This window comes from Silene latifolia, chromosome 6, assembly GCF_048544455.1.
Source record: "Silene latifolia isolate original U9 population chromosome 6, ASM4854445v1, whole genome shotgun sequence".
Taxonomy (NCBI): Eukaryota; Viridiplantae; Streptophyta; class Magnoliopsida; order Caryophyllales; family Caryophyllaceae; genus Silene; species Silene latifolia.
In genome coordinates, this window is record NC_133531.1 from 11,692,189 (window position 1) to 11,834,731 (window position 142,543).

Here is a 142,543-nt window from a genome sequence, read left to right on the forward strand (position 1 = left end):
CTTTTTTCATTAGAATACCTTAGGTAATAAAGAATAAAATTAGATATCCAAGTGTCCAACATTTTGTTTCTTTGTCGGATAAAAATAGAACCAAGGTTCTCCGAACGCACCAAAACAACACTAAAAACAGTTTATCAAGTACTAGAATGCCAAAAGCCGTCAATGTTGAGCTAGGTAGCACCAAAACGGACACGGACACGGACACGTGACACGGCATCCCATGAAATTTAGGACACGGGACACGTTATTTAAATTTAATAAAATATATATTTTGTAGTTATATATGTGTAATTTTATTTTTGAAAAAGTATTTGATATTAAATTTAAATAAATGAAGGTAAAATTTGACGTTAAATATAACTTATTCTCATTTCTAAGACCAAAAACCAACTTATAATCAATCTATTTCGACATATCATTACTTGTCTAAAGAACATCATTTGCCCACCAAATTCAACCATATAACAATTCACGCCATTTACCTTAAATTCAACTTTCCGTTTGAAGGTGTGTCCAAATACCATGGACACGGCTCAAAATACCATGGACACGCGTCGGACACGTGCCAAAATAAAAGATGAAAGTTAGACACGGCTTTACAGGTGTCCGACACGTTTTGACGTGTGTCCGACGAGTGTCGTGTCCGACACGGGAACACCGATTAAGAGGAGTGTCCGTGCAACCTAGATGTTGAGTGAACTGAATAACTACTATGACAAAGCCAAGCGCCCTCGAAATCCAGAGATAATCTAAACACCGTAAAAAGAAAAGCACAGAACAAAAGCAGAAAGGGACTAACAGTAATTAACACAACAAGACAACATTCAGTAAAAGGACAAAGACAATGAAGACCGTAGCAAAATAAGAGTAGTTTTCAAAGTTAATATTCCACTGTTTGAATGCAATTTTACGTTTCCGATAATTTGTGTTGACTTTGCTTATAGGCTTTGAGAATAAGTTGTTTAAAGTGTTCTAATGAAACACAAGGCAATACAATTTCCCATTTAATTTATATGCAATACCAGTTTTCGAAATCAGATAATGGACATTCGTTGTTCTTTAAAATGAGGGATTCATGGGTTTTGGTGCTATAATATATTTTACCCTCATGAATTATGACAGGACCCTCTTTATTGCCTTGCTTAGGTACCCTACCAACATATCTCCAAGATAATAAGCAAGAAGACAAACAAGCCAAATAACGCATTCATGAACGATACCGCAAAAATAAAAGAACAAAAACAATCAAGCCCGTGATTCTCACGGGTCACAAAACTAGTTCTTAATTTTAAACATTTTGAAACACTTCTCAAAGAGCATTTATATCATTTGACGGGTTTTTTCCGTGTATTTTGACATAAATATGTGACTATTTTGCAGTAAATACTAAATAGTGACCTTTTGGAAAAAAAAAACAGTTCATTTTTAGTGAAAAAATGGTCACTATATACCATAAAGTGGTCACCTTTTTCTCATCGCACAGACAACAGTCTTACAACAGAATTTGCGCTCCTCATAATATTTCTGAGATATATGATTTGTTATTATCTTTTATAGAAATATAAGATGTACATTTTGTTTTTTTCTCCGAGTATTTTTTGTAAAACTGAAAAAACATTACATTTTTTTGGTGATTGATATAATTTTATATTTTAATATTATTAGTCGTGTATATTTTTATTGAAGTAGTCACTAAATTACTTCTAGGAATGTTGTTAATTAAATAATTTTGCTTTGTTAATATTTTTATCTTAGATGTATTTGATTATTGTTTTTGTGAAGACGTGTTTAAATTTTGTGTTTGTTAATGTCTCCCTTTATATTGTATGGAATGTATGTCTTTTAAAGAAACAATAAGTCTTGCTTGTGACGGGTTATCCGTCACAAGTAAGAGACGGGGCGAATAGTAGTGTTTTAGTGGAAACGGGTTGAGAGTTAATGTTTGATGGATGTACAGTTGTGCATGGGAAATGACAAAAAATATTTAAGAAAAAATATTAAATAATACCCCTTTCCCAAGACAAGCAACCGTCCACCAATTTTGAAAACACACCCTAATCATCATTATTTACACATTTACCGTCATATTCATTCATCTTCCCCTCTCCTTTTCTTCTCTCTTAACCTTCTCTCTTCCTATTCTCATAACATAAACGCCTAAAATACCCACAAATCAACCAAAGTTCCCAACAAAGTTCCCAACATAGTCATCATAATGAAGGAAGCGATGATCTCTTGTTCATATATTTGTTTCGGTTTGTTTGTTTATGTTTTTTCGTTTTTTTGTTTAATGATTGACACATGCAAGTGATCCATGGTTGTTTCGGTTTATTTTTTTGGTTTGTTTTGTTTTTTCATTGATTTACATCAATTTTTTACATTCATGTCAGGCGGTTTTGGTGATTTTCATTGATTTTGGCTCAGAATATTTTCAGTTGGAATGGTCACAAACTGAGTTAAAATGTTTACAGTTTTTTACTATTCATAACTTAATATGTTGTGGTTTTTGTTCAAAATATAGATTTCAATGTTTCATAGTTGTAATGGTCACAAACTGACTTAAAATGGTAACTGTTTTTGTATATTTCTGTAGGTAGGTAACATTGTTCATTAAAATAGGTACTTGTAATGTATTTGGACATGTGTTATTTGCAAGGGACGATGTCATAGAGTATGATCCATTTAAGACGAAATGTAACCACTTTTAGACAAAAAATTATTAGAGGAATTTTTTAAGCTATAACAGTGTGTCGTTAAAATGGTCACATTTGTCGTTGAAATGATGACATTTGGTCCGTCTTAAGCTTAAAATGAAAATGGCCCGTCTTAAATGAGAATTTGTGTTGCACATTTATTTGTATATTTTACTTTTTGATTTTTGTTTATGGGCTCATGCAAGTGATTTGTTCTTTTTGATGTTATTTGTTTGTGGTTTAATAATCGACACATGTTAATTTTCTCAGTTTAATTGTTAATTGTGTATTTTTTTATTTTTATTTTTGTTTGATTTTGATTTTTGTTTATGGGCATATGCAAAGTGATTTGTTCTTTTTCTCGTTGTTAGATCTTGTGAATTGGTGACAACTGAGCCGATTGAGCAGTCAAAGCCTCAAGGAAAGAAAAAAGTGGTGGTTGCGAGGGTGGGTGGCTCGTGAAATGGTCATTGTTTGGCCATGTTTGTGGGTGATCCGTGAAAGGGTCACTTTTTGGGCATAAACTTTTGCACAATTGTTCCTATAATTTATCAATATGTAACCTGCTATTGAAGGTTACATTTCCATCAAGAATATAAACTAACTGGGAATATATCTTGGTTATTGAGGACTATTAGAATGATTACATATTAAAACACAAGTGTTCATAAAATTAACACTTATGTTATCATCTTGTGTATGGTAACATATTTTTTAATAATAACAATGTATTTGTGTACATGTTAAAAACATATTGAGCATGCATGCCAATTCCTTACATTTTGATATTCAAGAATATGAACACAATTGTTTATAATTTAACAATTATGTTACCAACTTGTATATGGTAACATAATTTTCAATAATGACAATAGTTAAAGTTTATAGCCATAAGAAGTACATCTCGTAAATAAGTTCTCACTTTTCTGCTTTCATTCCCAATAGTTATTTCGAATAATCTGCCACAAGTTGACTGGGTGACATTAATACAGAAAATATAGACATTCATTAGATATACACTGCCATGAGAGATATACCAGTAATGTCAAATGCTCCCATATTTACCCAGTATAATGTATTTAGACATGTGTTATTTGCAAGGGACGATGTCATAGAAGATAACCATTTAAGACGAAATGTAACCATTTTTAGACAACAAATTATTAGAGCAATTTTTTAAGCTATAACAGTTTGTCGTTAAAATGGTCACATTTGTCGTTAAAACGACGACATTTGGTCCGTCTTAAGCTTAAAATGAAAATGGCCCGTCTTAAATGAGAATTTGTGTTGCACATTTATCTGTATATTTTACTTTCACACCATTTGTGATTACATACTTCGACCCATTTGTTAACATGATGATATTAGGTGTAGCAAAAAGTTCACATTTTTATTAATAATGTTACCAAATTGTAAATGCTAACATATTATTCAAGAATGACAACATTTTCATTGTTCACATATTCAATTCATTTATTATGTTAGCAAACCATATGTTCATGATATAAAAAAAACATGTTTATCTTAATAAATCATATGTTACCAAACAAATGACTGTAACATTCTGAATATAGATGTGAACATAAATCGAAAACAGTTGTGAATGTTATTACACACTAGTATAAACTGTAAACATAATTCACATAATTGTAAACATAACATGTTCACCTAACTAAATGCATTATACTAACTTAAATTGTTCCACAAGCTCTACTTACACCTTACATATCCCACAAAGGTGGTTACATAATATTGAACGTCGCAAAATGTTTAAATCGAAATATGGTTCTACATACGGTGATGCTATTAATTAGCTTTCAAAATCCAACTATGATATTTTTGAATCCTACATGGAACAAGTTTTCCTAATACTAAAGACTACGGCCGGGGTGTTATTTATACATCTTCCATATGAGTTTTCACTTCTTCGTAGTCGATCCAACAATAGACCCTGAGTAGTTTGTACCTGTGGAGGTTAACATGACGACAAAACAATAAAAAAAGTAGACATTCAAAAAACAGTTACCAACATATTAAGTATAATTAAATTCAAAATAGGAATATATAAATAAAAATAGTAAGAAACACAATAAAAAATCACATGAGATGAACTAGCCAACAACTGCAATGAAGGCATGTTGACAGGGCAACAAAAAGTTTAAAACTACGTACATATTGATTCATCATAAAACACTGACTAAACAATACATGTCACGGTTGTCAAAGTAACAAAAGAATGAATATACACACATTATCATGATACAGTATATGGTTACATATTAATCGGTTACAATAAACATCTTCTAAACTTCCAATATGTCACTATTTTTGCTTTACATACAACCATTTCATTTAAGCATAACAATGTAATATGTCTCTACTTCATTTTAAGATAGTAAATTAATATGTAGTCACTTCAATCTAATATGTTTACATCTGAGTACTACATTTTACCACATCAATACATTTTTGGTAAAAAAGAACATATCTAATATCATTCAATTTAATTATTTTAGCATGCATTAAAATATGTGAATGCATCAGTGTATCATGTTACCACATAAATACAATATTATAGAAATCAACATTTTTCATATTTTTTTATATTTAAACTATTTCAATTCACTATGTTATAATTTTAGCATATGATGTCGCCATTGTAGAGGTATATATTATCATTTTTCAATCACTAATCATCAACATAAAATAATGTAATAAATATGTTACCATTCAATCAAAACAGTGTTACCATTCACAAAACAAATAAGAATTCAAATTTAATGGAACGAAGACAACCACCAAAGCAAAAATTTTCATACCTTCAACAAAAGTTTTTCAAATTTTTTGTTGTTTTTATGTAATACTTTTATGTATGGATCTGAATAATAATGAATAAATCTCTATCAAATTTGATGGACCAAATAAATTAAGTTTTTTTTTTATTGATTTTTCCATACCTTCAACAAATGTAAAATAAATTATTATTCTTCTTTTGTATTGATTTTTCATACCTTCAATAAATGTCATATTTTGATGTACAAATTATAATAATAATGTTAACAATAAAAAATAAGAATACCTTTTGGGTGGGAGTAAAGTATCCATCGTCTTCTTTGTTATCGGAATGTCGATTTTTGACTGAAAAATAGATGAAGATGATAATTAGTTGAAGATGAAAGGGAAATTATTTGTGTTTTTGGTAGAAAAAAAAAGTTAAAAAGAGAAATTAGGGAGAAAGATGAACTTTGATGGAGGAAAATTAACTGATGAAAAAATCTTTTGAAATCATGGAGATAAATTGATAAAAGTGAAAAATTGATAAAATAATGAATGAGTGGGTGTAAATCAAGGAAAGTAGCCGCCTAACATCTACCAACATACCCCACTTGCCAATTTAATATTATAACAAGTACATGCTATTCGGTACCCGTTTCATACAATATGGTATGTATTTGACCCGTCTCTTATTTGTGACGGATATCTCCGTCGCAAATAAGAATTTGTGTTAAAGAAATAATTGAGGATTTGATTATTTACTTTCCGGCCCCCCATAAAAAATTTCTTCAAGATCCGCCACTGGAAAGACCTACTTGTTGTTGAAATATCTTATCTTTATAAATATAAGATCATTTAGAGCAATTCCGTGCATCCACGTCAGCAAATTAATTTTTTTTTATGTGTGGCCCACAACAAAGAATATATATTTAATATTTTAAAAACCTTTATGGCCCTGTTTGGTAAACAGTAGAAGCAGATTCATGATAGCGGATAACGTTATCAGAATACGGTTGTCAGATTTCAATAGCAGGTTTGACTATTAAACAAATCAGTAGAATTAAAAAAAAGTGTTTGGTAAATAGCAGATTTTAAAATAATTAGAATGATCTCATGAATAAAGTGAATATGCGAATCCAATATGCTGCTATTAGCAGCATATTCAAAAATTGTATATTCTGACCAATATGCTATCAGAATATGCTGTTAATTACCAAACACATGAAAATAATAGATTGTTTGGTCAAACAACTAATTAGGCCGAAATCTACTAATTTCGTTCAATATGCTGTTTACCAAACCGGGCCTATGTTTTACAAATTTTAAAAATCAAGGAAATAAATGAGAAAATATATATCAATAATATTTGTAATTGATAATTTTTTTAGAATTATTTCAACCATTTTTGTATAATTTTTAAAAACTAATAAAAAAAATTTCGTACTTAATTCATATACACACCGTAGACACCTCGTTTCTGCACCTCCCGCCAACTACCGAGTGATGATTCGACATCATGTTTAATTACGCGGAATGATTTATGACATTTCGTAAGTTTGTCGACACGTGATAGCTCAAAACAATCGAGTCAACCTCATGGTCGTCATCTACGCGCCGATACAGTCGTTTTGACAGTAATTAGAGTTCATTTGGAGTCCGGGTCAAAAATCGCTTCCATTTTCAAAACCGTCTTAAACCCGAGTCGGAATTTTCTGGAGTAATATTCCTAAATTCTATCTTTTATCACAAAAATAACTACTTTGCGGAATAAGGAAGGCTACACCTTCCCTAATTCCTAATATTAACGGCGGAAATCTCTCTTGCTGAGGAGGAAACTGCCTAAGAGAGAACGCAGCAGCCAACAGGTATTGGCGGTGTACTGCGCCTCTTGGAAGGTATCGCAGTTCCTGCTGCGCCCTCTTCCTGAGCTGCCTTTTCTCCAGTTTGGTTGAATTTTCACCCGGTGGTGCCTTTTCATTTTCCTTCATTCTTTGGTTAAATTTTGTTAGTTTTGGATTTGCTTGTCGATTAAATCGGTAGCGTTTGTCAATTGAAGTGTTTGGGGGTAATACATTAAAGTCATTAAATTAGTACTAATTCGGCAACGACGATAATTAGTTCATTCATTGTTCTTGACGATAAATTCGTTTTCGAGAAATTCAAAAGTTGGAGCATATATTGAGGGAGGAAATGGAGGATTGTGTGAGGGGCAAATTAGTAAGTTCATTGTTTATTGTCGACGTTATTTAGTAATTTGTCGACGCTTAGGTCGGTTAGGTTTCGGTTCTGTTTGGGCCATAATTATCATTCATAGTCAAAGTTCTACTTGATCCGGCTCAAACTAAGGCCAGTGCAACGCGATATCCACTTATATCCGGCCCACTACCACTAGACGTGACAAATGGGTTTGCTAGTTCGGGTCAACCCAATTCGTGCAGGGTCAATTTCAGGTTTGCTGGCTTAGGTTCGATTATTTCGGGTTCGGGTGTTTTTTCCACCAAAAGCCAGCCCAAAACCATCAGCATTCTTGGAGTTAATAATTCATATTTCCCTCCAAAATTTCCTACCAATGTTCATCCACTTCCAACCTTGCTATAAAAGCCATTAATGGCGGAATATCCATGAAAATTCCAGCAATGAGAAATGCAGTTCGTCAAGCTGCAAACTTCACTCACAACAATCTCTCCCCAGTTTCAGATTTCCGGGCACTTGCCACCCACTACGCTACCCAACTAAAACTATTGAAACCCGCGAACCCGGCGTCTTTATCCCGGGTTCAGATCATCCATGGACAAATTATAACTAAGGGGTTTACACCACGTGGATATATTCTCGTAGGCCTAATCAATGTGTATGCAAAACAACGGAAAATTGCTTATGCACGGAAACTGTTTGATGAAACGCCTCAACCAGATATTGTTGTGTACACTACAATGGTATCAGCGTATGGTAATTTGGGGAACTTGAAGGAGTCAAGACGAATTTTTGATGAAATTCCGACTGATATACGCGATACGGTGTGTTATAATGCAATGATTACGGGATATACTCATAACGGTGATGGGAAAGCTGCAATTCAGTTGTTTTGGCAGTTGTTGCGCGATGGTTTTCGCCCTGATCATTTTACTTACAGTAATGTTCTTAGTGCTTTGAGTTTGATAGCGGATGATGCAAGGCAGTGTTATCAATTGCATTGTGCTATGGTGAAGTCGGGTATGGGGCGTTCTACGTCTGTTTTGAATTCGCTTATATCGCTTTATGTGAAATGTGCTTGTTCGCTATCTGTTAGGTCTTCTTCGCTTTTGAGGGAAGCTCGTATGCTTTTTGATGAGATGGAGACGAAGGACGAGCTGACATTGACTACAATGATTACAGGGTATGCAAGGAATGATGACGTTGTTTCAGCTCGTGAAGTATTCGATTCCTCTACTGAGAAGCCAGTGGCAGTGTGGAATGCAGTGATTTCGAGTTATGTTCACCATGGTTTGTATTTTGAAGCATTTGATCTGTTTAGGAGAATGAGTGATGAAGGCGCACTTCATGATGAATATACATATACAAATGTTCTGGGTGCTTGTGCTACTGCTGGATTTTATGGACCCGGAAGGGAGATACATGCTAGGATTTTCCGAAAGGAATTAAAAGGCCGAGTTAGACTTTCACCTTCTATATCTAATGCGCTCGTCTCATTGTACTGCAAAAGTGGTAAAATTCGTGAAGCAAGGCATATATTTGAAGCGATGCCGGTTAAAGATGTAATTTCATGGAATTCAATTCTGTCAGGTTATGCAACTGATGGGCAGGTTTTAGAAGCGAAAAATTTCTTCAGCAGAATGCCAGAGAAGAATCACTTGAGCTGGACTGTGATGATAGCAGCTTATGCGCAGACTGGACACGGAGAAGAAGGCATTAGGTTACTAAATCAAATGAGACATGAAGGTTTTCAGCCTTGTGATTTTTCATATGCTGGGGCCGCAATTGCCTGCTCAAATCTTGGAGCACTCGACATGGGGAGGCAGCTCCATTCCCAGGTTATCCACTTAGGGTATGAGTCGAGTATTTCTATGGGAAATGCTCTGATTACTATGTATGGAAGATGTGGTAATGTTGAGGATGCTCACTTGATCTTTAGCACTATGCCTTCAGTCGATTCTATCTCATGGAATGCCATGATTGCCGCTTTTGGCCATCATGGGCATGGTGTTCAAGCATTGGAACTTTTTGAGCAGATGATTGGAGTGGGAATACTACCTGATCGGATTACATTTCTCACCATTCTCACTGCTTGTAGCCATTCTGGACTAGTGAATCAAGGTCAACGTTTTTTTGATTCCATGGTCAAATACCAAATAAATCCGGGGGAAGATCACTATGCAAGAATGATTGACTTGTTTTGCCGAGCAGGGAAATTCTCTGAAGCTGAAGAACTGATCGAGAGGTTACGGTTTGAGCCGAAGGCTCCTATCTGGGAGGCTATGCTTGCTGGGTGCCGTATCCATGGGAATTTGGATCTTGGGATTAAAGCTGCAGAAAAACTCTTGAATCTGAAGCCACAAAATGATGGCACTTACATATTGCTGTCAAATATGTATGCTGCTGCAGGGCAATGGAATAATGTAGCAAAGGTGAGATTGCTTATGAGAGATAGAGGGGTGAAGAAAGAGCCTGCTTGTAGTTGGATAGATGTTCAAAATATGGTTCATGTCTTTTTGGTGAACGACATTTCACACCCGGAGGTACAAGAAGTTTATGACTATCTTGAGCAATTGGGACCAAAATTGAGGGAACTGGGTTACATTCCTGACACCAAGTATGTGTTGCATGATATGGAGTCAGAACAGAAAGAGTACAGTTTGTCGACTCACAGTGAGAAGCTTGCAGTTGCCTACGGGCTGTTAAAGCTTCCTGCTGGAGCTACAATAAGGGTGTTCAAGAATCTTCGCATTTGTGGGGACTGTCATAACGCGATCAAGTACATTTCTAAACTGACTCAACGAGTGATTATTGTGAGAGACCTTAAGAGATTCCATCATTTTAAAAATGGTGAATGCTCATGTGGCGATTTCTGGTAACCATTTTTTAGCAAGTAAAATTCTGGCCGTGGTTTGTACTCCACTATTGGATCGGATAATCTGAATCTTTCTGTAAATCATGGAACTTTGAAGGAGCTAATGGGGCTGGAGTGAACTTCTCTTATTTATGGAGGGCAATTAAATTTAAATCCTTATATTTCTCCCGGAAGAGTTACCTACTTTAGATATCGGAGTACATTCATGTGCACCTAGAGGCTGGTCCTGCAAAGGGCAAAGGAAGGGTATCTGTTTTGGCATTCGCTCTAAGCATGTCCACTTTCAGAGGTCAGGACTTACACACGGGCAGTTAAAGTTAACTTTTGTCGGTCTCACAAATTGCGTTTCTGCTCATTCTATTTACCGACACACCAAAGGCATGAAGCAGGTTAGTATGTATCCCCTTTTACCCTACATAGTTTAGAAGAGCTCAAGATATTGACAAATTTCTGATACACATACTTAGTTAAGATTTACTAATAAAGGAAGTATTTTAATTTGTTTGAGATGAACTGGTGCTGTGATCATTCTAGTTCTATTCGACAGTCAGCATATTAGATGCTGCACTGCTTCGCTTAAAAATAAGGACAATTGGGGAACCTTTATTTAGGTGAAATGACCTTGAAAACACAATTAACCCTATCTTAATGTAGCTTTGTGATATCTGTCTGGAATACTGGAATCTTAATATACCTAAACTCTTTAACTTTGTTATGGAAAGTTCTCAATTTTCACCCTTTATTATGCAATAGTAGACGAGTGTTTAGTCGTCTGCATTGGTACTGTACTCATATGTGTATCATATATCACTGTATATATAATATGCATGACGTTGACAATTGACACTCTCTCTATCCCTGTCAATTGTTTACCTTTCTTCGTTTTGTTATACGGGCGATTAAAACAAAGGTACAAAAAATTATTGAGACCTTAGAAAAAGTAATTTGTACTCCATTAATTGTAGCTCTTAAATTGCAGTGAGTCGTTTTATTCTATTCATTTATACAATCATACTCTAAAGTATAAAGTACTTGTATAAAGCTAATGATTAATGAATTCTTTTTCATAATTGGAAATGACTTTATTAAAGCAAACATGAAATAAACGTTATAGCATAGAACATAAATTAATTATAAGACTAATATAAGATCGTTGACAAGATTGTTCGATTTCCCAGATTCTTAGCATCAACGATGAATGTATGGGAACGGTTAACCTTTGTGCTACAATAGGAACCACACAATATGTTACATTATCTTTAGCACATGCATTATATTCTTCACACAACAAAATATATTCTGGAACTTTTTCACATATATAAGTACTGTCTTTGACTCTTTGGTATCATATTCCTCTCATTATCATTACCCTTGGTTAACCTAAGTAAAGTTGATAGTCATGGGAAGCAAAGGCAACTGGGGAAGGGTCCGGAGCTCTCTACGATGGATGCCAAAATTTAAGAAGATTCCTCTGAGTGAAGAGCAACTGAGGCGGGTATTCATAGAGCATGATAAAAATGGTGACGGGCACCTTGATAGGGATGAGTTGAAGGAAGCATTCCGGACACTTGGAGCTCGTGTTCCGGCTTATAGGGCTGATCGGGCCCTCCATTATTCGGATATTGATATGGATGGTACCATTAATATTGAGGACGAGCTCGACCACCTTCTTTCTTATGCCCGCCATTATGGTTATGCCCTTGATTAAGTAGTGAATAATTAATGAGTTGTAAAAAATAGTGTCAAGTGTCTAGGGAGTCATAAAACTATAAAAGTTGTACTCTGGTTAGGTTGATCTTGTTTTGGTGAAAATAAGAGACTGATTTTCTGGGTTCGTGGTCTGACCTGTGTTCCTGAGTTGCTTACTTGTATTTCCTGCATTTACTAATTACTACTACCATTTAAATTGATTAAGCCGACTCCAAATCATGTTGGGAATCTTGAGATTAAAGAAGTTGTTGTTGTTGCGTAAGCCGGTGTTATAAGATCTGTTGACATTGGCTCTCTTTTTAATTGTTTTTCACTAATAACAATAGTAATATTACAGTGTATATTCTGCAATGGCAAGATTTACAAAGCTTTAAGATCTTTCATTTACTGTATTTAAGCTACAGAAGTTTAAGACAGAGTACAAAAACTAGTCATTTTCTAAATCTATTGACCCCATTTATTCCGTTTAAGGCCTGCATGGCCACTGTTGCGTACATTTGATCTCGTTATTCCGCTTACTTCGGTTGAAGTTCGAAGTAGGAATCATGTTACGTACAGAGATACTTGTGTTGTTGCAGGTAACCAATACACATAGGTTGTCTAGAATAATAGACATTTGATCTACATCTACTTACTCGTCGAATATTTTCTGAGGCTAAATAATACCAAAATGTATATTTGTGAATTATATACATTTTTACATTATGGATTACTGTATCATTATCATGGTAAGTATGGAAGTTAAAATTAGTGGGAGATATTGTTTGGGTGAAATGAAGTGAGAGAAAAATGACAGTTATTCACCTTCCACTCCCCTCCTTTACGCATTTTCTATTCTTTCATTTTCCATTCTTAGTTTTCAAAGACACAAAACACAAATGTTTTATGCAAATAATTAATTAACGTAATTATCATTTGATTAATTTTCTTTTGTGTAAGCATTTTTGTGTCTGGACAGGGATCAGAGACCAACCATTTTGCATGGTGGATTGGAACTGATATTCCAGGTAAATTTCCTTTTAATCAGTCTTTTGTTAGGCGGTTTTATACGAATAATGTGCGAAACGGATCTAGCTACCGAAAAATCATGATCCTTGTTGGTAAAAAAGGTGGTTATTAAACTATAACCCGTTTCACAATGTAATTTGTAAGACCACCTTACACAAGTAATTGTTTATTTCGTTTGACTCGTAGATTTATTTCAAAGCTGTAATAGAGTTGCATTAATATGTCCATTTTCTGATAAAATTTCCGAATATTCAAAACAAGTAATTCAATATTAATGATTGCTCAAGGTATTAATAACTGCAACTTGTTATTGTTTTCAAATACTACTAATTAATGAACTTCTCTTCCTATGTCTGCTTCTAAGATGGCATTGATAATGATCTTGTCTTGTAATACACCTGTATATACCCTACCTGCAAACAGCCTTGAATTGTATAGTATTTTCATTATTGTCTGAAAAGGTCAACAATGTTAATGTTTTTCTTTGCTATCAGTGTTGTGTCTAACGTAGCGGAAGATAAATGAATGCAAAAAAAATCACGTAGCGTGTTATTGTCTGGGGTAATGTTGTCGTCGTAGCATGTTATTGTTCTGGCACGCAAGATTATGCTCAACTTTCCTTGGTTTTGTGCATGAAATAAGTACTGGAAAAGGCCGTTCCAAAAGGGTTCTTATTTGTTCCTTGTTGTGCAAGGGTCTCAAAGGCTAAGGTCAACAGAAAGGAAGGAGAGGGTGAGGGCGAGGGCGAGGGCTAAAAGATGGTCTCAGTAAATGGGGATCAGCAGGTGATGCGAGGGAGTGCACAGGGATCGGATGCTCGTCACGAGAAAATATGCGTGTCGGTGAGATTAAGGCCTCTAAATGAAAAGGAAATTCAGAGCAATGACTTTGCTGATTGGGAGTGCATCAATAATACCACCATCTTATTCAAGAATGTCCTTGGGGAACGGTCCATGTATCCCAATGCTTATAACTTCGGTAAGAATTCACCTCAATCATTGAGTTTCTGTTCTGTTAATTATCATTGAAGAGGTGCTTGTTTTTTGGGTTGTAAATGGAGCCACAATGTTTGTTTCCGTCCTAACGGGATTCGAACCCAGGTCATGTGTACTACCTCTCATGACTTTACCAGGTAAAACAAACCTGAAAGGCACCTATGTAGTGTACTTCTTACCAAGTCATCGTAACAAAGGAGTAGTTATTAAGATTTATTGTTTTCTTATTGAATTTTGTGTAATTGGCGATAGACAGAGTATATGGGAATGATTGTTCAACAAAGACAGTCTATGAGGAGGCTGCTAAAGAAGTTGCTTTGTCAGTCCTTAATGGCATTAATTGTGAGTCATTTTCTCCTTTCTGATTTTCTTTGTTCTCAACTTCTTGGCGCTCTTTTTATCCGAGTGCATTGAAATATACGATTCTTTGTTAAAATAGCAAGCGTCTTTGCGTATGGACAAACAAGCAGTGGGAAGACATTCACAATGAGCGGGATAACACAGTATGCTGTAACAGACATATATGATTACATGGAAAAGGTACTGAACATAGTTCATCTTAAAATCGCTAAAATATGAATGATTTGCTAACATGGGAATGCATTTTCCGAGTATTTAACAGCATAAAGAGAGGGAATTCGTGGTGAAATTCTCAGCTATTGAAATCTACAATGAAAATGTCAGGGACCTCTTAAGTCCAGATCCTTCTCCTTTGAGGTGTTTGGATGACCCTGAGGTAAGTATTAACAGTCACCTGTGCAAGGTTGGGTCGATTTTTATAACACGAACCTTAGACACTTCATTTTTCACAAATTTAGTTGGTGCCCAACACATCCGTGTGTTTGACACTAGCAGTCGAGTCTGAGTAACATAGAAGAAAACTACTACTAATAAACTGGCCTATGTTGACAGAGAGGAACAGTTGTTGAGAGACTAATAGAGGAGATTCTGGAGGATAGGAGCCATCTTCTCGAGCTCATTGCTGTCTGCGAAGGTAATAACTATATTGCCGAACCACTATTTTAGCCTTTAGGAGTACAGTTAATATCTTAAATTGAAATGATTTTGACCATTTTTTTTTTTTTTTTTTTTTTTTTTTTTTTTTTTTTTTTTTTTAGCACAACGACAGACAGGAGAAACTTGTCTTAATGAAACAAGTTCTAGATCTCATCAAATCCTTAGGCTGGTATGCTGTTATTTTCTAACTGACCCTCTTTAGGTTTTTACATTTACTTGTGATATTTTGTTTATAAAGTCTCTGAAATCCTTCAGACTATTGAAAGCTCTGCTCGACAGTTTGGAGGTGGAAATTCGAGCATGCTTACAGCAAATGTGGTATGTCAATCTGTTTTCTTTGCTTGAAGAGACTTTAATCATCACATATGCGGAAAAAAAAAAAAACATAATCTTAACATTTAAACTGTATTTTCTGATAATAGAACTTCGTTGATCTAGCTGGAAGTGAGCGTACTTCTCAGACATTGGCAACTGGTACAAGACTGAAAGAAGGTTCTCACATAAATCGAAGTTTGCTAACCCTTGGAAAAGTTATACGCAGTCTGAGGTTTAATGCATTTCTTACCATAGGTTAGTATATTCAAGCAAGATATTTAGATGTGTTAGAGCTAATGCAATTACGTCGAAAATGCAGCAAAGGTCGAAATGGGCACGTTCCTTACCGAGACTCCAAGCTAACACGCATACTTCACAATTCATTGGGAGGCAATGCCAGGACTGCAATAATCTGCACAATGAGCCCGGCTCACAGTCATCTAGAACAAACTAGAAACACACTGTTATTTGCAAGCTGCGCCAAGGAGGTGAGCACCAACGCACGGGTGAATGTTGTGATGTCTGACAAGGCTTTGGTGAAGCAACTAAAAAAAGAGTTGGCCAAATTAGAAAGTGAACTAAAGACTATTTCATCAGTCTCCAAAATGAGTGATGTTACTTCAGCTCTGAAAGAAAAGGAACTTCAGATTCAAAAAGTGAGCAACTTCCTTTTACTTGGATTCATTTGTGTATCTTATTGAATAATTTGTCGAGTTTTTCCATTCGTCACTCACTAAATAGTGAATGAATCTATTTTGAATCTTTCTTTTGTGTCATAGAAAAAAGATCTGTTTCTAATTGCTCACTGTTCTTTTGCTTCGAAATATGATGGATATAGAGCAAAATGATTCACTAAAATGTTTGCACTTCTATATTACAAAGTAGAAATTGGTCAATGCAAATCTTGATGGAATTTTCAGTTTGGCTTTACGAGCCATGCGTAAACCACCCCTACACGGTTTCAAAACAGGGGCAAGGCTGCGTACATTTGACTCCCTCCCCCATTACTCTTCCATAGGCGGAACTCATCAGGAGCCTCACAAGAGTTGGAGTAATATTGTTGTTGACATAGGATGATATGATTTTTTTATTCTTTTTTTTTTTTTGATGACGAGGGGGTTGAATCCCCCCGAGGCCATGCATTCCCGCACCACCACATGGACCATGTAAGCCAACCCCTTCGGGGGCTGCAGTGGCCAAGGGATCATCGCCCCAGCTGGTAGTCGAACCCGGAACCTCTCAACTTCTGCATTTCTGCAAGCTTCAAGGTTTAACTCGGCTACCACTGGACTAACACCTCTTGGTTTTGATTTTTTTATTCAAGAACTAGTATTAAACGATTTAGTGAACTAAGTTGTTTACTTGTCCGCCATGGCTTAATTTTCCCAAAAAAAAAAAAAAAAAATATTCCAATTTTTCCTTCATACTCAGATGGAGAAAGAGATGAAAGAAATTAGTAGGGAACGTGATCTTGCACAATCAAGAGTAGAAGAACTGCTACAATCTACAGGAAGGCGGCAGTTTTCAGGGCAGCTGGATGATGCTTCTTCCAGCCATTATACTTCAGAATCAAGGGAGAGAATTTCATGGCCAGATGATTCATCTGCAACATCAGATGCATCAGATTACCAGAGGCTAGATGTGGATCTGACTTCATCTGAGTCCTTTCAGTATCTTGATGAACACACTGATTTAGAATCTACCGCTCAACAATCTGATCTTCTGGAGAACTATGAATCCTTACCTGAGCCTCTTGGTCATGAAACAGTGGATGTTGCTGCTTCTGATGATAAATCTTGTCCATGGGAGGAAGATTATTGCAAGGAGGTTCGTTGCATTGAAGTTGAAGAAGCAACTGTCAATAGGGAAACCCGATTATCAAACCCTTCGATGGTTTTTGCACCACAAGTTACAGAAAAAGAAATAGGAAAGGCGAAAGACGAGGAAAAGATGGATGTTTCTGAGAAAAAGCATATTGTACCAGCTGAAGAAATGAAAGGAAGTGAGACTCCTTACTCAGAGCACGAACCACTGTCGACTGATAAAGTTCGCGTTATGCCAGTACCAGCTGAAGAAAAGGAAGAGCACATCATATTACCCGAAGAAAATGAAAAAGACAAGGAAGAGGTAGATCAGGCTAACGCTGACTACGAAGCGCTGGTAAAAAGAATCAAGGAACTGCAAAAGACCATTGACTATCTAGTCAATAGAGACCCTGTTGAATTCCACTCTCCTTCTCCCATGGGATCTGATAAATGGAGTAGTAAAGGATTGAACTTGAGTAGGAGTAGAAGTTGCAAGGCAGCTTTAAGTACGATTCCTGCCGGTCCTACCTTTGAAAGGATGGGGAAACATCATAGGGATCAATCTTTTGGTGGATTTGACTTGGGGGCTATCTCAGAAAGACCAAAGGGCTTGCCTAGAGCATCCGATATGAAAGATGGGAACATTGGAAATCCATCTAGACTAGGGTTTCCAACTGTTACGGTTGCTGTAAGAAATGAAATGGAGCAGGATGCCGTGCATTCTGATCTAACTGACATGTCCAGCATTGCAGAAACAAATGAAGATGCTAAAGATGGATCTGATGATCAACTGGAATCAGAAAATGTTAGTATTCTGTATCATTTCGTTTTCGTTCTTAAGTATGGTAAATCTGTTACAATTTTCTGACTCTCTTAAAATAAAACAGTCCTGCGGTCCTGCCTTCCCATGATTAAGTCATTTAAACTATATTAATAATCTCGTCCTGTAAAAATCAGGTCTATTCTCTAATACTCCGTACCTGTTTGTGTAGAGTATATAAAAGATACTTACAAATTATTTATCCGAATACATGACACAAATTGTTTTCATTTTTAGTGAATGGTTTCATTCTGGATTATGTAGCTGTAAAGGCAAAATGCCCAGTAAACTTGTTGTGTTTTTTATTTTTGAAGTGCCAGTCCCTCGATGCAATTTTTGACACAATTTTCATCATGGGTCATCCAATACAGTTACCGCGTGTTAATACAGGATAAGGTTGTGTGCTTTTGACCCCCTTACCTTGCCATTGGTAGTTAACTTCCGGTGACTGATCTAGTTTGTGGGCTTTTATGCAGGATTGTATAATATATGAGGAGCCAGAATCAAAGTACAGTGAACGTAATGAACATGTGAGAGACGTACCTTCATATGGGATGAAGGAAAGAGATTGCATGTCAGATGGTACACCAAGCAGTTTGCAAACCCCAGTGAATTGGACAGAAGAATTTGAGACAACGCGCTTCCGAATTATCCAGCTTTGGCACGGTTGCCATATACCCTTAGTCCATAGAACCTATTTTTACTTGCTCTTCAAAGGTGACCCCTCTGACAAGCTTTACTTGGAGGTTGAGCTCCGACGATTGTCTTTCATCAAGAACAGATTCGATCAAAACCAGAAGATTGTCATAGATGGTCAGATTTTCACACCTTCCGCGAGGTATCATCGTTTATGTTCAATTTTGCATGCTTGCTCATCGACTATGACATCTGCTCCGTAAAACTGCTGTCAATGAACATTTTCTGGTGTCCTTCAGTCCTTGAAAATATTAATGTTGTATTCTATATTTCTATACTATACAAAAATCATATACTTTAATGTTCCTTTAAGCTTAAAAACTGGACAAAGTGAACGAAAGGAATCGGAGGCTTGATGCAGACAGATTCTGAACCTCGGTCATGACTCACGACTTTACCAGCTAAGCTAGTTGACATCTAGGAGTGTCCTTGTATATAGATCTGCCGGACAACCACAATGTGTGATTTTAACCTGCAAGAGAATAATGTGGTGATGTTTCATGAAACAGCATGAGGGCATTGAATCAAGAAAGAGAGATGTTGATGAAGCAAATTTACAAGAAGATCCCAGTTGAAGAAAGAGCCACCCTCTTCGCGAACTGGGGCATCTCGATGAACAGCAAACTGAGGAGACTACAATTAGCTCGACTCCTGTGGAGTGATAACAAGGACATGCAACATATCAGGGAGAGTGCTGACCTTGTTGCAAAGCTGGTTGGTTTCGTAGATGATGGTCAAGTGCCGAAGGAGATGTTTGTGGGTCCCAGCCTCACTCCTAGAACTATTTTAAATCGCAGATCGTATTCCTGGAAATAGGCCATCTGATTTTTTGTAGCCTAGAAAAAAAAATGATGATTTTAGTTAATTGTTGTTAACCCCATATATTTAATCATCGTTAATAATTAGATTTGTAAATCCGCTTTAACCACATGTTTTTTAACTAGATTTGTAAATCCGCTTTAACCACATGGTTTTGTTATGCAACGGAGGTAAAACACTTCCATCTTTCATTCTCAGTGATTAATACCGAAAAATTGCAAGAAATTTGCTTCTGTTAATTCAAATAAAGATCTGATTAACCTGCGAGATGCAGCCAGCTTCAATGCATCCGCTGTGATGAATAACAGGCCTATGTTACATCTCTCGATGACTAGTGAAGTTAATAAGCTATAACATTAACACAAGATAGAGCAACATTATCGTTATCTCAGAATAAATCCGATGAGCATCCAAGTTATAACGAGTGCCTGGATAGCCAATTAACAACCTCAGTAAACGTGTGCTCCAATTAACGAATAAATACTTGAAAAAACGATATTAATCACCAAAAGAATCTATTGTACTGTTACAGATGTTCAAAGTTTTCAAACTGAATCTCCATATCCAGGAGAGGAAAGATATAAATAATGATACAGCATAACTTTATTTTGAGGAGAAACTAACTAGTAATGCTACAGTCTGGTAAAATGTCCCAAAATTGGTCAATTACCATAAAGCAAAAGAATAACAATTCTTCAACGGAAGAGAAACCAATTCACATGCCAAGTAATCTTTATCTGCCCGGAAAAGAACAACGTGCATCTCGAATCCAGCTCTTGCTTAGTCAGCTCTTGACTGACCAGCACGGGAAGAGAGGATGATTCCAACAATGAGACCATACAAAGCCAGAGCTTCAGCAAAAATGAGAATCAAGATCATTCCTACAAAAAGCTTGGGCTGTTGTGCATTTGCTCTGAAGAAACCAGCATATATATATATTCATTAGAAACACAAGAATAACACGCAAAGGACTAAAGACTAAAAACTACTCCGTATTTGAGATAGATGTCAATACAGCAATTTCATCAGATTGCCTATGAATGAAGTAATGAGAGACGAAAACAGAACAATAGATGAAACGACTGCTCTTAATCTACAATAAGCCACAAAAAAATACTCATGTAAACAAGACTAACATCTTCAAGCATGTAAAAAGCAATCAACCTAGAATTTCTGCACTTTTTCATAAATGTTACTCTTCCTTTCATGAAATAAAAAAGGTTAGTTACCCTAACTTTGTACAGCTTGCAATTCCTACCAATGAATTCTTACTTCCTAAGAGTTTATCATCACGAACTAGTAAAAACAATCCTCATAATTCACTGTTAATCATTAGTGGAATAAATATGAGGTGGAACAACTCTGCAACCAATAGTTTAAGTGTTGAGCTCTGCAAAACATAACATGAGTCCCTTTCATCGCTAACAACAATCTGACAAAGACCATTTGTTGAGGGCCGAAGGCCACCCGAGATAATGAAAAGTTTCTGATAAAATCGGAAATCACAAACAATTTAAAGGGCAAACAAGAGTAGTGATGGTTGAGTATTGTTGTGAGCACATTTTCATATTCTAATTCCATTTCTGATTTGGAGTTCTGGACTACCCAGCACATTTTGTTTTACGTAGGTTTTCCTTGCATACGTCAATAAGCATTTAGCTAACAGTTAATGTACAGAATCTCTCTCCTACATGAGAATCCATCGCATTTTCACAGTTTACATTTTACAACGAAAAATAGATTGCTTAAAGTCATTCTTTTGAAACATCAGACGGCTTGAATGGGGGAAGTGGGAACAATATAATAAATTTGAAGAGTTGAAGCGAATGATTAGGACATTCTATGTTATGTGCTAGAAAGACGAATTCACATTTTGATACATCTAATATTGTAAATTGGTCTGATTCGGCTTTTATATGGTGTGTTCAGCCTTGGTTTTCAACTTTCAGCTTGTAGCAATTCAAAGCTAAAAGTTGTACAAAGTTTTGCGGTGTAACTCATGTATCTGGATCCAGAAAGGCAGAAATATAGCTCTATTATCTTTAAAAGACCACATCAACATAGTGTACTTCCAATAATTGAACAAAAGCCAAGTCAAAACTCAAAATGTAACCAGCCAGCCAGCTATTCCTTACACTTGTAGCACTTAACAAAGTTGACTTCACTACAAAAGACCAAATCTACAACACAAGACACACCGAAATTATCACTAGTTTAACCCAATCACAACAGCAAGAACATTTTCATGACGATATAACACTATACCAAAGTTCAATAAACCATAAACATCAAATTCCAAATGCGAATAGAACAAGCCACAGTCAACATCAACAACAAAGCCTTAGACGCAAACTAATTCTGGGTTGGATAACAATATAACATGAAGCATTAGCATAGAATATATACATAAATACCAAATACTCCCTCCGTCCTGGTCAATTGTTGTCCTTTGGTTTTGGCACAAAGACCAAGGAAAGAGAAAGGGGTCAATTACTAAATGACAAGTGGAACAAATTGAGTGTAAATGATCAAATTGCTTATCAAGTTCATTCTTAAAATAGAACGGACAACAATTGACTGAGACACCCAATATGAAAAAGGACAACAAATGACCGGGACAGAGGGAGTAATTAATAATTCCATGGAACAAATAAGCTCCCGATACAACAATCACATTAACTCGGATCACAAAGCTTGAAAACCGAGTACTAAAATCATGAGAAAGTCATTCACATCCATACAAAATAGGGAGAAACCAATAAGATCAACCAAACAGCCAAAAGTTCAGAAGACAGATAAAAAGATTACCTAACACCAGCATCTCCGACAACACCAATAGCCATACCAGCAGCCAAACCCGAAAGACCACAAGCAAGACCAGAAGAAAGATGAGCATAACCATCAAAGAGATAATACGACTTAGCCTTAGGGTTAATTCCGGTACTAATAATAACAGCAATAATCAAACCGTAAATACCCAACACTCCCGCCATAACCACTGGTACAATCGACTTCATCACCAGCTCCGGCCTCATCACTCCCATTGACGCCACCCCTACTCCACTCTTTGCTGTCCCGTACGCTGCTCCCATACCTATTCAATCAAAAGTTTCAATTTTTATTACTTTCGTTACTCAAGTGTACGATGACGTGGTACATTCTCTACCGAATAATATAATCAAAGGTAAATAAATGATTATGACGGAGAAAGAACACGAATTCTCAGGCATACACAAGTATATTGTAATAACCGATCTTGTAACGACTTTTTAAAAATCCATGGTTATGTACTATGTAGATGATATCGGCTTTAATTATATTAATGTAAAACCGTCTTACTAACAGACTAACTAACTGAATAAATTATACTCCGATCGCATAGTTGACCGCCACGTCAACACGTCCGCCACAAATCATTATATAAAACTAGGGATCTAAGATTTAGCTCCGCTAAGTTCAAATCCTAACTCCGTCGCTAAAAGTAGAGATCTAGTAAAGAGAGGAGGACTTACAGGAGAAGACGAGGGCAGCAGCGGCGCCGAGGAAACCGAAGAAAGGGGCGATTTCATCGCCGTTGAATAATGTCGACATGATTGAGATCTGGAAGAGGGGGAAGAGGGGTTTATTTGATGAACCGAAGTTGTTTGTGTGTGTTTTGGTTTGTTGCCGAAAAATCGATGATTTTTCGGGATATTTTATTTCTCTGGACGTGGAGAGTTGTTACTGTTGTGTGTTGTTTGAGAGGCTTTTATATACGGAATACTCCGAATAATAATTGAGTTTATAAAAGGAGGGCCGACATGGGCCTGGGTCTTTGATCAAGGGAAATTGTCGTTGTTATTGGATGAAGTTAGGAGGTCATGTTACTCATGTAGATCTCGTAAGTGGGTTATTTAGGTTGGATTTGGGCGAGGTTATTTTGAGTCGGGTTATTTTTGGGTTGAGTTATTTAGATCGGATCATTTTGGACGAGCTTGTTCTGGGTCATTTAGATCATTTCGGGTCATGATTTTGCCTCAATTAAGTCATTTTGAGTCAATCAGGTCATTTTGGGTCACTCAAGTCGTATCAGTTCGGGTTTATCGGGTCGGGTAAGTTTTGTCAGGTCTAGTTATGAGGCAGTTCGAGTTTTAGCATAGTTTATGTGAGTGAATGACATCGAGATTGTGTATTGTTCAATTGAAGGGGTGTTTGGTTCACCCAATATATGTATGAGGGAGGTATGAGGCTGGAATGAACCAAACTCATACCATGTGTTTGTTTGGCGAAAATGAAGGTTTCATACCCATACCTCAAACTCATGAGTTATGGGTTTCTCATACTCAGGGAGTGGGGTGGGTATGAGATTGATACCCATGATATCAAATTAAAAATAATTATGTAATATTGTAAAAAAATCTTTTTATATATTTATTTGATTAAATTTTATCTACATGATTTAATAGTATTAAAATTTATTATTAAAAATATTGTATTTTGAAGTTTTTTTTTTTTTTTGCTTTGATTGATTTCTAACCTCATACCATCCAAGTTGAAACAAACACAAGGTATGAGGTATCAAAATCCAACCCGATACCACTCAGGTATGATTCCTGATTCCACCCATACCCACGCACGAACCAAACGCCCCCTGACTAATACGGTGTTCGGTTTAGGTGTTTTATTGACAGGTAATCAAGTTTAGTCCATGATAGTCGTTGAAGATATCAGCTAGCCCTGTCTGACCTAACGATTGATCAACCCCAGCCCTAACTCGAGCTAGGCCAGAGTTTATCTTGACCCTGACTCGGTCAGGAGTCTTATCTGCCCCAACCTAATGAATTTTGCATATTTATTTAGTAATTTTTGTTAAATTTTTTGAAAAGGGGCAAATATATCTGACCATAACACGAGCCCATCCAACTAGTCTAAGGGCCAAGAAACTTAAGTAAGGGTAATTAGGCTTGAGACAGCCTTGTCATACCCTACGACTATGGAATCAAAACCCGTGATCATGTCCCCTGCGGATGAGTTCGACCCAGGCCTATCATATGCCCGTCCCCACACGACCCAGAGACCAATGTGCCCCGAGCCCGTCGAATTTTCCCGTTTATTTATTTATTTTACCTTATATAAGTTTTTTAGGAGTTAGTATACGAAAACCTTATCGCCCGCCCGCCCGCCCGCCTTCCTTAACTCGTCCATGGATCAGTCAAGATTAGGAATGAATCAACCCATCCTTTTGGCCCTTCCCGTTGGCCGAGTACACAAACGGGTGAGTCATGTTCGACCCGACCCTTGGCCATCTCTAAAGGTTAGATTTACTCGTAACTGAGAGTAATCACACCAAGTATCCCCCCTACATGAGTAGAACAATTCCTAATTCCCAATCCAGGACCATTTCTGACTCCCAACAGATCACAATTCACAACTTTTGTCGTCATCAATCACCTTAATTTAAACTCACGTGTGAGGCGTGCCGGTACACCCTTCTATTTTCTGCTCTTCTCCACCTTCATCTTATACTGTCGTCACTCTACCGCCACGCACCAGGTATTGAATACTTGCTCATTTCTACCAAGTACTTCTTACTTTTAAATTCGTTACTGGATGGTTCTACAATACTTTATTGTAAAACCGTCCTACACAAGACCAATTGTTTATAGTTCCGTATTTCATTCAATGTAGCTTCTATAGCGAAAAAGAAAATCTAAACTTTTTAGCGGCTATTTAGTTGCCTGTCGAAAAACATTAGAATTCTAATTCATGGTAAATTGGTGATTACTAAATTGTTATGTTGTTTGGCGGACCAAATTCACATGAATAACATGGAAGAAGCCACAAACAACTTCTGTCAATTCCTGTACAATGTAAAATAATGTGAAATCGGACTTTTGTGGTTTCAGTATTGGATTTTGGATTTGTAAGTTGATATACCAATGAATTTACTAGTTGATATGATATATCAATGAATTACGCCACTAATTGTCGATTGGTTTTGGGATGAAACCTCGTTGGACTTATGAAGTGAACTCTTTCTTCTCCTTGTGGGCGCGAACGCATGATTTAACATGAACCAAATGTCCGCTTAATTTATTTTTCAAGTTTTGTTTATCAGGGTACTTACAGTTGATTGTTGGCAACATAGGAGTTCAATTCATATAGTGTGGTTGAAGGAGTAACCGGGTTTGCTAGGAAAGGGAAACTTCCGGAGTGTGTTAGAGGAATAGTATTAGTAGGAGAAAAGAAGAATGAGCAAAAACAGACCTCCTCCTGATCCAATTGCCGTGTTAAGAGGCCACCGTGCATCCGTAACAGACGTTTGCTTCCATTGGTCCAAACCCTTGTTGTTCTCTGGGTATGGTTTTATCTTGATTATGATTATGCTAATGCTACTGCTGTGTTTGATACTTAAAAAAACATTTAGACACTTGTTTAGTTATGATGAACATGGTTAATTTGCAGTTCGGCTGATGGTGAATTAAGGGTTTGGGACACAATCCAACACCGAACACTCTCTTCTTCGTGGTATACATACAAAACATTTTATATCTTCATTTACATGGTACTTCCTTTGGTTTATTTAAACCACTCAGTCTTCTGAACTCACCTGTGAGTTGTTTGTTATAGGGTTCATGGTGCAGCTCATGGGATAATGTGTGTTGCTTCTGGTCCGTCTCTTGGCGATAACAAAATTATCAGGTTAGGTTTTGGAAATTGATTTTGTGGTATTAGTATTGGATTTTACCCCGCAATTTGCGGGAGCCATTGAGGCACTGGGGTCATGTTGTTGTTGTTGTAGTATTGGATTTTGGATCTGTAAGTTGATTGTTCGAACAACTTGTTTTAGCCAGGGTAGGGACGGCACCGTAAAGTTATGGGATCTCGAAAATGGAGGGTTGTGCAGGTACCTGAGTTTCCTATTGAATTGTAGACTTGGTTTAAGCTAAATGTTGAAAAGTAATGCTAAGTTGCCAACTGCCGTGTGTGCGGTTCAATGTTGCTTCTGGTTTAAATGGTAAAATTGTGTTCTTGTACTCTTAGGGTGTGTTTGGATAGCAAAAGTGGAGGGAAAGAGAGGGGAGGGAGAAGGAGGGAAGAGAAAGGGATGGAAGGGAAGGGGAGGGAGAATGGAGAAGGTCATTTTCCCTCCAAATCTTGCCTTTGTTGGAGAGGAAATAATTTGGCTTGGAGGGGGGAAGTGGAGGGATTCATTTTCCGTCCCCTCAAAATCCCTCCACCTCTATTTTGCTAACCAAACAAAGGATTTAGCATCCCTTCCTTTCCCTCCCTTCTTTTTCCCTCCAAATCCTCCTATCCAAACAGACCCTTAGAATAAGCTTGCGGGATTCTCATGAAGAATATGTTTTGGCAGGACACCCTTGGTCACAATTAGGACAAACACTTATCATTTTTGCAAGCTGTCATTGGTGAAAAACCCTGCTGAGCGGACGAAGGAAGCTGGAATGTCTATCCAAGAGAAGCATTCAGATCCTAAGCAGGATACTGGAGAAGACCGATTGCATGATTCTGGGGCAAGTGCATCAGAATATAAACCAGACCAGTCAAGTGGGCCTAAAGGTCTGTCTGTAGATATATGATGAAAAAGTAGTCTTTAATTTTACGGTTTTACCAATATTAAATTTCTTTGTGGAAAGGGCTATTAGGATATCTCGTCCCTTGTCAAAATTATCTCTGCATTATTGGACCCATGCCTAAGCAGTTTCGAATGATATTCATGTTAGTCGACCCCAAACCATTTTGGGACTTTGGCTTTGTTGCTGTTAAAAAAATATACGTGTCTCGCTGATGTAAGATAGAAATGACCTCAAACTTGGCATGCTTAAAACGTTAAAGGATTGTGTAGCCAATCAATTTAGTATCGTAACTGTCATGAGTCCTGCATTAAGGTTGGTGAAAATTTGAGGTAGTACACGAGTATATATGTCTTTAGTTTTGGTGTCAATGTGTCATAACTGTCTGCGTCGTGTTAAAATTATCTGTCTTCTTGGCTTGTTGCCAATCAATTTGGTATCGTAAGTTCGTAACTCATTGCCTCATTGGTGCTGTATATATTGACAAACTAGTGTATGAGATAAATCTAAATTTGCAACTGATGAATTTTTTGTGATTATATAGATAGCGCAGAGACCGAAAGCCAAAAATACATAGCCATTGCTGGAGAGCAATCTTCTCAGGTTGATAATTTGTTTTGGGTTTTAGTGAGCTTTTGTTTTTTGTGTTCAAGAATCACATGATTTACAGCATCGTGTCATATATGATAAGGTTGAAATTTGGGATCTACATACTGCAGAGAGGTGTGCGAGCTTTCCTCAATTTTCAGCTAATGCATTACCGAGTGATTCTACAAAAGGCAGAGGTACATAGATGGCGATTACATCATCTGAACTTTTCCATGTTAATGCTTAAGTGTGAAGTTTTCCTCCATGTTATGCGTTTGTGTTACTCAGAGAATCATATATACTCATATTTGCCCTTGCTGAAATTTGTTATCCATTTTGAGGGTGTTTGGTTGGAGATTGGGAGGGAGATGACGGGATGGGGGATGGAGAGATACAAATTCCCTTTTTCGGTTAGCAAATAGGGTAAAAGGGAAATGGCGAGATCCATTTTTCCTCCTCCCTAATCAATCAAAATCTCTCTAACATAAAAAAGATTTAGAGGGTGTGTTTGGATTGAGTGATTTGGAGGGAAAAGAAAGGGAGGGAGAGTAGGGGATTTAAAATCCCTTGTTTGGATAGCAAATAAGGGTGGAGGGAAATGAAGGGGGAAGTATTGGGAGGGATCCATTTTCCCTCCTCCAAGGCAAATCAAAATCTCTCCACAATAGGCAAGATTTGGAGTGATATTGTATCCAAACACCCACACCCCATTTCCCCTCCCCTTCCCTTCCCTCCCTTTCTCTTCCCTCCTTCCCCCTCCCCTCCCTTTCCCTCCACTTTTACTATCCAAACACACCCTTAAAGGGAAAGCTCCATTGCTCCATCTCCATTCAGTCCCCTTTCCTCCCTTTCCCTTCCTTCCATCTCCATCCCCCCTCCTTCCCTTCCCTCTGCATATGCTATCCAAACGCACCCTGAATTGTCTTAATTTTGTCATGGTGGAAAGACGAGTGTTCAAAAAAATGACGTCAATGTATAACTGAGTTTTTCCCAATAGGAATATGCATGGCTGTCCAAGCATTTACACCATCAGAGGGCCAAGGATCTTTGAACATTTTGTCTGGGTAAGCTCTTATATATGACATTTTATTTCCTTATAGTTTGTCTTCTATATTTCTCTCCTCACGTTAAAAGGTTTGTACTCTGAACTCATAGTTATGAGGATGGGAGCTTGCTATGGTGGGATATAAGGAATCTTGCAAAACCTTTGTCGTCTGTAAAGTTTCATTCAGAGCCAGGTTTGATGCTTTTTCAAACATGAGGACTTGGTTGTTTTATTCCAAATAAATACTATATGTTAACATTTCCACTTACTGCTTGCAGTTACTAGCGTGTCAATTGATAATTCGTGCTCTGGCGGAGTCTCTGGTGCTGCAGATGACAAAATAGTGCTGTTCAATATGGATTATGATCTGGTATATTTCATTTATTTTGTGATCGTAGTTCTTCTTTCATTTTTCACTGTGTGAAAAATTTTACTTAGTCATCCGGACCTCAATCTACTCTTTTGAAAATGAGTAAACATCAAGTGATACATATATGCTTGTGCATTTTGAAAAAAAAAAATTCGTCACCTTTGACATCCATGTACGGTGATGTACCATAGGCATTTCGTACTGACGACATCTTTTTGCTTCTCATCCTCATTTCAGCTCTTGCCAAATGGTTTATATACATCTGGGAAATATACAACTATTTATCATTTATTCAGGAAAACTGTGAAAATTCAGAGTTTTGAGTGTGTTGCTTTTAATTTGTTTTTCTGTTCGGGTTGCCCTGATATATTTGTTTAATTTCTTGCATATGTGGGTGGTTTGATTGGCTACTCTACTTAGGGCACTTTTGGGGTAAGGAAAGAAATAAACTTGGAGCGGCCGGGGATAGCGCACACTTCAATACGTCTAGATGGAAAGATCGCTGCTACTGCTGGATGGGACCGCAGGTTGGTACTCATTTCAATTGATTTTGTGGCCTTACTTTACTTAACTATTCCTAAAAGGCTTTGGATTTAGTCTTTCAGACGATAGTAGTTTCTTTCCACCCGGTACTGCTGTCATGCTTGCCTCAAATAAACATCTTTCGAACACCAAGAATGTCTGTGACACGTTATTGGCTAATAATGCAGAGTGCGGATATACAACTATCGGAATGGAAGTCCTCTCGCAATACTCAAGTATCATAGCGCAACGGTATGTCTTTGTTTGCAATTCTTTCCCCTATTCTAACCATTTCAAGGAATCATCACAAACACAGAATCAGTATACAGCATCTATGAACTTTGTTTGTTAACATTGGCTAGTGATAATGTTTGATTAATGTGCAGTGCAATGCCGTATCATTCTCCACCGATTGCAGGCTGATAGCATCGTCCTCAGAAGATACAACTGTAGCGTTATGGGAGCTTTATCCTCCTAAATGTAAGGCTTGAAGCTTGTCAAGTACCGTGTATAATCTTAGTCATCTGACCGGTCTTGAAATACGGTCCTCAGATGAGCTTGGTATTCGCCAGAAATCTGAAACTCTTACCCTGGCATTCCACGGACCGCTTCATGATACAGCGTTGATGCAAATCCCAACACAGAATAGTACTCCGTATAGTATGACATTTTGTAGTTTAATTAGAGCAAACGAGGGAGTGAGCTTGTACTACACCTTATAAAACTGGCCAATTTCTTGTAATTTGGTTTCATGCATGGATACGAATACTTACTGTTTACGATTACTGTGTTTATATCTGTTGGTTTTTGAGAAAAGCCACTTCTACATACTGAAAGTTTCGATTCAGCTAATACCTTAAGTAACAATTCTTGTGAAATTAATTGATTGTCCGTGATCAACTCTCAGATTACTATTCATATTAATCATACATTCATAGAATCATACCCAGGGATAAATTAGACAAATATATGAATGATGTATCTAAGCTCGAGCATAAATGGGCTAGGGAATATGCCCTAAAGCTTGTGCTCGACTCAGCTTGTTGAACCTAAAAAATTGAAGTTTGGCACGGTCAACATTGATCCATATAAATTTTACCATGATACGTTAGTGGTTGGACCATCCCCGTCCTGTATTAGACTGGAGTCCTTACGACACTACGATAATGTTGTTGTAATTAAATTCCTTACTCTGTCCAAATCATTGGTTTACTTTCATATTTTTCTGTGAGTAGTATTTGAATCAAAGATAAATAAATAATTAAGACGGATAGAGTACAGATTTTAAAGTTTAAACTCACTAAGCTTGAACTCAACTCGAAGTTGGCCTAATTGTCTCGACTCGTGTTAGTAAGTTTTAACCGAACCAATTCCGAGGACGCGTCCGCGTACTCAATTCACCCCGGCCCCTACTCCCCTAATTTATGCCAGACATTCTTTACTCACAAGTCACAAGAAAGGGGAAATATACTCTCAAACTCTAAATTGGATTTCTGGTACGGAATTTGTCTCTAAACCTAACGCCTTCTCAGTTCTCCCATTGCATTTTGCCGGTAACTATGGAGACTTCGCATCCCGGATTTCCTGTGCTTACTAAACAGCTCACCCTTGATATTCAGGTACCCCTATCTGATTTCTGTTACCAATTTTAATACTAGTTTTATTTAATAATTTAATTTGTAGCATCATGATAATACTGTTGCTGGAATTGTAAGGATGATTCACGTCGGCCGATCCCAAATCGTTTTTGAATTTGTTGTTGTTGACTTGTTACATCAGCTACTTCTTTCATCCCAGTCATTTATCTATTTAATCAAAGGTAAACAAATGATTATCATAAAACTAGCAGAGGCGAACCTAGAAATAAAATTTAGGGATATGGAATTTTCCTCATGTTGTTTTATACTTATGTTAAGGTCCATATTTAAGAATCTTGAGGTTGCAAAAGGGTTGATAATCTTAACCAATTTTTGAATTTTGGAGTAGCGAGTGCTACCCTTTGGTGCTTGTTAGGTTCCCCCCTTGGATAAAAGGGAATTAATCCCTCCATCCCAGTAATTTGTTTACCTTTGCTTTTAACACAAAGACGGAGGAAACTAGGAGAGAGGAGATGGTCATTTGTGGTTATTGTCATTGGATGAGAAGTGGACAAACAATGAATGTGGAAAATCAAATTACCTATTAGAAGCACTCCTACTATAGAAAAGTAAACAAATGAACCAAGATACCCAAAAATGGAATAGGTGAACAAATGACCGGGACAGATGGAGTATTTTATTTGTAGTGAATGTGGTTACTATAGTACTATACCTACACTGGGCGTGTTGGGCTGTGTTTGAACTTTGAAGGAGTTGCTCTCACCATTGTAATTGATTTACCTAGTTCACTTGAATTGGATAGCTCATGTAGTGCTGTAGGACTGTAGGAGTACATCTTCGAGGCCGAAAAATGGGATTATTTGGGAATCTAGGTTTTGATCAAGTAAAATGTGGTTTACAGATACCAACTTGTTTGCAAGGTTTTACTTGTAAGTGAATTATAGTAACAGGATAATACTTGTATGTGATAAGCTGAAATAAAGGAGCTCAAAGAGTATTTTATTTTTCGTACTGCTGAGTGGAGTAATATATTTTGTCGTGGACAACACTAAAATGTACAATAACATAGGCTCTAGGAGTTCTAAGTTACAGAGTATTTATTCTTGGAAGAATGTTAGCACCGTGAGCACATTGTGTTATTCAAGTGGACTTATTCTGAATGAAGTTGCGATTCTCTTCGAGGGCTAACAGAGATATCTATTCATTCTGGTTCATGTTTTTCTACAATTGTATGCTGTTCCTATAGGTTCCACGTTCTAAGAGGCTCATCGGCAGTTCTATAGTTTCCCCATAGTTCTAGCCCTTTGTACACACCTGATACCCCATTTTGATTTGCTGTTGGTGTTCAGAAAATGTTTTCCCCATTTTTCAAATCAACCTAAAACTCTATGAGCCTTGTCAATAATGATGGCTGTATAGGGGTATTATAACGTGGTTTGCTCTCCATCCCGATGTTAATGTGAACCTTAGTGGCCTTATAGCTGTCAATGCTTGGAATGTTAAAAACAATTTTTTCCAAGTTTTCTGGCTTTGAGTATGCTTGTATGATTGTACCCATATATCTTAAATTTGTTGGCTGCAATAGGGAATTGAGCCATGGTTTTATAATATATTCGCACTGTGATCTTGGTGTCCAGGGAAATGAAACCCAGTTGGTCATTTGTGGTTATGAAGATTATTTCCTCGTGAGTAACGATCTTCTTTTATTCTGTCTTTTCTCAATATTATTTGCTAATCACAGTACGAGAATGTGAACTCATATAAGAGTCATGGAAACAGGTGATTGCGACTCAAATAGGAAGTATGGGAACACTCTTGCAAGCTAGAAAGGAGGAAGGAGTGACTGTCCATCCAACATTCAGTGTGTCTGTGTTAATTGGCAAACGTGATGAGGTTAGATGGTATGCTGGCTTCATTTACACATGTTATTAAGCTTACTTGCACTGGTGAACTGAGATAGATTTCTGTTTTTTTTGCAGCCCATGTTAGTGGCGTGTGCTCGCAAGCTAATTCAAAACATAAGGTATTTTTCTTTTGCTGATTGAAGCTGGCACTTAGATAGTTAAATTATGTCCTTTGTGCCTAATAGGCGGAAGCTTGACTTTTTCACTATATGATGTGGGTTAGGAAAAAAGAGTAGCTTAAAATGTGACCTTATACTCGTAAGAATTGTGAGGCGTTATGCAGACCTTGGCGTCCTTACTCCTTACCTCACTGTCTGGAACTCAGAGAATATATTTGGAGCTTATATTAATCTGCAATTGAATATGCAAGGACATGTAAAGATTAAACAAGGTGGTAGAAAAGGGGGTTTGCTTTGTCTAGGATAAGAATCTACGTCTCTGGAAGTTAAGGACTTCTTTAGTTAGTTGTTTGTTCTTATTTATTCTCCTATGCTACACAACAACGTAATGACGTTTGCTCCTTTTGATTGCTTACTATCGTCTTCTATTCCAAGGGCAGGAAAGGAATGATTGTGTAGTTATGTGAACTGTGGAAGCTTTTAGCAAATAAATATGGGTATAGATGTAGATTACTAGGTGATTTGCTTTTAGTAGACTTACGTAATTACGTTTAATAATTCTAAAGGGTTATTTTTTTGTTTGTTTTTAATTTCGGTTATATAGTGAAGCTGGCTCCTCTAAGTCGCTGGTCCTTTCTCTTGGCCTAAAAAACCATTCTGCGGTATGACTCCTTGTGAACTACTGTACTTTAGATTATCAGTCTCAATGGAGTATTCTGAGGATTGTTATTGTAATCTGCAGGATTCAATCAAAGCTGTTGTGTCTGCGGTGATAGAAAACCGAATCTGGTAGTCTCTGTTATAGAGTAGAGCCTAAAGACTGACTAAAGACCCAGGCTGTGGCATATTGCAGTAAAACTTGGTTAGGTGCATTTTAAAGGAGCAAAGAAGACAACTGAAACTCCCTTCTTCTCTTCTGCTAGAACTTGTTCAAAGGAAATTTACGGGCCAACACCTTAAGATATGTTTAATGATCTCCAACAATTTTCTCATATTGAGCATATCTCATTGTAGATGTTCCTGTGATGGAATTTAGCAATCTTTGTAATTGTTGGAGTTAGACGTGAAGGGAATTTAGCGGTGATGGAATTTTACCGACTTCATTGAACAAAGGTGATTCTTGGAGTTAGACGTGAAGGGAAGTTTGTATTATGGGAGTTACTCGTACAATCATACTCCGTATGATAGACGAGCAACATCGAGTTTCTTGTCAGTAAACAGTCATACAACCAGTTGTATTGGTTGTATAGAAAAGAACCCGAGCTTTAGAATTATTTAGTTGAGCTTAGACCTATAGATTATGATCTTTGTTTAAAAAAATCCGAGCTCCATTATAAAAATATTGAACTTAAAAAATTATAATGAAACTCAAAAATAATATATAGGAGCTCAATTAACTTTTAATTTTTGACATCAAAAAATTAAAATAAAAATAAAAAAATATAAGAGCTAGAAAAAAATACACATAACCTCATCAAGATTGATTATGGTTGTACAATGCTCTTGTCCAACCGGTTGTATAATACTCCTTCTGTCCCAGTCATTTGTTATCTTTTTCCATTTTGGTCATTCATACTCAATTTGTTCCAATTGTCATTTGAAGAATTGGTCCCTCCTCTTTCCTCGATCTTTGTGCCAAAACTAAAGCCGATAACAAATGATCGGGATGGAGGGGGAGTAGTATTTGTGGTTTCTTGTCGGTTGTGACTTGCGAATGTCAGAGAATCGTTAAATTTGGTATGATGTTTACCAGGGCGCGCAAGAGTGTAGACTTAGAACGGAAAGAATCTGAGAGATTTAAAACTAAACTATAAACGGAGAAGAACACCTCCAAACTAATTGAAATTCCAGCAACCACGCCCATTCTTAGCTAAATTGAGAATTATCCAAATTTTCTCGTATTCATATAAAGTGAAACGCTCAAATTATTGAGAATTCTTCGAGTTTTTCATCTTGGGATAACACATACAATGATCAAATGTCAATATATTGTTAGCAAAACTTGAAACATTTCTTTCTTGATTAGTTGGGTTTTAATAGTAGGCTCGGAAATAATGCGACTCATGAGTTCTCTCTTATCGTATTCACCCATAGTTCGTTATGGCCTATGGGTATAGGTTGATAGATAGGTAGGTACAGGGTCGCGGTTGTTTGACGCTATGGTTCAGTTGCTCTTATTGTATTGCATACAAAAAGGATTATATATCGACATCGACTCTATATATTTGAGTTTTTGTGTAGCTTTTTTTGAAATTTTATAAAGTTTAAAAGTTACATGTTAGTTTTTTGACGTCAAAACTCAAATTTTTCTGAGCTTATATGTAATGTTTTTGAGTTATATTGTAATTTTTTTAGTTTTATGTTGAAAAGAATGAATCTCAAATTTCTTTTAATAAAACTCATAATTTTTAAAACAAAACTCAAAAACTTTATCTTAATGCTCAAAAACTATATCATCTGATGTATAACCCACTTATCGTATTGCAGAGTAAATTGACATCCATGAACGATTAATTTCGGATAGGGAACAAAGATAGAAAACTAAACGTACTTTTCAAAATTTTAAATTTTTATACAACACATATTAATTGAGATAAATTGGAATTAAAGTTGAATAATGGACAAGCTAATCAACAGATAAGAAGAGATGGATTATTATTATATTTTTGAGAAACTTGGTTGTTTTGCTGTAGGTGCAAATTATTGCATGATGGTCTCTATACTTATAAGGTGGACGGTGGTGTTAAAAGTATTTGTGACTGCATGGAGCTTCGAAAGCCTATACAAATTACACAAATTCTTGTTTAAAACGGATATTTCCGTATTAAGTATGAAACGAGTAAAATAGTTATATGAGACAAAAGGCAGAATATTTAACTGATAACAAAAGGCTTTTTCCATCTAATAATTGGAGTTAATGTTTCCGTTTTAAACTTATGACCGTTCTAAGAAAAAACACCCTAACAAAGTTAATGTTTTCATTTGAAACTTAAGACGAATTTAACAGTTCTAAAAAAGACCACCCTAACAAATTAAGCACTAAATAATAAAATGGTCGGACAAATCCCATCTTAAGTGGTGGCTGTGATATCGTAGGTGTACCATGCATATTATTAACTCCTAATGATAAGGAATGACAGATGAAATAACTATAAATTGAACAAGCTAAGAAAGCTAATAAGAATGATTATAATGTATATTCCTCCGTTTGGCCATTTAATTATAATTTGATTTTGGCAGACAAACTTCAAAGAAAGAGGAGGAGCCAATTATAATTGAGTATGGACGACTATGGAGGATCAAATTGATAGCATTCCCAAAAATAAAAAGTTGAACAATTGATTGGTATACACCTTAAATAAAATAGATAAACAAATAATCGGAGAGGAAATATATTCAAAAAATACAATTAAAGCCATGCAATGTCGAGAAAACTAACCACTACTGGCACTACAATAATGAAATTGCTAATTTCTTAATCATTCTTAATTTACTTGCATTTTAAATTAGCTTAGTCATGAACATTTATATATAGTTTACTACAAAATAAAAGTCAGATGTTTAGTTAAACTTAATATATTCTTATTTTTAATACTTGTACTATAGATTAGCAATATCTTAGTAACTGATTAGCATGTGGTTATAGATTAGTTAGTTGATTCTCAACAATGATTAACAACAATACAGCTTATGCTTCAAATTATGTGCAATTGTGCATGTACGCGACTCAGTTTCACGTATGTTAGTATGTACATGCATCAGTTGGAAAAAATGTAAATAGTGTTTGGTCAACCTAGGTAGAAGTCTGAAAATAAATGAGCTGATTCACCAGGTGGTAGCAACATATATACCGCTAACTAATCATCATTCTATAGTGTGAAACGGTCCTTTAATACTCATTTATTGATTGATGTAATAAATGAGTTTTTAACACTATCACACCGTAAAATAGTCTTATTTTATTTATGAATCATACTATAAGTTTATTATTCATACCTCATCATATAAAGCTGTTCCGGGTGTAATTCCGGAGCAGGATTTGTTACCACGTAAGCTTGTAGAATGATGACTTTGCTTGACTCTTCCTTTCGACCTCTCCTGAAACAATGAACAAACTGAGGGCTCGGCTTGGTACCGAGCGAACTCACTCCGACGCTCAAGTCAGTAAACTTAAAAGGGATTAAGTTGTGTGTTACTTGGCACAAAGTATATTGTAGAGAGATAAGGGAGTTTATACCAGATTAGTGTGTTTAATTGATTATTTTCGGATCCTTTTCTCAATGAGAGATGTGGAGTATTTATAGACTTTCACCTTTTGTCACGTAGTGGCTAAGTGGCCAAGTGGCAGAGCAGGTGGAAAGACTGTTCTACCCTCGGCCGAGGGACCCATGGCAGGCCGGCTGGCCTGGTTGACTCCATGCCGAAGGGACTTGGATGTGAGTACGCGGTAATGTCTCCCGACTGGCTAGTTGCCTAGCCGAGACCCAAGTGATAGGCCGACAGGCTGCGTCGGTTAGGCTGTCTAATACGTTGACTTGCTGTGGATATCTTTGACCTTGCTCAATATGTTGACTCGGTCAGCGTGTGCAGAATATGCCCCATCAATTTGCCCCCAGCGTAGTCTATGCCGTGGTATGGACCTTCGATGAGTGTTGAGCGTATTCTGCGGCTTGAGAAATTTCATCCCCTGCTTCTTCTTCCTCGGCTTGGTTCTGCTAAGGCTGTATCATATCCCCCCTCCACATGGATGTGTAATGGACATCAAATGTGGAAAAGAAAATGGCGCTGGCCGAGACCGAGGTTGAGAGTGCCGTGTGCTTTTGATTGCCCCCGGCCGGTGCTGCCAAGCTTGGTTGAACAGCGGGCCGTTTGGCGAGTAGATACCAAGGATCGTGTTTGAAGAAGATACGACGATTGATATTCTGTCAAGGAGCGTGTTGAAGAAGATTTGTAACTGTTTGTCGATTGACATTCCATGGCTGCATGCTTGACACGTGGCTCGGTGTTGATTGGTTGACGCTTCATGGGCTTTGCCCTGATTGGTCCGTTTCATAGAGCAGTTAGCCCCTGATTTTGGCCACCAAAAATTCACTTTCTCAAAAAAAATTTCTTCTCTCTAACTTTCTTCGACGAAAACTTCTCTCTAGTCTTCAAAGCGTTACTCGGCGTAACACTTTTCCAAGGTAAACAAACAAATTTTTCAACTTTTATTTGTTAAGTATTTGTTGTCATGTCTTCTGCTGATGATGGACCCAGTACTTCTGCGCCGGGGGGCGAGCCGTTGCATCCTGATGAGCAGGAGCCACTTGCCGTCACCCCGATAAAGTTCGGGGGTCCCAGGTCTCCTTCTCCCAAGGTTGACCCAAAATTTTTGGAGGGTTTCGAGGATGATGATGATGATGAGGATGGTGATGATGATGATGATGGTGAGGCAACCCCTTCTATCGTAAGGAGGCCGCCTATTTCGGGGCACGGTGATGCTCGATCGATCGGGCCCCGATCGTGCTCGGACGAACAAGTTCGCCGATTGTTACTGATTTCGAACTTTTTGAACACCATTACTCCTTCGGGGGAGTATAGAATTGTTATCCCTAAGGAGGGTCGGCCGTCATTGCCCTCCCACGGCCGTATCGGCGTATACATCGACACCGGAGTATGGGCTCCGGTTTCCTCTGAATGAATACGTTGCTGCTATTATTAAAGCGATGAATGTCGCCGTGGCCCAGCTGCATCCGTTGGCCATCAGGACGATTGTTGGTTTTGTATGGTTGTGTCTTTTCAAAGGGGAGGCCCCAACGGTGAACCTCTTCCGCCGGCTCCACCACCTTAAACAAACCACCCTAGGCGGCCAGGGGTGGTACAACATACAAACCGAGCCGGGCTTCGTCACCGTCTCCAAGCTGACGTCTTGCAAGGACTGGAGGGGGCGGTGGGTATACGTTGAGGTTCCGGAGGACTATCCGCTGCCCCGGTCCTTCCAGCACCGCGTCAATTTGCGGTGCGAGAGTAAAGGGGAGCATGATAGATACGTCTCCCGGAATAAGCTTAAGATGGACGCCAACAGGGTCCCTCTTAATGAGGACGAAAAACGGGCAATGAGGCTGAGAAGGATGGGACGCCGAAGGGATGGATGCCCCCGACGCAGATCGTTCTTCAGGATGAGCTGCTCTGCCACGTCGGCCTCACACCGGCCCTCGAACGGGGTGAGTGGGGTCGGTGTGAGGCCCATCTTTGCTTTTTATGTTTCTGTTTTTGAATTTGTTTTATTTCTTTTGCTTAACTTCCGCCGTTTCTTTTTGCGGACCGATTTGGCTCGGGGACTGTCTGTCTGCTCTCCGAGAGGTTGGGACTTGACGAGAACGGGAGAGTTGTTGACCCGCATCCTAAGGCCCAGACACGTGATCGCCGACCGGCTCCTAACGAACTCATGGACCAGCAGTTGAAGGCACTGGATGTGACGGCGGCTCAGGCGAAGGTTGCCAGTAACGTACCGCGCCGTAAACCAAAGATAATGTCTATGGCGGCGAGGGCGTCAACTCCGGTTCAGTCTTCAATCCCTGCGGTTCAAAAGCAGTAGGTGGTCATCGATGTTGAGGAGGAGGTCACTGTTGCGGAGGCTCCTCCTTCTTTGAATAAGAGAAAAGAGACCGAGTCTGCCGCCGCTGCTGTTACCGAGGCCGGTAAAGAAAAGGGGCCTCCAACCAAGGAGGCCAAGGCTGGTACGGATCTAACCCAGGGCTCGGATTTAGCGGGCTCTTTAGGCATTCCTGATGACAGGCTCTCTGATATGTCAATGAACGTTGACATGGATGCTTTGTCTGAATTTTTTGTAGATCAACCGCTGCCGGCTACCGGTCCCTCTGAACGGCAACTAGAGAAGCGGCCTGTGCAGACGGGTGATAAAAATGCCACCGTCGTCTCCTCCTCCCCGAAGCCTTCCGCCGCCGCATTAGGGCGGAGGGCATAAGGTTGTCCAAGATGTCGGCGAAGTGGTCGACGTGGCGGTGCTCATATTATGGAGCAAGAAAAGGTCATGGCCGAACGCCTCGTGCTTGAACGGCTTAGGCTCAAGCTTGTCGCTCTAAGAAGGAGGCCGAGAGGTCGGCGAAGGACTTCGAGGTCGCTAAGAAAGACCTCCTTGCCGAGCGAAAGCTTAGGGAGGAAGCCGACAAGGCGGTCCTAGCCGAGAGGGCCAAGGTTGAGGTGCGGAGGCCGACGCCGCTAAGTCGCGGGAGGAGCGGGACAAGCTTCAGTCGCTTACGACTTTCTTTGTTGGTAAGAGGGAAGAATGGAAGTCTCGCATTCGGCTCCAGCGAAGGCGCACAGAAATACAAGGGCTATCCTCGCCCGTAGGAGAAAGACATTGAGACGCTCCAAACCGACGTCATCCCTAACATGTGCGCCCAATACGGGACCAGGCCAAGAAGCTACCGGGGAAGTAATCGAGAGCTCTTTCCCGAAGGCTCCTTCCCGTGGCAAAAATTTGACCACCGCTTGATGATAAGGCGGCCGTCATGAGGAGGAGGAGGGGCGAAGAAGGCCGCCGAGGAGGTGCGATGAGAAGGCGGCCCATGCCGAAAAGGTGAAGGCGGCGGGGAGGAAGCCGAGAGGGCAAAGGCAAACTGAAAGCCGCCAAGTCGGCTCGGGTCGCCCATCGATGGTGATGTTTATCGCTGGCCGATGGCGAGCGTAAAAAGCTATAGGGGAGACGGGCGGTCGTCACCGGATTCACCCGGCCCTTCGACGATTTCAAATTCGGGGCCAACTATTGAGCCTTTCCTCCCTGCCATCTTTTTTGGCGCTTTCAACTCTCATGTCTGTAACCTTTTGCTGTACCTTTCCTTTTTTGTTGAACTTTGGTAGGTAGTGTTTAGGCTATCCTTATGGGGACGGCCGTCGACTTTGTATTACCTATGAACATTTTTAATAAGAATTTGCTTATTTTGCCTCGGCTTGGCCGAGGTCTTTATCTCATTTTCGTCTGAGTTGTCTTCTTGCGTTTTTAACATATTGAGTGCTTTTTGTTTTTACCTTCGGCCTGGCCGAGGCAGTTAGGATGCGCATCTCAATCGTACTTAAACGTCTTTAAACATGTTGGCATGTCGGTCGCTTCCTCCTTCACTCTCGGTCTGGCCGAGGCGTCAGATTTGCGCTTCCCAACCGCCGCTGTGAACATGTTAGCGTATCGGTCGTTGTGTCCCCGTCACTCTCGGTCTGGCCGAGGCAATCGGGGTTACGGCTCGACAGCGTTCGTATCTGTAGACGTGTTGATCGCTTCCTCTTTCACTCTCGGTCTGGCAGAGGCGTCCGATTTGCGTTTCTCAACCGTACTTATACGTTCCTAAGCATGTTGGTCGTTGTGGCGAGTATCAACTGCTGTTGGCAAGTCGCGTTTCCCTCGTCACTCCCGGCTTTGGCCGAGGCAACCGAGTTTACGTTTTGACTGCTTTCCGTATCTATAGACATATTGATCGCTTCCTCTGCCACTCCCGGATTGGCCGGGGCAGTCAGATTTGCGTCTCAACAGTGCTTATACGCTTTTGTACTTCGGTAGTGACTATGGAGGGGACAAGTATTTTGATGGGAAACTTGGATCACTTTTATAAGGTATAAACACACGTTGTGGTGCCCACAGCGGTCTTGGACACCTCCGCCGCTATATGAAATATTTCCTTAGGTTGTATGTGTTCCAGTGGCTCATTAGAGGCACTCCCTCCATGTCTGTCAGCCGGTATGTACCCGGCCTCATTTCTTCAACCACTTTGTAGGGTCCTTCCCAGTTGGCCGTCATTTTGCCATGGATGTTTCCTTTGTTGGTGGCGGCCGACTTTCCTAGGACTAGATCTCCTACTCTTAAGTCCCTTTTGTGGACCCTTCGGTTGTAGGCTCTTCTTATTCTGTTTTGGTAAACGGCTAAGTTGAGCCGTGCCGTGTCTCGACTTTCTTCGACCAGGTCTAGGGAGGCTTTCAGGCCTTCCTCATTTTCGACTGGGTTAAAGGTTTGCGTTCTGAATGTCGGCACCGCTGCTTCAATTGATAGGACGGCTTCAGACCCATAGACTAGGTGGAATGGATGCACCCGTTGCTTCTTTCTCCGTGGTTCTAAGGGACCACAGACGCCGGTAGTTCATCAGCCCACCTTCCCTTTAGATCTTCAACCTTCTTTTTCAGCCCCTTTAGGATTGTTTTATTAGCGCTTCCGCCCGCCCCGTTGCTCTGAGGGTGGCAGACGGAGGAGTATGCAAACTTGATACCGAGCTCTTCTAGCCAGTTCATCACCATGTCACTCCAAAACTCTCGGCCGTGGTCAAATACCATGACTTGGGGTAACCCAAAACGAGTTATGATGTTTTCCCAGATTACCTTTCTCACGGCCGCCGTGGTCTTGGCAGGTACCGCGACAGCTTCGACCCATTTGGTGAAGTAGTCAACGGCGACGATCAGGTACTTCCTTCCTCCGGAGGCCGTCGGAAATGGCCCTAATAAATCCATCCCCCACTGTGCAAATGGTAGGGGGCTAAGTACTGGTTGCAGGTCTCGGGAAGGTGCGTGTATCACCGGAGCAATCTTTAGGGCATGCTTTATTAAGATTTGTAAAATCAACACACATCCTCCACCCCCCTGATGACTTCTTCACCATTACAACATTTGCTAGCCACTCAGGGTAAGTACAAGGCATGATAAAGCCCGCCTCTAATAGTTTATCTACCTCGGCCTTGATGGCGTCATCCTTTTCGACCGAGGAGTTCCTCATCTTCTGCTTGACAGGGCGAGCGTTGGAGAGCACGTTCAGCTTGTGAACGATCACCTCTCGACTCACGCCTGGCATCTCGACGGCTGAGTACGCGAAGATGTCTTTGTTCCTCCTCAGCAGGTCTAGGAGATCGGCTCTGAATTTTGGCTCCAGGCCGACACCGACAGTTACGGTGCGTCCTAGGTCAATTTCCACTTGCTCGGTCTCGGCTCCCTCGACCATGCTGACGTTGTTGGTGCTCATCGGATCACCCTCCTGTCGTAAGGATGGGCTCTTCCCCTTCTCTGATTTCTTCGCCACTTTGAGGGATTGCATGTTACACCCTCTGGCAGATATTTGGACATTGACAGCTTCGTCTCTCTCGTCCTTTGAGACGAGCTTTTGTGCCTCCCCCCGGTCCGAGACATACATCAATGTCAGGGTCCGGATGGACATTACAGCATCGGCCTCGCTCAAAGTGACCCGGCCTATCAGAACATTGTAGGCGGACGAACCATCAATGACCACGAACTCAGATAAAACATTCTTGGCCGCATCCGTCTGGCCGAACATCACCGGCAACCTGATTGACCCTGTGGGTACAGGCCGGCCCCGAGAAGTCAGTATAGTGGGTTGGTGCAGGGGCTCAGGTCCTCAATCTTTAGACCGAGACTGAGGAAGCATTCTCTGAACATGATGTTCGTGTAGGCGCCTGTATCAATTAGACACCTCTTAACCAAGTGGTTGGATATGTCCAGGTGGACCACCAGCGGGTCGCTGTGCGGGGCTACGACTCCTTCGTAGTCTTTCTTTCCGGTGGTTATATCGGGGACGGTGGAAGCGGGGATCGCTGTGGTGGGCACAAAGTTGATGGCTTGATAAAGCTCATTTAGGTGCCGTTTGTGCCCATTAGCCGACCCTCCGTTCTCGTTTCCTCCGATAACCACCTGGATCACTCCCATCCTCTGGACGTCGGAGCTCGTTTCCGGGGCCCCAGCTACGTACTTGCTGAGGGCCCCCTTTCGGATTAGCTCCTCGATGGCGTTCTTCAGATGCCGACAGTCGTCGGTCTTATGGCCGGGCTGGCCGTGGTAATCGCAAAATTGGCTTGCGTCGCCCTCCGCCCTCGTCTTGGGGGGTCTTGCCCACTTCTGCCCTTCATTCTTGCTCAGGGCAAAGACCTCGGCCGGTGATTTGACCAGGGGGTGAGACCGTGGTACCGCTTCTGGGTGTATGGTCCCGAACTCCCCCCGGCGCCCGCCGAGCTCTGTTTCCTGTTAGATCTTTCAGGCCGTGACCGATTACTGTCACGGCGACCTTCATCAGCGTTCTCCCGGCGGCTCCTCCTTTCTGGGTGCTCAGCTTCACTGTGGCCTACCCAGGTCTTGTGGTAGTCCTCCACCTTTACGGCTCGGTCGGCCATCTTTCTGGCGGAGTCCAGGTTGAGGACCTCGCACTTGATCAGCTCATTTTTGAGCTCGCCTTTCGGGAGGCCTTTCATCAGTGCGAAGGCCGCCAGTTCGGTGTTCAGCTCACAGATCTGCTGAGCTTTCGCGTCGAACCTCTTCACATAGCTTCGTAGAGACTCGTCCTCCCCCTGTCGGATAGTGAGGAGATCCGATGTCTCCACGGCCCTTCTCTTGTTGCAGGCGTACTGGGCTATGAAGTTATCCCTTAGGTCGGCGTAGCAGTATACCGAACCATTAGGCAGCCCCTTGTACCAACTCTGGGCCATCCCATGCAGGGTTGTTGGGAAGACTCGGCACCATACCTCATCAGGCTGTTCCCATACCGACATGTAAGACTCGAAAGCATGGTCGGTTGGGTCGCTATCCCCTTTGTATGATAGGGACGGCAGCTTCAGTTTGGTCGGCACGGAGACTCCGAGGACATAGGCACTGAGGGGCTGTCTGACCATGAGTCGAACGACACGTGGCGATCGGCTCCTCGCACCCCTAGTCCGGCTTCTCTCCCCGTGGCGGGAAGGGCTTCTTGTTGCCCGACTTTGGATAGTCGGACTTCTATCTTCATTTCTTCGGGGCGGGCCTCGTTGTTGCCGCGGCGACATTGTTCTCCCGCGAGTGGGGGAAGGACTTTGGTCTGCCACTGGCAGCTCGGGCTCCGCCGGCGTCCTAGTATGCATGGCTCCTTGTATTGCCCCGGACAAGTTGTTCGGGGTCACTTTATGGGCCCTGGTCACCTGCGGGTGTGCTGCCGTCACCGTCGTTGCGGCGGGGGTGATCGGCGTATTACCCATCAGGTCCAGGAATAACTCGGTTTGATTTGGCTGCATCGACCACATGTCCCATGACAATGCGCGTGGCGTGCGCGGTGTTTGGTAGTATTGGCATCCCGTACGCCGGTTGGATCACTCGGCACGGTTGGGACCGCCGATCTCGTAATTAGGGACTGTATCATCTTGGTAGAATGCGGTTTCGTCACTCACAACTACTTCTTGTTGTTTTGACATCTTCTTAGCTTGCTGGGTGGGTTTTGTTTTGTGTTTTTTTTTTTGTAAGGGATTTGACTAGCTTTTAGTATCACGCCTCCCCACAGACGGCGCCAATTGTTCCGGGTGTAATTCCGGAGCAGGATTTGTTACCACGTAAGCTTGTAGAATGATGACTTTGCTTGACTCTTCCTTTCGGCCTCTCCTGAAACAATGAACAAACTGAGGGCTCGGCTTGGTACCGAGCGAACTCACTCCGACGCTCAAGTCAGTAAACTTAAAAGGGATTAAGTTGTGTGTTACTTGGCACAAAGTATATTGTAGAGAGATAAGGGAGTTTATACCAGATTAGTGTGTTTAATTGATTATTTTCGGATCCTTTTCTCAATGAGAGAAGTGGAGTATTTATAGACTTTCACCTTTTGTCACGTAGTGGCCAAGTGGCAGAGCGGTGGAAAGATCGTTTCTACCCTCGGCCGAGGGACCCATGGCAGGCCGGTGGCCTGGTTGACTCCATGCCGAGGGGACTTGGATGTGAGTACGCAGTAATGTCTCCTACTGGCTAGTTGCCTAGCCGAGACCCAAGTGATAGGCCGACAGGCTGCGTCGGTTAGGCTGTCTAATACGTTGACTTGCTGTGGATATCTTTGACCTTGCTCAATATGTTGACTCGGTCAGCGTGTGCAGAATATGCCCCATCAAAAGCATTTATGGGTACTAATGTGGTGAAGTCAGGATTTTAAGTCAGCGGAGATGAAAATTTTCAACATGCCGAAGTAGTAATAGTACTATAAGACAACCTCAAAAAAATTCAAAATTTGTTAACTAAATATTTCGAAATTTTCAGACTTTACCGATACGAGCGTCTTGCTAGCCTCCCCTTGCTCCACCACTGGTACGATACTAAAAATTAGAGAGAATATTTCATCAGAAAAATACAAGGAAAATATTCCATAGAATTAACCCAGACATCTGATTAAGCTAAAACCACCCATTATCGATTGATCTAACATCTAAGTGATCATGGGTTATAGAAACACGGACTTGTGGAGTGTTGTTGCCGTGCTTAATTAAGTTTTACGGAGTATAATTAAACCAACATTCTTTTAGAAGTTCTTCATGTCAATTAAATTTAAAAATTCATCCTTAACAATACAATGATAAGAACTCAATCATACAATCTTGAACCTCTTCCAACAACCTACATTCCCTTAATTTGTTTTTGTGACAGAATGTCAACTAACCTTTGCGTTGAATTTGCATATAAATTAATCATATATACACACTATATAAGCTCCACACACTAATCCTTTCCAAATCACCAAAAAAACTCATTCTTAACCCAAAAAAAGTTCGCATTTTTAAGATACGGTTTATTTTCTATCCAACCGTCAAAAAAAAAAACACTTAATATTAATCATGTTACACAATTTAATATTTTTCTTAATACTAGTCATTTTCCCTTACACTATATCCGCCCAAGGTGGCTCATGGAAACTCCTACTAAACAACGTAGGCATATCCGCCATGCACATGCAACTTCTCCACAACGACCGTGTCGTTTTCTTCGACCGGACCGATTTTGGTGCGTCCAACCTCTCCTTACCCAACGGCCAATGTCGAATTAACCCAAGAGACGAGTACCTTAAGGTCGATTGTACAGCTCACTCGGCTGAGTACGATATATCAACCAATTCTATACGTCCACTCAATATCCAAACCGATACGTGGTGCTCCTCTGGGACTGTGCTAGGCGATGGTCGCCTAGCACAAACCGGCGGGTACAATGACGGTGAACGAGACGTTAAGACGTTTCAGCCTGATTGTACTAATATTAGTAATTGTGATTGGGTGGAAAACCCTAATGCATTGTTTGAACATCGGTGGTACGCGACCAATCATGTTTTGCCAGATGGCAGTTCGATTATACTTGGTGGTCGACGAGGTTTTAGTTACGAGTTTTTTCCGAAAACATCGACTACTTCGACACTTACGCCTTTCCCGTTCTTGGCGGAAGTGAACGAACGTGGCGTCGAAAATAATTTATACGCTTTCGTATTCTTAAATGTCGATGGGAATTTATTTGTTTTTGCTAATAATAGGGCTATATTATTCGATTATAAAAGAAATGTCGTTGTTCGGAATTATACGACTGTCCCGGGTGGGGACCCACGGAATTACCCGAGTACTGGGTCCGCGGTTCTCCTACCGATAAAGAATTTAGAGTTAGGGGCTAAGGCTGAGGCTGAGGTGTTAATTTGTGGGGGTGCCCGTCACGGGGCTTATGTTAAGGCGGCCTCACAAAGTTGGTTTTTACCGGCTTTAAACTCGTGTGCCCGATTGAAAATTAACGACCCGAATGCGACATGGGTCATGGAGACTATGCCCATGCCTCGTATTATGAGTGATATGTTGGTCTTACCGAATGGAGACGTGTTGATAATTAATGGGGCTGGAGCTGGGACGGCTGGGTGGGAACTGGGCCGAGAACCAGTTCTCAGCCCAGTAACTTACCACCCGGACAACGTGTTGGGATCTAGGTTCGAGGTCATGAAAGCAACCACAATTCCGAGAATGTACCATTCTTGTGCGGTTTTATTAAGAGACGGGCGGGTTTTAGTCGGTGGGAGTAACCCTCATCATTTCTACAATTTCACTAACGTGTTATTTCCTACTGACCTTACCCTGGAAGCGTTCTCTCCCCCGTACTTGGATTCCAATCAGGCGAGTATCCGACCCAGTATCACCTCCCCGGGTTCAAGTACCATAATCAATTATGGTACAATTATCAAAATCGGTTTCTCGATTAGCGGGTTGGTGAACCCGAGTTCAATTAAGGTGACCATGGTTAGACCACCCTTCAATACACATTCCTTTTCTATGAGCCAGAGAAATCTTGTCCTAACCATTACAGCCATTGTAAATCCCTTGGGCTTAGGCCAATTCGAGATCCAAGTCCGAACCCCCGGGTCAAGTACCATGGCCCCGCCCGGATACTACATGCTCTTCGTGGTGCATCAGAATGTTCCTAGTAAAGGCATTTGGGTTAAATTGGCCTAGAGAGTTAACTACACCGTTTATTTCCTTCCAACGTATAAATTGTTATTGTTTTATTTTTTTTTAATAATGTTTGTTCAATTTCATTTAACATTGTTGAGTACAAAAACTTGTAAAAGAGGCATTTATGCTTAACTTTCTATAATATTATTGTCCTATTTGGCTACTACTTTGTGTCTTTGTTAATACGTTCTGCTAAATTCAACAACGGGCCTGGGCCGCACCCAAACGGAGGAGAAAGAATCCACAATTTAGGTCCAAGAGGGTTCCACTCTAAAACCAATTGACGATAGAGGGAGTAGTCCCTTGCCTTATAAAGTGGTAATTCTTCTTCTCTTTTATCAATGTGGGACAACCCTCACATGTGTAGCTTTGGGTTTCTTCACACGTTCTCGTGGATCTAGGGAATTAGCAGGGACGCTTGAACCCGATGAACAATGAAAAATGAAAATTTCATAGGTTTTAGTTAAATTTTTGGAATTTCTTTCGAGGTTATCTAATGACATTAGTTGTTCATCCGTGCTGAAATTTTTAACTCCTAAATACATACCTGGCCTCCGTCACCTTCACCAACCAATTGTTATTTGTTTCTTTCTTATTCTGAAATTGTTCCAAAGTGTACTCTCTGTCCCGGTTATTTGCTGTCCTTTTCCATTTTGGGGTGTCTCAGTTATTTGTTGTCCTTTCTATTTTAAGAATGAATTTGATGAGTAATTTGATCATTCACACTCAATTTATTCCACTTGTCATTTAGTAATTGGTCTAATCCCCTTTCCTTGGTCTTTGTGCCAAAACCAAAGGACAACAAATAACCGGGACGGAGGGAGTATTAACACTTTCTTTACTCGTAGAGATGGCCGTCAGGCCGGCACGATCGAACACGGTCCATGCCCCATTTTATTTTTATCTCTCCAAGTATACTTTACTTCTAATATTTCTCTCCTCCCACTGTTAATTTTTTTTCTACAGAATTTTTTCATTAAACAAACCACAAATTCTTAACAGAGACGTTTATACAAAATTTATACTCCGTAAATCAATTTTTCATCTACCCTAAATCATTGATGAGCAATTTAATTGGTGTTAATAAGTTTAAAAAAGATGTCCAAGCACGAGAAGGCTTAAATTCCATGTTTTGTATAAAAGAGTAGAATAAATTTAGAAATTTTATTGTATTTGATGAATTTTCAATTTAATTTTTTTATAATTACATTTTACTTTTTATGTTGTAAAGTGGTTATAACTTTCATTGAGTTGTTTAGTATGCTTATCTGGTGTTAAAAAAAAGAGTCAAACTTCATAGCTTACGGAAAAAAGAATATTTAGATGAGATAAAAAAAAAAAATTAAAGTAAATAAGAGAATCTTAATTAATTATGGATAATGTTAAACCTATCTATGCCTAATTAGGTACTTATTAATGTGTGCTCTTAGAGTACTTTATTAATTCAGGTTTCAGTACAATTTCGGAGCTTCATCGGGTATGGATCTGATTCGAGTTCGGTCATTTAGGCCGGGTTGTCACTTCTAATAATATGAGATTTGACCCATGTACATTATCCAAAGGCCTTATTTAGCTTTTCTTCAATAATTAAATGAAAAATATAAGATAGTGACTTAAGTTCATATAATGCACTTTTGCACGATAGTTATATTACTGAAGGGAAATGAGATAGTGTTATTATTCGATGGTGCCCAAAATTAGTACCATCGGGGATATTTTAGTAATAGTAGTCTATAATTTATTTTTCTACAATTTTCTCTTAAAAAACAAAGTAGTTAATTAATTAGGGGTAGAAGTGAAAATGTAACTCGTATCAATACAAAATTAACCTAAAATTCCTATGAAGCCGTAACAGACGCCGGCGAAAAACATACTGTACATGTTAATGCACAACTATGGCTGGCGCTGCAATGGTTGAGTTATGAAATTATAATGGTTTACTGTAATTTTGCACTTACAAATATTTTAGGAAGAAGGTAACGTTTTGCTCAATTTCTCAAAGTTGCAAACTGCAAATTAAAGTACCGTGCGCGCTCTTGATTTGCCTAATTAAAAAGTTGAGCATAATATGTTGGTTGTTGAATAATAATTTACAATTTGTCCTTCCCATTTTAGATTAAAAATTAAAGTGATTTTATAAGTCATTTTAACATACTCCGTATTATTTTATTTTCGGTGACGCCGCTATCCAAAACTTAAAATTAATGACGTACAAGTGTGTACAGCTGTACAAGCACAAAAATTTTAAACTTGAAGCTGTAGCATAGCATAATCTTTTTTCACAATATACTTGACTTTTTCCACGCCCTAGTTTTTTTATATATACCTAACCCCATCATTTTTCTCTTGTAGATTCTCACTTAAAACCCTTCCAAAACCTAAAACAAAAAAAAACACAAAAAAAAATTCACATTTCAAATTAAATATTATTCTAAAATGTCACATATTTTCTCCATATTTTTCTTCGTATTTTTACTCTCAATCCTACCTCATAATACATTATCTCAACGCGGTACATGGCAATTTCTACAACAAAACATAGGCATTTCCGCCATGCACATGCAACTTCTAAACAACGACCGTGTTATCATGTTTGATCGGGCTGATTTTGGCAGGTCTAATATTTCCCTACCATTTGGACAATGTCACGGGTCCGATTGTACGGCTCACTCAATCGAGTACAACGTTTTAACCAATACTATTCGTCCCTTGAACCTTGTTACTGATACGTGGTGTTCGTCAGGGACGACCCTCGCTGACGGTCTCCTCCTCCAAACCGGTGGATGGGGTAGTGGGGACCGCGCTTTTCGGACGATTGAACCGTGTCCGTATTGCGATTGGTCGGAATTTCCTAACGAATTGATCGAACGTAGGTGGTACGCTACTAATCATATTTTACCTAATGGTGGTGCAATTATTATTGGCGGTATTGATCAATTTAATTACGAGTTTTTTCCGAAGACGGAACTTTTTAAATTACCTTTTTTGTTACAAACAAAAGGTAAAAAAGATCAATTCGAGGAAAATAATTTGTACCCGTACGTTTTTTTAAACGTAGACGGTAATTTATTCGTCTTTGCTAATAACCGTGCCATATTACTTGATTATAACAAAAATAAAGTCGTCCGGACGTACCCGACTGTACCAGGTGGAGAACCGCGGAATTACCCTAGTACAGGGTCCGCGGTTCTCCTACCGTTGAGGAATTCGGGATCCGGGTTTGAACCGGAGGTGTTAGTTTGTGGAGGTACCCCACCCGGGTCATATGAGTTGGCACAAAAAAATATTAAATTTTTACAAGCACTCGACACGTGTGCAAGGATTAAAATTAATGACCCGAATCCGAAATGGGTCATGGAAAAGATGCCTATGGCACGTACCATGGGTGACATGGTCGTTCTACCTAATGGACACGTGGCTATAATTAACGGAGCTGGATACGGGTCTGCTGGATGGGAATGTGGTCGTAATCCGATATTAAACCCGGTTATTTATAATCCGGATAGTCTGTTAGGGTCAAGGTTCGAAGTCATGACCCCTACTACGATCCCAAGAATGTACCACTCGACTGCGGTTTTATTACGAGACGGACGAATATTAGTAGGTGGAAGTAACCCACATCAATATTACGACTTCAAAACCGAGTATTTTCCTACCGAACTTAGTTTGGAGGCGTTTTCGCCACCGTACTTGGATTCGGCCAAGTCGGGGCTACGACCGATTATTATTGTTCCGGTTCCGAATACAAGGATCACGTACGGTGCAAATATTTATGTTCAATTTTTGGTCTATGGGATAATTAACCCGTCTACGATTAAAATTACTATTATTAGGCCGGCTTTTAATACACATTCATTTTCTATGAGCCAAAGGATGGTCGAGCTAACCAACACAAAACCGGTTACGCGCTTAGGCCGGGTTTGGTTTCAAGTCGATGTATTGGCACCCGAATCCTCAAATATCGCACCACCCGGGTATTATATGTTGTTTGTTGTGCATCAAGATGTACCAAGTCAAGGAGTTTGGGTTCAAATATTGTGATTTTATTTTGTGTACAAGAAATGTTAATTTAATTAGTGGTCTACAATTTTACTAAAAATAGAAACTTTTATATGTTTTGAGTGAATTTTATTTTCATACGGATTGAATGAGTCAATTTAGGTCCAAAAATGTAGGGGTCGGTTACGTGTTATGCGATCGAATTGGGAAAATGGTTATACACTTCTATCCTTTTTTTTTTGTTTATATTTTAAAATCTTTTTAACTAATCTTTCTCCACCCAAATCAAGAATATAGGATATTTCAAAAAAAAAAAAATCAAGAATATAGGAGTGGATTAAGGTATTGCAGCTGTGCTAAGATTATGTTCGTATTCAGCGGATTATTAGTAGAAGTGTTTGGTAATTAGCGGATTTAGTTTATTAGATTGTTATAACTTAGACAGTTTCATTTTTTACAATCTATTAAAGTGAGTATGCTGTGAGCAGCATATTGGCCAGAAAACAGTAGATTGAAACTACTATTTCAATAAGGCATTTACCAAACAAATAAATTAGTAGATTGGTGAGGCAAACATCTTAAAAGCCTTGAATATGCTGAAAATCTACTGATCTGCCGTTATGAAGATAAAAGTGATTTGTCAATAGTTTATTGAGAGACGATGTTTCATAAGAATTTTAATAGAGTATTTTGGTTGATAGCAAGCTAAACAAATGATCGTGTTGTTTTAAAATTTGAGCAATCTAAGACATTAACTCTTAATTTTAAATAAATATAATTTTAATTAGTTGGCGTGGTAAATTATAATACTTCATACGCATAACTGCATAAGCACCTGCTTTGTTATTCGTAAACAGGGCGAACCTAGGAATAAAATTTCGAGGTAACAAATTTTCCTCATATTATCTTATATCTTATACTTATATTAAAGTCCATATTTAAAAATTTTGGGGTAGCAAAAGTCGATAATATTAACCATTTTCTAAAATTTAGACTTTACTACTAGCTAGGTTCCCCTCGGTGCGTAAATGTAGTCACTCAAGCACATTATTTAGCTTTGTGCTAAATTAGCTAACGTATACAATAGTTGTATCTACTACGTATATCTTTTATTAAACACAAAACTTTTTATTTAATTAGAAAAGGTAAGCAAATAATTGTGACGGAAAAATACAGTGTAATGCATGTATCATGCATGATTTGGATTGGCACTAATGATATTACTAGCTGCATAGCTGGATCCTGCCATTTTTGGTTCTTACTGAAGTAATTAGTTTTTGCCTAAATTTAAGAAATTTTGTTATTATCATCAACTACTTATTCAAACGTATGGATTTAGAAACCGTATATTTAGCAAAACAAACAATTAAAGTGAGAATGATATGTGACTAGAATTCACATTATATCTCTTTCACTATGCTCCATTTAATTTTTTTTTTTTTGTTTCTCATTTATAGGCTTATAGCCATATAGTAGGGTTGTTCAATTCCGAATAAGACTTACTCGAATTTTATTAACTTAGAATAAGGTCGAAAAATAATTTTAAGCAATTATAGAACTTAAGCAACCAATTGATCATACGCTATAATGATTGATATAGACAAATGTATGCCATTGAAAATGCTAATTTTTAGTATCTTCATACTTATTTACGAAATACTCCGTAATAGGTATATATTCATTTTATTTCACTTTTGACGGAGATTAAATTCACAAATTTATAGCCTTTGTAGCTATAAAAGAGCTATGGAGTATCAATATTGTACGCAAAAGTCGTGCACCACTCACTTATAAAGCTGTACTTTGTATTTTTTTTTTTTTTTTTTTTGTAGTATAATTAAGATTCGGTTCTTTTGGACTTAGTTTAATTCTTTATTAATTCAATTCAGTTTAGGCCGATTCAGTTCAATTCAGATCAATTCAGATCAATTTAGATAATTAGTTCTGTTCAGTTCAATTTGTTATTGCTTATAACTTTATAAGTTCAATTAGCTCAAATCATTCAGTTTCGTTCATGTCCATTCAATTCAATTCGGATCAGTTCAGTTTAACTCGGCTTTGATTACTGTTCCGGGTGTAATTCCGAAGCAGTTATTTGTTACCACTCGTGGCTTGTAGAATGACGTCCTTGATTGAATCCTCCTTTCGGTCTCCTGAAACAATGAACAAATTGAGGGCTCGGCTTTGGCCGAGCGTACTCACTCCGACGCTCAAGTCAGTGGACTTAAAGAGATAAGTTGTTGTTACTTGGCGAAGTATATTTTGTAGAGAGATAAGGAAGATATTACCAGATGAATAGTGATTCTTAGGTTAAATTGTGGATCCTTTCCTCAATGAGGGTTGAGGAGTATTTATAGACTTTCACCTTTTGTCACGTAGTGGCCAAGTGGCTAGCAGGTGGAAAGACTGATCTACCCTCGGCCGAGGGACCTATGGCAGGCCGGCGGGCCCTGTTGACTCGCCGCCGAGGGGTCTTGGATATGAGTACGCGGATATGTACCCCGGCTGGCTAGTTGTCCTAGCCGAGGCACAAGAGACAGGCCGACAGGCTGCCTAAGTCGTTGACTTGTTGTGGATATCTTTGACATTGCTCAATATGTTGACTCGGTCAGCGGGTGCAGAATATGCCCCATCAATTTGCCCCCAGCGTAGTCTATGCCGTGGTATGGACCTTCGATGAGTGTTGAGCGTATTCTGCGCAAGTTAAAATTTTTCTGCCCCGGCTTTGTCTACCTCGGCTTGGTTCTGCTTAGGCCGTACCGTATCCCCCCTCCACATTGGATGTGTAATGGACATCAGATGTGGAAAAGAAAGTGGCGCTGGCCGAGACCGAGGTTGTGAGTGCCGTGTACTTTTGATTGCCCCCAGCCGGTGCTGCCAAGCTTGGTTTCGTCAGCGGGCCGTTGGGCAAGTAGATACCAAGAGCGTGTTTTGAAAAAGATACGTCGATTGGCATTCTGTCAAGGAGCGTGTTGAAGAAGCTTCGTAACTGTTTGTCGATTGACATTCCATGGCTGCATGCTTGACATGTGTCTCGTTGCTGATTGGTTGACGCTTCATGGGCTTTGCCCTGATTGGTCGGATTGAGTGGGCTTTGCCCTATAAATGGGAGAGTTAGCCCCTGAATTTTGGCCTTCCAAATTCATTTTCTCAAAAAATTTCTTCTTTCTAGCCCTCTTTGACGAAAACTTCTCTCTAGTTATCAGAATTGTTACTTCGGCGCAGCACTTTTCTTCAAGGTAAACAAACAAATTTTCAACTTTTAACTTTTAAGTTTTTGTTGTGAACATGTCTTCTGCTGATGCCGGTCCTAGTAACCGTGCGCCGGGGGGTTCCCCGTCGCGTCTTGATGAGGAAGAGATACTAGACGCCATCCCGATAAGGTCTGGGGGCCCTAGGTCTCCTTCTCCCGAAGTTGATCCAAAAGTTTTGGAGGGTTGGGAGGATGATGATGATGTTGATGACGACGGTGATGATGTTGGAAGGACTCGTCCTAATGAGGGGAGGCAGTACATCATGGATCACGGCGACGCCTGTAAGGTCCGCCCGACCGGCCGTGCCTGGACCCATAAGTTCGCCGGTTGTTCGGTGAAACACTTTTCGAGGGCCATTTCTACTTCGACAGGGGATACAAAATTGTTATCCCCGAGGGGGTCAGCCGCTCTGTTGCCCTCCCCGGTTGCACCGGCGTATACATTCGGCACCTGGAGTACGGGCTCCGGTTTCCGCTGAATGAATACGTTATGGCCATCATTAGAGCCATGAACGTCGCCGTGGCCCAACTGCACCCGTTGGCTATTAGGACCATAGTCGGCTTTGTCTGGCTCTGTCTCTTCAAGGGGGAGGTCCCAACGGTTAATTTATTCCGTCGGCTTCACCACCTTCGGCCGTCGTTTCCTGGTCGCGTCGGATGGTACAACATGCAAATGGAGCCGGGTTACGTCTCCGTTGATAAGCTTTCCTCCTGCAAGGACTGGAAAGATCGGTGGGTGTACGTTGAGGTGCCGGATGACTATCCGCTGCCCCGGTCCTTCCAGCACCAAGTTAATTTGCGGTGCGAGACTAAGGCGGAGTATGAAAAATGGGTCACCCGGAATAAGCTTAAGATGAATGCCAGCAAGGTCCTTCTTAATGCGGATGAGAAGCGGGCGATGAGGCTGTTTGAGGTGGGGAATGATGGGCTGCCGAAGGGATGGATTCCTCCGACGCAGATCATTCTCCAGGATGAGCTGCTCTGCCACGTCGGCCTCATACCGGCCCTCGAACGGGGTGAGTGGGGTCGGTGTGAGGCCCATCTCTGCTTTTAATGTTTCTGTTTTTCTTGAACCTTGATTTATTTCTTCTACTTAACCCTTGCTTTGTTTCCTTTGCAGACGATTTCGGCCCGGACCTGTTAGAGGATATTCTTAGGAGAATGGGGCTTGCCAAGGACAAGTCAGTTGTTGATATGCATCCTAAAGCCCTGGCTCGTGATCGCAGAACGCCGCCGAATGATCTCATGGATCAGCAGCTGAAGGGCTTAAATGTGGAGGCGGCCCAGGCGAAGGTTGCTAGTAACATGCCGCGCCGAACGCGGAAAACAAAGTCTTCGGCGGCGACGGCGTCGACATCAGTTCCACCTCCCATCCCCTTAGTCCAAAAGGAGACGGTGGTGATCGTTGACATTACCAATGGGGGGGACTCCGATGCGGAGGGATCTCCCCTTGTCCGTAAGAGGAAAGAGCTTACCCCTGCCGCTAATGCCTGCTGCGCACTGCCGCCGCCACTACCGCCGCTCATCGCTTCTACCTGCTGGCAAGGAAATGCGTCCTCCGCCCAAGAAGGCTAAGCATGGTACGGATCTATCCGTGGCTCGGACTTAGCGGTTCATTAGGCGTTCGATGACGAGCTCTCGGTATGTCCATGTATGTTGACACGGATGCTTTAATTGAATTTTTGTAGGTCAACCGCCGCGTCTACCGGTCACACTATTGAACGGCGTGCCGAGAAGAAAACTGCGCTGGCAAGTGGTCAAGATGCCACCGTTGTCACCTCCTACCCTCAGCCTACCCCCTTACAGATTAAGTCGGAGGGCCTGAGTTTGGCCAGGTTGCTGTCGAAGTGGGCTGATACGGCCGGTGCTCTTATTGTGGAGCAAGAGAAGGTCATTGCTAAAGCTGCCCCACAGCTCGAGCGGCTCAGGCTCGAACTCGACGCTGCGAACAAGGAAGCCGAGAGGGCCAAGGCTGAGGCTGAGGAGGCAGGTCGAGAGAAAACTCGGGGGAGGACGCGAAAAGGAAGTCCTTCTTTGAGAGAGCCAAGGCCGAGGTGCGGCGGCTGAAGCCGCTAAGGCTGGCTGGAGGGGCGTGACCACGTTCGAAGCACGCCGACCTTTATGCTAAGCGAGAGGACCAATGGAGGGGCATGTTTCGAGGCCCGGGGAAGGTGGTTCGAATAAGGATGCTATCATCGCCCAAAGGGAGGAGGACATTGAGACGCTCCAAACCGTTATCCTCCCTAACATGTGCGCCCAATACCGGGACCTGGCCGAGGAAGCCGCCAGGGAAGTGATTGGGGAGCTCTTTCCTCTTGACGGCTCCTTTCCATGGGAAAAATTTGACGAGTTGTTTGATGACAAGCTCGAAGCTAAGGAGAAGGCCGCGGAGGAGAAGGCCAAAGAGGAGTTCAAGGTGAAGAAGGAGGAAGAGGAGGCCGCGGAGAAGGCGGCCGTCTTCGAAATGCGAAGGCGGCCAAGGAGGAGGCCGAGAGATCAAGACACCGAGGGCCGAGGCTGAAGCTTCCAAGACGGCTTCTAGGTCGCCTACCAAGGATGATGCTGCTAACGTTGCTGATGGCGAGCAACAAAGCAGAACGAGCATAGGGAGACGGGCGGTCGTCACGGCTCACCCGCATCTCGGATAGCTTCAGATTGTTCGGGGGCCAATTATTAAGCCTTTCCTCCCTGCCATCTTTTGGCGCTTCAACTGATATGTCTGTAACCTTTTGCTTTACTTTTCCTTGTATTTTGTAAAACTTTGGTAGGTTGTGTTTTGGCTTATCCCTATGGGGACGGCCGTCGTCTGTATTCTCCTTACTTGTAATCTTTTTTAATAAAGCTTGTTTATTGGCCTTCGGCTTTGGCCGGGGCTTTGATCACAATTCTTCACTTGTCTTCTTGCGTTATTAATTGAGCGCTTTTTCGTTTTTACCTTCGGCCTGGCCGAGGCAGTTAGAATGCGTATCTCAACTGTGTTTAACGTCTTTTTCTTAAACATGTTGGCATGTTGGTCGCTTCTTCTTTCACTCTCGGTCGTACCGAGGCGTCGGATTTGCGCTTCCCAACCGCCGCTGTGAACATGTTAGCGTATCGACAGTTGTGTCTCCTGCCAGGCCTTCGGTTTGCCGAGGCGGCTAGGGGTTACGGCGCGACAGCGTTCGTATCTGTAGACATATTGATCGCTTCCTCTGCCAGGCCTTCGGTTGGCCGAGGCGGCTAGAATTGCGTCTCAACTGTACTTATACGATCCTAAGGCATGTTGGTCGCTTTCGCGAGTATCAACTGCGCTGGTAGTGACCGCCGTGGCGTCTACTTCTTGGGGTGACTGCCCGGCTTGGGCCGTGGCGTCTACCTCGATATGACTATGGAGGGGATTGTAATACCCGCCCTTTTAGGGACCCTTTGACCGTCATTGACCGACCTTGGGAGTGGAAGTAGTCTTAGGAAAGTGTGCCAAAACTTGTTTGGGCTGCGTGTTGAGAGTGGTACTCGATAGAGTAGAGGCTACTCGATCGAGTAGCTAGGGTACTCGATCGAGTAGGGGGCCACTCGATCGAGTAGGTTGGGTACTCGATCGAGTATCGCGTTTTCAGCGAGGGTTTTATATCGCGTTTTGTTAAATCCGCAAACCACTTCCGCCACTTTCCTCCTATCCTTCAGTCGCCCCTTTCCCTTCCCTTCACCTCAAAACCTCCATGGATGTCTTTTGAAGATTCTTGAGCCTTAGGAGAGCGTCTCTTGAGTCGGGTAGCGGTCTTTTGCTGAGTTTCCCCCTTAATAGGTATGTCATATTCATCATCCGTGCCTTTGTTTCTATAGTTAGGGTTTTGCTTGTAGTAATAGATATTTGCATGATGGTAATAGGCTTCGCTTGTGCGCTGGATACTTTGTTTGTCGGCATGGATTGGTTGTGGATGCGTAAAGGTAGGTTCGCCTACTCAGTTTCTGTAGATGGTTTAGTGTGTCGAATATTGTGGCTGTGTTGTGTTTGGTTGTCTGCTATAATTGTTGTATCGTGATGGTTGTGGTTGTTGATTGGCTCTCGAGATGCGTTCTCGGCTGAGTGGGGTCACTTGCGGGAGTGACTTCACGCCCTAGTTTCGCCCTTCGTGGAACCCGCCACGGAAGGGGATGTGCACATTAATGGGACAGGGTTATCGCTCGTATGATGAGCGGGGCTTAGGTGGGAACGGGCTGCGGTCCCCATTTGGGCTGGTCCGGTGGGCCGTCGATGTGAGGTTTGGTTGGATTATTGTGATTATGGTTGGGGATTTGTTGTCATTGTTCGTATTGTTGATTGTAGTTGCCGTTGTCTTGTCTTATCTCGATCGACCTTGTTTGGTTGTTTGTTTGTTATGTGTCCGCCGTGATCCCTTATGGTGAGCGATCGGTCTTAGCAGTGTTGATGTTGTGGATAGTGAGTCCGGAGGCGGGGATGAGTCCTCACGAGATATGATGGTCATAGCGAGTAGTCTTTGAGTTGTACCTTGTATTGTATTTTGGTTTGAATCACTTGTAATAAAGCTTAATAGTTCTTTTATTGACGTTTGATAACTACTTTCCTCGGGTAACCGAGATGGTAACGCCCTTATATGCTAAGGAAGACCTAGTTAAGGCTCCTCTGGATATGGGGGTGTTACAAAGTGGTATCAGAGCGACGATTTTGGAACCTGTAACAAATGAACATAATGAACGTAGAGAGTCTAATAAAATGAACCTGGTGTATGTGTAACGGGAGCCCCGGCTGATGCTAGATTTTGGGTGAGTAGGCGCCCTCATTTCAAAATCTTGGCCCCATGACGCTTAAGCCAGTCACATGGGGTGGGGATGTGGAGTCCGTGTGTCTATGTGTGTTATGTATGTTAATTGTGCGGAGCTACCCCGGTTAAGTTTTGTTAGAATTAATAGAGGTGTGATAGTAATGTTTGGGCCGAGTATGGTAATTATTGATAAGATTATTGAAGCTCGTTGGATGAGTAGTGAGCTTATATGATGGTTATGAGATATGTGACGAAAATTTATGTAGCTTACATGATGGTAATTATAGTGTAGTGAGTTATAATTCGAGATATAGCGTATGGTAATGCGTTATTGCCTTATAGGATGGTCGAAATTTTTCCATTTTGCGTAATATTCGATTCATGCAAGGTGAATTGCTTATGATAGAATGTAGGACATGATCGAATGAGTTGTTTAAAATTATGCATTATGCGAGAGGTGATAGATTCATTTATTATGAAAATTATGCAATTACATGACAAATGAAAGAATGAACGAATGGTAAGTTAAAAGTTTCAATTTAGTAGTAATATATAAAGTAGGCTTAAATGTAATACGATGACGTGATTATGTTTACGGAAGGTTCGGTAGCAGGTAAACCGAGTAGAGTAATGGGTGTAGTGTACGTGAAATGAACTTCATTTGTTTGACAATATGGTAGGCTTTGTTAATAATAGTAATGCGCGAACGAACTTGACAATGAGTGCGGAAGTCCGAACTTAGTTGGAATCGACACGCGGTGTTGTTTTGCAGGAATCCTCAAGTTACTTCGTACTTATGACCAAGTACTTAACTATACTTGACCGAGTGCGAGTGCTTACTTGACCGAGTAGACCTCACTCGATCTAGTTAGGAGGCGATAACGTCGGGATTTGGAAAATTTCCTGCAGATACTCGACGATTTAGCCCCTACTCGATCGAGTAGGGTGGTACTCGATCGAGTACCCCAGGCACTCGATCGAGTAGGTTACTGTGCAGTAATTCCTACGGGTTTTCTTAAAACCCTCCATCTTTCTATTTCTTCTCCTTATTCCTCTATATTTCGACACACCCATCCTAAATCACTCTCAAATCCCTTATTCCCTCTCAAATCCTCTCTTTCTCTTGGGTTAGTAGTGATTCTTGGGGTTGATCTTCTTGTTTAATTCGTTTCTTACCTTACTAATCAATCAAGGTATGTTATTCTTCTTAATTTATGTGATTTGTTACTTTGAATGTGTTAAAATAGTGTGATAATCTGAAATTTTCGATTATAATGATCAATTTGGTGCTTTTAATTGTTGAAACATGATTCACATGCCTTCTTTCCATGTTTGTTGGTGGTTAATTGCTGTAAATTAGATTAGAAATTGCAAAATCGAACCCGAAATTTCTAGGGTTTCCAAAATTGAAATCGATTTTTGGTTGTTTTACAATGATTAGATGGAAGAATTGAGCCTTAAGTATTGTTTATATCATGTTGGGGGATAGATTTTTGGTGATTTTACCTTAGAAAGTTGCCTTAAAACTCCGTCTTAAAAGTGCCTTAAGTGGAAATTCGTGATTTATAATTGAAGAATTGAGGTTGTAATTGACATATAAGCATGAGTTGAACTTCATTATGCTAATAGAATCGATGAGTGATGAATATATGCCCAAATTTTCACAGCTGTAAAGACCGTCTGCAAATTTTAGTTGAGTTGTTGAACATAACATGAAAGTGATGATGATATGCCATAAATTATTCTTTCTCTTGAAGTAGTAACATGAAATTAGCAATGTAAATGGAACGACCTTTAGAAGCATGCTAGGATATTCGAATTGCTGAGAATATGTGTTCACATGCCAAATGTTCATCATTGCGGTTTATAAGTGGCTACAAACTGAGACTATATGTTAAAATTGAGGGAACTATTGATGAAATGTGTGTACCTAGCTGAGCATCTAAGTTTAATGGCATGATTTATGTGCTTCAAATATGGAACTAGTTGATGAGTTAGTGAACTTGCTAAGTATATAGAACTCAAATCGTATGAATATATGCCTACATGTTTTATACAAATTGTTTGACCATATGCCTTAAGCAGATGCCGAGACTGAACCTTGGACTACGCCAAAGCAAACGAGGGAGGGGTAACCCACCTGAGTTAGGGGAAGGAAGTGGGCCGGTGGTACCCGCAGTCCCCGAATACCCTACAGTTGTTTTTGTTGACTTTAAGCAAAGGGAGCGTTTTGTAGCCTTACAAAAACGCAAATTGAGACCTACAAAGTGTATAGACACCAGTGTATTAGAGGAGTTAGAGATAGAGACGGATGTCCGTCACATATTCGAGACCTTGGGTTTTACGGGTTTGTATAGGCTGAGGAAGCATACTTACCCTTTTCTTACCTTGGAGTTCATGAGCTCTTTTAACTATGACTCGGCGGGTCAGACTGTCGAGTTTAGATTGATGAATACCAGTTTCCTGTTGACTATGGACCTGTTTGCCTCTCACCTTGGGTTGGCCAAGCCTCCCAAGGACTCCTTTACCGACATCCCGGTGAGTGCGGCGTCCCGCCTAATGCCTTGCTTGACCGGGAAGCAAGCTCCCACCTCTAGCAAACATCTTTGATTAATGATGTTCAGCATATTACCTTGAGAGTCTTTCTCCGTTCTCTCTCGAACCTCCTCTATGACCGTAAGGATATCAGTAAATTGAACAACCATGAAGTCTTACTCTTGATGTCGTACCTCAACCCGGAGCGGGCCAGGAAAGTGGTCTTTAATGCTCCTTCTATAGTTTGTGCTGCTCTTGCCTTGATGGCTTCTTCCTCTTCCCGGTACCTGAGTTGTGGTGCCATTGCCACTCGGTTAGCCGAAAAGCTAACCTCCTTTGAGGCTTCTCCGGCGTACGTGCCTCTAGCTACCCCAGTGCCTACCATGGATCGTGAATACTACCTCGACCTGAAATGGTTGAGGACCTTGGCTGACGGCAGCCTAGCATGGAGGGTGCATGGGATGAGTTGGATGAAAATTCCAGCTCCCGAGCACCTCCCACCCACGGAGCCCTTGGAGCCGACAATAGTGACGGTGGACTCCGATGAGGAGAAGGAGGATGAGGACGTACCCCGTCAGCTACAGACCTATCTCATCGACGGCGCCATTCTCACGGAGATGCCGGAGCCGAGGAAGGGTGAGAATGCGGGAGTGCAGGTGGCAGAGAGACCCAGAGTGGTGAGGGGACCCCGTCGAGTGAGAGAGAGGGCCTCGGAGACTAGGTCTGGCCTGTAGCACCACAAAGCAGCGCAGCCCTTTTCCATGCTACCCTTACCTCGACACCCCGAGACGCGATCCGATTACCTGGCGGAGAGAGTGTCATCTACTTTGACACTCCGGAACATGCATGAGATGGCCTACGCGCAAGGGATAGGGGAGAGGGACCGCATCCGTGTGGTGGAGCGGAGTCGGGGACTACACGGGGGTTTTCCATTCCTACGGGGTGGATCAGTCGACATGGGGGCACCTCGGTCCTTCCCTTACGGTGGCTTGACCCCATGGTACGTGGGCCCGGGAGCGGGAGGGGAGGTGATGCGGGAGTGGGTTCATCGGTGCGGGCATGGCGGGAGGTGGTGGAGGTGATGATGAGGTGATGTTCGGCGAAGATAGCAGCAGCAGGCAGGAGGAGTGATACTCATCGTCCTTATCTTTGTTGATAGTAGTTGATGTTAGATGGTGATATTGTTGTTAGATTTTGGTAGTTATTTCCTTTTATTATTAAAACTTAGTCGGATTTGTATGATTGGCCATAAGGTAGGAATTGCTACACTAACCTTTTGCGGGATTATTGAGAGTCGGGGCATCATCCCGACTCAATTTATGTGATCATGTGTCATATGTTGGTTTCTGACGGGTTATGAAAAGTACTTGACCTGCGGTACTCGACAGTACCCACACTCTATCGAGTAGCTGCAGGGAAAGGAAGAAAGGAGACATTCGATCTCGGGCTACTCGATCGAGTAGCCAAGACACTCGATCGAGTAGCATGGCACTCGATCGAGTACCGCTAGTTACTCGATCGAGTAGCACCGTTACGAGGGGGTTTTGGAAATTAAAAATGTTCAACTGTTTTATATTTGCGAGTTTAATGTTTAAAGTAGTTGTGAGTGCGTAGTAACACCTTTAAACCGTTAATTCATATGTTGCAAGTTGGGGTTGAACTTTTATAAGCATAGTTGTCACGATTAGTGAAGCGGTAATCATTTTCTTGTTACTTTAATATTGCATACGCCTCATTATGATCTACTTATCGGAGTTGTAACTCCGCCTATATTTGTGCATATCATTTTAACGTGTGTTGTCAACGGTAACTAGTTATTCCGGTGACTTGCGTATGATTTTTAAATTAACAAGTATGTAGTTAGGGAGTAATGTCCACAACAAATAATATGGTTTCCTTTAATGTTAAGATACAATACGCGTTGACATTTGGGTGGTGAACTTCGGGGACGAAGTTCCTTTTTAGAGGGGAAGAGTAATGTCGCGAAATAAAAAGGCTGTTTTTGAATAATGCTTTGCTTGTTTACAATGTTGTTGGTATTATGTTTTGCTTTAGTTACAAAAATTTCTGAGATATAACAAATTACTTTAGTTATTTAAAGTGAAGAGGTTGTATGTTTCAAGAGACGGTCATGAAAAATAGTTATAGTGTGATAAATCGTGCTCGAATCACGTTGCCGAGTAACATGGTGGCGTTGGTTGTACCATATGATAATTAATGTGAGACATGTCCTGATCGATAGTTTGATAGTCGATACTGTATATCGGTACCGTATGTCGGGTGATCGTAGATGGTGATTCGCATGACGAGCTTGATGTTTCATAGGTATATAGAGTAACGGTTAACGGTAATAGTGCTTGCATGATAGTAGTAAAAGTCCTTAGAGATAAGTATAGACGGTGATGATGATGACATGGAGGAGGGATGGTGTTTCCAGGGAGTAGTGGGTTGAGCGGGAGGATGAGTGAGGTGTTGTTCTCGTATCTCAAGCGGGAGTTGGGTGAGGTGAACTTCGGGGACGAAGTTCTTTTTAAGGGGGGAAGACTGTAATACCCGCCCTTTTAGGGACCCTTTGACCGTCATTGACCGACCTTGGGAGTGGAAGTAGTCTTAGGAAAGTGTGCCAAAACTTGTTTGGGCTGCGTGTTGAGAGTGGTACTCGATAGAGTAGAGGCTACTCGATCGAGTAGCTAGGGTACTCGATCGAGTAGGGGGCCACTCGATCGAGTAGGTTGGGTACTCGATCGAGTACCGCGTTTTCAGCGAGGGTTTTATATCGCGTTTTGTTAAATCCGCAAACCACTTCCGCCACTTTCCTCCTATCCTTCAGTCGCCCCTTTCCCTTCCCTTCACCTCAAAACCTCCATGGATGTCTTTTGAAGATTCTTGAGCTTTAGGAGAGCGTCTCTTGAGTCGGGTAGCGGTCTTTTGCTGAGTTTCCCCCTTAATAGGTATGTCATATTCATCATCCGTGCCTTTGTTTCTATAGTTAGGGTTTTGCTTGTAGTAATAGATATTTGCATGATGGTAATAGGCTTCGCTTGTGCGCTGGATACTTTGTTTGTCGGCATGGATTGGTTGCGGATGCGTAAAGGTAGGTTCGCCTACTCAGTTTCTGTAGATGGTCTAGTGTGTCGAATATTGTGGCTGTGTTGTGTTTGGTTGTCTGCTATAATTGTTGTATCGTGATGGTTGTGGTTGTTGATTGGCTCTCGAGATGCGTTCTCGGCTGAGTGGGGTCACTTGCGGGAGTGACTTCACGCCCTAGTTTCGCCCTTCGTGGAACCCACCACGGAAGGGGATGTGCACATTAATGGGACAGGGTTATCGCTCGTATGATGAGCGGGGCTTAGGTGGGAACGGCTGCGGTCCCCCACCTGGCGGGCGGGTCCAGTGGGACGGTCGATGTGAGTTTGGATGGATTATTGTGATTATGGTTGGGATTTGTTGTCATTGTTCGTATTGTTGATTGTAGTTGCCGTTGTCTTGTCTTATCTCGCATCGACCTTGTTTGGTTGTTTGTTTGTTATGTGTCCGCCATGATCCCTTATGGTGAGCAATCGGTCTTAGCAGTGTTGATGTTGTGGATAGCCGGAGTCGGGCGGGGATGAGTCCTCACGAGATATGATGGTCATAGCGAGTAGTCTTTGAGTTATACCTTGTATTGTATTTTGGTTTGAATCACTTGTAATAAAGCTTAATAGTTCTTTTATTGACGTTTGATAACTACTTTCCTCGGGTAACCGAGATGGTAACGCCCTTATATTCTAAGGAAGGCCTAGTTAAGGCTCCTCTGGATATGGGGGTGTTACAGGGATAAATACTTTGATGGAAAACTTGGGTGATTCTTCATTAGATATAAACATGCGTTGGGGTGCCAACAATTGTTTTGGACACCTCCGCCGCTACACAAAGTATTTCCTCAGATTGTCAGTGTTCCAATGGCTCATCAAAGGCACACCCTCCATGTCGGTCAGCCGGTATGTACCCGGCCTCATTTCTTCAACCACTTTGTAGGGACCCTCCCAGTTGGCCGTTAATTTACCATGAATGTTTCCTTTGTTGGTGGCGGCCGACTTTCTTAGGACTAGATCCCCTACTTTTAAATCCCTCTTGTGGACTCTCCGGTTGTAGGCTCTTCTCATTCGGTTTTGGTATACTGCCAAGTGGAATGGACTGTACCCCGTTGCTTCTTTCTCCGTGGTTCGCAGGGACCACAGGACGCCGGGTAGTTCATCGGCCCATCTTCCCTTTAGGTCTTCAACTGTCTTCTTCAAACCGTTGAGGATTGTTTTATTGGCTGCCTCCGCCTGTCCGTTGCTCTGTGGGTGGCAGACGGAGGAGTATGCAAATTTGATACCAAGTTCCTCCAGCCAGCTCATTATTGTGTCACTCCAAAACTCTCGGCCGTGGTCAAATACCATGACTTGGGGTAACCCAAAACGAGTTATGACATTTTCCCAGATTACCTTTCTTACGGCCGCCGTCGTCTTCGCAGGTACTGCTACAGCTTCAACCCATTTGGTGAAGTAGTCAACGGCGACAATCAAGAACTTTCTTCCGCCGGATGCCGTTGGAAATGGCCCTAGTAGATCCATCCCCCACTGTGCAAAAGGAAGGGGACTAAGTACCGGCTGCAGGTCTCGGGATGGCGCATGTATCACCGGAGCATGCATTTGACAGCTGTTGCACTTTTTGGTTTTGGCTCTGGAATCCTCAAGCATGGTGGGCCAGAAGTAGCCGGCTCGGAGAGCTTTGTGGGCTAGTGTTCTTGCCCCCATGTGATGACCGCAGATGCCTTCATGAATTTCTCACAAGATTAGCTCGCGTAATTTGGACCGGACGCACTTCAAGAGTGGCCTTATCACGGACCTCCTGTATAATTCTCCTTCAAACACCAAGTATCTTGCTGCGATCCTGTTTATCTTCTGTGAGAGACTGCGGTCCTCCAGTAACTCATTCATCAGTTTGTACTTCATTATCGGAGTCATCCACGTCGTCTCGGCTTCTATGTCGCCCACCATGTCGACGGTCTCAGTAATGCTTTTGGCATTCCTGATGTCCACCAAGACGGTTCGATCGATATTCTTGATGGTTGAAGCGGCAAGCTTTGAGAGAGCGTCGGCTCGGTTGTTCTCGACACTGGGAATGAATTGTATCGCGGATTTCAACTTTGAAGTGTCGGCTTTTACCCTTTCGGGTATCTTACCATCCCGTCGTCCCGAGTCTCGTACTCTCCTCGATTTGATTAGCCACTAAGAGTGAATCTGTTTTCAAAATGATGTGTTCCGCCCCCGGCGACTCTAGCTAGCTCGACTCGGTTATCACCGCCTCGTATTCGGATTCGTTGTTTGAGGCCGAGAAGGTAAATTTCAAGGCGTACTCAAACTCGTCCCGTTTGGGCGATGATAAGGATGCGGCTCTGAGTCGTTCGCCGTGGAGGACCCGTCGGTGTATACTTCCCATACTCCGGGTTTTGCTCTTCTTGATACGTGCACTCGGCCGGGAAGTGCCGTGCTGTCCCTTTATCGAGGGCCTCGGCATCGAATGCCGAAGCGGATAGCTCTCTTCGCCCATTTGATGAGCTCCGCGGACTGTTCAAATTTCTCCAATGCTTTCTCCAATGGTTGGTCGGTTAAGACCGTCACGGGATGTGCGTCGAAATACGGTTTCGATTTCCTTGCGGCAACGACGACAAGAAAGGTCGCTTTTTCAATCGGCGGGTAATTTCTTTCGGCGGGCAACATGTGTATGTATGGTGACAAAGTAGATTGGGTCTTGCTGTTTGTCTTCTTCTCTCGATGATCACTAAGATCGACCGTGGCCGAGGTAATCTTGCTATGTATAAGTATAGCGTCTCCCCAAAGATCGGCCTGGACGGTGTTGGGAGAGTTTGAAGATGAGCTTTCGGTTGCTTGAAAAGCGTGCTCTGTTCCTCCCCAAATTTGAAGTCCTTATTTCCCTTCAACACTTTGAAGAATGGGGTGCTCTTGTCGGTTGACCGAGAGATAAAACGGGCTAGAGCCGCCATCCTCCCGGTCAACATCATAACCTCTTTTCTATTCCTCGGCTCCGGCAGTCCAGATTGCTTGGACTTTTTCCGGATTGGCATCAATTCCCCGGCGCCGACAAGCACGCCGAGGAACTTACCGACCAGGACACCGAAGTTGCACTTCATTGGGTTAAGCTTCATCTTGTATTTCCTCAGTGAACAAAATGTCTCGTGTAAATCGGCTAAGTGCTCATTTGTCGGACTTGCTTTTTACAATAGCATCGTTGACGTAAGCCTCAATGTTTCGCCCTTTTTGATTTTGGAACACTTTGTCCACCAGTCTTGTGTAAGTTGCGCTGGCGTTCTTCAAACCGAACGGCATCATTTTATACATGTATGTGCGTTCACGGTGATGAACGCGCATTTAGGCATGTCTTCTTCGGCCATGAATACCTGATGATACCCCGAGAAGGCGTCCGGCAGGCTCAAGATAGTGTAGCTGCCGTGGCGTCGATTAAACTATCTATTCGAGGCAAGGGATAACAATCTTTGGGGCACGCTTTATTAATATTGGTAAAATCTACACACATCCTCCACGCCCCCGATGATTTCTTCACCATTACAACATTAGCTAACCACTCGGGATAAGTACAAGGCATGATAAAGCCCGCCGCTAGTAATTTATCTACCTCGGCTTTGATGGCTTCATCCTTCTCACCGAGGAGTTCCTCATCTTCTCGCTTGACGGGCGAGCGGTGGAGAGTACGTTCACCTTGTGAACAATTACCTCCGGCTCACGCCTGGCATCTCGGCTGGCCGAGTAAGCGAAGACGTCTTTATTCTTCCTCGCAGGTCAGGAGAGCGGCCCTGAATTTTGGCTCCAGGTTGACACCGAGCGATTACGGTGCGCCCGGGTCAATTTCCACTTCTTCGGTCTCCGCTCCTTCGACCATGCCGACGGTGGCATCCATGAGGTCGCCCTCCTGTTGTAAGGATGGGCTTTTCCCCTTCTCTGACTTTTTCGCCACTTTGAGGGATTGCATGTTGCACCCTCTGGCAGATATCTGGACGTTGATCACTTCGTCTTTTTCGTCCTTTGAGACGAGCTTATGCGCTTCCCCCCGGTCCGAGACATACATCGTTGTCGGGCCCGGATGGACATTACTACATCGGCCTCGCTCGAGTGACTCGGCTTTATGAGAACGTTGTAGGCGGACGAGCCGTCAATGACCACGAACTCGACAGACGTTCTTGGCCGCATTTCCTTCGCCGAACATCACCGGCGGCTGATTGACCTGGGGTACCAGGCGGCCCGGAAAAATCGTATAACGGATTGGTGCGGGGCTCAAGTCCTTAACCTTCAGACCGAGGTTGAGAAAGCACTCCCTGAACATAATGTTCGTGTAGGCGCCTGTGTCAATCAGGCACCTCTTGACCAGGTGGTTGGATATGTCCAAGTGGACTACTAGTGGGTCGCTGTGAGGGGCGATGACTCCCTCGTAGTCCTTCTTCCCAATAGTTATATCGGGGATGTTGGAAGCGGTGACCGCTGTTTTGGGCACAAAGTTGATGGCCTGATATAGCTCGTTCAGGTGTCGTTTGTGCCCATGAGCGGACCCACCGTTCTCGTTGCCCCCGATGACAACATGGATTACTCCTATCCGTTCAAAGACGGATTTCTTGTTTGACCCGCCGGTGTCCTTCTTTTAGCTCCCGGCAACATATTTGCCGAGGCTCCCCTTCCAGATCAGCTCTTCGATGGCATTCTTCAGATGCCGGCAGTTGTCAGTTAAGTGACCGGTGTGGCCGTGGTACTCACAGTACTGGCTCGTGTCACCGTCCCCCCTCGCCTTGGGAGGCCTCTCCCACTTCTGACCCTCGTTCTTGCTCAGGGCGAAGACCTCGGCAGCAGATACGACCAGGGGGGTGTGACCATTGTACTTCTTTTGGTAGTACGTTCCCGAACTCCCCCCGGCGCCTGCCGAGTTCTGTTTCCTGGCGGACCTGTCAGACCGTGACCTATTGTTGTCACGGCGTCCCTCGCCCGGGTTGTCCTCCCGGCGGCTCTTTCTCTCTGAGTGCTCGGCCTCGCTGGGGCCCACCCAGGTTTTGTGATAGTCCTCCACCTTAATGGCTTGGTCGGCCATCTTCCTGGCGGAGTCTAAATTCAGGCCTCCGCACTTGATGAGCTCGTTTTTTAAGTCCCCTCTTGGGAGGCCTTTCATCGGTCACGAAGGCCGCCCACATTGTTCACTCACGAATCTGTTTGAACCTTGGCGTCGAACCTCTTCACATAGCTTCGGAGAGACTCGCCTCCCTCCTGTTTGATAGTCAGGAGATCCGATGTCTCGACGGCCCTCCTCTTTGTGCGGGAATATTGGGCCAAAAATATGTCCCTTAGGTCGTGTAGCGAGATATCGACCCATTGGGCAGCCCCTTGTACCAGCTTTGTGTCATCCCATGTAGGGTCGTTGGGAAGACTCGGCACCAAACCTTATCAGGCTGCTCCCATACCGACATGTAAGACTCGAAAGCCTCGGCGTGGTCGGTTGGGTCGCTTTCTCCTTTGTACGATATGGGTGGCAACTTTAGCTTAGTCGGCACCGGGACCTCTAGGACGTAGGGGTTGAGGGGCTGTCTGACCACGTGTCGAATGACACGCGGCGATCGGCTCCTCGCATCCCTAGTCCGACTCCTCTCCCCGTGGCGGGAAGGGCTTCTTCTCCGACTCTGGTGAGTCGGGCTTCTTCTCCGACTCTGGTGAGTCGGACTCCTTTCACTCCTCTGGGGCAGGCCTCGTCGGTGTTGCGGCGACACCGTCCTCCCGCGAGTGCGGGAAGGACTCAGGTCTACCACTAGCGCTCTGGGCTCCCCCGGCGTCTTGACATGGCCAGCTTCTTCCAGTGCTCCGTTCAAGTCTCTCGGAGTCACATTCTGGGCCCTGGTCTCCTGGACGGGTGTCGCCGCTCTTGTCGGAGTGACAGTGTGAGCCGGCGTGCTACCTATTAGGTCCAGGAGTAGCTTCAGTTTAGCTGCGTCAACCACATGTCCCATGATAGTGACTTGGTCGGCGGGCAGCGGCGTATCTGGTATTATTGGCATCCCGTACTCCGGTTGAGTTACTCGGCCGGTGGGGAGCTGCACAACTCCAGAATTGTGGACGGTATCATCTTGGTAGAATTCGGTTTCGTCAGTCACGAATACCTCTTGTTGTTTCGACATCTTCTTAGCTTTTTGGGTGGGTTTTTGTTTTGTGTTTTGTTTTTTTTTTTTTTGGGAATGAATGTGACTAGCTTCTAGTAGCGATCCCCACAGACGGCGCCAATTGTTCCGGGTGTAATTCCGAAGCAGTTATTTGTTACCACTCGTGGCTTGTAGAATGACGTCCTTGATTGAATCCTCCTTTCGGTCTCCTGAAACAATGAACAAACTGAGGGCTCGGCTTTGGCCGAGCGTACTCACTCCGACGCTCAAGTCAGTGGACTTAAAGAGATAAGTTGTTGTTATTTGGCGAAGTATATTTTGTAGAGAGATAAGGAAGATATTACCAGATGAATAGTGATTCTTAGGTTAGATTGTGGATCCTTTCCTCAATGAGGGTTGAGGAGTATTTATAGACTTTCACCTTTTGTCACGTAGTGGCCAAGTGGCCAAGTGGCTAGCAGGTGGAAAGACTGATCTACCCTCGGCCGAGGGACCTATGGCAGGCCGGCGGGCCCTGTTGACTCGCCGCCGAGGGGTCTTGGATATGAGTACGCGGATATGTACCCCGGCTGGCTAGTTGTCCTAGCCGAGGCACAAGAGACAGGCCGACAGGCTGCCTAAGTCGTTGACTTGTTGTGGATATCTTTGACCTTGCTCAATATGTTGACTCGGTCAGCGGGTGCAGAATATGCCCTATCAATTACAATTAACAACAATAACATTATAACAACAATAAGTACAAGAAACTATAATTGTTTTCAAGCTAAGTGTCAATCAGAAATCAACTTCCAACTAAACATTTACTTGAAAATGGCATTTACTTAAAGCATGTGATTAAATAAGAAGATAACTCATGTTACATTATTATTCATTAATTGACTGCATGTAGATTGTAGAAATCCCTACGAGTAAATAAAAGAGTTTTGTTTTAATTATGATTTAATAAATATAAGACACAAACTATATACATAAAAAGTAAATGCTTTGCAAGTTTGCATGCATTATGACAAAATTGAAGTTTTTCATGAACTAGATATATAAGAAACTAGTTTTAAATCTGTGCAAAAAATACACGGGTCGTAATAACAGATGTTATTATTGATACATGATCATATAAATGAGTGTTATTAAATGTGCAATGCCGTAACATTATAAATAAGTCCATAATTCAAGATTTGACGTAATATAATTTCATAATTTCAGTAGCGGTCTTTATTCTGATGACATAATACGGTTTTTCATCATTAATAACGTAACTAACCAACATATAACGTACGTATAATTAAAGAAAAAACAGTTTTCATCTACGACAATGGTTTTCATCATTAATGTAATTAAAATAATCGATTCAATCTATCAGTCGTTGCTTCGAACCACTATCACGAAGATATCACCCTGGTTGGGGCTCGGGGACATTGCAAGTAAGTTGTATATGTGAGTAGTATTTTTTTTCAAAATGTGCTTTTCTAAAGCATGAGAGTCTAATATCTCCCTGGCTCACTACCACCGTCACCTCCATCATCTCTCCAACTCCCCTCAAATATTAAATAAAAATGAAAATCCGTCCACTCTCAATTTCATCTTATATCCTCATTCTCACTTGGAGGTCTCTTTCTATTCCCTTCAAGTTCCGATTGAAAAATCTCTCACATCAAATCTGCCCTCAAAATTTACTTCACACCTCATATAACGACATTTGCAGTCAATTATCGAAATTATATATATATATGATACAAAAAGATCGATCTTTATGTATTTCCGACTATTGATTTCTTTAAAGTTGATTTATTTTTCTTCCATGCAGTATTGTTAATTTTTTTTTTTACAGTAATTCACTATTTTTCCTTTTTTTTATTTTTCTTTCACTATTCTTCAATTATTATGAATAATTATGATGTCTTTCAGACCTTTTTAAAAAAAATTATTTAAATATTGTTGTCTTTAATTGTTCTGTTTTTTAAGTATTTTTCCATATGTTCATCTCATTCAAATTTAAAGGATTTGACTTTTAACATTAAAGCTAATTAAAGTGAATAATTGGAAGAACTTCTTGTAAGTATGATACGAAACTTATATTTCCTCCTTTTATATTTCTTTGCATTTATTTTAAAGTTTATATTTTTTTCGATTTGGAACGGGAACTTTTTCAAATCTACTTTTATTTTACTGGTTATGTTATATTTTGTTCTTTTTATATTTGCTTTCATTTATTTTAAAGTTTATATATTTTCGATTTAAAAAAAAAACTCTCTTACGGAGTAATCTATTTTCTACGAATTTTTTTTATCTACCTCTACTATATTGTTTATGTACGAAAATTTAAAAAAATGACATATCAATATATTTTGTTATTAAAATGTTAAGAAATAATATACTCTGTATTTGTGATGTTGGAATATAATAGTTATACTGGGTTTTTTTATTTACACAATGAATTTAACTACTCATTCCGGATGATTAATCAATATGCATTGTTCACATTTTATTTGTTCAAGTTAGAAGTAGGAGGATGATTATTTGAAAATTTTATTAATTTTTCGTAATTGTAATTTATTAATGTGTAATTGTATAATGTATGATTTTGTGTAAATATAATCTTAAGTAAATAAATTAAAATGGTAAAGAAGAGTGTAATTAATTATGTAGAGATCATGGCGGTCCCCACGTCAGAAAAAACAAAAAGAAAAAAAAAATTGTAACAGCCAATAGAAATTCTTTAAAGAATCCATGTTTTATACTATGTAGATAACAACACCAAAAAAAAAAAGAAATCAAGAGCAAAGACATGTACGTGTAAAAGTAACAACGTAAAACGTTCATGTTATTGCAAGTTGCAACTCTTGCAAGTACATACGTTAATTCAACCATTTAGACTTTTAAAAGCTTTATTTTTCCTCCAATTGAGAAAATAGTTACATTTATCAATTTCTACTACCCGAAAATTTCGGAACATAAGGCCTTAACAAAGATATTAAACTACAAGTAGGACGAAGTTTATTTGCTACTCAAAATTTAACTCCAAGTTGTTTATTGACTCTCCCTAGAACATGATAATTGTATTCCAAAATGGTTTACAACAATCATATGAACCCGAAAGATATATGGAGTATAGTATATCACTTATTGGAATAACGTGATTATAATTTAAGGAATATCATTTAAGTTTCGATTAAAACAGGTATCCATCGTAAGAAAAAAAAAGTGATAACACTCTGGGACACGGTTTTTGCTAATGGCAATCTTTGTCTTCTTTATCCTATTTGACCCGGTTTAAGTTTAAAACAGATTGCAGGTCTTACCAAAAATTGTGAATTTTTCATGAAGATGAATGTGCTTTATGCAATGTTGCATTATATGATAATCTATCAAGTGATTGTTGGTTTCGTATACATCTGATCCTCTACCTTCCAATTAATAGCGGAAGCTTTTGGTTCACTAGGGCCTCTCAGTTGCTTGATTAAGGGTGCTAACGGATGAAAAGCTGCAAGGCATGACGAAGGCCATGTACGTAGTTAACTAAAGGCGCTAAGTCATGACCATGAAGCAGCAGTAAATACTAGACATGGAACACACTACTGGAACCTTTCTCCCTGACGATTGCAAGCAATCATAAGAATTCTACCAACATTATATTCACTGGCTAATTCATCACCATACGTAACATGCTACGAATGGAATTTAATCATTTGATCTTACAAGGCTAAACTATTTATAGGAAGCCAACAATGATATGCAGGCTACTATTTTGTAGACGACTCCTCACTATTAGTCCATCCATGTGAGACTTTTGCCCACACACACACATGGGAAATAAAGCTCAACATATTTGTTTGTGAAGTATCCAAAACACAGCATATTTATCAAGGTGAATCAATATTCATATTAAAGATCCGTTCAAGTAAAGGACCTAAATGAATAACAGGTTCCGAAACCAAACGTAGAACGCTCATGAGCTCATAGGGTTATTAATGGCTCAACCATGCACTAGCAATTACTTCTCATCAGCGCAACCAAGCTATACTTGCGCCTTCGTTGGATCAACTCGAGCAAATCTCGAATGCTCCCAAGATCATCACTACCCATGCGATTACAAAATTAAAGACAATCATACATAAAACCATAAAACATGAATATTACGGAATGAAAAAGAGAATCAAATAAACGATCCAAACTACGCACACTTAATAGAGTCGGCCAAAATACGGAGTTTCATTCTAAACACAACATAAAAGCAGCAACAATGTGCCCAGATTCCATACAGTAGCAACCATTATACGAGACTTAGTACGTAGTATATATACCCACACACAAACCAAAAACATACTAGTAGTGTTTTAAGCAGTTAATCATCATCAACATCCTAAAACATGTTCATCTTCTTGTTAAGATTTTGTGAGACGAGCATCATCTCCTTAAGCACGTTCGCCACGAATGCGACGAGCAAGCTGGATGTCCTTGGGCATGATGGTCACCCTCTTGGCATGAATGGCACACAGGTTGGTGTCTTCAAACAGCCCCACCAAGTACGCCTCTGCTGCCTCCTGTAGTGCCAGCACTGCATGGCTCTGGAACCTCAAATCTGTCTGTTCATTCATCAAAATACCTTGTTAGACATTATTTATACACAGTTTGCAGCTTATGTTATTAACAAATCTGATAACTACAGAGTTTACTGACCTTGAAATCTTGAGCAATTTCACGAACAAGGCGCTGGAAGGGGAGCTTGCGGATTAGCAGTTCAGTGCTCTTCTGGTACTTGCGGATTTCACTGTTCAATGTTATCATAACATGTTAATAGAATGTCGAGATAAATTACGACTGATCATCAATTTAAGTAATTAATTGAAACGAATGATTACCGAAGAGCAACAGTTCCAGGACGGTAACGGTGAGGCTTCTTGACTCCTCCAGTTGTTGGAGCCGACTTACGAGCAGCCTTCATTTAACATAAACACAGACATTCATCATCATCATATCTCAATGCACAACTACTACGTATGATTTGTAGTTCTAACACCTCATCTTAAAGTAGATTTCATTGTACATAACGCAAACAATTCATACAATGAAACCGCACAATTACATGAATTTCACATATCGATAATATAGAAACAACGAATTATAGATGTAAAACAAAGACTCAACTAGCACTCATTCAGATACTGCACATAAATATCGTGAATCATGTTAAAGATACAAATCAACCAAGTCCACTATCAAGATTGGAAGCTCTCAATCATACGTAAAATATTAGCTTATTGTTAGCATTGCCACATGTTAGCCAACTAATGATCCACCTTCAAATGTTAGCCAACTAATGATCCACCTTCAATTGTTAGACAACTAATGATCCACCTTCAATTGTTAGACAACTAATTATACACCGTCCATTGTAGTTATGCTTTTCTTGTACTATAAATACCTATGTAATTCCTCTTGTAAATCACAACTGAATCAATACAAATTATTATTATTATTCACATATACTTTATAAATCATTCTATTGATCGAAAACAAAAACACAATCATGATTCCGTATACAATCAAAACAATAACCACACCTCATCATATAGCAATGCAAAGTTTAATTATTAGGTATCTGAAATATAGAAATTACTCATAGGAACTAGGAATTGTAGTTGTGATACCTCATGTATTCGTAGAATTATCGAACAGAACACAGATTTCATCAAGTATAAACGCACAATTTCTGAATCATAAAAAGTACGGATCATAAATGATACGGAGTACTAACAAAAACTCCGCAGCTACTGGCAATTGGAATCATTCTATCAAGCGAAAAGAACAAGAACAACAAGAATCGTGATTCCGCATACAATCAAAACGCATAACACAATGCATGAACTAGTTCAAGAAAAGCATAATACCGAGAGAAATTTAGAAACTCAAACGAAAGAACAGCGCAAACAAGAGTCATGATTCCGCTTACAATCAAAAAGCTAACAATCAAAACGCTAACAAGAGTACATGTGATTATTGAAATAGACATTTTGATCAAATAGATACGGAATAACATACTATGCCTAATTCCGAGCCAAACTTAGAAAGTTAAACGAAAGAACACAGAGAAAAATCATAATTCCGCGTGCAATCAAAACGCTAACTACAATAATCCATTAATTAGTTGAAGAAAAGCATGATTATGTACATGCGATCGAAACACACAATTCGCTCCAATAAATAACATATAAACCCTAATTCCAACACAAATTTAGAAATTAAACGAAATAACAAGATCAATTAACAGCGAAACCCTAATTTGACGAAAGAATTATACCTTAGCGGCATAGGAGAGCTGCTTCCTTGGAGCCTTACCACCAGTAGATTTGCGAGCAGTTTGCTTCGTACGTGCCATTTCTATTCAATTTCGTAAACGGAATCAACAATTTTCTGCACAAAAAATTACAAAAGTTCATGCAAATTAAAACATTGAACGATCAACGATTACGATAACAATAACGATAGTAATTGACATAAGAGATATGAAGAATTCATGAAAGAAATTGTAAGAGGAATTACGAGGAGAGGAAAATTAGGGTTTACGATGCGAAACGATTGAGCAAATGAATGAGAAGATTAAGGGACGAAGATATTATTGCAGCAGTTTATATATGGAGTGTATATATATAGAGATATCCGTGTTGGGCAAGGTATGTGTTTTTTAAGGGGTGACGTGGTATTGACGGCTATTTGTATGACACGTTAGCAATCCGTGTGTGATTAATCGTGTGGTTTTGATTGGTTGTTTTTATTAGGGACGGATTAGAGGATTATTGTGTGTGTTATTTTTTTGGTCTTTTTCTTTTGGTTTTTCTCGTAATCAAATTTGCTCGCAAATCAATTGGTGTGGGCGACTTGTTATTCGGTCCGACTCGGCCCAGGTCGACCCATCTACAAGCTGTTTGGGCTAGAGCCATCCCAGGTTAGTCTAGCGTTGGCTCACCTATCTCAACGGTCGGTCATTGGTCATGCCAAGGCTTGGCTCGCCGCGCATACTTCCTTGGTTTATATAAAATTATAATTATAATTTCATTACTAGAGTGAAAATATTTTCAGATCACAGATCACTAAAGTAGAACATAGCTCAAAGCTCAGGTCATCAAAGTAAAATTATCAAAATACAGATCACCACATCGGATTAGCTTAAAGCTCGAGAGTCAAGAGCACCATAATTGAAAATTTATCTTTATTTTCATCATTCTATGACATTGTCAAAATTGGTTGATGTGGGAGATAAAAGTTTAGTTGTTATTTATAAAGTTGGTTACATATTGTTCAGTGACCCTTGCAAATGCAGAAAAACAAATTTGTTTGAGGACTATTCATTAACTTGCCTTGTACAGTATAACCCTGCTTCCATTGGATTACTTATATATGTCGATTAAGCGATATATGAAAGAACAATTACGTAAAAAGAATCTCTGCATACAACAATTTATTTATTTTTAACTAAGACTGGTAACAATTTACTTGCTGTTATAATTAAGTTAAATATTTAAGACTAAATTCACATGTTTGGTTTTATTCTTCTTGTATTAATCTTACTTTTAAGACCGCTTTGGACTTTATTTGGGTTGTGGACACATTCTAAAAGTAAGGAATAAGGAATAAGGACTAAGGAGTAATAATGCTATTGACAATTTTATTAGAACCGTTTTATAGTATAAGATTGCCTCACAAAGGCAATAGCACACAACTAACATTTAATTTATTTATATTTTAATTTTGTTTTAGTAACCCGATATCTTATGATGAATGTTGACGTATTTAAATGTGCAAGTTTTCAAAATAAAATATTCGTTAATGAAAATAAAATACTATTGTGTAATGCTATCGTATAATTGGGTTAGTCCTATGTATAAAATGGTTCTATTGGATAACAATTTGTGTAATGCTATTTATTGGGCTTTGTACCTGTGAGCTTTGCCCACTTGCGTTGCGTTATCCTGGCCCAAAGTCATGTTCAGAGGAAATGTATTATGACCATAGGCCATAGCCCATGAGTGGGGATGCTCTGTCCCATTTGGTGTTTCAATTGTGTGGGTCACTTCAATCACCTTCTAACACTTTCACAAATTAATATAATTATTAAAATATTTTATTTTGCAATAAGTGATGTGTCAAAAGGTGGGTGAATTGACATGAGGGCATTAACAATAGACAAACCCCAAATGAGGTTTGTCTAATGCCACATCACTCAACACACAAACCTCTTTAACAACAAACCTCAATACAACAATAGACAAACCTATTAAATATAGACAAACCTCATAAAAGTATACTATATGGGGTCCACTATCACTCACAACCAAAAACACAAACCTGTATACAAATATGTAACTATTCTCATCTATGAACCTCAAACCTCATTCCCAACAATAGAGAGGTTTGTCAACAAACCTCTAAAAAGTACACAAACCTTTGTTGACAAACCTCTATTGTTGATGCCCTGAGACACAAAAGTGGGACAGGGGATTCTTACTGATAATACTGATAGCTCAAAAGTGGAATTAACATCTTACTTACTCTCTCCGTCTTATTCATTTATTTAATAATTTTTTTTAAAGTCCGAAAGAAATATTTTAATCAAGATAAACAAATGATTAGAACGCAGGGAGTACAAATTCGCTTGAATTGAAACTCAATTTCTATAACTAGATTTTTGTATTGCATGCATTTTAAGTTGAAATGTTTGTTTGCGAATTGTAAAAAAAAATTGTCAAATTACATTTAAATGGTATAAGGCCATAACTTTCCGCTAAAAGGAGCTAAATTGAATTGAATTAAACTAACTTAAATGGAGGTGAGTTGTACTGAATTGAATAGAGTTGAGCTGAGCTGAACTGAATGAAGTTAAAGTAAGATTTAATTTGTGATGAGATGAGATGAATTGAATAGAATGAATTTGAACTTAAATGATACAATCTGAATAAAGCCGAACAGGACTAGAATGAGTTGAAAAAAAAAAAAATGAGCGTCAAAAAGAATAGAGCCTTACATACACTATAGACAATCTCTATTTGCACTACGTTAGAAAACAAGTCACTCGTTTTATTTAGTCCAAATAAAGTTTTAGCCTGATGTGTTCTCCTAATCACATAGTCACATATGGAGTAATATATACGACGGTCTTACATATGTGTTTGAGTTGGTTATCAATCAAAGTTCAGATTATAGACGTCACATATCCGTTTATAATTAAAGACGGATCAAATACAATACCACATTCTTAATAGGACAAGCAATAAGTGGGGTGGTGGGAGCAAAAAATGTCACCACTTTCAAGCTATTTGATCCGTCTTTAGCTATAGACGTGATATTCGTCTATAGCAAGACTAGCCGGTGTTTTTAGGTGAATACTTGACGCTTGTTCATATTTTTTGGCAAATTTGTATATACTGATTAAGTGTGAAAATCTCGTTTTTTCTAAAAGGGAAATGACACGATTTTAACAGTGTATTTATTTATCTTGTTTGCACACGTGAAAAAAACGAATGAAAGTTCGGAAGTTTTCAACTATCTCGTGTGTCTTGGTGTTTAACTATGGTATATATTTCAATTTTTATAGAGGGCTGTAAAACGTCGTCGACGTTTTATAACAAATCGTCGACGCATTTCATAAAAAAGACGTCTCCTACCCTTACTCTTCCTCTCTCTACCCAATTCTCTCCCAAGTCAAAAAAAAAAAAAAAAAAAAAAAAACGACAATTCACTCGACATCAACAAACAACAACACGAAAAATCGACATCAACAAACAACGATTCAATGTCAAATGCTAACAACGAATCTGAGGTACGTAATTACACAATCTATTTTCATTTCAATCGATTTAGTATGATAATTAGTCGTCTTAGAACTAGGATGAATGTAACAAACACGCCCAAACCCAATTTGTAGTCGTCAATTAGGACGTAGAAAATCAAAGTCCCTCATGGAGAGGGACGTGTACATTCAACGTCCCCCATGGACTGGGACGTGGGAACTCAATGTCCCTCATGGACAGGGACGTGGATATTCAAAGTCCGTCGTGGGACAGGGACTTTGAATATCAACGCCCTACCATGGATGACTTTGAAACTCAAAGTCCATGCATGGTTTGGACGTGTACTATTCACGTCCATGCATGGGTGGGACGTGTACTATTCACGCCCGCCATGGTGAGGACTTTGAGTTTCAAAGTCCGCTCCGGTTCGACTATGAAATTGTTTTTTCTTCGTTTTTTTTACTTTTTTTCGTAAGTTTAGTAATTTTATCATATTTTAGCATGTAATAATTATTAATTTTGTGTTTTAACAGGATTCATTTGAGGAATTTGGTGGAAACGATGTTAATTACAACCGCCTATTTGAGACGGTTACATGTTTTGCGAGTCGGGATGAGGCGTTTGAGTGGGCTCAAAAATAGCTTTTGATAACGGGTTTGCCTTAATAAAAGCATCAAATGGGGCCAAAAATCGTAAACAACCCGAGTTGCTAGGCTCTTACTTTCGTTGTTCAAGGTACGGCCGAACTAGAAAGAAGATCGATCCCGATATTCCCGAGAAGCCTAAGAAGAAAGGGACACCTAAGTGTGAGTGTTTGTTTCGGGGTTCGAGCCGTTCGTAACCGGGCTAATGATATAAATGGAAATGAGTTGATTGTTTGGAACATTTTGACCTCAGAGAAAGGTGGATATCACAACCACGAAGTAACAAAGTACAAAGACGGTCATAGGCATTTTTTGGTTTGAATGCCGAAGAGAAAGAGTTCGTGAGGCAACAAGTCTGGGCGTCGATTCCCCCGAAAGATATTAAAAATGGTCTTCATCAAAGAACTCCCGATAAACCCCAACCTACAAGCACCCAAATTTATAGTGCGGTTAACAAGTTTCGGCGTGAAGTTAGAGGAACACGCAATACCGCTCGACAAATGTTGGCTGTAGCCGTTGCTTCTAATTATGTGGAATGGCACAAAACAGATCCCGAGACAAAGGAGCTTACTCATGTTTTTATGGCTCATCCGGAAGCGGTTAAACTGTTCCGTGCTTATCCACATGTGGTTCTTATTGACTCGACATACAAGACAAATAAATACAAAATTGCTCTTGTTGAGGTTGTTGGTGTAACACCGTGTGGTTCTTCCTTCTTAATTGCTACGGTGCTCCTTCCGTCGTAGTCGGAAGACGATTATGGGTGGATGTTGTTGAGATTAGGGGAGCTACTAAGTTGTACGGGTTCATCTATTTCTGCCTTTGTCACTGATCGGGAGATGGGTTTGATCGGCGCTCTTGAGTCCCTTCATCCGAGTACTCCTCACCTTTTGTGTCGTTGGCACATTAACCGTGCTATGGAGAAACAAGCACTCTCAAAGCAGAATTTGATGTGCTACAAAGATATGATTTTGCAGTCAAAAAGCGGTTGGTACCGCGTGATCAATGCATCCACCATTGATGAGTTTAGGAGCGCTTGGGAATGTTTTAGTGAAACGTGGGAAGAGATGGCGCTTTATGTGATCAGTACATGGGGTAAATACAGGAAGAAGTTCGTGAACTGCTATACAAACCAATACTTTCATCTCGGAAACACGGCAACTTCCCGAGTAGAGTCCGCCCATTCACTTTTAAAAGCTTGGTTGAAGAGTAATAACCTAAACCTTGACACTATGTGGTTTCGTATTCATTCCATGCTTGAAGCGCAACACTCGAAGATTAGATATGAGCTGGAGGTTTCGAGGAGTAGGCCGCGAAATGGAGATCGTGTATTTTCATTGTTGCAAGGAAATGTGTCTATCAATGCCATTGAGATAATGGAAGCAGAGATTAAGAGAGGGATAGAGCTCGGGAATGTGTTGGAAGAGCATTGTGGATGTGTGCTAAGGGTTACTCATGGATTACCTTGTGCTTGTGAATTGATCCAGTTACAAAGAACGGGTAAGAGGGTCCATCTTGAAGATGTTCATGCTTTTTGGAGGACCTTGGAGTACGACAATGTTGGTGTACAACCCAAGACCAATGATGATGAGTTGGAGAAGCTGTTTGAAGAAGTTAGAGCTTGTGACCCGGCGAAGAAACGGGTAATCATTGAGAAATTGCGAGATGGTCTTCACCCGGACATGAGAGAGTTGGGTATTCGGGAGATTAAGGCATACGAGTTGTACAAGGATTTTTGCTGATAGTGTTGTGTTGACTACGGGTCTTACCAGATACGAGGAGGCATTGAGACGGATGGAGTTCACTAGCAGTGGAGGATGTGGGCCTAACCATTGGATGTACGGGGAGTATTTGTTTGTCTTTGCATCGTTGTTTAACTGGACTATTTGTGTCATCGCCCAGCATGAAACAACCTCATCTCGTACTTGGCATTGTTGCACATACTTACCCCTAAGGCCCACAGCCCATGTGACGAGGCCGTATGGTGTTTTGTGGATCGTTAATTACCATCTCCATTGGATGAGATTGCATTGTCGAGTACCAGAGACAGATGCACCGATGCCCCCGATCGATCCTTTCTGGCTAGGGTCAAGAGACCCTTTGGTTGCACCATATGCTGATTTGTACGAGACAAACATCGAGAAATGGCATACGTTGATGGGAACTACACCTAAAGTTTATGGCAGAAGACGGCGTTCCACACCAACTGACGAAGAAACTGCAAGGAAATTAAACTTTGATAATGCATTTAAAGTTTGATTATGTAATAATTTAAAATACTACTGTTATAACAATCATATTACTAATTATGAAATTACCGGAATTCAAAATAACCGTTAGAAGAGCCTATAACCGTTATAATTCAAAAATGTCCGTTACAATTCAAAATAACCGTTATAATTCAAAATTACCGTTATAATTCAAAATTACCGTTATAATTCAAATATTACCGTTACAATAAAAAAAATAGCCGTTACAATTAATAGCTTATAAATAGGCCATTCTATGTGCCACTACAATCACAACATCCTCAATCACAACATCCAATCCTATTCACTCACTACAATAATAAAATGGTTCTCACAAATGCTCAAAAAACCAGAGTTTATCAAATAAGAATCGATCTAATTGTTCAAAATTTACCAATTCTAATTGAGCGTCTTGAATCAGTGGTTCCTAGTGCCACTGTATGGCACATGCTTGAAGAGCCTCCCATTGGTAGCCTTTGTATAATTTTACAAGGAAACCGAGAAGATGTGCTAACTCCAGTTAGATTAGAGACGAGGTTGTCTCTCGATGAAGTATTAACCGAGAAGATGTGGGAGTTTCGCAGTTAAGAAGCGATGTCTTTACATATTTTGAGCGTATCCTCACCGTGATCGATTACCCAAGACTATCGACTTATGTCTTTGGTAGAGTCGGGGCAAGGAATTCTTTATCTCTACTTGAATGATTTGTTGACTGAATATATGTCTACCCAACCGGAAGAAATTGAGGTTCATGATCATGACGAAGATAAGGAATCGTCGTCTTCATCATCGGAAGATAATTAAGTTCGATAGTTATTTAATTATGTTATGTTTTAAATAATAATCGTTTATGACATGGGTTTGGGTTTTAGGGTTTAGGGTTTGGGTTTTAGGGTTTAGGGTTTGGGGTTTGGGGTTTGGGGTTTGGGTTTAGGGTTTGGGTTTTAGGGTTTAGGGTTTGGGGTTTGGGGTTTGGGTTTAGGGTTTGGGTTTTAGGGTTTAGGGTTTGGGGTTTTAATTATGTTTTATCTTATTAAGTGTTGTGTCATGTCTGTTAAATTGTATTTTAATTAAGTTTTAAGTACTTTCGTTCATTTCAATGCATAACAATAAAAACACTAAAAATGTTCACACAATGAAAATATTCATACATAACGAAAGAGAATAAAAATATCCATACGCAACACAAATAAAAATATCCGTACATAAAAATAAAAATCTACACTACGGGGTAAGCTCATCATCATCATCATCATCCTCAAAGATCATCCTCGGCATGGTCCTCGGCTCTGAAGAACGGCTCCATCTTCTCCACCAATCTCCGCGCATATTGCCACTTCCTGTCCTTGGGCTGTCTATAAATCTGTGAGAAATGACGACTAAGAGCTCGGGATACCTCGGGCTCCTCGCTCATAGGAAGAGAGCGAAACGGAGTACGGCGTGCAGGGGGGTAGAAGTGCGGGTGAGAAATCTTCCTATACCAAGACATGTATCGCGTATCACACTGAAAAGGCATCAAAGCCCGGTCAAACCGCTCTCTCAAAACTATCTCGACATCACTCAAACCCCACTCCAAATCAGGAGAATCACCATAAGACAACCTATAGCCCAAGGCCGGCTTAGCCGGACGATGGTCAACAGTCGGGAACCGCATAGAGGCCGGGATAACCTGAATATACCCGTACTGACGGAGACACCTATCAGGCTGGTACGGCTCTACTATATCCAAAAACCTAATCAACCCCGAGTAGAGAGAAATACTGCAAGTCCTGTGAGGACTAACGCCATAAGGGAGCCACGTCACCGCTCCGCCCCTAAGCCCGTCCAACCTCTCGCCCGTGCTCCTCTAACAACCGAACATCTCCCCTAAACCTAGGAAGCCGTGACCAAGCCTCGACAAGTGGTCTCCCCTCGACATAATATCCGGAGTGTGGTCGGAACATGGGAAAGTACTCATATATCCAAGCCTGAAGCAACGGTAGACAACCGCTAACACCCTGACCCTCCCTACGCGAAGCCATCCCCAACTGTCGATACAAGTAGGCCAATGTCGCGGCGCCCCAAGCATACGAGCCGATATCACTCAACTGATCAAACAACGGCAATATACGGGCAATAACCCTATCACTAGACTTGTCCGTAAACAAAGTCTGTCCTACCAATACCATCATGTAAGCCCTCGCCGAGTCATGCGGTTACCCGTCTCCGCAAGCTCTATCAACTTCTTAACCGTGAGTCCACCACCCTTGTACAACGGTGGTTTCACCTCTTTCAGAGGCAATCCAAATAAAGTGGCCACCTTCCCCTTCAGACCGATCTCCTCCCTCGTACGACCGTCCTCCATAACCCTCATGCCATCCACCCGTATCCCAAGGATCTTCTCAACATCATGCAACAAGATAGTAATCTCACCAAACGGCATATGAAAAGTGTTGGTGTCGGGCTGCCACCTCTCTACAAAAGCGCTAATGAGGTTCTCGTCCAAACCGGTCATCAAAGACTGCCTCAAATGACCAAGGCCACTCCTACTAACTCTCTCCATAACACCGTCACGGACCTTTATCTTACTTATCTTCTCTAAAGCACCCGGTCTCTCGTAACACGTGATCCACGATCTCATTCCCTGACCGGTCCAACTACCATAAGCTACGTGGCCACCAAAGCTACGTAGGACGCTAAGGACACTCGGACCACCCTCAACCGGACCCGTAAGACGCCAAGAATTATCCCGAGTCTTTATCTTCTTCCTCCCTGTGCTACTAGATGAACCGTCACCAAGCGGCACATATCGACCTCTACCATCCCGTACCACCTTCTTAGGTGGTAGTCCGGCGGCCTCCTCGTCAAGAAAACGAGAGTCATCGTCCTCCTCTTCCTCCTCCTCCTCCCCCTCTTCCTCCTCCTCATCATCATCATCTTGCTCAACCACATGGTCAAAATGCTCTTCCTCCTCAACATCAGAATCGCCTAATGGCTGCCTATAAAACGCACTCGGAAAATCCATCTCGGTCATAGCGGGCTCGGGAGTAGCGTCGGGAGTAGGGTCAACAGAAGGGCGTATTTCGATGCCCTTACCCCGCCCCTACCCGCCACGACGAGGAGCTAACGGTAAGGGATACGCCGCTAGAGCTCGTTACTCTTCGATCTTTCGTACGACCTAGTGAAGTCATAATGTAATCTTCGCTGTTCGACATCTGCATTTAGGAGATTAAAAAGTTAGTTAAATAAAATAAAAACAAGTTTTAATACAAATTAAATACAAATTAAATACAAATTACACATTTAAATACAAAATTAACAACTTGTAATACAAAAAAAATACAAAATAAATACAAATTAAATACAAATTACACATTTAAATACAAAATTAACAACTTTTAATTTAAAAAAATATAAATTATACATTAAAATATAAAATTAACAACTTTTAATACAAAAAAAATACAAAATAAATACAAATTAGACATTTAAATACAAAATTAACAACTTTTAATTTAAAAAAATATAAATTACACATTAAAATATAAAATTAACAACTTTTAATACAAAAAAAATACAAAATAAATACAAATTAGACATTTAAATACAAAATTAACAACTTTTAATTTAAAAAAAATATAAATTACACATTAAAATTACTCTAAATACAAATAAATTCAAAATAACACAAAACTAACAACTTCTAATAAAAATTAAATATAAATTTAACCATTATAAATAAAATACACAACTAATAAAACAAGAAAAATAAAAATTGCACATTAAAATTGAAAATATACGGTTTAAACGAAAAAAAAAGGTCTTAACCATGGATGGACATTGAAATTCAAAGTCCGACCATGGCTAGGACATTGAATTTCAACGTCCATCACCATGAAGGACGTTAAAACTCAACGTCCATGGCCTTGTTGGACGGGTGGTTTCTACGTCCCTTCATGGACAGACGTGAAATCTCAACGTCCTTGGCCAATGAAGACGGTGAAATTCAACGTCCTCACCAATCATGGACGTTGAATTGCAACGTCCTCACCAATCATGGACGGTGAAATTCTACGTCCCTGCCTATCATACTCCATTGCATCACCATCCCTGCCTATCATACTCCCGTCCTCTGTCTTGACAAACCCCATTGTTACCCAACAAATACCCGGTTGCAAATGGACAACAAACAACAACAACAACAACAACAACAACAACAACAACAACAACAACAACAACAAGAACAAATCCGGCAATAATAAGCATGGAATTGAAACGAGAATAAGGAAATTGAAACGAGAATGAACAAGAATAAGGAGATTGAAACGAGAATTCATTCAAATCAACAATAACATACATTATTAGCCTAATTATAATCAAATTATACAACTAAATCTAAACTAATTTTAAAAAAAAAAAACGACTTACTTGATTGAATCGAGGGAGGTGCTGCGGTGGTTGGTGGAGGTGCTGCCGTCGTCTGTGGTGGTGGTGGAGGTGTTGTGGTGGTTGCGGGGTGGTGATGCAATGGCGGGGTTGTATGGGAGAGTGAAAGACGGGAGAGGGAGAGTTAGAGAGTGATTGAGAGAATTGGAGTATTGAAAGAGAGAGAGAGTAAGGGTAGGGGCGTCTTTTTTTTAAAAATCGTCGACGATTCGTTATAAAACGTCGGCGACGTTTTACAACCCGGTTTTTATAATACAAAGATATGGTGATAAACTGATAACTTGGCGAAATTGATGGATAAATTTGATGCTAGCTGGTTAAATTTTTTGAATTAGACTACATGAAATTCGGAAAAGACTAGTATGAATAGTTGAATGAAAACTAACTTGTGTTAATTCAAGAATACATATATAACCAGGGGCGGATCTAGGTGAGAGGCTATATGGGCTTCAGCCCAACCTGTATCAAAGAATAATATTAAATACATTACCAAGTGTGCAATGTTGTAGTGTAGCTTAGTTGGTCAGAGAAGCAACATGAAGAATTTGTTTCATTGTTCACAGTGATAGTGGTTCAAAACCCACAACTGTCATTTTTAATTTTTCCTTTTTTGAGGGATCACTACCTCGAGACATCCACATCTTTTTTTTTGACAAAGGACATCCACATCTTTAAGAATACAAAAATATTGTATTTTAAACAACCTTGAGATATTTAGTTTTTTTTTTCTTTTTTTACTATGGTTGTTAAATGTTTACTAGAATAACGGTACTTGTATCATTGAAAAGAATTGAAGATAAATTTATAAACAAGCATATACTCCGTATTTTGTAATATTTAATCATATATTTTAATAAGATAATTTTTATACTGTAATTATCCCAAAAAAAATGGTTGTGCCATCACTCGTAAGTGCAACTATGTCAGTATGTGTGCAACTCCAATTATACGGGTTGTCCATTTCACATGTCTAATCACCACGGATGTCAACCTAGCCCAACCTACTTCTCAATCCTGGATCCGCCCCTGTATATAACATAATGTTTCGACGGCATGAAAATCGTCTTAACATATAGTACTTCGTATAACTTAGTCATTACATCAGCAGGGTAGAGTATCATTGAAATGAGTGAATGTTTTAGTGATAGAATTTTAGGGTGTGTACGGAGTTAAAGAGATATTACAACTGCGAATTCAAATTTATAGTGATTGTTCGTAACTCCCAGTCTCGGTCGCAGTTTCAGGGTTTTGTTCATCTAGTAATTCACTAATTCATTTTATCACGGTAATAAAAAATGTAAACACGATGTGACATAGTACCAATGAGCTGACTCCTTTACAATAAGCAATGATTGAATACACAATTCATAACACTCTACTCCTAAGTCCTAAACAATTGTAACTTGTAAGTTTGTAACCAACAACTCATATCACAATCAAAGTGTATTAGATATTGCAATTGGTCTTGTTTGTCACGGGCACTATCCGTCACAAGTTGAAGACGGATAGTGTTCCTCTCACAATAAGGCAAGTGGAGAGCAAATGGAGCACCCCATGGATATTGCCAATTTCATATTGTGAGAGGAGCACTATCCGTCTTCAACTTGTGACGGATAGTGCGCGTCTTTAATGAGATTTTGTGAATGAGATTCTGTGCAAAAACACACCCCTTTTCCTGGTATTAAAAAATGACACAAATCCACTGAATGTCAGCAACAGTGAAAAAAAGAAAAAGACAGTAAAAAGCATAAAAAACACACCATTAAAAAATGTAACCAAAAGACACTGTTGAAAAAGATGAAATTTTAAAAACCAAACAAAATAAAACAAAACAAAGTAAAGAGGGTGACTTGTAAAACCACGTTATAAAACAACACACTTAACCAGACAAAGAATGTGGGACATAACACACATATTTGTGTTCCTCCAAATAAATAAAGAAAAATTTTTAGGTCCTTTGGGAGGACCATTAATAAGTCTTTTCTAGTAAATAAGATGTATTCATGGCTATTTAAAAGCAATAAATATAAAAGTAAATACGGAGTATAAGACAAATATAGACATGATGACTTATTAATTAGGGAGGACACATTAATAATCCTCTCGAAGGAACTAAGAATTTTTCATAAATAAAATATCCCGTATAAAAAAACTGTCTCACGCTATAAAACACTCCTACCATTTATATCCTCTTTCTATCAGCAACAATTTTCACCACCACCCCAATCGTTCACCCCATAATTTCACTGTATTTTAATTTCTCTATAATTATTTTTTCGTAAAATTTTTTATATTACCGTCATACCGTAAAACAATCCTCCACTTTTAGACCTTCTATTACCGTCAACAAATTTCCCCACAACCACCCCAAGTCCCAACTGTTTAATCACATATTTTGTATATTCATTTCCTCTGTAAAATTATATTTTTCCGTAAACATTTATATAAATAAAACACCATCTCATACTGTAAGACGATCTTTCCCTCACTTTTCTTTCACTGTCAACGAATTTTGCCCCACCATCACCCCAACTGTTCATCCCATAATTTCATTCATTTACTAGTAGTCCACATTTTACTATTTTTATTATATTCTCTCTCTCTTTTCTCTCCTTTTTCCTGTTTTCTTACATAATTTCCAATCTACCCACAGATCTTTTATTTCACCCAATCCTTTGATTTAGGGTTTTTGCTTTCTCTCTCTCTTCTCTTTCTTACACACTCACTTCCTTCTTGCTTTGGTAAGCTTTGATTTTATTTTATTTTGATTATTATTTCTTTTACTTTTCTGCTTGATTTTGCTATTTTTTCAGCATTAATGGGTTCAGCTTCTATTTTGCTTGAGTTTTAATTTTTTAATTTTTTTTTTTAATTTGTGGGTTTATTTTTATATGCTTGATTGTAAATCTGTTGATGGATGGATGGATGTTTGACCTGAGTTCATTTTGGTGGATTTTTTTATAATTATTTTATTAAATTTGTGCTTACTTTTGTAGTTTTGGGTTTTGTATTATTTAAATCGATTGTGAGTATCGTCATAAGAATTTGTGATTGAATTAATGGTGGGTTTTGTTTATAGGTTTTGTGATTTGGATAGTTGGATTAGTTGGGATGACTTTGGTTTACTCACATTGTAGTTGTAGTCTAGTAGATAGATGTATTAATTTGGGATTTGAATTAGAAAATGCAAGAATTTGTTAGTTGTATGAAGTTGGAGTTCTTGAGTGTTGTTTGATTGTGGTAATGTGGCCGATTAGATAACGGGGAAGGTTTGATTGTGGTAGAATTAAGTTGGTTTTGGTCTTGTAGGAAGAAAGTCCATAAAGGTTTAATGGAGTTGTTGAAGCTTGTGCTTGATGTGGCGGATTGCTTGAGTTTTGTTAGGGAGTTGAGACTTGAGAGGGTATAAAGCTTGCTTAATGTCGATTATTAGTTGTGATCGACATTGTTGAATGGAAATTTTGATGGGAAATCTTGCATTGGATAATGGATACTAATGACTGGTTTATCAATAATGGAGTAAGCGAAGGGAAGAGAAGGTCACAAATTTGTTAAGTGGTAGGGACGGAGGCGGGTTGTTGTGTTTATTTGTCTCCGTCTTCATTTGTTAGGTAGATTTGTACGAATGACTGGTATATCAATAATGAGTAAGCAAAGCGAAGGTCAGTCACAAGTCACAATTCTGTTACATGGTAGGGAGGACTTGGATGGTCATGTTTATTTGTCTCCGTCTTCATTTGTTATGTAGATTCGTAAAATCTATGTGTCTGTTTAAACACCACGGCATTTGTATCACTGTTTTTTGTACATCTCTCTTTGCGGTTCTTCTGTGTATCATCTTTGTGTGTAGCTTTTTCTTGAAGCTGTACATCGGTGCCTCTGTATGTCACACTCTTTTGTTCCTATTTCGGCCAGTACTAATTGTTTTCATTATGTTCGTTTGCATTTCCAGTTATGTGAATATGTGTGAAACCTTGATGGGTATGAATGTTTTCAGAAACTTGGCAGTGATTGCGTTGAAATCGGTTTGATAACATTTTTTATACGTCTAAATGCGTATTTTTTCATGTGAGCAGGTATTTGTTGCTGGAGAACCTCTATGATTGAGGTAACATTTCTCACCATCTTCTAAACTTCTCCTCTCATTTGCCGTATGTCTAAGCTATGATAACCTGACTTGGGTATTAGTGTCGGATACGGGGTACATATTCAAGTGTTGGATTCGGCATAACTATCATGGGGATCCTGTTCTAAAATAAGGACACGGGTGCCAGGACACGTCTTCAATGCAAAAATACACTTTTAAATTTGTAATATTCCAATTTTTTTAAGTATAATGGAAAGAAGTACAACAAATAAGACTTAAAATTATTTAATATAGTACTAATTACTAAATGCCTTATAAACCCCTCTTCCTCTACTTTTGTGCTGCGAGCCTCAGTGGTTAAGTCTTTTCACGAGAACTGTCGGACTAATAAGTGTCGGTATGAAATTCATACCCATATGGTCATATCCATGTCGTGTCATGTCGACACGGGTACGGTACAAAAAGTGAAGAGTCGAAGTAACATAATATCCAAGTGAGTCTGCTATTCTTTGACGGATCCAAAATGTTGATCTTCTCGACTGGGTATGGTATCAGATTTGAATTTCTGTAAACTGCTATTACAGGGTAGAGCACTAGAGCCATGAGTTATGTTCATGCATCAAAATTTTCGAATTTTTTATTGTTAATAATAGTCAAACTTTGACCAGATGCCGAGGTTAGAAATCATTTCTAGTGTGTGATTGTTTTGTTTCCGTGTTCTGGAGGAAAACAACAACTAATGTCACGTATGAGGTTAATGTCTAGTGAGAATTTACTTCTAGCCGTTGAGGTATCTCATGACGGACCAATTTTGTGAAAATTGCTTACATTGATTTGATATCGTGCCTTGCAATGCAGGTCAGGAACTTATGATGTCTGGCCAAAAAACATTTAGCTGAGGTATTTCATTTCTGATACTGTCTTTTACTTACTCCGTATTTTTCGTGTGTATGTGTACTACTACGTATTATTAATGTACGGAGTATAAATCATTCCTTCCTTTTTAATTTATCTTCCTGCTTATGTTCTGCTTGCAGTACGCTGTAGAAAACAGCTGGTCACATAAGGCTGTAAGTAGCAACGTCTGTAAGTCGCTTGGTTCCTGTCTGTTTCTGATTTAGAATGGACGAAGGCGGGCATCGTGAAAACGGAAGGCATAAGCCAGAGATGTATAAACCAGCACACAGTCAGGTAGGGTTGCATTGATTTTGTTTGTTTGACAAATTTAACCCGTTGTCATATTTCTTGGCAGTTTTGTTGTTCGGTTTCTGACTTAGTCATCTCAATGCTACTGTCTTAGTGGCTGATGCAGCAGCCACAGTCGATGAAACATATAATGTCTATAATGGCCGAAAGAGATGCTGCTATCCAAGAGCGAAACATGGCAATAAATGAAAAGAACAAGGCCTGTGAAGAGAGAGATTTGGCAATAATGCAGCGAGATACTGCTATTCAGGAAAGGGATGAAGCCATTATCGAAAGGGATAATGCTCTAGCTGCACTGCACTTCCGACAGAATTCAGTCAATGGCAGTAACTCTTGTCCACCAGGATCTCAGGTTTCAAGAGGCATGAAGCAAATGCACCACCCACACCAGCATGAGGCCGAAACATCTTATGATGAAAGAGATGTTACGGCTCCTGAGGCAGTCCCCTTGACAGCTGTCTCTCCTGAGAATGCAAAATCCCGCAAAGTCAAACGCCCCAAGGACCCCAATGCAATGTCCCCCAACAAGAAGGCTGCCAAATCCGGCCGTAAGGTGAAGAAGGAAGGCGAGGACTTGAATAAACTGCTATTTTCCGACTCTCAAGAGTGGAAGCCTGATTGGAAGGGTCCGGATCTTGGATTGAACCAAGTAGCATTTGATGAGACAACTATGGCACCCCCGGTTTGCTCTTGCACGGGAATCTACCGACAATGCTACAAATGGGGAAATGGAGGGTGGCAGTCGTCATGCTGCACGACGACTATGTCCATGTACCCATTACCGGCCGTTCCCAATAAAAGACATGCTCGTGTTGGTGGGCGTAAGATGAGTGGAAGTGCCTTCAGCAAATTGTTGAGCCGGCTAGCAGCTGAGGGCCATGATCTGTCAAATCCTGTTGATCTCAAAGATCGTTGGGCCAAGCATGGAACTAATCGCTACATCACTATAAAATAGTGAATTCGAGATTTAGATACTAAAATTGCAGTAGATTGAAGATGATCGAGTAGAGATGGTAACAAACCCTCTAATTCGTATGACATTCTGGTATCCCTATGAACGAGTGAAACGTTAATCACATTGGTAGAGGTAATCTACTTTGAAAGAATTGAAGTGTAAACGAATGTAGTATTTGTCGGATTATGTTTGTAATTGTATTGGTCTCTTGTCTTAGACAGACAAATGTTTCACCTCAGCGTAATTTTTATATAGACGATCGAGTTGCTGAAGTAGTTGTTTCTTCCAGGAGTCCCCCTGGAGGCCTGGAATCGACAATGGTTTTGATAAAGCTAGTGAAGCATTGAAAAAATTTCTACACTTTAGTTCCTTCATAAATCATAATCGTCGTAACGCTATCCATCATCGCTTAAAAAAAAAAAACGTGTCAGAAACTGCACGACTAAAACACGAAGTTAAAAAACAAAAAAACATGAAGTTAAAGCATGATTGTCAAATAGTAGACTTACCATCTGAACAGTTTTCTTTGTTTTGGCATACGGCCACCATTTCTGAGAGGAGGTGGGAACCGATTTCACAATAAAGCATCTGTTGTATGGATATATAACACTTACAAAAATGTGGAACCGCGGAAACTGGGACACTGTTTTGTTTTCACTTTGACTGATATGGAGTATGTGTTTTTTCACGCAACCATTGATTGTAACTGAAGGACCGGAGGCTTATCAGGCACACTTTAACTGATATGGAGTATGTGGTTTTTTCACGCTACCATTGTACTTGAAAAATGTTGGTTGATTGAACTTACTATATTCAACAGGAGTACATATTTTATTAGACACGGAGATAGATGGATGTCCTATATTTGTTCAGAAGCAGAGAGACCGCGGCTAATTCACTGTCTAGAGGCATCAGGCGGCTAATTCACTAATTCCGTTAAACAGTCTTCTTTGAAACATAAATACAAAACTAAACTAATCCAAACTAATTCTGTTAAACAGTCGTGTCTGATACTGTGTCGGAGTGTCTGGTACATCAGTTTAGGACAAAGTTTTCAACTTTTGGTCTAAATTGAAGTGTCGTGGCACCCAAGTGCAGTGTCTGAGTAACCTAGGTTAACTATTCAAATACTTAGAAACACCAACCAGCCCTCAAACAAATCCATGCTTTACAAATTTTCAATTCCTGAAAAGCTTCTTGATTTTTACTCTGTCTACTAAGTATGACCTTTTGGCTCATACTGCTGATGGGTAGTAGTATATATTCCAATTTAAATTCTGCATCTCGTGTTGGTTTGTGCTTCGTTGGTACTAATAGGAATATTTATAATAGTTGGGCCTCAACCATCACCTTAAGGTTTTGGTTGAGATGGTTCATCTATGATGGTATCAGAGCCAGTGAGATCGAAGGTCACGGGTTCAAATCCTGGCAACCTCAATTATCGAAGTTGAAGAAATCTTTGTGTTTCTTTTCCTATCAGGCATAAGGGGGATTATGCTGATGAGTCAGAATATGATTCACATCTCACCCATGGACGGACATTTGGTACTACTTTCTCTTGGCGTATTTATATAAGCCATTTGATACAATTCTAGACTCAATTTCTATTATGTTCTTAACCGGACCGGTGGGCAAACTCATAGACCGAATCTCCGGAAAATTTGGACATGTAGATCGGACCGATGACAACCGGTCCGGTCCAGTTTAAGGGTTGGGATTATCTTTTTATTTTATTTTATTTTTTATTCTATTTTTAACTCAATAAGTATTTTCCAAAGCCGCACCAGATCAGACCAAATACCATATCCCCGGAAAATTAGGACCCGAAGACCGGTCCGACTCGAGAGTATAAATTTTGAACAGCCCTACCTAAGCTAAGACTAGTCAGCAATAATTGCATGGATATGGTAAAGATACTCGCACAACAAACTTGCAGTTTTACCTAACGTACTACAATTCAGACATCAAACTTTCATTTTCCAAATTTCACTCTTCAACTTCAGGTTTGCCCTTCATCTTTCTATTTCTTTTTTCTAAAGTTTATGATGTTTCATATGATCTTGTTATATACTTACTTTCGTCTCCATTTCTCACTGCCCCGTTTATTCGTTCTAATTCTATATGTTTGTTCGAAATTTCTCTTACATATTTTGAACAAACGTATGAGAATGAAATGAATGAAAGCTTATAATTTTAGAAGTTTTAAGTACTCCCTCCTCCATCCCAGCATATGTAAATAAATGAATGAGACGGAGGAAGTATAATTTTATATATTTTGTACTCCCTCTGTCTCGGTCATTTGTTGTCCTTTTCCATTTTGGGTGTCTTAAGATCAATTGTTGTCATTTCTATTTTAGGATTGCATTTAATGAACAACTAGATCATTCACAGTCAATTTCATCCACATGTCATTTAGTAATTGACCCTCTCCTCTTTCCTTGGTCTTTGTGCCCAAACCAAAGGACAACAAATGACCGGGACGGAGGAAGTAAATGTTAGAACTTGGAGGTTTTGAGAGAAGGTTAATACGTCGTAAATGAAATCGACAGGCCGAAACTTTACTAGGCAAATGTTTGTTTTTGTACACTGGCACTAACTCATACTACAATTGTTAAGCTTGTGCCATTCACAGTTCATTTTTGTAGTTGATCTAGTTCTTAGTACAAATAACAAACCTTACTAGGCAGGCGACAAGTCGCTGTATCGAGTTTGTTATTTGTTGTTATGAGGTCGAGTAATTATCGAAGTTAACACTGATATTTCCGTGTTACTTTTTCTATCAGGCATAAACAAGAGGGAGGATATATTGTAACAATGAATCAAGAAAAGGCACCTGAACCCGTTACTGCAATTGTATGCTTGGATGAAGATGAGGTCGAGCCGCTTACAGGAGAACCATTTTTCCATATGACTATATCAAAATCACATCTCAACCAGGGTCATTTGGTATTGTTATTTACCCCCTCACACTTTCTCTTGAAGTTATTTATAAAAGCCATTTGATACAATTCTCGACTCAATTTCTACTATGGGTCGTCTATAAACAGATTTCCTCTGCTATTAACGCAGAGTAATCACTACAAGAATATCTGTTAAAGGTGTCTAAAGCAGGCAATTGTATACACAGTCGCCAAACCAATTTGGCGACTAGGGAATCTTATCACAATATCCGTATGAAATGCAAGTCCGGGTGACTGTTCTCAGTCGCTAAATTTAGAAGGGCAACTGAAATCAGTCGCCTTCTTTAGTCGCCCTTGTCTTGTTTTCTTGTAGTGAATGTCGCATTCATTCATTCAACCCCTTACCACGCTATTTGCGAGAGCCATTAAGGCCCTTGATGAATAAATATAATGCTAATTTCTTGAACTTGGATTGTTAATACCAGCCGATCCCAGCAAAGTTTGCGGAGTTGCTTCCTAAGAATAAGGCGGCCGTCCCAATGGTACTCAGTCGCGGTAGCAGGAGCTGGCATATGAAATTCTATGGTAGTCAATACTCCCAAAGAAGATTTGGCAGCGGCTGGAAGGCATTTGTCAAGGACAACATGCTCAATCTCGGAGATGTCTGCCTCTTTGAGCTCATGTCAACTCATGTTACATCACTCAAGTTCAAAGTTCAGATTCTGCGAGGCGACTTACCACCTGCTTTACTCAACAGAGAAGGCCAACCCCGGGTTTCTCCTGTACTCATTGAAATTGAGTAGATGCCTCTTAACAGAGTTTAAACCCTTTAGAAAAAATAACTACTGTAATATTTGCGACTTTAATTTAATTCGGTTATTGTTCAGATTATCTTGTTAAAAGTACCATGATTTATGAGTTATTATGATTACCAAAGACTTTTGCATTAGTTTGTTTCCTAGTAGCCCTCTCTTCGTGGAAAGTTCAGAGGGATGGCAATGGATAAGATATGGATAGGATCCAGATCTGGTCCATATTTACAGGATGTGAAATTCTCATATTTATATCCGATCCGCGGGATTTGGACTGGATCAGGATCTATCCATATCCTTTTGATAGTAAAAGAAAATTTCTTTTAAGATATGAAAATATTAATTTTTGGATTTTATTGCAATGCAATCTAATATTTTTCTCTATTAGATACAAATAATGAAGCTAAAATTTTAAAATCATGAAAATAAAGTCTTATTAAATTACAATAACACTAAAAAATATTTCTTTTAACCGAAAAATGTTAATTAGTAAAAATCATATTGGATTTATGAAAATATATTACAAAAACAAAGCATATAATTTAATATTTTGTTTAACTTAACTTATTATTTTAGAAAATGAAATAAAAATGGATTCAAGAGTAGGATCTGGATCTCGACCATACAATCCATATCCATATCTTTATCCACTGGGTCTAAGATATTGCAATCCATATCCGGTCTGTAGGATCTGGATTCCATTATCATCCTATTTGTAACCTATACTTTTCGTCATGGAGGGGATGGTGATTTTATGTATTCCGTACAATTTAGGTTGGATGCACCCTATAATGGTTATATATGGTGATTATGGCTAAAAAGTAAAATCCTAAAAGCTTGATTTAGGATTTGTTTTTTATCCTCGTTCGTTTGTTGGCTCGGTTTCTCATTGGAGATGAGTAAGTGTCTAAAATGGTTTACAATATTACATTGTTAAACGATATTACAAAAGAGCTTAGTGCCTTTATTATAGAATGTGGTGATTGGTGGAAATTATTTAGTGAGGATTTTTAGGTAAATTATTACTTGGCTTTACAATAATGCTCATGTAAAACGGTTTTATATAAGAATTGTTGATTGAAAATATGATCTATGTGTGTCTTTGACCCAACTTTTAGAGGTGTTTTTCTACTAAACAATAAGCATAAGTGAGACCAAATCGATCAATTTTCTGAGAACTACAATTTGAAAAAATAAATTGTCGTATCTGGATCGCGGGGCTATGAGTTTTTGTATGTCAAAAGTTTTTTTTTGACGAATAAACTCTGATTAACCATATCTCTTGGTCAAGAGTTTCAAACTCGGAAAGATGATCGATTTAAAAAAAAAAATCGTCACTTTCTCAGCTCGTAAACATAATTTATGACCTCTTAATGTTTTCCGGTTCAAAAAATTGAATTATTCATACAAAATATCAAATCTCAGGAATAACACGTGAATTTTCCGTACTATTTAATCCGTTTCAAACTTAAAACATATATATACACAAAATCTCGTCTTAGATAAGACAACACTCTTCTTAGATAAGAAATTTGTCATTCAAAGTAAGCATATAAGACAACACTCTTCTTAGATAAGAAATTTGTCATTCAAAGTAAGCATAAGAGTAGTAAATAAAGCTTAAAGCATAAATGCATGGATGGAAAGAACTTAGACGTCATTCCTTTTCGGGTTGAAGTGTGACCCGACTGAACCCCAAACACAAATGAGATGTCGACACGTATGTATCCGTCAACATGTCTTGGTCACTCAAACTCTCTTTTCAAACTTCTTCACTATTTCATTTAAATCTTTCACCATACGCAACACATTTGTTTACATTTGTAGACATTAATCTTTCACTTTTCTAACTTCAGGTTTGCCTTCATCTTTCTTTCTCCTAATTACACTTTCCGTCTTAATCATTTATTTACGTTAATTCTAACTCTATAATGAATATTAAAAGTAAACAAATGATCGACATGTTTATTTTACTGTAGTTATTAATCTCATGTCTTTAAAGTGTTGATTTTTTTTGTTCTTTACATATTTATGTTGGTAAAATGTTAAAAGTATAAATTTAAACGTTAGAACTTGAATGTTTCGAGATACGGTTAATACGTTATTGAAGTTGAAAGGCTAAAACTTTACTAGGCAAATGTTTGTTTTTGTTGATTTGTTCTTAGGAACATTTAGCTGAAAGAGGCTGAAACTACAATTGTTAAGCTTACTAGGCCGGCGACATGTCGCTATATCGAGTTTGATGTGTTTGTCATTCTATACGATTCCTTTTTTTTTTTGACAGTCGGTTTAACGAGACCTACATATTAATAGCACGCTTAACTATCCTATGAGCGGCTTTATTACAGATTCTAGGAACATAAGCAAAAGAAATACAATGAAAGTTTGTAGTTTAAAGCTTCTTTGATGGATTGTAGTATGCTTTGTAGTTTAAATTCGACGTCTCGTGTTATTTGCTCTTCGTTGGTATGAGGCCGAGGAATTATCGAAGTTGACACTGATATTTAATTTCCGTGTTACTTTTCCTACCAGGCATTAACAAAGAGGGAGGATTGTGATGATGGATCAAGAAAATGCGCCTGCACCAGATTCTGCAATTGTATGTTTGGACGACGATGAGATCGAACCACTTACAGGGAAACCGTTTTTCAATATGACTATGGGAAAATCATATCTCGGGACTTACTTGGTATTCTAACTTACCTCTCCCTTTTTCTTCTTGTAAATTCATTTTATCTTTACCGATTTTGCTAGTTCCGTCCATTTTATACAATTTCTCGACTCAATTTTCATTACGGGTCTTCCAAAATCATTTTTCCCCTGTTTGTATGGGGTGTCTCTGTGTTTTTTCGAATGTTACGTGATATCCGACGTTTTTGAAAACATCAGGTACCCATAAACTTAGTAAAATGTTCTCAAAATACACAAACTACTAAAAATCACGCATTTAAATAGTTAAATGTTGTAAAGAAAATATGTTAACGATTGAGTAAACAATGTTTATGTTAATGGCATAACAAATTATTGCCAAAAACTCCATAAAAAGACTAAACATTTAAAATAGGCAGGTTAGACCATTTTAGGTATCTTAAGATGTTTTCATTAAATTTAGGGGTACCACTGATAATTTTGAAAAGCGAGGGTACCACGTATAATTCGAAGAAATACAAGGGTACCATGTAAAAAATAAAGGTGCATTCATTTATTCGACCCCTACCACCATTAATTTTATAATTTAGTAGATTGCATTCTTAGATATAGAATGATATAAATCTATGTAAATGCTAATTCTTTGAACTTTGATTGTTAATGTCAGCCGCTCCCAACAAAGTTCGTGGAATTGCTTCCTGCAGATGTGACCGTTCCAGTGATACTAACTCGCGGTAGCAGGAGCTGGGATATGAAATACGCGGGTCACTCCCAGAAAAGATTTAACAACGGCTGGAATGCATTCGTCAAGGACAACATGCTCAAACTGGGAGATGTGTGTCTCTTTGAGCTCATGTCTTGTGATGTTACATTAATCAAGTTCAAAGTCCAGATTCTACGAGGCGACTTACCACCTGCTTTACTCAACAAAGAAAGCGAAGCCCAGGATGCTCCTGTAGTCATTCAAGTTGAATAGATGCCTCTTAATTAACTAGAGTTTAAACCCTTTCGAAGAAAATAGTTAGTATTTGGGTATTATTACGGAATTGTCAGAAGTTGAACTTGTTGCGACTTTGATCCGGTTATTGTTCAGATTATCGGGTTCAGGAATCAGGACTGTTATGCTATGGTGTTTTCATCATCCTCATTTGTTTCATGTACGACTGTGTTTGGTTGGGTTTTGGTTTGAGTCGAGTCTAGTGTTCCTGGTTGGGGCGTCTTTCGCGTCTCCTTGAACTTGTTTGGTTTTGAAGGGCTAACCTAAAAATAGATGAAGCACTCGCCTTAAACTGATTCTGGTCTCGGCTCAAATCAATCTCATTCAATTGATCGAGCTAAATAAGAGAAGATGAATCATGAATCCATTTATCTCCTTTATTTGGACAATAATAGGTTGTCATCGGGTATATCGAATCTCTCTATCTACCATCCTCTCACATACCTTGATTTAGTATCCACCATTTTAATAAACCACTAATATTATGTTTTGGTACTATCTTAATATCTTTGGCGCCATCACAATTTCCTTTCCGTTTCCCCATTTGCCTTTCTTTCTAATTCATTCTCAGTTAGTCTTCCTTAAAATAGAGTTATCCATATTCTTAACAATAAGATGGGTTATATATCACCCCACTTAAAACATTTAAGACAGTTCATTTTGATTTTATTAAACTCTACATGCATGTTTATGTAAGAAGGTGGTACCGAAATTAAGTAATGACTAGTGACGCGATTGCATTTGTATAATTCTATTTAGCTCCCTCATTCCCTTCCTTTCCTATTCAAACAAGGCCTAAGAGCTTAAGTGGCCACCGATTCGGAACTGGACTGGACGGGCAAACTCAAAGACCGAATCTCGGAAAATTTGGACCCGTTTACGAGTTGGGACCACTTTTTTTAACTAAAAAGTTTGTTCCAAGGCCTCACTGGACCGGGCCTCCGGAAAATTTGGACCCGAAGACCGGTCCGACCCGACTCTTTAGATTTTGAACAGCCTTACCTAAGACTAGCTAGTAGTAATAAGTGCATGGATTTGTAAAGATACTTGGACGTCATTGTTTTCAGGTTGGAGTCTGACCCGTCTAAACTCTGAACCCCATCACGTTTCAGTTGTGGCTATTTCATTCAAAGTTCATCTAACGTACAACAATTTCAGACATCAAACTTTCATTTTCCAAATTTCACTCTTCAACTTCAGGTTTGCCCTTCATCTTTCTATTTACTACTCCCTCCGCCCCGGTCATTTGTTGTCCTTTCGTTTTGGCACAAAGACCAAGGAAAGAGGAAATGACCAATTACTAAATGACATGTGGATGAAATTGAGTATGAATGATCAAATTGTTCATCAAATGCAATCCTAAAATAGAAAGGACAACAAATGATTGAGACACCCAAAAATGGAAAAGGACAACAAATGACCGGGATAGGGGGAGTATTTTTTTCTTTTTTCTATAGTTTATGATGTTTCATATGATCTTGTTATATACTTACTTTCGTCTCCATTTCTTTTATATATTTTGAACAAACGTATGAAAATGAAATGAATGAAAGCGTATAATTTTACAGGATTGATGCCTCTAGAATGTTGAATTTTTTTTCCCTACACATTTTTTGGGGAACTCTTCACTTTACTTGATAACGAATTATTAATATCCGAGTTTAGAAGTTTTAAGTACAGTACTCCCTCCGTCCCAGCATACTTTCAAAAAGAATAAAAGACGTAAATAAATGAATGAGACGAAGGAAGTATAATTTTACATATGCTTATGCCCTTCACCGATCATTTTGTAGTTGATCTAGTTCTTACATATAATTAACAAAACTTTCTAGGCAGGCGACATGTCGCTCTATCGATTTTGATGTGTTACTGTGTGCAGACAGAGGCTCATTCTATACGATTCCTGAAAAGCTTCTTGATCTTTACTCTCTGTTTATTATGACCTTTTGGTTCTTATTGCTGGTGGGCAGACGGGCAGTAGCACATTTTGTAGTTTAAATTCTGCGTCTCGTGTTGGTTTGTTATTTGTTGGTATAAGGTCGAGTAATTATCAAAGTTACCACTGTAATTCCCGTGTTACTTTTCCTATCAGGCATAAACAAGAGGGAGGATTGCTTTGTGACGATGAATGAAGAAAAAGCGCCTGAACCCGTTACTGCAATTGTATGCTTCGATGACAATGAGGTCGAGCCGCTTACAGGAGAGCCCTTCTTCCATATGACTATGTTGAAATCACATCTCACCCAGGGCCATTTGGTATTGTTATTTACCTCTCCTACTTTCCTGTTTAATTATTTATAAAAACCATTTGATACAATTCTCGACTCAATTTTTATTATTTGTCGTCTATAAACATATTTCCCTGCTGCTACTGATGCAGGAGCCATTAAGGCACTTGATTTTGTAGATTGATTTAATGCTAATTTCTTGAACTTTGAATGTTATCAGCCGATCCCAACAAAGTTCACGGAGTTGCTTCCTAAAAAGAGGACCGTTCCAGTGGTACTGACTCGCGGTAACAAGAGCTGGCAGATGAGATACCTGAGTTATCATCAATGCCCCCAAAAAAGATTCTGCAGTGGGTGGAAAGCATTTGTCGAAGACAACATGCTTAATCTCGGAGATGTCTGCCTCTTTGAACTCATGTCAAATGATGTTACATTACTCAAGTTCAAGGTTCAGATTCTACGAGGCGACCTTCCATCCGCCTTACTCGACAGAGAAGGCGGAACCCAACATTCTCCTGTAGTCGTTGAAATTAAGTAGTGGCCTCTTAAACGAGTCGGATAGCAGCTAATATTTGTGCAGTACGGATGCCTCGCAAATTCTTGTTTAAGAGGGCAATATCCGAGACTTTGTTTGACATATGCTTATTATTCAGATTATCTTGTTGAAAATATCGTGATTTATCTATCGAGTTGTTAGTTCTGATATAACCGTCTTCATTTTGGTTTACATGATTTATTTATCCAGTTCTAATTTTTCAGTTAAATTTAATTCAACTCAATTGCCAACAGCCAGAATTGATTGTCATTTAATAAACTATACGTATTTTATACGGGAGAGTGATCGTATTTCGATTTCTGCTTACCAATTCCCCATCCTTTCATGTTCAAACAAGACATAACATAAGCAAGAGTAGTAAATAATGAGTGCATGGATGGATATATACATACATAGACGACATTCCTTTTCGGGTAAGAGTTTGACCTGTCTGAACCCCAAAGGGCTAATGAGAGGATGACACGTGTGTTGATCATCAATATGTCTTTGTCACTTTCACCTACGTACCACATTTGTAGACATTAATCTTTCATTTTCCAAATTTTATTCTTCAACTTCAGGTTTGCCCTCCATCTTTCTGTCTCGTATTTACTCTATCTGTCTTAATTATTTGTTTTACGATAAATATAAAAAATAAACAAATGATTAAGACAAAACGTGTATTTCTTTTTGCTAAAGTTTATGATGTTTTACATGATCATGTTATACTTTAATTTCCATTTATTACTACTGTCAAATTTTAAATGTCAAGAAACTGAAAACCTGAAACTACAATTAATAGGCTTACTAGGCCGGCGACATGTCGCTGTACCGAGTTTAATGTGTTTCTGTTTCTACAATTGTAGTTTAAATTGTACGTCTCGTCTTGGTTTGTTCTTTCTTAGCATGAGGTCGAGTAATTGTCGAAGTTGACACTAATATTTTCGTGTTTATTCTTTTTCTATCAAGCATAAGAAGAGAGGGACTGCGACGATGGATCAAGAAAATGCGGCTCAACCGATTCCTGCAATTATATGCGCGGATGACATTGAGATCGAACCACTTACAGGAAAACCCTTTTTCGATGTGACTATGTGCAAATCATATATTCAGAATCATCTGGTATTGTATATTCATTTTATCTTTACCCATTTTTCTATAATTCCAGCCATACAACGCATTTTCTCGACTCAATTTTCATTATGGGTCATCCATAAACATCTTTCCCTGGTTTTAACACCGAGTAGAGTAGCATTAGGGATGTCAGCGGGCCGGGTATAAGTGCGTACCGCCCCGCACCCGCCCCAGTTGGGGTGGGGATGGGTAGAGTTTTGGCGGGTGGTGGGGCGGGTGCGGGTACGAAAATTGTACCCGCCATGGGTCATGGGGCGGGGATGGATTTTGCATTTTACCCACCTAATACCCGCTTACCCGCAAATCATTAAAAAAACTAGTAGGAATACCATAATTATATAAATCTTATTTAGTTATAGTTAAGATATAATGTTAATAATAACTATTTTATAAAGTTTTTTACCAACTTACTTGGTGAAAAAATAAAATTATAAAGATAAATTCAAAAAAATTGGAAATTAATAATGATTAACCAACTTTTACGAAAAAATTTATTGAACAAAATTATCGTGTAGCGGGTCAATGGGTAAGCGGGGCGGGTACGGTTTTAAATATTCACCCGTTGGGGCGGGAATGGTTTTGGAGACTTGTACCCGCCAGGGGTGGTGGGGCAGGGATGGGTACGAGTTTTTCTTGGTTGGTACGGGTACGGGGGAGCCTATATCCACCACCGCCCCGCCCCAATGACATACCTAAGTAGCATTCATTTATTCAACCCCCTACCACACCATTTGCGGAACTAGAGTTGTTCAACGGTGCGGACCAGCCCGCATCAGTGGGCTGCCTTTTTCTAGCCCAGCCCACCCCTCTCCCGGGCCAGGCCATTGCCTCAAATTTCCCGCCCAACCCGGCTTGATCCGCTGAAAAAAATCAAAACGCTATATGGGCCGGGCCTGAATCCGGCATTATGGGACCTAGCCCGGCCCAGCCCACTGTACATCTCTAGCTGGAGCCATTACGGCTCTTGGTTAATAAAATGTTGGATTTTGTTGTCATCGTCTTTCATTAGCTCTCGATCTTCATTCACAAGAAGCGTATTTTAGCGTATTTTGTAGATTGCATTCTTAGATATAGAAGATACAGTAAAAATCATGTAATACTAATTTTTTGGAACTTAATTGTTAATATGATCAGCCGCTTCCAACAAAGTTTATCGAGTTGCTTCCTGAAAATGTGAGCGTTCCAGTGATACTCACCCACGGTAGCAGGAGCTGGACAATAAAATACTCGAGTCATCAATACTCCCAAAAGAGATTTTATAAAGGCTGGAAGAAATTTGTGGACGACAACATGCTCAAGATTGGAGATGTATGCCTCTTTGAGATCATCTCATGTCATGCTACATTAATCAAGCTCAAAGTTCAGATTTTACGAGCCGACTTCCCTTCTGCTTTACTCAACAGAGAACGCCAAAGCCAGGATTCTCCTGAAGTCGCCATTGAAATTGAGTAGATGCCTCTACTAGGAGTTTAAACCCGAAAGAAATTTAAAGATAGCTTATATTCGGGTTGTATGAATCGACATATAACTTGAACTTCTTGCGACTTTGATAAGCTTATTGTTCGGTTTATCTTATTGAAACTAATACAGTACGATTTATCTATCCTGTGGTTAGTTCTGAAATTTACCGTCTTGATTTTGGTTTACTGTTAGTAGTATTTGATTTCATGTTCTGTTTTACATGTATCCAAGTAGAGCTTTGATGGTTCATGAGACGGATGATCCTACTCATTTTGGGCCGAAATCGGTCGTCCAACTTGAACCTCTGAAGAACGATGTTATTGGCCCTGTTTGGTAAATAGCGGATTAATATTAGTAGAAGCAGATTTAGAGAATAGATTTGACTAGCAGAATGATTTAACAGGTTTGACTAGCAGATTTATTTAGCATAATTGTTTTAGAGGTGTTTGGTAATTGACAGTTTTAGATTAGCAGATTGTTTGGATTCTTTGTAAAATGACAAATAAGCATATGAACAAATTATTTATTAAATACTCCCTCCAATTTTTTTTATATGACGTTTTGAGGTCTAGCACAAATATTAAGAAATGTTTAGAAATTACTAAAAGTATTAATTAATTAGAGGGTATTAACTACTTAAAAATTGTAAAAGCAAATTGGATATGCTAATAGTTCTACGTAATACTGTATAAATTACCCTCATTAATATTCTCATTAAATACTCCCCCTTTCACCTTTAACCCACCAATTACATGCTTCTTAATAAAAATAATTATAGAAAAAGTATACTCAATAAATGAGTTGTGGGAAATTAAGTATAGTTATTGCCTATAAACTTGTAAAACGTCAAATAAAGTGGAAAAAATAACAATTGCTAAAACGTCAAATATACAATTATGGAGGGAGTATATAAAAGGAAGGTTAATAATTTTTAAGGGGGTAAAGAAGACATTTTTTAGGAGCAGCATATTGCAAAATAGCATATTGGACCCCAATATTCTATTTCAATATGTCATTAACCAAACGCTCTAAATAACATATTCGTAAGTCAAACATGCTACATCTCTCCAATATGCTGAAATTTGGCCAATATGTTATTTACCAAACAGAGTCATGATAGATAATCAGTCTTGTGTGAGACCGTATATAAATGCAACTCATTTATTATTAGTTTATGAAATTCAATATAAACATAAAATGAGTTCGTTGCATATAATAATCTCATTTCGATGAAATTTCTTTCTACACAATAAAGAGGACTTTTTAGTTTTTAGTGTATGGACAAACTAGGAAATTTTCATAAATTTACATATAAAAAAGTGTTTTTTTTGTCAAATACAAACTTAAACTTTGAAAAAAAAACGAATTTTTAAACCATCACCTTTAATTTAAAAACAGTAAATGTAAAAAAATTTGCATTTGTGCACCATCAATTGGTTACTACTTGCGTTTGTTTGGATTTGATTTGCGGTATTTCTTTTAGTAAAGGGAGCTATGTAATTGGAGTTTTGTACAACTTGGGTATCAATCATGATTCATGAGGCCATATCGATGGGGATGTTACTCTAGGAATACAAGTGGGTGTCATTTGGTACCGGTTTTAGTTGGATTGAATATAATCGTGTAAAAAAATAATTAGGCTTTGTTCTTTTCAATTGAAAAGAGCTTAATCAAAATTAATGGAGCTGAATTGAACTGAATTAAAGTGAGAGTTAATTTGTGAAAAGATGAGTTAAGTTGAGTTAAACTGAATAAAGTTGTACTGAACTGAAATTTGCTGAAATTAAGTCCAAAAAAGGGCTAATGAGAGAAGGGACAATAAAGATAAGTCACTCCAACAACGTACGATATCGTGTCACAAATTTTGTCCATACTTTTATATAATCCAACTCAATAAGTTTTGTCCATAATTTTGTTTGTCCAAATTGTAATAATATAATCTCCAGAAATTAAAATAATCATGATTGTTGAAATGTTGCATAGAAAGGAAGCATTTAGCCTAGTCTTCCTACCAAAATGTCACTAACAAAGAAAAAACAAAACTTAAAAATGGAAATTGGCTACTTGAGCAAGGAAAAGAGCTATATAGACATATAGTGGAGAATGACAAGGAAAGATAGAAGATAGAAAGAGGGGACAAATCTTGTGGTATAACACTAATTTGGCCTAATTCCATTCATTACAAAAGTCATTTGTTCTTTGAACAATTGTATTTTTGTAGGTCCTTTTAGTCAACCTTTTTTACTTCTTCTACTATCTAAAGAGAATTAATTAGCCGGCTTAAGCCAATTAAACCAATTAAAAAAAATTCATATCGTAACTCTTATTTATGAATTCAGAAAACAACAATTTTTTTTAAACCAAATATTTCGTAAAGGTTGTGAATTTGAAATAATGTCGAGACAGAGATACTATTTTAAGAAAAATTTATTGAAATTTTTTTATAACTCAGAACCTGGACCATGTGAGTTATGGTTAGTCAAAAGTTTTTGGCCTAATAAACTTTGACTGTTTATAACTCTCGGCTACAAGTTCGGAAAGTAGTTGGGTATTGTCCAATTTCACAAATTCTCATTAAAGACGGATACTATCCATTACAAGCTGAAGACGAATAGTGTTTCTCTCACAAAATACAAATGGATAGTGCAAATGGGGGGAATGGATACGCCCACTTGCCCTCCCACTTGCATTTTGTGAGAGGGTCACTATCCGTTTTCAGCTTGTAACGGATAGTGGCCGTCTTCAATGAGACGGACCGGTCCAATTTAGCCTAATTCATTACAAAAATCATTTGTTCTTTGAAGAATTGGAGTTAGTAGGTCCTTTGGTCAACCTTTTTGTACATGTTCTTCCATCTAAAGTCTCTTAATTAGTTGGCTTTAACCAATAAAATCTTCATCTTCAATTAAATTAATCATATAATTATCATTATAATTATATCCAAATCCACCCATAATTTGATGAATCATCAATCCTGAATTCCCAACACAACTAAATAACCCCCAAAAAACAACAACATGCTCACATACTCTATCTCATTTCCAAACAAAGATTCCTTTTTGCAAATCCCCACTCTTTAAATAGTAATTATGTGCTTTTTAATTTTTATTAATAATAATTATGCTTTAATTAATTAAGTAATCCCATTTTTTTGCACCATCTTTTTCCCTTTTTTGGTGGTATTTTTAATTTTTATGGGTACCCATTTGGCCATTTGATGATAAAGGTAAAAGCTTTTGCTTTACTCTTGTAATATTCTTCTTGTTCTATATCTAGGAAGATATGATATGAGTAAAAGTTGAGTATTTTGAGTGATAAGAGTTGGGTAAAAAGAGGGAGTAAAAAAGAGGGGGTAAAAGAGAAGGAGTAAAAATGGTGGTGAGGAAAGTAGGTAAGTATGAAATAGGGAGGACAATTGGGGAAGGAACTTTTGCAAAGGTGAAATTTGCTCAAAATACTGAAACTGGTGAAAGTGTTGCCATGAAAGTTCTTGATAGAAGTGCTATCCTCAAGCATAAAATGGTTGAACAGGTATAATTCTTTTAATTTACCTCTTTCAATTGTGTACATCCGACCTCCCTTACCCCGCAATTTTGTAGGAGCCCTTTTACCCTGTAATTTGCCTGAGTTATTGAGGCACTGGGGTAACGTTGTTGTTGTATTTGCGTAAATTTCAAGTCATCTTTTATGAGCTTAGAGATTAGAGATCTAAGAAACTTGCCATTTTTTATTTTATTTTTAAATTGTGCTATTGGGTACTTGTTATTATATAAAATTGCTATGATTTTAAGCATGGAATTTATGTTGGTTCAATACTCAATGTATGTTATGAGGTCATTATTATGTAGTGAACAATTTGTAGAACATATTTGTGTATATAATTAATTCAATTGGGAAATTGGGAAATGGGTCAATTAAGCTGCTTGAGCTAGGTAATGTATGAAAGTTGCCAACTTGTTTGGAATTTGGATGATATATAGTATTTTGCTTACTAATTAAGTAGTTTGTAATTGTTGGCCTGATATCATGAGATCATATGACTCATGTGTACTATTTTTGTTTGGGTGATCATAATTCTATATAGTTAGTGAATTGTAATTGGAGAAGTATGTGTGTGGATAGGGACTTGCTGTGTCATCAATAGGGCAGTCAATTATGGTTATTTTTTCTGATACTGGTGTTCCGACTTCCGAAATCTGAATATTAAACCCAAATGAAAAATTTGGATGTTTGTTGCGAAGTTATTGAAGAAATTTGTTCAAAGTTGTGGAATTACCAGTTCATGTTTGGTCAGCTGGCAAAGGAGACGGAACATCCCAGGGAAAATTGATTTTTTGTACCTGCCTGCGTAATAAAGAGGATCGTAATATCAGTATTCACCATGAACTAGTAAAGATAATTAGTAGTACAGTACCTATTGAAGTAAGACTTTTTACTGTTTGTTTGGATAGGGGGATTTGGAAGGAATGGGAAAGTGAGGGAGGGATATATGTTTACTTTTCTTCAAAATGTTTCAGTAGCATTATGAGATCTACGTAAAAATTGATTCCATCAAGCGTAATTTTAGTAGGAGGCTAGGCGCTATGCGTTTGGATTTTCTATTTCAGTAATCATTATTATTGAAGGCAGCAGACCACTAGTAGGAAAAATGGAGATCAGATAGAGAAAAGAAATAGGAGAAAATGAGTATGACGGTTTGGCAAAGTTTAGGTTGGAGAGTTGGAGACTGTTTCAGACTTTGAGTACTGTCTTGATCTTGAAGTCCAAAACATGGTTAATATTGACATGCATGCAAACTTGGAGATATAAGGAAAACATTGATTCAGATCGGATATGGGTATTCTAAAACCCCAAAATGAAAATCCATATCCGGTCCAATATCCATGTGTCGAATTTAGATATCTGATTCGGAAACCTTGTTACAGGAGGATGATCCAAACTATCTTTTAGATAGTCTGCTTAACTGCATCTTTTCAAAATTGTTGTGCATGGAAGTTGGCTGTTGTGTCAAACTGTCAATGTTGATTGCTTTACTCTTTTTCGTACCTCCTTTTCCTCAGTTTCGTTCTTTCTAGCCTTTTGGAGTTTGAATTGTGTAGTTCAGTTCTATCGACCCTTCTCCTCTGTTAGTATTCTGTTACTGAGAAGATTATTTTCTTGCAGATAAAAAGAGAGATATCTATAATGAAGCTTGTTAGGCATCCTCATGTTGTTCGTTTGCATGAGGTAAGGATGTCGATGCTAGGGGTCATCAATTTAAATTAGGCTTCTCGATATCCACCTTGATCCCAAAATGAGGAGTGGGCTGTATGATATTCGAGATCGTTTATTAGAGTCAAATTATGAGAAACAATTAAGTGCGAATTGAAATTAAAAAGCTTAGTCATGCCAAGTAGATGCAGCGTCCACGTTGAATTAGATATAGGAAATATTTATTTCTTTACTTTAAAATCGGTATTTATTTCATAATAATTCTCTCAATAATACTTTGCAGGTTATAGCAAGTCGTACTAAGATCTATATCATATTGGAATACATAACAGGTGGAGAGTTGTTTGATAAAATTGTGAGTTCTGACTAAGATTTGTACTCTTTTTGGCTTTCCCGTGTCTTGTAAATAGTATGAGATCTGAAAACTTACTATGGCAAGTACTTGGCAGGTTCAACATGGCCGGCTCAGTGAGGTTGAAGCTCGCAAATATTTCCAGCAATTGATTGATGGTGTAGAGTGTTGTCACAACAAAAATGTATACCACAGGGATCTAAAGGTACTTTTCCGCGTTCACCTGAATGACATTCTTTACTAAATGCTTCACAAGTCTCTAAAGCTCATTTCCGTACTATCAACAGCCTGAAAATCTTCTTCTAGATTCCCAAGGAAATTTAAAGATTTCAGACTTTGGACTAAGCGCACAGCCTCCTGAGGTAATAATTTTAGCTATATTCACTGTTCAACGAGCTTCATGAGGTCCTCTGCGAGTCTGCGTGATTGAGTATGAGCCGACAGTTTTCAGTGACTCGCTCACTTAGAGGATACGAGAAACACATTGTTGGTGTGGCATTAGCTTTTCTTCTATCAAATACTGACATTTTAGTTGAAAGATGTTAAATCAGATAATTTTACATGTTGCTTGTTGTCGTAGGGTGTGAGCCTCCTGAAGACTACTTGTGGGACCCCCAACTACGTAGCACCAGAGGTAAAGAATGAATTTTCTGCTAGATGAACTGGTTGAAGTAATAATACACTGTACTACGTATGATTGTTTTAAGATATACCTCTTCAATTCTTGTTTCAGGTTCTCAATCACAAGGGTTACAATGGTGCTCTGGCAGATATCTGGTCTTGTGGAGTGACCCTTTATGTTCTGATGGCGGGTTATCTTCCGTTTGATGAGCTAGATCTCACTACCTTATACTTTAAGGCAAGAACTTTACAAATTGATGAGTTAATTGAATGTTTTTTTTTTTTTTTTTTTTGCTGTCATATTAGAGAAGTGTTGTCATTTAATGTTCTTCATCTCTCATTTCTGCAGATTGAGAATGCTGATTTTTCTTTCCCATCATGGTTCTCTGCTGGAGCAAAATCTTTAATCCAACGAATGTTGGATCCAAATCCTGAAACTGTAAGTTCCTCCGCGTTTTTTCCCTGCATTTTCCTGTCCAAAAAAAAGTTTTTGGTGCTATTTATGGCCAACAATGACTCGGCAATATATGAAACGCTCTTTCCATCCATAATTTCATACTAAGATTTCTGAGAGGAAATGATGGGATGATAATAACCTTTAAAATAAATTTTGGAAGTTTTTTCACACATGCAACTTCTTTTCATTTGCATAATGGCTTATCGTATTGTCAAGCAGACAAAGGAATTTCGAGCATAATGATACATGATTCCTATGATTCTGTAGACCGGTGCGACTTATGTACTGGTACGATTTATATTAAATAATTTTATTCTCCCTTCTCTCTGCAGCGAATCAGAATGGAGGAGATTAAGGATGATGAGTGGTTCCAAAGAGGGTATACTCCTGTTAGGCTCATTGAATATGAAGATGTCAACCTTGATGACATATATGCCGTCTTTGACGACACTGAAGTGAGTCTCGGAGTCTTCACTGAGTTCCGTACTTGTGATTGCTCATCTAAGTTTGAGAATTTAATTTCAGCTACTTGTACTTGAGCTTGTGCTGAAGTGTACTTGTCAATTGTATATGCATTGTAGGAACAAGAAGATAGTCAACATGGAAACAATGACCTTGGTCCGTTGGTTCTCAATGCATTTGACCTTATTATCCTGTCACAAGGATTAAATCTTGAAACTCTGTTTGATAAAAGCAAGGTATGGACCCACTCTCATGCGGTTCTATACTCCGTATATATGGCTTTGCATGAAACTCTTTTACTGTTCCACCAGTTTAAATTTCGAATTTCGATTTGTTTTCTTGCAGGATTTGGTGACACATCAAACGCGATTTATTTCTCAGAAACCAGCAAAAGTGGTCTTATCAAGTATGGAAGTAGTTGCACAATCAATGGGTTTCAAGACAAGTATTCGAAACTTTAAGGTAGGCTTAGTCTTTCTACACTACGTTTTTCCGACTGTTCATATTACCTTGCATACCCCGTGTCTGACACTTTATTTTAAGCCAAAACATGAATATCACCTTCATGTCAGATCTAAACGTGTATAGTAACATGGTTCTGATTATCTTCGCGCAGATGAGAATAGAGGGTCTTTCAGCGGATAAGACTGGACAAATCCATGTAATTCTAGAAGTAAGCCAATCTTGTTTCGGGATCCTTAATTTTCCAAATTTATTAGCATTGATGGTAACTTTTTTCCGAACTTGTCCCGTTCTTTTTCTCCTTTGTCTTCAGGTTTTTGAAGTTGCTCCTACGTTTTTCATGGTGGACATTCAAAAAATAGCCGGCGATCAAAATGAGTACTCCAATGTGAGTCATGTCTTACCTTGTTTCCACCATGATCATAATTCATAAACAAATATCTTCAACGCCTTTTTTATTTGCAGTTCTACAAACAATTCTGTGAAAATCTTGATGATATCATTTGGAAGCCACTGAACGAGTCAGGAATATCGAGGGTTACGAAGAACAAGACCAGAAAACGTCCGTAATTCCCGTGTTGCTTAGATTGACTTGCAGAGCATTAGGCATGAAAAACGTCACTTGGAGCGACATATCATGCCATGTTTGAGATTGTGATTGATTATGGACTTTTGGTGATTGAGACATGGCTAAGTAAAAGATCGAGCTGTAACATCAGCCTTACTTAAAATCCCATCGGTGTGTACTGTACATCTTTCATACCTGAGAAGTACTGAACTTTTCTACGCCAGTTTGAAGGTAGTGTATCATACGTGAGACGACAAACACGCTGAAATGTAGTATTTCTGTGAGTAGTTTTGTAAAGATGTCATTCTGAGTGATAACTTCTCTTCTGCTTATTTCTCAAAGATGTACTGCCTTTGTGTTTGTACCAAGTATAAATGTAATGCATTGACATCAGTAAAGGATGTTCTCTTGAGCTGTTTCATTGAAGAAGGATTTTAGTGTAATATAGTGTTATAGGTCGGTTAGGTCACGTGACCCACATTACCCCGACCTGAACTTCCCCCGTGTGGTTCCAATTTCAATTCCAATTCCAATTCCAATTTCTTGGATTTCCCGAAAATTATTGAAAATTTGAGATGAGGATTCTATCACGCATGAAATTCAAACAGAATTTTGAAATTGAATTTGAAACAATTACATTTATACCATTAAAATTATGAAATAAAATTAATTTCACATTCTAAACAAAAAGAAAATGAAGATAATGTTAGGAGTGGTTTAGCACAAATAGGATTATACATCCAGTTCTACCATGAGCATTGTACAACCAAGGTATAAGCATTCGAGTTTATATGTATTTTTTCTGAGCTATTTCAAAGTTTATGTTTTTAATTTGTAAATGGATGAGTTCAATACTTTCTAATAAAACTTATATTATTTAACATAAAGCTCGGATACTTTATCACAAAGTTCGGAACATATACAACTGGTTGTATAATCTATGAATTGGGTGTTTAGTTCAAACACAAAAGGTATGAGTTATGGGTTTGGATTGAGTCAAATCTATACCAAGTTTTTGTTTGGCAAACTTGGGGGTTTCATACCCATACCTCAACGGCTCAACCCCATGAGGTATGGGTTTCTCATGTCCAAGGAGGGGTGGGTATGAGACTGATACTCATTGGTATCAAATTATAATAAACAAAAATATGAAAATAAATATTATATCATATTGTAAATGAAACATTTTATATAATTATTTGATTAATTTTTAATTTTCATGATTTTATATGTTAAAACTATTATTTAAAGTATTGAATTTTACATATTTCAACGTTAATTTAGTTTCAAACTCATACCGCATACAATTGAACTAAACATAAGGTATGGGGAATGGAGTTCAAAACCCATACCACCGAGATATGATTCCCGATTCCAAACCCATACACATCGCGAAACAACCGTCCCCTTAACCCGCTCAAGATTACAGCGTCATTTGTTGCTGATCAGCGCTAGAGATGAAAGTAGGCACGCAAGTTGTTGGGCTGACACGCTCCAACATGGGCATGACCCATTTTACCACGATACAAGATTGACACTAGCCGACATAGTATGATTCTATGACACACTACGGATATGTGGGTCATGCCTGAATCGAAGTTTGAGAAAGAAGACAGTGCCTACTGCCCAGCCTAGGCGCAACTCGTCCCACTTGGGCATGCCCAGAATACAAAGAACTAAAGTGGAATAATTACTTAGCCAAGCACACAACACGGCACGACATGTCATGGGCCGTGGGTCATGCCTGCGCCGCTATTTCCATTTCACCGGCACGATGTAGAGCCCATTTTTCTATGCCCAAGCCGTGCCAATTTCTCCTCCAGGCACGGTGGGCATACACAAACCCCGGCCCGGCACGAGGCTCGGCACGGCACACTTCCATTTCTATGTCCTACGCCTAACTAATTAGTCGTAGAATTACCCTATACTTTGACCACAAAATGCCTTGCATAGGTTTCCTAATAAACTGTAGTCACTTTGTCTAAATTATTTATTTTAGCTTCGGTAAAATACATCTTAGAAAGAAAAGATAAGAGAGTCAATTACTAAATGTTAAGTGAACCAAATTGAGTGTGAATGATCAGATTGCTCATCAAATTCATTTTTAAAATAGAAATGATAGCAACTGACTGAGACAACCTAAAATATACTCCCTCCGATCCAGACAGATGGTAACAGTTACCTAAAATGGATGAACCACACCAATGGTAACATACCATATTTGGCATGAAAAATGACTAAATTACCCTTACATCCACTACCTATTTACAACTTTACCATCCACTCACCCACTCACCCACTCACCAACTACCTATTTAATCCACCAAAACTCATGTGGCCCCAATCAAACTTTACTACTTTACCCCTCACTTTTCCCCCTTTTCTTAAATAATCACTTTTTTCCTATGTTACCATTTGTTTGGATCGGAGGGAGTAATAGTATAACAAATGACCGAAACAGAGGGAGTATTCTGTAAACAGATACAAACGAATGATTAAAACTACAATAGGTCTTGCCGTCTTGGTATAGACGGGTGGGGCGAACAGACGGGTAAAGACCTCTAATAAAATGGGTGGGGGGACAAGGTGGTGCACCCCCTACATGCTTTCCACTTTATGACAAATAAGTATTTTGTGAAGGAAAATGGTATCTGTCTATACGTATAGACGGATAATGTCCGTCCATAATGAGAATTTGTGTTAAAACTATTGTATTAAAACTTACTTAAAACTAAGGAAGTATTTTCCTACATGATTTAGACCTAACAGCTTAAAAATCAAGCATAATTATCTTCCAGTGGTCGTCGACATGCAAAAATGTTGCCATGGTCAACACGTGATCGTCAACATGTGCTGTAAAGTTGAGCTAGATTATTTGCTCTTTCCAAGTATATTTCCCTTTTGGCTCTCCTGTCTTAATAATCACCTTCTTTTAACAATATATTAACAACTCTAATCATGATTCAGAAGCTGTTTAATTTATTTAGATTTAGAATGTTACGTGTCTAAGTATGTTTGGCCCTTACATTTAAGGTCAGCTTCTTAGGCAAAGTGGGCAATGACTAACTAACTTGAAAGAAAAAATTAGAACCATTTAGAACCCTTCTTTATAAAATCAGACGGAGTAAGAGATGGAGATAGCATATAATAAAATTGTTTTATATAAGTCCATCTCTAAATGCAATTAGTCTCTATCCATTTTAAAATTTGTTTTATCTATATTATTTGTGTCGTTTTAAGTTTAAGACGGATACTCTCGTCTTGAACAAGAATTTGTGCTCTAATTGAGGTTCACTCTTTTGTTTTTAAGTCGTCTCCAAATAAGGTTTATCTTTTGCTCTATTTCTTTTCGTAATTGCTAAAGCCAATACGTTATTTTAGTCAATCCAACATATTTTACCCGTTTTTTCCACCAACTACCCTTCAAACAAAAACAAAAAAAACACAATTCCTTATCCACGACACCCCTTCCAATAGCCCCAATCACCCTCACCAGCACCAGCAGCCTAGGCGCCGACCTCCTTCCTCCTCACCGTCAACTCCATCTCAACCTCATCGTCGATCCAACACCTTCGTTGCAACTGAAGGTGGATCGAATGATGATGATTGCGGCTGAGTCGAGGTGACGAACATGGTGGGGAGAAAGTGGTCGCGCGGGTATGGTGGCAGGGAGGGCTGATCGGCGGTGGCAGGGGGTGGGGTTGTTGGCAATTGGATGTTAGGATTACGTAAGTTTTTTTTTTTGGGAGGTTTTAATTTCTCCCTTTGTGAGAGTGACAACTTAGGGTGAGAAATGAAAGGGTAAATTTGGAATAAGACGGAAAAACGTGCAGGATTTAGTAAACTTGTGTGCCGTATTTTTGTGGTCACTATAAAGTGTGATCCATGCTCCTCAACTTTCATTTTTCCCCACACATTACTATTCTCCCTTAAATCTTATGTCAAAGTAAATGTGAACATTTCAGTATATGAATAAATATATTTACCTAAAGGTGCAGAAATACCCAGTCCAACCCATCTCCATGGCTAAATTTTGGTCAGCCTGCCGCCGAGTCCCTAGCCCAGCCAGACTTGTCTCACAACTTGTGTTGCCCGAGCTTCAATTTTTAGGGCTCAGCCAGCTTGCTCCTTGAAAAAAAAAGGCTTAAGTTTGTCTGGCTCATCTAGCCCACCCCATTACAGCCTGGCCCGCCTCCCTCATGGCCCAACGGTGAGCAGACCTAATCTGCACTTGCCCGCTTCATTACGCACCGATTCTAAGCCAAAGTATAGGGACTAGGTAGCACGGGCTGACCCGACCTGACCCGTCTTACCCATATGGGGTCGATTTTGGGCTATCGGTGACCAGGCATAGACCATGGCCAGCCCGACTTGGCCTGACTCACTATCAAGCTTTATATTTACCTTTTAACTAGTATTGGTTCCCGGCTTCGCCCGGGGTACCTCTACTTACCATCAATTTTTTTTTTCATTAAATAAAATTACTTAAAGTTGCATAACCCATAAATTTACCATTAATATGTTTTTTATAACATATCCTGAAATTATGATGAAACAAATTTTGAGACAAATTCACTACTCCCGCTATTAATATCTTACTCTTATTAATGAAACAATAGTAATAACATTTCACTACTTGCCCGTAATCATTGTTACTGTCACTATTGTCGCATTAATATTGATAATTTCACTACTCCTGTCGTGATTATTGTTACTTTCACTATTGTCGCATGAATATTGATTATTTCACTACTCCCGTTGTTGTTTCTACCACTCTCACTAATCTCGTTGATAATATTATTACTTTTACTGTTCAAATGAGTAATTACTATCATATAACTATATCCAATGTTACTACAATTCTTTTCTTTACTGACGAAATTATTTTTACTACTTAGGCATGCAATTTTAAGAGAATTATATATTTATATAAATATATTACATATATGTATTAAATCAAATCGAAAGAATTATGCACTATTATATGGAGTATTATGGAATATAACTTGAATTATTTATAACCTACTTATTATATTTTTGTATGTTAAATAATTAACATCTCTATATATCTAATAAACTATAAAGTTTAATAAATTTGCATAGATTTTAAATTTAATATATAATTTTAATACCATAAGCGTGCATGTTTATACTAATTAATTATTTTATGTTAAGAAAATTGATCATCTTCTAGTCTTCCATCTTCTTCCTTTTAGTCTCCTCAAAATTGACCATCTTAATTAATTATTTTATTTGAAGGAAATTGACCATCTTAATTAATTATTTTATTTTAGGGAAATTGATCATGTTTAGGAAAATTACCAAGCTTATACATAATTTAATTTTAACCCAAACTATATAATATTTGCATTGAGATCCCTTAATCGGGTCCATCACACGGTGCTATTGATTTAAAACTATATAGTATAATTAACTAGTTGAAAAGCCCGTGCGATGCACGAGGCTCCTATTAGGATCACTTGTATAAATATAGTCTATAGTTGATAAAAGAAGTTCAATTATGTTAAATCATTGATATACAAAAGTTCGTGGTTGGTCTAGTTGATCATCAATGAACTATTAGTACTTTTAGCATAAAAGTTTTGTCATTTAATAGTGTTATCATTTCACTTGTTAAACATCAAGTAACATAGTAAGAGTATATAATTAGTTATTCATTATTGTTATAGGTATCATTGATTTTAATTAAATACAATAGTTATCCCCATAAACATAGTGCAGCTCACCAAAACAAATGAATTGCCCTTAATAAATGAGACATACCTTTATGAGATTTGCAAGTTATTTTAACCTATAACAACTACTTAAAACTAAATGGTGTTAAGTAAAGCAACATGTATCATAATTATCTATATTCAGTGTGTTTGGAGAAAATGTTGGATCTCCGGCATATAACATAAGTTTACCTTGACTATTTACAATTAAGAGAGTGTTTTGCTCTTTATATACTTTTCGTAAAATCAAAACCATACTGAATTCCAATAAAATTAATAGTCTCTAAACAACAGTACAAAAATATATGGGATTCTATTACATAAGATGCACGAGGCTTCCATTAGGATAATCTTTAACAATATGCATGTTGAATGTTCTAAGAATTCACAATTCGTTTACATTGTCATGGTTTGGTAGTAGAAGTAAAGTAAATTGAAAAAAAAAAGTCCAACTATGTTGAAAATCGAAACACAAAAAACTTGTGGGTTGACTTAGTTGATTGTTGATGGATGGATCATTAGTCCCTTTAACATAAAGGGTACTTTTTTGTATTAATTATATCAGTTGTATAGCATCCGAATATACAGTTGTATTATGTAATTACCTATTTTTATTGTTGTACGCACCATCGATTTTAGTGAATTTAAAACGTCATTCCAAAAATGTGTTTTAATTCCTGATGGGGCATATTCTGCACCCGCTGACCAAGTCAACATATTGACCTTGGTCAAGGCTAAAAGACAACAAGTCAAAGGAAAAAGCGACCTAACCGGCAAAGTCCGCGGCTGTCACTTGGTCTCGGCTTGGCAACTAGCGGCCGAGAGGCATATCCGTGTACTCGCATCCAGTCCCTTCGGCATGGAGTCAACCAGGCTGCCGCCTGTCATGGGTCCCTCGGCCGAGGGTAAGACAGATCTTTTCACCGCTAGCCACTTGGCCACTACGCGACAAAAGGTGAAAGTCTATAAATACTCCACATCTCTCATTGAGAAACAAACGGAATAACGGTATCAAACTCCTTATCTCTCTACAATATACTTTGCCAAGTTCAACACACAACTTATCTCTCTAAGTTTACTGACTTGAGCGTCGGAGTGAGTACGCTCGGTACCAAGCCGAGCCCTCAGTTTGTTCATCTTTACAGGAGAGAGTAAAAGGAAGAGACAAGCAACGACATCATTCTACAAGCTCAAGTGGTCACAATCCTGCTCCGGAATTACACCCGGAACAATTGGCGCCGTCTGTGTTCCAATGGCTCATTAGAGGCACACCCTCCATGTCTGTCAGCCGGTATGTCTCCGGCCTCATTTCTTCAACCACCCTGTAGGGTCCCTCCCAGTTGGCCGTCATCTTACCATGAATGTTTCCTTTGTTGGTTGCGGCCGACTTTGTCAGGACTAGATCTCCTACTCTCAAGTCCCTTTTGTGGACCCTACGGTTGTAGGATCTTCTCATTCGGTTTTGATATACTGCCAAGTTGAGCCGTGCCGTATCTCGACTTTCTTCGACTAGGTCTAGGGAGGCTCTCAGGCCTTCTTCATTATCGACTGGGTTAAAGGTTTGCGTTCTGAATGTCGGCACCGCTTCAATTGGCGGGACGGCCTCGGACCCATAGACTAGGTGGAATGGATCGCACCCTGTTGCTTCTTTCTCCGTGGTTCGAAGGGACCACGGGACGCCGGGTAGTTCATCGGCCCATCTTCCCTTTAGATCTTCAACCTTCTTCTTCAACCCGTTCAGTATTGTTTTATTAGCCGCCTCCGCTTTGCCCGTTGCTACGAGGGTGGGGAGACGGAGGAGTATGCAAATTTGATACCGAGCTCTTCCAACCAATTCATCACCATGTCGCTCCAAAACTCTCGGCCGTGGTCAAATACAATGACTTGGGGTAATCCAAAACGAGTTATGATGTTCTCCCAAATCACCTTTCTTACGGCCGCCGTGGTCTTGGCAGGTACCGCGACAACCTCGACCCATTTGGTGAAGTAGTCAACGGCGACGATCGGGTACTTCCTTCCTCCGGAGGCCGTCGGAAATGGTCCTAATAAATCCATCCCCATTGTGAAAATGGTAGGGGATTAAATCGGTTGCGAGTCTCGGGAAGGTGCGTGTATTACGGAGCATGCATCCGACAATTCTTGCACTTCTTGGTTTTTGCCCCGGAATCTTTCAGCATGGTAGGCCGAAGTAGCCGGCTCGGAGAGCTTTGTGGGCTAGCGTTCTCGCCCCCATGTGATGTCCGCAGATGCCTTCGTGAATCTCTGTCGATATAAGCTCGCGTCGGCCGGGCCGGCCGACACATTTCAAGAGTGGTTTTATTACGGACCTTCAGACAATTCTCCTTCGAACACGAAGTACCTTGCAGCAATCCTTCTTATCTTCTGAGACAGACTGCGGTCCTCCGGCAACTCTTTTGTCAGCTTGTATTTCATTATTGGAGTCATCCACGTCGTCTCGGCTTCGATGTCGCCCACCATTTTGACGACGGTCTCGGTGATGCTTTTAGCATTTCGATATCCACCAAAGACGGTTCGACCGACATTTTTATGCTTGAACGGCAAGTTTTGAGAGAGCGTCGGCTCGGTTGTTCTCGGACACTGGGATGCACTTTGTATTTGGAAAGATTTCAATTTTGAGGTGTCGCTTTTACCCTCTCCAGGTACCTTACCATCCCATCGTCTCGAGTCTCATACTCTCCTCGGATTTGATTAGTCACTAAGAGTGAGTCTGTTTTCAACACAATGTGCTCCGCCCCGGTAGCTCTAGCTAACTCGACTCCAGTTATCACCGCCTCATATTCGGATTCGTTATTTGAGGCCGAGAAGGTAAACTTCAAGGCGTACTCAAACTCGTTTACGTTAGGGCTGATGATAAGGATGCCGGCTCCGAGCGTTCGCCGTGGAGGACCCGTTGCGGTATACACTTCCCACACGCCGGGATGTGATTCTTCTTGATACGTGCACTCGGCCGGGAAGTCTGCAAGCGCTCGCCCCTTTATCGAAGGCCTCGGCTTGTACCGAATGCCAAAGCGGAGAGCTCTACCGCCCATTTGATAAGTCTGCCGGATTTTTCGAATTTTTCTAATGCTTTCTCCAATGGCTGGTCGGTTAAGACCGTCACGGGATGTGCGTCGAAGTAGGGTTTCAGCTTCCTTGCGCAACGACGACGGCGAGGGTCGCCTTTTCGATTAGTGGGTAATTTCTTTCGGCGGCCAAAGCAATGTATGGTGATAAAGTAAATTGGGTATTGATGCTTATTTTCTTCCCTGACGATTACGGCACTGACCGTGGCCGAGGTAACTGCTAAGTATAGATATAGCGTCTCCCCCAACGTCGGCCTGGACAGGGTCGTCAGTGTCAGAAGGTGGGCTTTCATTTGCCTGAAAGCCGTGCTCTGTTCCTCCCCCCAGCTAAAGTTTTTATTCCCCTTCAGCACTTTAAAGAATGGAGTGCTCTTGTCGGCCGACCGAGAGATGAAGCGGGCGAGAGCTGCCATCCTTCCGGTCAGCGTCATAACCTCTTTTCGATTTATCGGCTCCGGTAGGTCTAGTATTGCTTTGACTTTCTCCGGATTGGCATCAATTCCCCTGGCGTTGACAAGCACGCCGAGGAACTTGCCGGCCCGGACACCGAAGTTGCACTTCTTTGGGTTAAGCTTCATTTTATATTTCCTTATTGAACAAAATGTCTCGCCCAAGTCGGCTAAGTGCTCGCTGTCAGACTTGCTTTTTACAATAGCATCGTCGACGTAAGCCTCGATGTTTCGCCCTTTTTGATTTTGGAACACTTTGTCCACCAACCTAGTGTAAGTTGCGCCAGCGTTCTTCAAACCGAACGACATCATTTTATACATGAATGTGCCGTGACTGGTGATGAATGCACATTTAGGCATATCTTCCTCGGCCATAAATACCTGATGATACCCTGAGAAGGCGTCTAACAGGCTTAGCATAGTGTAGCCTGCCGTGGCGTCAATCAAACTATCTATTCGAGGCAAGGGATAGCAATCTTTAGGGCACGCTTTATTAAGATTGGTAAAATCAACACACATCCTCCACGCCCCTGATGATTTCCTCACCATTACAACATTTGCTAGCCACTCAGGGTAAGTACAAGGCATGATAAAGCCCGCCGCTAATAATTCATCTACTTCAGCTTTGATGGCCTCATCCTTCTCGGCCGAGGAGTTCCTCATCTTCTGCTTGACCGGCCGAGCGGTGGAGAGGAGGTCGTCAATGTTGACGAGGACGTCACCGTTCTGGAGGGTCCTCCTCCTTCAAATAAGAGGAAAGAAACAACGCCTGCTGCTGCTATTACCGAGGCAGGGAAAGAGAAGGGGTCAGCCGACCCTCAATCCAAGAAGGCCAGGACTGGTACGGATCTAACCCATGGCTCGGATTTAGCAGGTTCCTTATGCATTCCTGATGACAGGCTTTCTGATATGTCGATGAATGTTGACATGGACGCTTTGTCTGGGTTTTTTATAGATCAGCCGTCGCCAGCTGTTGTTCTAACCGAACGGCAATTGGAGAAGCAGCCTGTGCAGACGGGCGACAAAAAAGTCTCCACCGACTCCTCGTCCGAGAAGGCTTCCTTCGTTCAGCTCAGGGCGGACGGCATAAGGTTGGCCAAAAGGCTGGTGAAGTGGGCTGAAGTTGCCGGCACTCATCTTATCGAGCAAGAAAAGCTCGTGGCTCAAACTGCCCCTACGCTCGAACGGCTTAGGCTTGAGCTTGCCGCTTCTAGGGAGGAGGCCGAGAAGACGACGGGACTTCTGGCCACCATGAAGGACTTTCTCGCTGAGCGAAAGCTTAAGGAGGACGCTGAGAAGGTGGTCCTGGCCGAGAGAGCTAAGGTTGAGTCCGCGTTGGCTGATGCCGCTAAGTTGCGGGAGGAGAGAAACAAGCTTGAGGGTGGTTATAAGGCCATTGTTGAGCAGAGGGAAAGATGGAAGACCCTGCATTTGGATGAGGCGAAGGAACATAAGGGCACAAAGGCTATTATTTGCTCAGAGGGAGAAGGATATTGAGATGCTGAAAACCGTCATCATCCCTGAAATGTGTGCCCGGTACCGGGACCAAGCTGAAGATGCTACAAGGGATGCGATTAAGGCCCTCCTTCCTGAAGGCACTTTTCCGTGGCAAGATTTTGACAAACTTCTGGATGAGAAGGCGGCTGCTGAGGAGGCCAAGGCCGCGGCAGAGGCGAAGGCGGCGAAGGCTGCTAGGAAGCAGCGGCTAAGGCGGCCCATGATGCTAAGGTGAAGGAGGCTAGAGAGGAGGCTGAGAGGGCAAGGGCACGCGAAGCTGCCAAGTCATCCTCTGGGCCGCCCACCGATGGTGATGCTGCTGCTGCTGCCGGTGGCGAGCGGCAACAAGCATAGGGAGACGGGCGGTCGTCACTAGATTCACCTGAGCCGGCGGAAAAGGTTCACCGTTGGGGCCACCCCTTAAAGAGACAAAACCATACGAAGCCAACAATCGTCCTAATGGCCAACGGGTGCAGTTGTGCCACGACGACATTCATGGCTTTGATTATGGCCGAGATGCGTTCATGAAGAGGAAAACGGAGCCCATACTCCAGATGCCTAATATACACGCCTATACAGCCTTCGGGAGGGCAACAGACTGCCTGATCACCCTCAGGGACAATAATTCTATACCCCCTGCCGAAGTTGTAATGGTCTTCGAAAAGTTCAGGCCCGGAGACACTAGCGAACTTGTTCGTCCAAACGCGATCGGGTTTAATCGAGCAGGCTTCACCGTGCCACAAGTAATGCGAATCAGATTGGGTCTTTTCCTCCTCATCATCATCAAAATCCTCGAGATATTTCTCGTCGATTTCAGGAGAAGGCGACTTGCGACCCCCGAACCCTACCGGGGTGACAACCAGTGGCTCCTGTTCATCAGGACGCGGCGGTTCGCCCCCCGGGGTTGAGGTACTAGCCGGAGCGTCAGCAGCAGACATGGTGGCAAACGAATACTTAACAAATAAAAGTTGGGGAAGAATTTGTTTTTACCTTGAAAGAAAGTGTTACGCCGAGTAACGCTTCGAAAATTAGAGAGAGAAAACTCTTCGAAAACTAGAGAGAGGAAATTTTTTAAGAAAAAGAAGTTTGCACAGCAAAATGAGGGGCATACTGCTCTATTTATAGAGCAAAGCCCATTCAGTGGACCAATCAGAGCAAAGCCCATGAAGCGTCCACCAATCAATACCAGGCCACGTGTCAAGCATGCAGTCACAGAAGGTCAATCGACATACAGTGACAAATCTTTTTCGACACGCTCCTTGGTATCTACTTGCCAACGGCTAGCTGATCAACCAAGCTTGGCAGCACCGGCCAGGGGCAATCAAAAGCACACGGCACTCCCAACCTTGGTCTCGGCCAGCGCCATTTTTTCTTTTCCACATTCGATGTCCATTACACAACAATGTGGAGGGGGGATATGGTACGGCCTGAACAGGACCAAGCCGAGGAAGAAGTTCGACATGCGCAGAATACGCTCAACACGCATCGAAGGTCCATACCACGGCATAGACTACGCTGGGGGCAAATTGATGAGGCATATTCTGCACCCGCTGACCAAGTCAACATTTTGACCTTGGTCAAGGCTAAAAGACAACAAGTCAAAGGAAAAACAGCCTAACCGACAAAGCCTGTCGGCCTGTCACTTGGGTCTCGGCTTGGCAACTAGCCGACCGAGAGGCATATCCGTGTACTCGCATCCAGTCCCCTCGGCATGGAGTCAACCAGGCCTGCCGGTCTGTCATGGGTCCCTCGGCTGAGGGTAAGACAGTCTTTTCACCTGCTAGCCACTTGGCCACTACGCGACAAAAGGTGAAAGTCTATAAATACTCCACATCTCTCATTGAGAAACAAACGGAATAATCTGGTATCAAACTCCCTTATCTCTCTACAATATACTTTGCCAAGTTCAACACACAACTTATCTCTCTAAGTTTACTGACTTGAGCGTCGGAGTGAGTACGCTCGGTACCAAGCCGAGCCCTCAGTTTGTTCATCTTTACAGGAGAGAGTAAAAGGAAGAGACAAGCAACGACATCATTCTACAAGCTTAAGTGGTCACAATCCTGATCCGAAATTACACCCGGAACAATTGGCGCCGTGAGTTCGTGGTTATCGATGGTTCATCTGCCTACAATGTTCTCATAGGCCGGGTCACTTTGAGCGAGGCCGATGCTGTGATTTCCATCCGGGCTCTGACATTGATATACGTCTCAGACCGGGGGGAAGCACAAAAGCTCATCTCAAAGGACGAGAGAGATGAAATAGTCAATATCCAAGTATCTGCCAAGGGGTGCAACATGCAATCCCTCAAAGTGGCGAAGAAATCGGAGAAAGGGAAGAGTTCATCCTTGCAGCAGGAGTGCGAACCGATGAAAACTAATGTCGGCATGGTCGAAGGAGCCGAGACCGAGGAAGTGGAAATTGACCCAGGGCGCACCGTAACTGTCGGTGTCGACCTGGAGCCAAAATTCAGATCTGATCTCCTAGACCTACTGAGGAAGAACAAAGATGTCTTTGCATACTCAGCCGCCGAGATGCCAGGCGTGAGCCGGGAGGTGATCGTTCACAAGCTGAACGTACTCTCCACCGCTCGGCCGGTCAAGCAGAAGATGAAGAACTCCTCGGCCGAGAAGGATGAGGCCATCAAAGCTGAAGTAGACAAATTATTAGCGGCGGGCTTTATCATGCCTTGTACTTACCCTGAGTGGCTAGCAAATGTTGTAATGGTGAGGAAATCATCAGGGGCGTGGAGGATGTGTGTTGATTTTACCAATCTTAATAAAGCGTGCCCTAAAGATTGCTATCCCTTGCCTCGAATAGATAGTTTGATTGACGCCACGGCAGGCTACACTATGCTAAGCCTATTAGACGCCTTCTCAGGGTATCATCAAGTATTTATGGCCGAGGAAGATATGCCTAAATGTGCATTCATCACCAGTCACGGCACATTCATGTATAAAATGATGCCGTTCGGTTTGAAGAACGCTGGCGCAACTTACACTAGGTTGGTGGACAAAGTGTTCCAAAATCAAAAAGGGCGAAACATCGAGGCTTACGTCGACGATGCTATTGTAAAAAGCAAGTCTGACAACGAGCACTTAGCCGATTTGGGCGAGACATTTTGTTCACTAAGGAAATATAAAATGAAGCTTAACCCAAAGAAGTGCAACTTCGGTGTCCGGGCCGGCAAGTTCCTCAGCGTGCTTGTCAGCGCCAGGGGAATTGATGCCAATCCGGAGAAAGTCAAAGCAATACTAGACCTACCGGAGCCGATAAATCGAAAAGAGGTTATGACGCTGACCGGAAGGATGGCGGCTCTCGCCCGCTTCATCTCTCGGTCGGCCGACAAGAGCACTCCGTTCTTTAAAGTGCTGAAGGGGAATAAAAACTTTAGCTGGGGGAGGAACGAGCACGGCTTTCGTGTGCAACCGAAAGCCCACCTTCGACACTCGCCGACCCTGCCCGGGCCGACGCTGGGGGAGACGCTATATCTATACTTAGCAGTTACCTCGGCCACGGTCAGTGCCGTAATCGTCAGGGAAGAAAATAAGCATCAATACCCAATTTACTTTATCAGCCATACACTGCTGGCCGCCGAAAGAAATTACCCACTAATCGAAAAGGCAGCCCTCGCCGTCATCGTTGCCGCAAGGAAGCTGAAACACTACTTCGACGCACATCCCGTGACGGTCTTAACCGACCAGCCATTGGAGAAAGCATTAGAAAAATTCGAAAAATTCGGCAGACTTATCAAATGGGCAGTAGAGCTCTCCGGCTTTGGCATTCAGTACAAGCCGAGGCCTTCGATAAAGGGGCAGGCGCTTGCGGACTTCCTGGCCGAGTGCACGTATCAAGAAGAATCACATCCCGGCGTGTGGGAAGTGTATACCGACGGGTCCTCCACGGCGAACAGCTCAGGAGCCGGCATCCTTATCATCAGCCCTAACGGAAACGAGTTTGAGTATGCCTTGAAGTTTACCTTCTCGGCCTCAGGAGACCTGCAACCAGTACTTAATCCCCTACCATTTGCACAATGGGGGATGGATTTATTAGGACCATTTCCGACGGCCTCCGGAGGAAGGAAGTACCTGATCGTCGCCGTTGACTACTTCACCAAATGGGTCGAGGCTGTCGCGGTACCTGCCAAGACCAGTAGACCACGGCGGCCGTAAGAAAGATGATTTGGGAGAACATCATAACTCGTTTTGGGTTACCCCAAGTCATTGTATTTGACCACGGCCGAGAGTTTTGGAGCGACATGGTGATGAATTGGTTGGAAGAGCTGGGTATCAAATTTGCATACTCCTCCGTCTGCCACCCTCAGAGCAACGGGCAGGAGGCAGCTAATAAAACAATACTGAACGGGTTGAAGAAGAAGGTTGAAGATCTAAAGGGAAGATGGGCTGATGAACTACCCGACGTCTTGTGGTCCCTTCGAACCACGGAGAAAGAAGCAACAGGGTACAGTCCATTCCACCTAGTCTATGGGTCTGAGGCCGTCCTGCCAATTGAAGCAACGGTGCGAGGCATTCGAACGCAAACCTTTAACCCGATCGATAATGAAGAAGGCCTGAGAGCCTCCCTAGACCTGGTCGAAGAAAGTCGAGATACGGCACGGCTCAACTTGGCAGTATATCAAAACCGAATGAGAAGAGCCTACAACCGTAGGGTCCACAAAAGGGACTTGAGAGTAGGAGATCTAGTCCTGAGAAAGTCGGCCGCAACCAACAAAGGAAACATCCATGGTAAGATGACGCCAATCGGGAGGGACCTACGGGGTGGTTGAAGAAATGAGGCCGGGGACATACCGGCTGACAGACATGGAGGGTGTGCCTCTAATGAGCCATTGGAACACAGACAACCTTAGAAAGTATTTCGTATAGCGGCGGAGGTGTCCGAGACCGTTGTGGGCACCCCAACACGTGATTATGTCTTATGAAGAGTGATCCAAGTTTTCTATCGAAATGCTTGTCCCCTTCGTAGTCGTACCAAAGTAGACGCCACGGCCAAAGCCGGGCAGTCACTACAAATGCAGTTGATACTCGCGAAAGCGACCAACATGCTTAAGAACGTATAAGTACAGTTGAGAACGCAAATCGATTTGCCGGCCAATCCGGGAGTGGCAGAGGAAGCGATCAATATGTCTATAGATACGAATGCAGTTGAGCCGTAACCTCGATTACCTCGGCCAAAGCCGGGAGTGACGGGGAAACGACCGATATGCTAACATATTTACAACAGCAGTTGGGAAGCGCAAATCTGACCGCCTCGGCATGACCGAGAGTGGAGGAGGAAGCGACCGACATGCCAACATGTTGCTGAGCAAATTGGGAAACGTGAATCTTGCTACCTCGGCCTGTTCAGGTGCAGCAGAGGACACGACCAATATGCTAAAAAAAAACGTTTAAGTACAGTTGAGATACGCAATCTAATTGCCTCGGCCAAGCCGAAGGTAAAACGAAAAAAGCGCTCAATATGTTTAAAAACGTAAGAAGACAACTGAATGGAGGATGAGATCAAAGCCTCGGCCAAGCCGAAGGCAAATAAACAAACTTCATTGAAAATGTTTACAAGTGAGACAAAATAAAGTCGACGGCCGTCCCCATAGGGATAGCCTAAGCTCAGCCTACCAAAGTTTAACAAAAAAAAAGAAGGAACAACAAAAATTACAACATTCAGACTTGAAGCGCCAAAAGGATGGCAGGGAGGAAAGGCTCAAAAGTTGGCCCCCGAACAGCTGAAGCTGTCCGTAAGGCCAGGTGAATCTGGTGACGACCGCCCGTCTCCCTATGCTTGTTGCCGCTCGCCACCGGCAGCAGCAGCAGCATCACCGTCGGTGGGCGGCCCAGAGGATGACTTGGCAGCTTCGCGTGCCCTTGCCCTCTCAGCCTCCTCTCTAGCCTCCTTCACCTTAGCATCATGGGCCGCCTTGGCCGCTGCTTCCTGAGCAGCCTTCGCCGCCTTCGCCTCTGCCGCGGCCTTGGCCTCCTCAGCAGCCGCCTTCTCATCCAGAAGTTTGTCAAAATCTTGCCACGGAAAAGTGCCTTCGGGAAGGAGGGCCTTAATCGCATCCCTTGTAGCATCTTGACTTGGTCCCGTGCACGGCACATATTTCAGGGATGATAACGGTTTTCAGCATCTCAATATCCTTCTCCCTCTGAGCAAGGATAGTCTTTGTGCCCTTATGTTCCTTCGCCTCGGCCAAATGCAGGGTCTTCCATCTTTCCCTCTTCTCAACCATGGCCTTATAACCACCCTCAAGCTTGTTTCTCTCCTCCCGCAACTTAGCGGCATCAGCCAACGCGGACTCAACCTTAGCTCTCTCGGCCAGGACCACCTTCTCAGCGTCCTCCTTAAGCTTTCGCTCAGCGAGGAAGTCCTTCATGGTGGCCAGGAAATCCTGCTTCGTCTTCTCGGCCTCCTCCCTAGAAGCGGCAAGCTCAAGCCTAAGCCGTTCGAGCGTAGGGGCAGTTTGAGCCACGAGCTTTTCTTGCTCGATAAGATGAGTGCCGGCAACTTCAACCCACTTCACCAGCCTTTTGGCCAACCTTATGCCGTCCGCCTTGAGCTGATCGAAGGAAGCCTTCTCGGACGAGGAGTCGGCGGCGACATTTTTGTCTTTGTCGCACAGTCGCTTCTCCAATTGTCGTTCGGTGAGAAGAACAACGGTGGCGACGGCCGATCTATAAAAACCGGACAAAGCGTCCATGTCAACATTCATCGACATATCAGAAAGCCTGTCATCAGGAATGCATAAGGAACCTGCTAAATCCGAGCCATGGGTTAGATCCGTACCAGTCCTGGCCTTCTTGGATTGAGGGCCGGCTGACCCCTTCTCTTTCCCTTCCTCGGTAACAGCAGCAGCAGGCGTTGTTTCTTTCCTCTTATTTGAAGGAGGAGGACCCTCCAGAACGGTGACGTCCTCGTCAACATTGACGACCTCCTTATCTTTTTGGACTATGGGTGTTGGGCCCTAAATTATCCTGCCTGACCTGAATAGGCCAGACAACAGCCAAGGACAATTCCCAGGCCAAAGATAACTAAAATCAGGCATTACTTCAACGCGGATAGGCACCAAGCAGGAATTGATAAAAGAAAGCGAAAGACAACCAAGAAATTTGAAAAGGAAAAGCACCAGGCTACTTCAGGCTACAAACAGGCAGTTTATGTATATTCCCTACAAAAAAGGAAGACCAATTCAAGAAGCCAAAAGATATAAGAAGCTGTCAAAGCAACGGCTAGTCTAAAGGCAACCACCTCCGAGTAAATAGGGCACATTCCCTATTTACCAGGAAAACCTAAACGGCACAAAAAAAATTGGAAATAACCACCTATAAATAGAAAGGAGGAGAAGACAAGAAGGATTATCTGAAAGATCATCACTTTTACTCATACTCTTTGTATTCTTAAGCTATATATTCGCCTGTCACGCCTGATATAACAATACTCTGTCAGGTTACCTAAAATCATAGTAACAATCACTCCTGGCTTGGTGCCTGTGGTTTTTTCCCTTATTCCCAGGGTTTTTCCACGTATAAATCTTTGTGTCATTATTTATTGGTTTGTTTTACTTTCAATTATACCAATCAGGCGAGTTATTCGAGTTAGATCACCCTACATATAAATCCCTGGCAGGACGCCCTAGATCAATAAAAATCCTGCCAAAACAATTGGCGCCCACCGTGGGGCATCTAACTCAAAAATAATCAAAAGCCCACCATCAAATACCACAAAAAACTAAGAAAAAATGGCAGGAGATAGCATTGAGCAACAATTAGTTGTCGCAAAAACAACAGATTGTTGGAAATGGAACAACTGAAACAAAAAATGATCCAGTGAAGTCAAGTGGCAAAATTGAAAGAATCGAGAATCCGGCCCTAAAGATAAAGATTTGGGAGAAAAAGCTTCAGGATCAAAATTGAAAGTCCAGCCTGGCACACCATTCTCTCTCCATCATAAGGAACATTGACTTCTCCAATATTGGTACTCCAACTCCATCAAAATCCAAAGCAGGAGAAGAAACGGACTCAGGAGAACTCCAAAATCAAGAACTCCAAGATCAGACTAACACAGCCATTATGATGGCTATGCTCCAGGAAATCCAAAAACTTCACGAGAGATTTGAAAAGATCCCAGGAGTTCCTACCCCAATTGAAGAAGCAAATCCAGGAAAGCTATCGATTCTCCCTTCGTGGATGAAATAGCAAAAATAGACTGCAAAGAAATTTGTGATTCCCTCAATGAGAATCTATGATGGAACCACTGATCCACAAAACCATGTTGCCTATTATAAGCAAAGGATGCTGGCAAAGCATCAATTCCCGATGAACTACGTCAAGTCTGCATGTGTAAGGGATTTGGAACAACTCGAACGGACTGCCTTGCAATGGTACATAAACGCCAAATGGAAGCATCAAGTCCTTTCTTGACCTGGTCAATTCTTTCAATCATCGGTTTGCCAGCAGCAGGAACTAGAAAAGAGATCCAGTGACCTGTACGGGGTTAAACGAAGCCTGGAGAATCCATCGGATCATACATGACAAGATTCAACAAAGAAAAAGTGTCAATCCCGGATGTGATGTTGGAAAGTAGCCGTTGAAGCTTTCGAGTGCAAGGGCTACCCCTGGACAATGACTTCTACGATGAAATGACCATGAAGCCCTGTCATACCTTTGAAGATGTCCAAGCATTAGCCATAGGCTATATCAGTCTGGAAGAAGACAAAGGCTACAAGGCGATAATGCGACAACAACTCAGGATATGACAAAACCAACGGGAAAAGCTTTAACAACAAAGGAAGCGGTTCCGGACCATCTCCTACACAAGACCCGACAGATCGAAGTCAACTATACACATGAACAACGAGGTAACTCCTATACTTATCCTCCTGTCCCGGAATATAACTTCTCTGTTGACATTGCAGGATTAATCAAGAGGCTTGACCATATGGGAGACATTGTCAAGTGGCCAAAGAAGTCAGACAACCCCAACTCAAGAAAGGACACCACCAGGTGGTGTGAATTTCACATGGACATAGGTCACACAACAGAAGAATGCCTGGGATTACGGAGACAAGTGGCTTACCTGCTAAAGAAAGGATACCTGAAAGACTTGATGCAAACAAAGAAGGGGAAGATGACGGAACAAGAAGAAACACAGAAAGGCAACAACGTGACCTACCCCCTGCACCACCCATTTATGAAGTCAAATTCATCAATGGAGGATCGAAAATTTGTGGCTGACCGGTTCAATTTGCTAAGAAAATTGCCAGGGAGTCAAAAATGAAATCTCCTTTTAAACCTATCAATTTACCTCAAATTACTTTTGACGACAACGATATATGGGGCATTCCAGGACCTCCACCATGATGACTGGTAATCACCATGCAAATAGGGACGCACGTGTCATGAGAATCCTGGTAGATGGAGGCGTTCAAGAAACCCGATCATGCTTGATGTCCTTAAAGCAATGAAGATTGATGAAAGCCAAATCATAAAGAAGTCTAATGTCCTAGTAGGATTCAGTGGAGAAACAAGAAACACACGGGAGAAATACACCGCCCACATATGTGGAAGGAGTATCTTCATATGAAAGATTTGGAGTCCTGGATCGCTGTCATCCTATAATGCCATATTGGGAAGACCATGGATCCACAACGTAAAGAGCCATACCCTCCACCTATCACCAATGCATCAAAATACCAATAGAATGGGGAGTAGCAACCATTAAAGGTGAAAAAAAATCTGCCCAGGAATGTTATCGAGTCATGAAGCCTTCCAAGACGGGTAAGTCCTCGCCTAGCAATTACGCACCCTGTCAGACAACTCATGTGGCGAGAAACCAAAATGGAAACGATCAAGTAATTTTAGACCCCGAGTACCTCGACAGCACGCATTGGTAGGATCGATGTCCCCGATCATATCAGGCCGAATTAGTAAATTTTCTTAGAGGTAAATCTTCATGTTTTGCCTGGTCACATTTTGATATGACCGGAATAGATGCCAATATTATTACACATAAACTAAATGTTGATGAGTCTTATAAGCCTGTCCAGCAGAAAAGAAGAAAGTTTGCCGCTGAAAGACATGCCATGAAGAAGTAGACAAACTATTGGACATGGGGATGATAAGAGAAGTCATGTACCCTAGCTGGCTAGCCAACGTAGTGGTGGTTCAAAAGAAGAATGGCAAGTGGAGAGTTTGTGTAGATTACACAGACCTCAATAAAGCCTGTCCAAAAGACCCATTTCCACTCCCACACATAGACGCAATGGTGGATGCTACAGCAGTACATGAACTCCTGACATTCATGGATGCCTCAAGTGGATTCAACCAAATCAAGATGCACCCATCGATCGGGGAACATCTTGCATTTATCATGGAAAGGGGCATATATTGCTACACAAAGAATGCCCTTTGGCCCGAAAAATGCGGGGGCAACATACCAACGCCTGGTCAATACAATGTTTAAAGACCAAATAGGGGACACCATGGAAGTCTATATTGATGACATGGTAGTTAAATCAAAGAAAGTCAAGATCATGTCGGGGACTTGGAAACAGCCTTTAAGATCCTAGAAGATTTCAATATGAAACTCAACCCATCCAAATGCCATTTTGGAGTATCCTCAGGAAAATTCCTAGGGTACATGGTGACCAAAAGAGGAATAGAAGCTAGCCGGAACAAATAAGAGCCATACTAGAACTGGAATCCCCAAGTCGGTCAAAGATATTCAAAACCGACGGGACGAGTTGCGACCCTAAATAGATTCATTTCGGATCATCGTAAGATGCAAGGCATTCTATGACCTACTCGGGAAGAACAAAGCATTCAAATGGTTGCCGAACACGAGTCGACCTTCCGGGAGCTCAAAACATACCGACTACACCTCCGCTACTTGCCAAACCAGACAAAGGAGAACCCCTGACGGTCTACCTATCATCACGAAAACAAAGAATAAGTGGAGTCGACCAAAGAAATTGATGGCCAACAAAGCATCCAGTCTACTATGTAAGTAAAAGTCTCCTAGATGCGAAACCGGGTATGGCCTACTTGAAAAATATGTACTTGCTTTAGTAATGTCCTGCACTAAACTTCGACCTTATTTTGAAAGTCACCCAATCATTGTAAGAACCAACTTGCCTATCAAATCTGTCTTGAGAAAGCCCGAGTTGTCGGGCGGAGAATGGGAAAATGGTCAAGACAAATCAAAGCACCTATGATATAACCTTTGAACCTAGGACGGCAATTAAATCTCAGGCACTAGCAGACTTCGTGGTCGAATTCGGTCCTACCTAGAACCAGACCTCATAAAAGAGGTCAATCTTCTTGACACCCAAAAAACAGACCAGGAATGGACTCTCCATGTAGATGGGGCAACAAATATGAAAGGCACGGCCTAGGATTAGTCCTAAAATCACCACAGGGAGACCGATTGCACAGGCTATTAGTTGTGAGTTCAAAGCCACGAATAATGAGGTGAATATGAAGCCACGATTGCTTTGGATGAAAGGTATGTATAGAACTCGGTGTAGCAAACCTCAAGGTAAAAACTGAATCTCTCTTAATTTCCAATCAAGTTAAAGGAGTATATCTTTGCAAAAGATTCAAAGATGATACTCTATTTGGAATATGTCAAAAACCTTTGCAAAAAATTCAGAACCTTTGACATTGACCAAATACCAAGGGACTTAAATACCCAGCAGATGATGCCCTAGCCACTGGGATCAAATTTCACCTGTTTTGTGTTTGACAAAGTACCCATCGTCCCACTTTGGAACCAACCATAGAAAGGCTGAACAAATTTGCCCTATCCAGGAAGATACAAATTCTGGACTAAACCTTACTATGATTGGTTCCTACAGGGGATACTCCCTACAAATAAAAATGAAGCAAGGGCCCTGAAAATCAAAGCATCCACTTATACCATTATAAATAACACCTTGTTTAAAAAGTCTCAGACTGGACCTTACTTACGTTGCACGGAACCAAATGAAGCTTGACCCAGGTATTAGAAGACATACATAATGGATCTGCGGAAATCATAAAGGTGGAAGGAGCTGGCAAGCAAAATTCTCGGTGAGACAGGCTACTTACGGCCAACCCCGAGAGCCGATCGCATAAAGATACACTCAAAATGTGAAGCCTGCCAAATCCATTCCCCTTATATCCATCAACCATCAGAACTACTACATTCCATCTCGGCCCCCTGGCCATTCATGAAATGGGGCATGGACATAGTAGGAAAGCTACCTCAGGCGCCTGGACAAAAAGTCTTCATGCTAGCAATGACTGACTACTTTTCCAAATGGATAGAGGCAGACTCTTACAGGCAAGTCAAAGAAAAAGATGTCATATCATTTATCAAAAGGAATATCATATGTAGATATGGAATACCTTGAGAAATAGTCGTGATAATGGGACACAATTTGTGGGAAAAAGAACGGCTAATTTCTCGTGCACAATGGAATATCAATTTAGTCACATCTACACCAGGCTACCCTAAAGCCAACGGCCAAGCAGAATCAAGCAACAAAGTAGTAATCAGTTGCCTGAAGAAAAAGTTGAAAAGAAGAAAAGGAAGATGGGCAGAAGAGCTCCCCTAGTTCTATGGGGCCGACAGACCACACCCAAAAACGACCACAAGGCCAAACACCATATTCCCTGGTCTATGGCTGCGAAGCAGTAATACCAGCAGAAATTCATGTGCCAACTACCAGAAGCAGCCTGAACACAATAGAAGAGAACAAGCCCCTATTACAAGATAACCTACTCTTAACAGAGGAACTGAGAGATGCAGCCAAAGTCAGGATAGCCGCCTACCAACAGACAGTAGCCAGAAGTTACAACAAAAATGTCAATATCAGAGTATTCAAAGAAGGAGACCTGGTATTAAGGAAAGTTTTCCCCAACACCAGAGAAAAGAACGCAGGCAAACTAGCCCCTACATGGGAAGGCCCGTACTTAATTGATTCAATAGTGGGACAGGAGCTTGGGAGGCTACAAACTTTGGAAGGAGAAATGATCCCGGATCTTGGAACATTTCCCACTTAAAACTATTTCATACCTGAGAAGCAGGTAAAACTACCCACCCTATATACATGTGCTAAGTTTCATACCTGCTATGTGCTAAGTTACTTGCCTGTTATTCTTAATTTCACCTAAAACTTTATCTCAAATCCTGAAAACTTGTTTTACGCCTTCTTTTCACTTATTATATGTTATACTTTAGGCTTAAACAAATGTTCAGGATTGAGGGCCACTCCACCCAACCTGAACAACATTTCTAAAAATGCTCTAATTTGGCACCCGCCGCTCGACCCGAAAATTAAACTCGAGCTCAAGACATAAAAAGACAAGTACAAAGGTGGAATAGACCATAGTACTTGTCAAAGAAGCCCTCTCGACAGCCGAGGGCCATAAGCCCTCCCCGACCGGCAACCACCCTCATTCTTAAAAGCCCTCCCGACAGTGAGATAAAGCCACCATTTCCCATAAACACGGGAATGAGGGCCATAAGCCCTCCCGATGTGCATTACTCTAACAAAAAAATATCACATGAATGTACGGTACAAATTCCGAGTCAAAAAAAGAAGAAAATCAAGGAAAGGATATATATATTAAAACCTACCCAGGAATACACCCTCCCAGGCGGGGAAGAACACACCGTTTATCCAGGCAAAGCCAACAAAAACCAAAACAAATCCTAAATTATTTGTTCCGGGAACATCCCCCCCTGAATAGGCCAAAACAACACAAAATCCCACAAAAAAAAAATCAAACTAGCCCACCTTGGACACAAGAGCAGAACCAATCCCCTCCATCAGTGACCTCCTCTTCTTCATCTCCATCCCCTTCAACATCACTATTTTTCCCTTTGGATGGAGGAGAGTCCACCTCCTCGTCAGCATGCAACTTACAAAGCTCAGGATAAGTGGTATTGAGATCGCCCAATTCCCGATCGGGATTCCAAAAAGGCGACTTCGAGGCTCTTTCATAGCATCCACACAACCCTTGCCAAAGAAATACAATGCAGCATCTTTATACCGGCCCGAACCTCATCCCTCTCTACGACCAATTCTTCATTTACCTTTAATGCTCCTGCATAGCTTTGTTTTTGACCTTCAATTCTTCCTGGGCAATATCAAATTTAGCCTGAAGAGCTTTCAAGGCATCCTGAGCGATTTCACTTAGCAGACTCCACCAAAGAACCGAGCCTTCCCCGCCTCATTATCCTCCTTCAACGAATGATTCTCACCTTGGACACCTCCAAATCGGCTTTAAACTTGTCAAGATCTTTCTTCAAGATTTGTACCTCCCAATCCAAGGCATTTTTAGACCATGGATGATTCCGGTTGATGGCACTCCTCAAAGACATCATTAACATTCTAAAACAAAAGAAAATGCCCATCTAAGCCACAAAAAAGAAAACACACACAAAAACCCACAACAAACAAAGACAAAAAATATATACCTCCTGAAGCATGGTAACCAGGTTGGCAAAAGATAATCCCCGGAACGATACATAGCGGCCAAAGCACGAGCGAAGCTTCCCCTCGCCTGGTATTTGAAATAAGGATCATCAACCACAAAAGCCCGAGCCCGAATTTGATCCTTAGCAACCTGGACCTCATCCATACGAGCCCCGACTCCCCGACCTCATGAACTCCTCCCAAAGACTCATCCACTCTCTTCCTCTTCTCAGGACGATCACTTTCATCCACAATCTTTTCAGGGCGACACCAATCGAGCCCCCGCTGATTCCCGAATTTGAACAAAGACTATCACTCCCCGTTGCCTCACTACTCTTTGACTTCTCCCCTGTAATTTGAGAAACCCCTGCCTTCACCAAAGACAGGCCAAAACTAGCAATTCGCGAAGCCCTGGTAGCCGCACGATGAGTTTCTAAATCAAGCAATATAAGCATGAATCCCATACAGAAACGAATGACAAAACAAGCAAAAGAACTTACTCCCCGATGAAGATGCCCCTGGAACCTTAGTGCTCTTCACGGGCTTATAAGTGCTCAACTTAGCCTTCTTAAAACGAGGCATAGCGACTTGCCCTAGACAGGCAGGCCAAGCCCTCTTCTCTTCAGGCAACGCCATGAACGCTATTGCTATCCGGTCACCGACCCTCAAAGATCGTGGTC

At 40.4% G+C, this 142,543-nt stretch overlaps 12 protein-coding genes and 1 long non-coding RNA gene across 15 annotated transcripts; 11 read left to right on the plus strand and 2 right to left on the minus strand.

The window, feature by feature from the left end:
- The first annotated feature begins 7,973 nt into the window (after positions 1 to 7,973).
- On the plus strand, positions 7,974 to 11,271 carry LOC141586344 (pentatricopeptide repeat-containing protein At1g25360). The gene has a single exon (XM_074407537.1). It carries the CDS (start codon positions 8,090 to 8,092, stop codon positions 10,538 to 10,540), a length of 2,451 nt encoding a protein of 816 aa, XP_074263638.1. The 5' UTR covers positions 7,974 to 8,089; the 3' UTR covers positions 10,541 to 11,271.
- Positions 11,272 to 13,019: 1,748 nt separating this feature from the next.
- Positions 13,020 to 19,917, plus strand: LOC141586343 (kinesin-like protein KIN-7E). The gene is made up of 13 exons (XM_074407536.1): positions 13,020 to 13,253; positions 13,949 to 14,232; positions 14,502 to 14,591; positions 14,689 to 14,789; positions 14,872 to 14,985; positions 15,162 to 15,243; positions 15,368 to 15,435; positions 15,522 to 15,584; positions 15,689 to 15,813; positions 15,901 to 16,237; positions 17,013 to 18,191; positions 18,683 to 19,044; positions 19,412 to 19,917. Exons 2-13 carry the CDS (start codon positions 14,013 to 14,015, stop codon positions 19,716 to 19,718), a joined length of 3,048 nt encoding a protein of 1,015 aa, XP_074263637.1. The 5' UTR covers positions 13,020 to 13,253; positions 13,949 to 14,012; the 3' UTR covers positions 19,719 to 19,917.
- A 285-nt stretch (positions 19,918 to 20,202) lies between these two features.
- On the minus strand, positions 20,203 to 23,477 carry LOC141586347 (V-type proton ATPase 16 kDa proteolipid subunit-like). Its single transcript, XM_074407540.1, has 3 exons — positions 23,234 to 23,477; positions 22,530 to 22,815; positions 20,203 to 20,634 (listed from the first exon to the last, which is right to left on the minus strand). Exons 1-3 carry the CDS (start codon positions 23,310 to 23,312, stop codon positions 20,502 to 20,504), a joined length of 498 nt encoding a protein of 165 aa, XP_074263641.1. The 5' UTR covers positions 23,313 to 23,477; the 3' UTR covers positions 20,203 to 20,501.
- Positions 23,478 to 25,091: 1,614 nt separating this feature from the next.
- LOC141586337 (protein DECREASED SIZE EXCLUSION LIMIT 1) lies at positions 25,092 to 30,667 on the plus strand. Of its 2 annotated transcripts, XM_074407531.1 has the most exons (14): positions 25,092 to 25,253; positions 25,849 to 26,058; positions 26,166 to 26,228; positions 26,331 to 26,402; positions 26,551 to 26,607; positions 27,076 to 27,281; positions 27,840 to 27,898; positions 27,987 to 28,080; positions 28,881 to 28,947; positions 29,039 to 29,121; positions 29,207 to 29,298; positions 29,719 to 29,825; positions 30,009 to 30,072; positions 30,207 to 30,667. In XM_074407531.1, the coding sequence occupies exons 2-14, from the start codon at positions 25,952 to 25,954 to the stop codon at positions 30,309 to 30,311; spliced, it is 1,176 nt and encodes a 391-aa protein (XP_074263632.1). In that variant the 5' UTR covers positions 25,092 to 25,253; positions 25,849 to 25,951; the 3' UTR covers positions 30,312 to 30,667. The 2 variants fall into 2 exon arrangements, with proteins under 2 accessions (XP_074263632.1, XP_074263633.1); XM_074407532.1 differs by lacking the exon at positions 25,092 to 25,253 and having other exon boundaries at positions 25,829 to 26,058.
- Positions 30,668 to 31,206: 539 nt separating this feature from the next.
- On the plus strand, positions 31,207 to 34,736 carry LOC141586338 (uncharacterized). The gene is made up of 6 exons (XM_074407533.1): positions 31,207 to 31,439; positions 33,056 to 33,103; positions 33,198 to 33,311; positions 33,398 to 33,441; positions 34,046 to 34,103; positions 34,184 to 34,736. The coding sequence occupies exons 1-6, from the start codon at positions 31,380 to 31,382 to the stop codon at positions 34,232 to 34,234; spliced, it is 375 nt and encodes a 124-aa protein (XP_074263634.1). The 5' UTR covers positions 31,207 to 31,379; the 3' UTR covers positions 34,235 to 34,736.
- Positions 34,737 to 47,150: 12,414 nt separating this feature from the next.
- On the plus strand, positions 47,151 to 48,683 carry LOC141587515 (aldehyde oxidase GLOX-like). Its single transcript, XM_074408996.1, has one exon. It carries the CDS (start codon positions 47,151 to 47,153, stop codon positions 48,681 to 48,683), a length of 1,533 nt encoding a protein of 510 aa, XP_074265097.1.
- A 2,406-nt stretch (positions 48,684 to 51,089) lies between these two features.
- LOC141658586 (aldehyde oxidase GLOX-like) lies at positions 51,090 to 52,782 on the plus strand. Its single transcript, XM_074465511.1, has one exon. It carries the CDS (start codon positions 51,120 to 51,122, stop codon positions 52,722 to 52,724), a length of 1,605 nt encoding a protein of 534 aa, XP_074321612.1. The 5' UTR covers positions 51,090 to 51,119; the 3' UTR covers positions 52,725 to 52,782.
- A 23,780-nt stretch (positions 52,783 to 76,562) lies between these two features.
- Positions 76,563 to 79,074, minus strand: LOC141586339 (histone H3.3-like). The gene is made up of 5 exons (XM_074407534.1): positions 78,970 to 79,074; positions 78,728 to 78,840; positions 77,289 to 77,365; positions 77,107 to 77,197; positions 76,563 to 77,012 (listed from the first exon to the last, which is right to left on the minus strand). The coding sequence occupies exons 2-5, from the start codon at positions 78,803 to 78,805 to the stop codon at positions 76,842 to 76,844; spliced, it is 417 nt and encodes a 138-aa protein (XP_074263635.1). The 5' UTR covers positions 78,806 to 78,840; positions 78,970 to 79,074; the 3' UTR covers positions 76,563 to 76,841.
- A 12,933-nt stretch (positions 79,075 to 92,007) lies between these two features.
- LOC141586349 (protein BASIC PENTACYSTEINE6-like) lies at positions 92,008 to 96,052 on the plus strand. Of its 2 annotated transcripts, none has more exons than XM_074407542.1 (5): positions 92,008 to 92,273; positions 93,609 to 93,640; positions 94,478 to 94,519; positions 94,657 to 94,810; positions 94,920 to 96,052. In XM_074407542.1, the coding sequence occupies exons 4-5, from the start codon at positions 94,742 to 94,744 to the stop codon at positions 95,778 to 95,780; spliced, it is 930 nt and encodes a 309-aa protein (XP_074263643.1). In that variant the 5' UTR covers positions 92,008 to 92,273; positions 93,609 to 93,640; positions 94,478 to 94,519; positions 94,657 to 94,741; the 3' UTR covers positions 95,781 to 96,052. The 2 variants fall into 2 exon arrangements, with proteins under 2 accessions (XP_074263643.1, XP_074263644.1); XM_074407543.1 differs by having other exon boundaries at positions 92,095 to 92,273; positions 94,752 to 94,810.
- Positions 96,053 to 97,701: 1,649 nt separating this feature from the next.
- Positions 97,702 to 99,629, plus strand: LOC141658587 (B3 domain-containing protein Os06g0112300-like). The gene is made up of 3 exons (XM_074465512.1): positions 97,702 to 97,783; positions 98,564 to 98,726; positions 99,166 to 99,629. The coding sequence occupies exons 2-3, from the start codon at positions 98,595 to 98,597 to the stop codon at positions 99,481 to 99,483; spliced, it is 450 nt and encodes a 149-aa protein (XP_074321613.1). The 5' UTR covers positions 97,702 to 97,783; positions 98,564 to 98,594; the 3' UTR covers positions 99,484 to 99,629.
- Positions 99,630 to 101,243: 1,614 nt separating this feature from the next.
- Positions 101,244 to 103,281, plus strand: LOC141658588 (uncharacterized). The gene is made up of 3 exons (XR_012549306.1): positions 101,244 to 101,348; positions 102,025 to 102,181; positions 102,809 to 103,281. It is a non-coding gene; the product is annotated as an uncharacterized LOC141658588 (long non-coding RNA).
- Positions 103,282 to 106,810: 3,529 nt separating this feature from the next.
- Positions 106,811 to 108,490, plus strand: LOC141658589 (B3 domain-containing protein Os04g0386900-like). The gene is made up of 2 exons (XM_074465514.1): positions 106,811 to 107,023; positions 108,170 to 108,490. The coding sequence occupies exons 1-2, from the start codon at positions 106,895 to 106,897 to the stop codon at positions 108,485 to 108,487; spliced, it is 447 nt and encodes a 148-aa protein (XP_074321615.1). The 5' UTR covers positions 106,811 to 106,894; the 3' UTR covers positions 108,488 to 108,490.
- Positions 108,491 to 111,254: 2,764 nt separating this feature from the next.
- Positions 111,255 to 117,050, plus strand: LOC141586350 (CBL-interacting serine/threonine-protein kinase 8). Its single transcript, XM_074407544.1, has 14 exons — positions 111,255 to 112,027; positions 113,660 to 113,722; positions 113,991 to 114,062; positions 114,157 to 114,264; positions 114,347 to 114,421; positions 114,640 to 114,693; positions 114,793 to 114,918; positions 115,030 to 115,119; positions 115,470 to 115,592; positions 115,719 to 115,835; positions 115,945 to 116,061; positions 116,216 to 116,272; positions 116,375 to 116,449; positions 116,527 to 117,050. The coding sequence occupies exons 1-14, from the start codon at positions 111,869 to 111,871 to the stop codon at positions 116,629 to 116,631; spliced, it is 1,341 nt and encodes a 446-aa protein (XP_074263645.1). The 5' UTR covers positions 111,255 to 111,868; the 3' UTR covers positions 116,632 to 117,050.
- The last annotated feature ends 25,493 nt before the right edge of the window (positions 117,051 to 142,543 follow it).

Coding starts and splice junctions, on each gene's coding strand:
- LOC141586344 (XM_074407537.1), top strand. CDS start 8,090: ATGAAAATTCCAGCAATGAGAAATGCAGTTCGTCAAGCTGCAAACTTC.
- LOC141586343 (XM_074407536.1), top strand. CDS start 14,013: ATGGTCTCAGTAAATGGGGATCAGCAGGTGATGCGAGGGAGTGCACAG. Junction 14,790..14,871: donor TATATGATTACATGGAAAAG/GTACTGAACATA, acceptor AGTATTTAACAG/CATAAAGAGAGGGAATTCGT. Junction 15,436..15,521: donor CTCATCAAATCCTTAGGCTG/GTATGCTGTTAT, acceptor GAAATCCTTCAG/ACTATTGAAAGCTCTGCTCG.
- LOC141586347 (XM_074407540.1), bottom strand. CDS start 23,312: ATGTCGACATTATTCAACGGCGATGAAATCGCCCCTTTCTTCGGTTTC. Junction 22,816..23,233: donor TGCTGCCCTCGTCTTCTCCT/GTAAGTCCTCCT, acceptor TTGATTGAATAG/GTATGGGAGCAGCGTACGGG. Junction 20,635..22,529: donor GTCGGAGATGCTGGTGTTAG/GTAATCTTTTTA, acceptor TGGTTTCTTCAG/AGCAAATGCACAACAGCCCA.
- LOC141586337 (XM_074407531.1), top strand. CDS start 25,952: ATGAGCAAAAACAGACCTCCTCCTGATCCAATTGCCGTGTTAAGAGGC. Junction 26,059..26,165: donor AAACCCTTGTTGTTCTCTGG/GTATGGTTTTAT, acceptor GTTAATTTGCAG/TTCGGCTGATGGTGAATTAA. Junction 29,299..29,718: donor TCAATATGGATTATGATCTG/GTATATTTCATT, acceptor TACTCTACTTAG/GGCACTTTTGGGGTAAGGAA.
- LOC141586338 (XM_074407533.1), top strand. CDS start 31,380: ATGGAGACTTCGCATCCCGGATTTCCTGTGCTTACTAAACAGCTCACC. Junction 31,440..33,055: donor AGCTCACCCTTGATATTCAG/GTACCCCTATCT, acceptor CTTGGTGTCCAG/GGAAATGAAACCCAGTTGGT. Junction 33,442..34,045: donor AAGCTAATTCAAAACATAAG/GTATTTTTCTTT, acceptor TCGGTTATATAG/TGAAGCTGGCTCCTCTAAGT.
- LOC141587515 (XM_074408996.1), top strand. CDS start 47,151: ATGCACATGCAACTTCTCCACAACGACCGTGTCGTTTTCTTCGACCGG.
- LOC141658586 (XM_074465511.1), top strand. CDS start 51,120: ATGTCACATATTTTCTCCATATTTTTCTTCGTATTTTTACTCTCAATC.
- LOC141586339 (XM_074407534.1), bottom strand. CDS start 78,805: ATGGCACGTACGAAGCAAACTGCTCGCAAATCTACTGGTGGTAAGGCT. Junction 77,198..77,288: donor CCTGGAACTGTTGCTCTTCG/GTAATCATTCGT, acceptor AACATTGAACAG/TGAAATCCGCAAGTACCAGA. Junction 77,013..77,106: donor AAATTGCTCAAGATTTCAAG/GTCAGTAAACTC, acceptor ATGAATGAACAG/ACAGATTTGAGGTTCCAGAG.
- LOC141586349 (XM_074407542.1), top strand. CDS start 94,742: ATGGACGAAGGCGGGCATCGTGAAAACGGAAGGCATAAGCCAGAGATG. Junction 94,811..94,919: donor ATAAACCAGCACACAGTCAG/GTAGGGTTGCAT, acceptor CTACTGTCTTAG/TGGCTGATGCAGCAGCCACA.
- LOC141658587 (XM_074465512.1), top strand. CDS start 98,595: ATGAATCAAGAAAAGGCACCTGAACCCGTTACTGCAATTGTATGCTTG. Junction 98,727..99,165: donor ATCTCAACCAGGGTCATTTG/GTATTGTTATTT, acceptor TGTTAATACCAG/CCGATCCCAGCAAAGTTTGC.
- LOC141658589 (XM_074465514.1), top strand. CDS start 106,895: ATGGATCAAGAAAATGCGGCTCAACCGATTCCTGCAATTATATGCGCG. Junction 107,024..108,169: donor CATATATTCAGAATCATCTG/GTATTGTATATT, acceptor TAATATGATCAG/CCGCTTCCAACAAAGTTTAT.
- LOC141586350 (XM_074407544.1), top strand. CDS start 111,869: ATGGTGGTGAGGAAAGTAGGTAAGTATGAAATAGGGAGGACAATTGGG. Junction 112,028..113,659: donor AGCATAAAATGGTTGAACAG/GTATAATTCTTT, acceptor ATTTTCTTGCAG/ATAAAAAGAGAGATATCTAT. Junction 116,273..116,374: donor AAATCCATGTAATTCTAGAA/GTAAGCCAATCT, acceptor CTTTGTCTTCAG/GTTTTTGAAGTTGCTCCTAC.